Source organism: Lissotriton helveticus, chromosome 2_1, assembly GCF_964261635.1.
Source record: "Lissotriton helveticus chromosome 2_1, aLisHel1.1, whole genome shotgun sequence".
Lineage (NCBI taxonomy): Eukaryota > Metazoa > Chordata > Amphibia > Caudata > Salamandridae > Lissotriton > Lissotriton helveticus.
In genome coordinates, this window is record NC_136059.1 from 1,582,616,615 (window position 1) to 1,582,760,793 (window position 144,179).

The window sequence follows — 144,179 nt, forward strand, 5'->3', positions numbered from 1 at the left end:
ACACATTTGAAAGTGTTGAAATTTAGAACCAATTAAAATGTTACTTTGGTTTTGTATTTGTGTGTGATGAAAGTTAATTGGTTATGTATATATCTAAAATGAGAGGAAACCACAGCCATTTTGTGATACTACTGTCTGAGGTACATTTGTGAGGAATTTTTGGTGCTCAATTTCTGGTGTTTGGTTTACACAGTACTAACACTTCTCCTACTTTTAAAAAGGTGAGTTGTTAATTTGTAAGGGGAACTATGTTGTACACTTTAAGATAATTTGAAAAATGTTTTCTGTTATTTATTTACAGTCCTTCTGTTATACTAAATACTTGATAAAGTTAGTTTTATATTATGTATTACTAAAAACGATAAATGAAAGTGATTATTTTTTTCTGCAATTTACAGCAAGCAATTTCAAAATAAAATGGCTCACAATGAAGAGACCGTGGCAATTTCTTTTGAATTATCCACTACATTTATTGAAATTGACAGCACCAATAATGAAATATTCTCACAAGGAGGAGATGACTTGAATGAATTTTTTGATCAATCTCTTGATGGCGAATTTATCGAATGTTTGGAGACCATAGAGTTACAAGAATCATCATTGCAGACTTTTCATGAGGAGATTCCAGATGAGATGATTGAAGAGGAAATTCCTGATGAGGACATGTTACTAGTTCTTTCAAATTTTGAAAATTCAGAAGAATAAATTTATATTTAGAAATACAAAAATTGTTTGAGACATTATTCATTTTTAATTTATGAGGTTGTAGCGAAGTGATTGTAGTATAAAATGAGACTTATAGTATAGAGTGGAACATTTTTATGTTACATGGTAAGTTTACTCATATTTACTTCCCTTCTTCCACTATATTATCTCCAATGTGTATTTGACATCTCTTCTTCATCTCCGGCCTCCTTTCTCTCACTGTCTGTCTCTGATGCATCTTATCGCTGCCATTTTGTGTAATTACAGAAGAGAGTAAAATAAAATAGTTTGGAACGTGAAAAGGGGGCAAAGTAGAGTACCCCTCACCCCCTAGGCCTTCTCAGGTGGTCCCAAAAGGATCAGTTTCTGCTTTCCTGAGAGATTATGGTATGAGTTCCATATACCACAATAACTTGCATTACAACATGCAAGATATCTATCTCCTATTACCAACTTTTGGAGATATTCGCGCTAAGCGCGAATATCTCCAAAAACTAACACCTGCCCTGAGCAGTTCTTAGCCATGTTATCCAATGGGAGGTGGATAACATGGCTAAGAGCATTAGCTCGGTAATGCATGAATATCGCTGACTTTTTAGCGATATTCATGCATTGCGGCCGTTTTTTATCGCATTTGCGATAAACCTTGATAATAGCAAGGTTTATCTTCGATAATTTCTGACGATGCTTAGCGGTAAAAAAATTTGTTGCTAAGCATCGTTAGCGATAAATATCGCTTAACTTTGGCAATATGCACCAACGTCTGTTAACGTTCGATTCGAAGGAAATGAGGAAGTGTTGAAAAACATTGTCTGCGCCATCTTGCCTTTTTTGAAATGCCACACTTTTGTTGTGCACGGCAGCCATTTTAGATGCCTTGACCAGACCCACTCTCTGCACGCTGTCGATTCGTAGCATGGCTCCCCACCCTCGCAAGCATCTTCCCCAGGCACTGCTCACCCCCGCTCTCTGTCTTATGCATGGGCAATAAACCTCCCCCCATCTGCGCTGCTCTTCCCTGAGAATCACACTCTGTGCCCGCCCGACACCTCCCTTTCGCCCTATTCACTACCGCACCCTCTGACACTCCTCTTCTTCTGTGTCCGATTGTCCAGGCCGGTCCTAGGCTATCAGCTAGCCCTGCAGATGTAGTTTATGGCCCCAGCTGTAAAGAATCACCCCTCTTCAAAGGAGTTATAGTAGATCAAGGCCCACACCCGATGAGATCCGTCACACCACACGTGTTCATATTATCTGAAAACCATCCTGTATTGTGATTGGGGAGGGGACCGAGCCTGAAGCGGAAGATTCCAGGGATGACTCTTTGTACATCAAAGTTTTTACAATTATGTGTCACATTAAAAATATATAGCACTCCAACAAAGTAGTAGGAATATAAAACTTTAATAACTTATAAATATATACAACAAAACAAAAACAGTAAAAACATTTAAACAATGAAGAGACCGTGGCAATTTCTTTTGAATTATCCACTACATTTAATGAAATTGACAGCACCAATAATGAAATATTCTCACAAGGAGGAGATGACTTGAATGATTTTTTTGATCAATCTCTTGATGGCGAATTTATCGAATGTTTGGAGACCATAGAGTTACAAGAATCATCATTGCAGACTTTTCATGAGGAGATTCCTGATGAGATGATTGAAGAGGAAATTCCTGATGAGGACATGTTACTAGTTCTTTCAAATTATGAAAATTCAGAAGATGTTGCCTGGGGGTGGGTCGTCAGTAGCAGTCTGTTGTGCAAATAGTTCCAAGGCAGCAGAACGCGCTGAAATCTAGATGGCACGAAGGTGATGTCTAGTAAGTTGCCGCCCAGCAAATAACGGCGTGGGGCGCCGCGGGGGGGGGGAGGCAGTCCAAAGTTCCGTTAAAAGGGCAAAGGAAAGGATCGGTGGTTTGAACCATCAGTCAAAAAGGGGAGGGGGTGCAACAATTTTTCCTACCGGATCACACTGTGCTTTCACCGGAACTGAGGTCTGCAGGATTCTAGTCATTCAAACTGAGGCTGGCGCCAGCATGAGAGCGCCGACGTCCCGCGGCCACAGTTTCGTCACTCCACGGGCGATCATGGCAGTCATTCCCCATCGGGGGTGTCTGCGGGGGTCGGGGACTCCCGCGGCTCCTCTAGAATCTTCAAGGTCATGGAGGACTACGGTGGTGGAGTCAACCAGTGACCGGGCCATTTCTTTATGCTGGGCCCGCTCTTGCCAGGTCGACCGCCATTTTGAGAGTTCGGTAGCTACTGGCGATCGCGGGGTCAAATAAGCGGACGGGCTCCACCCTGCCGGGCGAGACGTTGCAGCATCGCCACAGTGGAAGAACCCTTTTCCGGGCGCCTGGAGCGCTGAGGGTGCAGGTGGGAAGCCTCCACCTGGGGAGGCGGGAGAGGCCTGTTCGCACCGTCTCTCCCTCCCAGTGCACCCCACGGCATCTCGCTTGGGATTTGTTATGGCCGGACCAGGCGATGAGGACGAGAGGGGGGGGGGGTCGGAGGCATGTGCAAGAAATCCCCCCCCCCAGGGTTGTTGCAGCAATTATTCAAGAAAGAAGAAATGTCCCGTCCGTCTTTGGGCCGGACCTCCGGTGGATGGCGGCCGGACGCCCTTTGCTCTGGCCCCATGAACGGGTTCCTTGGCTCATCGGCTGCAGCCGGATCCCGTCGGCCCCAGCCCCCGGCCGTTGGTGGCCGGACCGGGAGAGAGTGTGGAGGGACAACCTGCAACTCTCAAGGGCCACCGCGGCCGGACTGGGAGAGAGAGGGGAGGGTCGAGGACACGGACATTCCCCCCCCCTAAAACTCTCCAGTGTTGTCAATCCCCCTGGCCGGGTCCCGCTGGCCTCAGCCTCTCCTCCGGCTACACCCTACGTGATGATCTCCTAGCCGAGGCGTGGCAGCAGGACCCGCCTTATATGTGTTGCTTCCGGCTGGGCGTAGCCGAAAACCTGTTGCCCTTTGGAAGTTTCTAGAATGGGGCGGATGTCTGCTGACTTCTATCTTTCCCAGTTTGCCGTTATTTGGCCGTGGCAGGCGGTGGGACAGACACGTTTTGGGGCAGTGAGGGGCGATGTTTTCAGGTTTCTTATTACGGGCTTACTTCTAACGTTTCTTGTTTCTAGGACAATAATAGGTTTTATCATTACGTATTGTTATCGTTTCTTTGTTTGTTATTTAATAAAAAGTTCATCAGTGGCCTACTGATTTTCGTTTTCCTATTCTTTTCTTTCCAGGTTGTTTCATGCTAATGTTTCTGTTAACAGGATACAGTGATCACTTCGTTATTATTGCATATGTCCTTTTCACTAGGGGTGCTCTCTTGTCGGGCCAGATGACCTATCTCTAGTAAATGGTCCGGGTGAAACAGGTGCATCAATCAGTGGGGAGTAGATAGGCATGACAGATTACAACGGGGGAGAAAGGTCCGCATTACGTACCCTTTCACTACTTGCAAAGATTTTCCTACGTTTATTTGCAAACAGGGAATACCTCCAAAAAGAACTAATTCCCAAACAGTCAATGTTCGGACAATCAATCAATCAATGAGGAATGAAATAGGTACGACGTGTTAAAGGCTTGCGTTACCTACCCTTCACTATCTGCAAAGGGAGAGAGAATATTCCTATTCTTCCTCGTTTGCAGGCAGAGAAGATCCTTAAGAGAACCAACTTCGAACAATTCAATGCTCGATTCAAACAATCAACAAGGGGTACTGTGAACACAAATGAACGCCGCTTATGTACATACACATTGCTATTTTCAACAGGTTGTTCCTAATGTTTCTATTTTAGCGAGGTCAAAAAGAGATCCCATTAGTGGCCTACTGATTTTGCTCGATTCCTTTTGTTTTTTTACACTATTTTTCGCTATCTGCAAAGACTAAACAGAGTATTGTGACTCTGTGCTTGTTTGTAAATAGAGAATGAACCAAAGAGAACAATCAATCAAATGGAGAGAGAAGCAGGCACGACGGATTACAACAGGGGCAAAGGCCTGCGTTAACTACCCTTCACTATCTGCAAAGAGAGAGTACTCCTAATACAAATGAGGGGTGGGGGGCAGCATTCAAAGCAGATCAGTGTGCATAAACACGAAAATGTTTTTACTTACCACGTACTTGACATTCGACAGCTTATGATATTTGCTATTAAAAAACCATTGAAATTCACTGAAAAAACCATAGGTTATAGACCATATATAGTTAGGAATTAGCATTTACAAAACCTTGAAAATTCACTGAAAAAACCATAGGTTATAGACCATATATAGTTAGGAATTAGCATTTACAAAACCTTGAAAATTCACTGAAAAAACCATAGGTTATAGACCATATATCGTTAGGAATTAGCATTTAAAAAACCTTATTTTACTCACACAAAACCATTGAAATTCCATATATAGTTAGTTGCACTAACTATATATCGCGCACCCGCAATCCACTGCTGATGATGTCACATATTACATCATTCATGACATGGTCAGTGACATCACTGATGACATCACTGATCACATCTCAAATGACATCACTGATGACATCACTGATGACATCATCCAGTGACTGTGTGTTTCTGTAAAGTTTAAATATGTTTTACATATTGAAGAATGAGTAGATGTATAAGTGTCTGGATGAAGGATTTAGTAGGTGCGTGACTGAATGTATGAGTGAGTGATTAAATGTGTCTCACTGAGTGCATGGGTTAGTGACTAAACTGTCTTAATTTGTGCATCATTATGTCTGTTGTTCTGTAAACTGCTGCATGTGTTGATCAGTAGCTATATGATTAACTATATGGGTTATTGATTGATTGTCCAAGTATTTGTATGGGAGACTGAGTGTGTGTGTGGCTGGCTGGGAGGTGTGTGACTCTGTGCAGATCAATGTGTACTTGTATCAATGATTGTATAAGAAAGTAAGTATGTGTTAGTATATGTTTGAAAATGTAAGGTGCTCTATGTTTAACTGTATAGACAAGAAAATGGAAGTGTGATTGATTCTTTACAGGACTGACTAGGTGTGTGAGTAACTCCATGGATGAGTGGCAGAGTGTGAGTGTCTGTATAGGTGTATGAGTGCATATGATAGTGTTGTAAAGATGAGTGATTGTATGTATGAATGATTGTATGGGTGAATGAGTGAATGTGTGTGTAGACGTAGGAATCAGTGAGTGCGTATGTAGTAACTAGTATTGGTGTGTCAATGGTTTCAAAAATTATACTCTGTATTTAACACTGGGTGAAACAGAGGTTATATTAAAATGTGAGGAGATGCATTGTATTGTCACATGAATGATATCATCAGTGATGTGGTCATTGATGTCAAATGAGATGTCATCAGTGATGTCATCAGTGATGTCATTTGAGATGTCATCAGTGATGTCATCAGTGATGTCACTGACCATGTCATGAATGATGTAATATGTGACATCATCAGCAGTGGATTGCGGGTGCGCGATATATAGTTAGTGCAACTAACTATATATGGAATTTCAATGGTTTTGTGTGAGTAAAATAAGGTTTTTTAAATGCTAATTCCTAACGATATATGGTCTATAACCTATGGTTTTTTCAGTGAATTTTCAAGGTTTTGTAAATGCTAATTCCTAACTATATATGGTCTATAACCTATGGTTTTTTCAGTGAATTTTCAAGGTTTTGTAAATGCTAATTCCTAACTATATATGGTCTATAACCTATGGTTTTTTCAGTGAATTTCAATGGTTTTTTAATAGCAAATATCATAAGCTGTCGAATGTCAAGTACGTGGTAAGTAAAAACATTTTCGTGTTTATGCACACTGATCTGCTTTGAATGCTGCCCCCCACCCCTCATTTGTATTAGGAGTACTCTCTCTTTGCAGATAGTGAAGGGTAGTTAACGCAGGCCTTTGCCCCTGTTGTAATCCGTCGTGCCTGCTTCTCTCTCCATTTGATTGATTGTTCTCTTTGGTTCATTCTCTATTTACAAACAAGCACAGAGTCACAATACTCTGTTTAGTCTTTGCAGATAGCGAAAAATCGTGTAAAAAAACAAAAGGAATCGAGCAAAATCAGTAGGCCACTAATGGGATCTCTTTTTGACCTCGCTAAAATAGAAACATTAGGAACAACCTGTTGAAAATAGCAATGTGTATGTACATAAGCGGCGTTCATTTGTGTTCACAGTACCCCTTGTTGATTGTTTGAATCGAGCATTGAATTGTTCGAAGTTGGTTCTCTTAAGGATCTTCTCTGCCTGCAAACGAGGAAGAATAGGAATATTCTCTCTCCCTTTGCAGATAGTGAAGGGTAGGTAACGCAAGCCTTTAACACGTCGTACCTATTTCATTCCTCATTGATTGATTGATTGTCCGAACATTGACTGTTTGGGAATTAGTTCTTTTTGGAGGTATTCCCTGTTTGCAAATAAACGTAGGAAAATCTTTGCAAGTAGTGAAAGGGTACGTAATGCGGACCTTTCTCCCCCGTTGTAATCTGTCATGCCTATCTACTCCCCACTGATTGATGCACCTGTTTCACCCGGACCATTTACTAGAGATAGGTCATCTGGCCCGACAAGAGAGCACCCCTAGTGAAAAGGACATATGCAATAATAACGAAGTGATCACTGTATCCTGTTAACAGAAACTTTAGCATGAAACAACCTGGAAAGAAAAGAATAGGAAAACGAAAATCAGTAGGCCACTGATGAACTTTTTATTAAATAACAAACAAAGAAACGATAACAATACGTAATGATAAAACCTATTATTGTCCTAGAAACAAGAAACGTTAGAAGTAAGCCCGTAATAAGAAACCTGAAAACATCGCCCCTCACTGCCCCAAAACGTGTCTGTCCCACCGCCTGCCACGGCCAAATAACGGCAAACTGGGAAAGATAGAAGTCAGCAGACATCCGCCCCATTCTAGAAACTTCCAAAGGGCAACAGGTTTTCGGCTACGCCCAGCTGGAAGCAACACATATAAGGCGGGTCCTGCTGCCACGCCTCGGCTAGGAGATCATCACGTAGGGTGTAGCCGGAGGAGAGGCCGAGGCCAGCGGGACCCGGCCAGGGGGATTGACAACACTGGAGAGTTTTAGGGGGGGGGAATGTCCGTGTCCTCGACCCTCCCCTCTCTCTCCCAGTCCGGCCGCGGTGGCCCTTGAGAGTTGCAGGTTGTCCCTCCACACTCTCTCCCGGTCCGGCCACCAACGGCCGGGGGCTGGGGCCGACGGGATCCGGCTGCAGCCGATGAGCCAAGGAACCCGTTCATGGGGCCAGAGCAAAGGGCGTCCGGCCGCCATCCACCGGAGGTCCGGCCCAAAGACGGACGGGACATTTCTTCTTTCTTGAATAATTGCTGCAACAACCCTGGGGGGGGGATTTCTTGCACATGCCTCCGACCCCCCCCCCTCTCGTCCTCATCGCCTGGTCCGGCCATAACAAATCTCAAGCGAGATGCCGTGGGGTGCACTGGGAGGGAGAGACGGTGCGAACAGGCCTCTCCCGCCTCCCCAGGTGGAGGCTTCCCACCTGCACCCTCAGCGCTCCAGGCGCCCGGAAAAGGGTTCTTCCACTGTGGCGATGCTGCAACGTCTCGCCCGGCAGGGTGGAGCCCGTCCGCTCATTTGACCCCGCGATCGCCAGTAGCTACCGAACTCTCAAAATGGCGGTCGACCTGGCAAGAGCGGGCCCAGCATAAAGAAATGGCCCGGTCACTGGTTGACTCCACCACCGTAGTCCTCCACGACCTTGAAGATTCTAGAGGAGCCGCGGGAGTCCCCGACCCCCGCAGACACCCCCGATGGGGAATGACTGCCATGATCGCCCGTGGAGTGACGAAACTGTGGCCGCGGGACGTCGGCGCTCCCATGCTGGCGCCAGCCTCAGTTTGAATGACTAGAATCCTGCAGACCTCAGTTCCGGTGAAAGCACAGTGTGATCCGGTAGGAAAAATTGTTGCACCCCCTCCCCTTTTTGACTGATGGTTCAAACCACCGATCCTTTCCTTTGCCCTTTTAACGGAACTTTGGACTGCCTCCCCCCCCCCCGCGGCACCCCACGCCGTTATTTGCCGGGCGGCAACTTACTAGACATCACCTTCGTGCCATCTAGATTTCAGCGCGTTCTGCTGCCTTGGAACTATTTGCACAACAGACTGCTACTGACGACCCACCCCCAGGCAACATCTTCTGAATTTTCATAATTTGAAAGAACTAGTAACATGTCCTCATCAGGAATTTCCTCTTCAATCATCTCATCAGGAATCTCCTCATGAAAAGTCTGCAATGATGATTCTTGTAACTCTATGGTCTCCAAACATTCGATAAATTCGCCATCAAGAGATTGATCAAAAAAATCATTCAAGTCATCTCCTCCTTGTGAGAATATTTCATTATTGGTGCTGTCAATTTCATTAAATGTAGTGGATAATTCAAAAGAAATTGCCACGGTCTCTTCATTGTTTAAATGTTTTTACTGTTTTTGTTTTGTTGTATATATTTATAAGTTATTAAAGTTTTATATTCCTACTACTTTGTTGGAGTGCTATATATTTTTAATGTGACACATAATTGTAAAAACTTTGATGTACAAAGAGTCATCCCTGGAATCTTCCGCTTCAGGCTCGGTCCCCTCCCCAATCACAATACAGGATGGTTTTCAGATAATATGAACACGTGTGGTGTGACGGATCTCATCGGGTGTGGGCCTTGATCTACTATAACTCCTTTGAAGAGGGGTGATTCTTTACAGCTGGGGCCATAAACTACATCTGCAGGGCTAGCTGATAGCCTAGGACCGGCCTGGACAATCGGACACAGAAGAAGAGGAGTGTCAGAGGGTGCGGTAGTGAATAGGGCGAAAGGGAGGTGTCGGGCGGGCACAGAGTGTGATTCTCAGGGAAGAGCAGCGCTGATGGGGGGAGGTTTATTGCCCATGCATAAGACAGAGAGCGGGGGTGAGCAGTGCCTGGGGAAGATGCTTGCGAGGGTGGGGAGCCATGCTACGAATCGACAGCGTGCAGAGAGTGGGTCTGGTCAAGGCATCTAAAATGGCTGCCGTGCACAACAAAAGTGTGGCATTTCAAAAAAGGCAAGATGGCGCAGACAATGTTTTTCAACACTTCCTCTTTTCCTTCGAATCGAACGTTAACAGACGTTGGTGCATATTGCCAAAGTTAAGCGATATTTATCGCTAACGATGCTTAGCAACAAATTTTTTTACCGCTAAGCATCGTCAGAAATTATCGAAGATAAACCTTGCTATTATCAAGGTTTATCGCAAATGCGATAAAAAACGGCCGCAATGCATGAATATCGCTAAAAAGTCAGCGATATTCATGCATTACCGAGCTAATGCTCTTAGCCATGTTATCCACCTCCCATTGGATAACATGGCTAAGAACTGCTCAGGGCAGGTGTTAGTTTTTGGAGATATTCGCGCTTAGCGCGAATATCTCCAAAAGTTGGTAATAGGAGATAGATATCTTGCATGTTGTAATGCAAGTTATTGTGGTATATGGAACTCATACCATAATCTCTCAGGAAAGCAGAAACTGATCCTTTTGGGACCACCTGAGAAGGCCTAGGGGGTGAGGGGTACTCTACTTTGCCCCCTTTTCTTGTTCCAAACTATTTTATTTTACTCTCTTCTGTAATTACACAAAATGGCAGCGATAAGATGCATCAGAGACAGACAGTGAGAGAAAGGAGGCCGGAGATGAAGAAGAGATGTCAAATACACATTGGAGATAATATAGTGGAAGAAGGGAAGTAAATATGAGTAAACTTACCATGTAACATAAAAATGTTCCACTCTATACTATAAGTCTCATTTTATACTACAATCACTTCGCTACAACCTCATAAATTAAAAATGAATAATGTCTCAAACAATTTTTGTATTTCTAAATATAAATTTATTCTTCTGAATTTTCAAAATTTGAAAGAACTAGTAACATGTCCTCATCAGGAATTTCCTCTTCAATCATCTCATCTGGAATCTCCTCATGAAAAGTCTGCAATGATGATTCTTGTAACTCTATGGTCTCCAAACATTCGATAAATTCGCCATCAAGAGATTGATCAAAAAAATCATTCAAGTCATCTCCTCCTTGTGAGAATATTTCATTATTGGTGCTGTCAATTTCACTAAATGTAGTGGATAATTCAAAAGAAATTGCCACGGTCTCTTCATTGTGAGCCATTTTATTTTGAAATTGCTTGCTGTAAATTGCAGAAAAAAATAATCACTTTCATTTATCGTTTTTAGTAATACATAATATAAAACTAACTTTATCAAGTATTTAGTATAACAGAAGGACTGTAAATAAATAACAGAAAACATTTTTCAAATTATCTTAAAGTGTACAACATAGTTCCCCTTACAAATTAACAACTCACCTTTTTAAAAGTAGGAGAAGTGTTAGTACTGTGTAAACCAAACACCAGAAATTGAGCACCAAAAATTCCTCACAAATGTACCTCAGACAGTAGTATCACAAAATGGCTGTGGTTTCCTCTCATTTTAGATATATACATAACCAATTAACTTTCATCACACACAAATACAAAACCAAAGTAACATTTTAATTGGTTCTAAATTTCAACACTTTCAAATGTGTTTTCCCCATGCAATTTTCCATAGGACATTTAGATACGTCTACAGCCTGAATGGCTGAACGGAATTACACCAAACTTGGCAAAATGGTACATCAAACCTAAGAGGTCAGGGAGGATCTACTATGCCCCCTTATGGTCATTTGCCCCTTCGCTTTGGCCTCCTCTTGTCTCTCGATCCTACCGAGAGACAAGATGGCGGCCGCTACGGACTGTTTGGAATGTTTACAGACGCCGGAGAACCAATCAGCTTCGCTTCACAAAGCTCCGTAACGCGAAAAGTACGCGAACTGGAGCGCTGCCTGGTCCGCTGTTACAGATATATATCTTTTTTTTAACATTAATTTCTCAAAATCTACTGGAGCACATATATTGAGACCTAGCAAAGGCACATCGGGCTACCAGTCCCTACAATTTTGCCAAGTTTCGTGCAAATCCATTCAGCCGTTCGGGCTAAAAGTGAGGCCAACCGCCCTATGGAAAACTCAATGTTAAAAACACGTTTTGGGACCCCCCTTTTTTCTCGGCCCCCCCTTGACGAAACCCCCCCAAAGTTTCAGGGGCTGCTCAGAAACAAAATGTTCCATTTTCCTGAAAATTTCAGCCAATTCCGTCCACAAACGCCAAAGTTATTAGACATAGAATTTTCAAACATCCCATAGAGAAAAAATCCTAACTATATATACCTACTGGCGACCGCCAGTAGGTAATATATATATATATATTCACTGAAAAAACCATAGGTTATAGACCATATATAGTTAGGAATTAGCATTTACAAAACCTTGAAAATTCACTGAAAAAACCATAGGTTATAGACCATATATAGTTAGGAATTAGCATTTAAAAAACCTTATTTTACTCACACAAAACCATTGAAATTCCATATATAGTTAGTTGCACTAACTATATATCGCGCACACGCAATCCACTGCTGATGATGTCACATATTACATCATTCATGACATGGTCAGTGACATCACTGATGACATCACTGATGACATCTCAAATGACATCACTGATGACATCACTGATGACATCATCCAGTGACTGTGTGTTTCTGTAAAGTTTAAATATGTTTTACATATTGAAGAATGAGTAGATGTATAAGTGTCTGGACGAAGGATTTAGTAGGTGCGTGACTGAATGTATGAGTGAGTGATTAAATGTGTCTCACTGAGTGCATGGGTTAGTGACTAAACTGTCTTAATTTGTGCATCATTATGTCTGTTGTTCTGTAAACTGCTGCATGTGTTGATCAGTAGCTATATGATTAACTATATGGGTTATTGATTGATTGTCCAAGTATTTGTATGGGAGACTGAGTGTGTGTGTGGCTGGCTGGGAGGTGTGTGACTCTGTGCAGATCAATGTGTACTTGTATCAATGATTGTATAAGAAAGTAAGTATGTGTTAGTATATGTTTGAAAATGTAAGGTGCTCTATGTTTAACTGTATAGACAAGAAAATGGAAGTGTGATTGATTCTTTACAGGACTGACTAGGTGTGTGAGTAACTCCATGGATGAGTGGCAGAGTGTGAGTGTCTGTATAGGTGTATGAGTGCATATGATAGTGTTGTAAAGATGAGTGATTGTATGTATGAATGATTGTATGGGTGAATGAGTGAATGTGTGTGTAGACGTAGGAATCAGTGAGTGCGTATGTAGTAACTAGTATTGGTGTGTCAATGGTTTCAAAAATTATACTCTGTATTTAACACTGGGTGAAACAGAGGTTATATTAAAATGTGAGGAGATGCATTGTATTGTCACATGAATGATATCATCAGTGATGTGGTCATTGATGTCAAATGAGATGTCATCAGTGATGTCATCAGTGATGTCATTTGAGATGTCATCAGTGATGTCATCAGTGATGTCACTGACCATGTCATGAATGATGTAATATGTGACATCATCAGCAGTGGATTGCGGGTGCGCGATATATAGTTAGTGCAACTAACTATATATGGAATTTCAATGGTTTTGTGTGAGTAAAATAAGGTTTTTTAAATGCTAATTCCTAACTATATATGGTCTATAACCTATGGTTTTTTCAGTAAATTTTCAAGGTTTTGTAAATGCTAATTCCTAACTATATATGGTCTATAACCTATGGTTTTTTCAGTGAATTTCAATGTTTTTTTAATAGCAAATATCATAAGCTGTCGAATGTCAAGTACGTGGTAAGTGAAAACATTTTCGTGTTTATGCACACTGATCTGCTTTGAATGGTGCCCCCCCCCCTCATTTCTATTAGGAGTACTCTCTCTTTGCAGATAGTGAAAGGTAGTTAACGCAGGCCTTTGCCCCCGTTGTAATACGTCGTGCCTGCTTCTCTCTCCATTTGATTGATTGTTATCCAAGCATTTACTGTTTTAGAATTGGTTCTCTTTGGTTCATTCTCTATTTACAAACAGACACAGAGTCGCAATACTCTGTTTAGTCTTTGCAGATAACAAAAAATCGTGTAAAAAAAAAGAAAAGGAATCAAGCAAAATCAGTAGGCCACTAATGGGATCTCCTTTTGACATCGCTAAAATAGAAACATTAGGAACAACCCCTCATGACAAATACAAAACTAGTGAGATGAACTGAACTCCACACAATGATGGCTGCAAAACAGCTCGGCTCCGCCACCCACCCCGCCCAAAATAACGATAAAGAGCGGCTGCCATGATTGGTTGCGGAATGGCCACGACGGAGCTACGAAATGGTGGTGCTCTCATGCTAACCCCAGCTTCAGTCTGAAACATCCAGAAACACTGTAGACTACCAATTCGATCAGTTCCGGTAGCGCCCCAATGTAACCCGGTAGAGAAGAACTAGCCCTCCCCTCTTTGACTGATGGTTCTTGTTGCCTGTCCCTTCTGTTGTCATTTAACAGAACTATTTAGCCTGCTGAAAGGGGTTGTGTTCCGACCGCTGGTTGGTGGAGACATTTTGACTATATTCTGGACCTGCGTTGTCGCGTAATGCGTCATATGACGCGCCGCGTTAGCGCATCCGGAAGTCATCCGGGGCGTGACGCGCAGCACGTACTGTAAGCATAACAAGTCATGTGACTTGTTAATAAAACTTTTCATTGGTTCATTTTACTTTTCTTATTCTAATGATGAAAGGCTTGGTCATATGACCTAAAAATTACGCTTTTTATTACTTCCGAACATTATTTTTTCTTAAATATATGTTATAATGTTCCAGGCTAATGTACTTTCCCGGAAAATTTACAACTGTCCTGCAAGTAAAATATATTCTTTTTTCGAGAAAAAGAGCGTTTCTTCGTCCCATGACGGAGCCGTTGAGCAAAAGAGGGTCGACCTGCTGTCTTAGTCGCCGATACGCCTGAATATGAGATTCTTATCGATCACTTTATGTTGCAGGAGTAGAAAACACAACAGCCCTTGACCATTTAGCTTTACTGCGTTCCTGCGTATTATACCTTTTACCCTTCATGTAATTGGTCTGCTTTATTTCACTTGCCTTTTAATGATTCTAAAACAGTGACTATTATTAAAAACTTTACCAATGTATATACTACTACCATGTTTTCTTTTAAAAACCTTTATTGTGAAAATTTCATTATACAAATACGAGCCTATAACCACGTGGGCCGGCCACGGAGCAAACTGTAATCGTATATGATGAGTAGACATTTACACTGTAGAGGAACGTAACGGGCGGGCCATTAGGTTGCAAGAACTAAGGTGTCTAACAGTTGCGGAATCGGTGGACGTACATTTTATAATTAAAATACGACAGGGCCAGTTACAATAAAATTATCTAGATATACATTTGCGGGCAAGTACCATGGGTGACGTTAATTCGAACTTTCAATAGTACAGTAATCAATAACACATCAGAACTTAATATCAATAGGGATGTCGAAATATTCAATCAATTCTCGTCCCCGCCCGCCATATGCTTCAAAACTGCATATGTATCTCGTGATTTCAAGGTTCTGCAACCAGTACACAACAAGGAGTTACGAGTCCCATTTATTCCGGCGCCATTTTGGGCGAGGACGGGCAGGTCCAGGATATAGTCAAAATGTCTCTACCAACCATCGACTATGATGATGTTCATATGCTGTATTTATTAGAGTAACACTCATCTGTCCACATGAAATTAATTTGCCACAATCTAAACATGTCATTTTAATCTTTCCAAAGTTCTAAATATTTGGGACCATTTCCCTTGCCTCTGATGCTGTCAGTGCCACTTCTTTGATGAATGTACTGGCAGGTCGGGGGTTCTCCTCCAAATCTCTCTTTTATGCAGCACTATAATTAATTGGTGCCACCTCTCCATATGACGATGCATGGTATAGTTACCATAACTATATTTTTTTTCGGTTCCTCTGGAGAGTACATCGTGGCAGATGAAGCGTGTAACGTACCGGGCATTTACCTTTTTTTGCATGTACAGGAAAGGAAAAAAAAAAATTGAGCGTCCGAGTTCTAAAGTGTCCCAGGGCCATTTTAGTAGACCAGGCCCAAATCCAAAGAACAAGCCGCCATTTTGAGAGTCCTGTTGCAGCCGCCTGTCGCTGTAGCATCAAGAGCAGCCGAAACTCAGCTGAATGGCAACTGAAACGGTAAAGGGGCGCCCCACTACAGCAGACGAGCCTCCACCTAGGAAGGCCCGTTCACGCCGCCTCCCCCCCCCCCTTCGGGCACCCCACGCCGTTATTCGGAGCAGTATTGTAGGATGGCCACACCAGTGCGGCAACTTGCTAGACATCACCTCGGTGGTAACCGAATCTCAGCGCCTTGTGGTGTCTTCTATTCAGAAAACATTGTTGTGCTGCCTTCGACCTATTCGCCGCAAGTGCGCACGCAACTCAGCTGCATAGCTTGCTAGACACCACCTCGGTGCCATCCGGATCTTGGAATCTCAGCGCCTTTTGGTGTCTTCTCTTCAGAAAATATTGTTGCGCTGCCTTTGGCCCCATTCGCACATCGGTCCGCTACTGACGCCATCTCACAGGCTAATGGGGCGCCCCACGCCGAGTTTCAGCATTGTAGGATGACCACACCAGTACAGCAACTTGCTAGACATCACCTCGGTGCCATCCGGATCTTCGCATCTCAACGCCTAGTGGTTTCTTCCATACAGAAAATATTGTTGCGCTGCCTTTGGCCCCATTCGCACATCGGTCCGCTACTGACACCATCTCACAGGCCAACAGGGCGCCCCACGCCGACTTTGAGCATTGTAGGATAGCCACACCAGTGCACCTTACTAGACACCACCTCGGTGCCATCCGGATCTTGGCATCTCAGCGCCTTGTGGTGTCTTCTATTCAGAAAATATTGTTGCGCTGCCTTTGGCCCCATTCGCACATCGGTCCGCTACTGACGCCATCTCACAGGCCAACGGGGCGCCCCACGCCGACTTTCAACATTGTAGGATGGCCACACCAGTGCGGCAACTTGCTAGACACCACCTCGGTGCCATCCGGATCTTGGCATCTCAGCGCCTTGTGGTGTCTTCTAGTCAGAAAATATTGTTGCGCTGCCTTTGGCCCCATTCGCACATCGGTCCGCTACTGACGCCATCTCACAGGCTAATGGGGCGCCCCACGCCGACTTTCAGCATTGTAGGATGGCCACACCAGTACAGCAACTTGCTAGACATCACCTCGGTGCCATCCGGATCTCGGCGCCCCACTGCAGATGAAGTGCCTCTCAACTATGAAACCACCACGGTGCCATCCGGATCTTGGCGCCTTGTGCTGGTTCCGGCCTATTCACACATCGGTCCGCTACTGACGCCATCTCACAGGCTAATGGGGCGCCCCACGCCGAGTTTCAGCATTGTAGGATGACCACACCAGTACAGCAACTTGCTAGACATCACCTCGGTGCCATCCGGATCTTCGCATCTCAACGCCTAGTGGTATCTTCCATACAGAAAATATTGTTGCGCTGTCTTTGGCCCCATTCGCACATCGGTCCGCTACTGACACCATCTCACAGGCCAACAGGGCGCCCCACGCCGACTTTTACCATTGTAGGATGGCCACACCAGTGCCACAACTTGCTAGACACCACCTCGGTGCCATCCGGATCTTGGCATCTCAGCGCCTTGTGGTGTCTTCTATTCAGAAAATATTGTTGCGCTGCCTTTGGCCCCATTCGCACATCGGTCCGCTACTGACGCCATCTCACAGGCCAACGGGGCGCCCCACGCCGACTTTCAGCATTGTAGGATGGCCACACCAGTGCGACAACTTGCTGGACACCACCTCGGTGCCATCCGGATCTTGGCGCGTTGTGCTGCCTTCGGCCTATTCGCACATCGGTCCGCTACTGACGCGAACTCACAGGCCAACTGGGCGCCCCACGCCGACTTTCAGCATTGTAGGATGGCCACACCAGTGCTGCAACTTGCTGGAGACCACCTCGGTGCCATCCGGATCTTGGCGCGTTGTGTTGCCTTCGGCCTATTCGCACATCGGTCCGCTACTGACGCCGCCTCACGTGCCAACGTATTTTCTCCGCATTTTATACCCTATGCCGCATAACAGGTCATGTGACTTGTTTATAAAACTTTTCATTGGTTCATTTTACTTTTGGTTTCCTAATGATGGAAGGCTTGATCATATGACCTAAAAACAACACTTTTCATTGGATGAAAACTTTTTTTTTTCCCCAAACGATGAAAGCCCCACCTTGTTTCTGGATGTTTCAGACTGAAGCTGGCGTCACCATGAAAGCACCACCATCTCGTGGCTCCGTCGTAGTCATTCCGCGAGCAATCATGGCAGCCGCTCCCCACCAGAAGCCTGCAGGAGTCGGGGGCCCCCAAAACTTTTGATGAATCCTCAAGGCGGAGGGGACGCTTTCGAGAATGGGGTCCAAGACCTAGCAGACAAGCGTCCGATTTCCAAGGTGTCCCAGGGCCATTTCAGTGGACCAGGCCCAAAAAGGAAACAGCCTGCCGCCATTTTGAGAGTCCTGTGACAGCCGACTATCGCTGCACCGCAAGAGTGGGCGCAACTCAGCTGAATTGCGGCTTTTGACACAGTGGACCAAAAGCGGACGGAATGGCAACTGAAACGGTAAAGGGGCGCCCCACTACAACAGACGAGACTCCACCTGGAGAGGCCCGTTCACGCCGCCTCCCCCGGGGCGCCCCACGCCGTTATTCGGAGCAGCATTGTAGGATACCAAAACCAGTGCGGCAACTTACTGGACATCACCTTGGTGCCATCGTTCTGCTGCCTTGGAACTATTCGCACAACAGTTTGCTACTGATGACCCACCCTCCGCGACGCCCCACGCCGGATGCCGAAATCAGTGAAATCTGGACGTTGTGCTGCGTTGGGACTATTCGCACAGCCGACCGCTACTTCGTTGTTTTTCCCTAAAAATGTTTATATGTTATTACTGTTTTTGTTTTCTTGTATATATTTATAAGTTATTAAAGTTTTATAATCTTACTACTTTGTTGGAGTGCTATATATTTTTAATGTGACACATAATTGTAAAAACTTTGATGTACAAAGAGTCATCCCTGGAGGAATCTTCCGCTTCAGGCTCGGTCCCCTCCCCAATCACAATACAGGATGGTTTTCAGATAATAGGAACGCGTCTGCTGTGACGGATCTCATCGAGTGTGGGCCTTGATCTACTATAACTCCTTTGAAGAGGGGTGATTCTTTACAGCTGGGGCCATAAACTACATCTGCAGGGCTAGCTGATACCCTAGGACCGGCCTGGACAATCGGACACAGAGGAAAAGGAGTGTCAGAGGGTGCGGTAGTGAATAGGGCGAAAGGGAGGTGTCGGGCGGGCACAGGGTGTGATTCTCAGTGAAGAGCAGTGCAGATGGGGGGTGGTTTATTACCCATGCATAAGACAGAGAGCGGGGGTGACCACTGCCTGGGGGAGATGCTTGCGAGGGTGGGGAGCCATGCTAAGGATCGACAGCGTGCGGAGAGTGGGTCTGGTCAAGGCATCTAAAATGACTGCCGTGCACGACAAAAGTGTGGCATTTGAAAAAAGGCAAGATGGCGCAGACAATGTTTTTCAACACTTCCTGATTTCCTTCGAATCGATCGTTAACAGACGTTGGGGCATATTACCAAAGTTAAGCGATATTTATCCCTAACGATGCTTAGCAACGAATTTTTTACCGCTAAGCATCTTCAGAAATTATCGCAGATAAACCTTGCTATTATCAAGGTTTATCGCAAATACGATAAAAAACGACCGCAATGCATTAATATCGCTGAAAACTCAGCGATATTCATGCATTACCGAGCTAATGCTCTTAGCCATGTTATCCACCTCCCATTGGATAACATGGCTAAAAACTGCTCAGGGCAGGTGGTAGCTTTTGGAGATATTCACGCTTATCGCGAATATTTCCAAAAGTTGGTAATAGGAGATAGCGATTTTAGCGACTGTTTCCAGTCGCTAACATCTTGGCATGCCCACTTTGCATGTCATTAGTGATAAATATCACTCACATGCAAAGTGGGGCCCAAGATGGTCGCTATCTCCTACTAGCCATCGCTAACTGGTGTTAGCAACAGCTAGGTAATACAGATATAATTTTATCTCCGTGAAGCGGAGCGCTGTTACAGATATATATCTTGTTTTTGAACGTTAATTTCTCAAAATCCACTGAAGCACATATATTGAGACCTAGCAAAGGCACATCGAGCTACCAGTCCCTACAATTTTGCCAAGTTTCGTGCAAATCCATTCAGCCGTTCGATTATTATTATTATTATTTTTTTTGCCCCGCGGGGCCCTTTTAAAACCTCCACATCAAACCTAAGAGGTCAAGGAGGATCTACTATGCCCCCTTATGGTCATTTGCCCCTTCGCTTTGGCCTCCTCTTGTCTCTCGATCCTACCGAGAGACAAGATGGCGGCCGCTACGGACTGTTTGCAATGTTTACAGACGCCGGAGAACCAATCAGCTTCGCAAACCTCCGTTACGCGAAGCGGAGCGCTGTTACAGATATATATCTTTTTTTGAACGTTAATTTCTCAAAATCCACTGGAGCACATATATTGAGACCTAGCAAAGGCACATCGGGCTACCAGTCCCTAATATTTTACCAAGTTTCGTGCAAATCCATTCAGCCGTTCGATTATTATTATTATTATTTTTTTTTGCCCCGCGGGGCCCTTTTAAAACCTCCACATCAAACCTAGGGGGTCAGCGAGGATCTACTATGCCCCCTTATGGTCATTTGCCCCTTCGCTTTGGCCTCCTCTTGTCTCTCGATCCTACCGAGAGACAAGATGGCGGCCGCTACGCACTGTTTGGAATGTTCACAGACGCCGGAGAACCAATCAGCTTCGCTTCACAAAGCTCCGTACCGCGTAAAGTCCGCGAACCGGAGCGCTGCCCGGTCCGCTGTTACAGATATATATCTTTTTTTGAACGTTAATTTCTCAAAATCCACCGAAGCACATATATTGAGACCTAGCAAAGGCACATCGGGCTACCAGTCCCTACAATTTTGCCAAGTTTCGTGCAAATCTATTCAGCCGTTCGGGCTAAAAGTGAGGCCAACCGCCCTATGGAAAACTCAATGTTAAAACACGTTTTGGGACCCCCCTTTTTTCTCGGCCCCCCCTTGACGAACCCCCCCCAAATTTTCAAGGGCTGCTCAGAAACAAACTGTGATATTTTCCTGAAAATTTCAGCCAATTCCGTCCACAAACGCCAAAGTTATTAGACATAGAATTTTCAAAAATCCCATAGAGAAAAAATCCTAACTATATATACCTACTGGCGACCGCCAGTAGGTAATATATATATATATATATATATATATATATATATATATATATATATATATATATATATATATATATATATATATATATATATATATATATATATATATATATATATATATATATCCAAGAAAGAAGTGACTCAAACAGATATATTCACCAAAGAACAAAAATATATTTCCACTACAACGTTTCAGCTTCCGCCTTCCTCAGGTAGTTTCAAGATGGTAAGCTCAGTGGCTGCACAGATGACACAGCTGAGTTTTCAAAAAGCATCATGAGTGAAGATTCCATTTGGAATGTGGAATCAATGCAGTCCTGAGAGTTCTTGAGATATGCAGTAATCAGGATGTATTGTCAGTAATGTTCAGTCCATCTGGATGCAATGATTTTAAACGGTACATCCAGAAGTTTTCCCTGGAGTCCAGTAGTTCTTCCTTTGAGACATGTTCCACGGGGAAAATCTTCAAATCTGATAGTGAATGATCCACAAGGTTAAAATGATTGGCTACAGGCTGGTCAATTTTCTTATTAATTATTGCTGATTTGTGGTTCCTGAATCGTGTGCGGAGGTCATTCATTGTTTGGCCTACATATTGTTTTTTACAGCTTTGCCGTTGGCACTGAATCATATAAATAATGCATGTTGAGCGACATGTAAGATGCTGCCTTATTGCATAGGTCCTTCTGGTAACATAACTAATAACTGATGATGTTTGTAAAAGGTATTCACACGTGATGCACCTTTTAGAGTCACAGCAATGAACCCCTGCATTTGTTACAGCTTGCTTGAGTTCAGCTCTCACAATAAGAGATCGTAAATTTGGAGCTCTGCGGTAAGCAATGACTGGCGGTTTTGGAAAAACTTTTTGCAATTTTTCACAAGTGGACAGTAAGGGAAATGTTTTTTGCATTATATTTCTGTAGTTGGGAGCTGATGGATGATAGTCAACTACAAATGGAGTTCTGTCACTTTTGTTTCTGGCGTTGGTATTCCAAACAAGTCTTTGCAGTTACCCAGAGAAGCACTTATTTGGAATACCAACGCCAGAAACAAAAGTGACAGAACTCCATTTGTAGTTGACTATCATCCATCAGCTCCCAACTACAGAAATATAATGCAAAAAACATTTCCCTTACTGTCCACTTGTGAAAAATTGCAAAAAGTTTTTCCAAAACCGCCAGTCATTGCTTACCGCAGAGCTCCAAATTTACGATCTCTTATTGTGAGAGCTGAACTCAAGCAAGCTGTAACAAATGCAGGGGTTCATTGCTGTGACTCTAAAAGGTGCATCACGTGTGAATACCTTTTACAAACATCATCAGTTATTAGTTATGTTACCAGAAGGACCTATGCAATAAGGCAGCATCTTACATGTCGCTCAACATGCATTATTTATGTGATTCAGTGCCAACGGCAAAGCTGTAAAAAACAATATGTAGGCCAAACAATGAATGACCTCCGCACACGATTCAGGAACCACAAATCAGCAATAATTAATAAGAAAATTGACCAGCCTGTAGCCAATCATTTTAACCTTGTGGATCATTCACTATCAGATTTGAAGATTTTCCCCGTGGAACATGTCTCAAAGGAAGAACTACTGGACTCCAGGGAAAACTTCTGGATGTACCGTTTAAAATCATTGCATCCAGATGGACTGAACATTACTGACAATACATCCTGATTACTGCATATCTCAAGAACTCTCAGGACTGCATTGATTCCACATTCCAAATGGAATCTTCACTCATGATGCTTTTTGAAAACTCAGCTGTGTCATCTGTGCAGCCACTGAGCTTACCATCTTGAAACTACCTGAGGAAGGCGGAAGCTGAAACGTTGTAGTGGAAATATATTTTTGTTCTTTGGTGAATATATCTGTTTGAGTCACTTCTTTCTTGGATATTTTATTTCTTTGTGACTCATTGTATCCTTTGGGATCCAGATTTTTGCCCTGGCGGGCTGTTGTTTTCTTGTGATCCTTCATCTTCAAGTATATATATATATATATATATATATATATATATATATATATATATATATATATATATATATATATATATATATATATATATATATATAAATATAAATATATATATATATATATTACCTACTGGCGATAGCCAGTAGGTATATATAGTTAGGATTGTTTTCCATAGGGAAATCTCAACATTCTATTGGGAATAACTTTGGCGCCGGTTGAGGAATCTTCCTGAAATTTTCCTTAACGTTGCCTCGTGGCGCTCCGGTCCTTCCCTGAAAGTTTGGGGGGGATCGTCAAGCGGGGGCCGAGATAAAAGGGGGGTCCCAAAATGTGTTTTCCCCATGTTAATTTCCATAGGGCGGTTGGACTCACTTTTAGCCCGAACGGCTGAATGGTTTTCCACCAAACTTGGCAAAATTGTAGGGACTGGTAGCCCGATGTGCCTTTGCTATGTCTCAAGATATGTGCTCCAGTGGTTTTTACGAAAATTAACTTTGAAAAAATATATATTGGGCTACATTGGGCTATATATATATGTTAGAGCCCAAATGTTGCCCAATGTAGCCCAATGTAGTCCAATGTAGCCCAAAGATGCCCACCAGAGACAAAAAAAAATGTAGCCCAAATATCAGCCAGATGTAGCCCAACTATAGCCCAATGACAGAATGTCCCAGAGTGTTCTAAAGAACAACTAGAGCGCTAACAGTCTTACTTATGACAAAAGTATGGCACACCTGAAGTCATCTTGATTGGAATAAAGTGTTAACACTTAAAACATTTAATTTGGAAAGGAACAAAATGAGGGGGTTCATTTTGCCATAGAAATTATGATTAGTGCTGAAGAAAGAAAAATTAGGGCACATTTTGAGTGACTTCTCAAATCCTCTTATATTTCATTAAAAAATTTCTGATATGCAGTCTCCCAAGATGGCCACCAGAGACAAAAGAGCCTGTGCTTAAAAACTCTGTTAGCAAAGCAGGCATTTGAGATTCAAAAAAGGTTTTAATATATAAAAACGTTATCCGCTAATAGAATTAGCATTTAAAAAACCTTGCGAATTCAATGAAAAAACCATAGGTTTCAGGCCTTATATAGTTAGGAATTAGCATTTAAAAAACCTTGCAAATTCAATGAAAAAACCATAGGTTTCAGCCCTTATATAGTTAGGAATTAGCATTTAAAAAACATTTGAAATTCACTGAAAAAACCATAGGTTTCAGGCCTTATATAGTTAGGAAAGAGCATTTAAAAAAACCTTGCAAATTCACTGAAAAAACCATAGGTTTCAGGCCTTATATAGTTAGGATTTAGCATTTAAAAAACCTTTGAAATTCACTGAAAAAACCATAGGTTTCAGGCCTTATATAGTTAGGAATTAGCATTTAAAAAACCTTGCAAATTCACTGAAAAAACCATAGGTTTCAGGCCTTATATAGTTAGGAATTAGCATTTAAAAAACCTTTGAAATTCACTGAAAAAACCATAGGTTTCAGGAGTTATATTGTTAGGAATTATCTTTTAAAAAACCTTTGAAATTCACTCAAAAAACTATAGGTTTTAGTGGTGTTATAGTTAGCTGGACATTTTACTCATACAAAACCATTGAAATTGTTCCTATATAGTTAGTTGTACTAACTATATTTCGCGCACCCGCAATCCACTGCTGATGATGTCACATATTAGATCATTCATGACATGGTCAGTGACATCACTGATGACATCTCAAATGACATCACTGATGACATCACTGAAGACATCATCCACGTGACAATCACATACACCTTTTCATACACTATTACAATTTTTCATCACTCTTTGTAAAATACAGAGTATCATATTTAAATCCATTGTCACAGCAATACAAGTATCTAAAAATCCACTCAGTGATTCATAGATGTATACACACATCTAATCACTTACCTATAGATTCACTCATACATGCTGTCAATGAACAATAGAACACTATCAAAAATACTTATACATCTATATCGACATTAAACAACAGCACGCATCCTATTCACATATGAAGTCATCCTACTCACTTATGCAAACAATCGATCATACTTACATATTTACTTAGCATAAAGATATTCACTCACCCAAACAACTGTTAGAACATGTAATTTTAACTTCATATATCTACTAAATAAACTATTCACACATCTTTGGACAGTCACACCCCCCCCACCGAACCACACACACTTTCACACTTCCATACAAATACTCAGTTAACTAATCAATAACTAATATAGACTTTCATATGTTCGAAGCAAGTGCTTCGAAACGCGTCGGCACTTTGATGGAAACAGACGCATTGTGCAGTTCCTAAATAATGTAGGTTGGTTACCTGTTCATTCACGGAGTGGCGTCTTCGTGATCAGAGGCACATTTGTGGTGATGTTGACGCGGTTAGCCTCAACTGCGGAAGATGAACCGCCCACTGGAAATGTGATAGCGGGGCTGCGGGGATTCCCATTTAGACAACCGATATGCAGCGTGAGTGAACCGTGGATTGGAACTAGACAATGGGCCTGTAGCCCACCGGAGGGCTGTAAAAATGTATAATGGCATGCAAACTTGAGATTTGAGGTACGGACTCCACCGAAGGAGAGAAAGTAAACTGCATCTACCAGCATGCACTCACTTGGGAGCGCATGCGCATTGGATAAATATGGGTGCAGCGCACTGTTCCTCAATGTTATACCGTCCCCATGAAGAAGAAGCAAGTGCTTTGAAACGCGTCGGGACTTTGATCGAAACAGACGTATTGTGCAGTTCCTCAATAAAGTAGGTTGATTAACTGTTCATTCACGGAGTGGCGTCTTCGTGATCAGAGGCACATTTGTGGTGATGTTGACGCGGTTAGCCTCAACTGCGGAAGATTAACCGCCCGCTGGAAATGTGATAGCGGGGCTGCGGGGATTGCCATTTAGACAACCGATATGCAGCGTGAGTGAACCGTGGATTGGAACTGGACAATGGGCCTGTAGCTCACTGGAGGGCTGTGAAAATGTATAATGGCATGCAAACTTGAGATTTGAGGCATGGACTCCACCGAAGGAGAGAAAGTAAACTGCATCTACCAGCAAGCACTCACTTGGGAGCGCATGTGCATTGGATAAATATGGATGCAGCGCGCTGTTCCTCAATATTGTGCCATCCCCATCAAGAAGAAGCAAGTGCTTCGAAACGCGTCGGGACTTTGATGGAAACTGACGCATTGTGTTGTGCAGTTCCTCAATAAAGTAGGTTGGTTACCTGTTCATTCACGGAGTGGTGTCTTCGTGATCAGAGGCACTTTTGTGGTGAAGTTGACGAGGTTAGCCTCAACTGCATAAGATTAACCACCCGCTGGAAATGTGATAGCGGGGCTGCGGGGATTGCCATTTAGACAACCGATATGCAGCGTGAGTGAACCGTGGATTGGAACTGGACAATGGGCCTGTAGCTCACTGGAGGGCTGTGAAAATGTATAATGGCATGCAAACTTGAGATTTGAGGCATGGACTCCACCGAAGGAGAGAAAGTAAACTGCATCTACCAGCAAGCACTCACTTGGGAGCGCATGTTTATTGGATAAATATGGATGCAGCGCGCTGTTCTTCAATGTTGTGCCGTCCCCATGAAGAAGAAGCACGTGCTTCGAAATGCGTCGGGACTTTGATGGAAACAGACGCATTGTACAGTTCCTCAATAAAGTAGGTTGGTTACCTGTTCATTCACGGAGTGGCGTCTTTGTGATCAGAGGCACTTTTGTGGAGATATATATATATATTTATTTATTTTTTTCACTGAAAAAAACATAGTTTTGAGGCATTTTATGGTTAGTTGGACATTTCACTCGTAGAAAAGTATAGAAATTTCCCTGTTATAATTAGTTCAGCTAACTATAACTTGTGCCCCCGCAATGCACTGCTGATGATGTCACATATTACAACATTCATGACATGGTCAGTGACATTTTGCATGTTGCATTATCACCAGCGTACCTGCGGGGGCTCCTGAACTTGTCCGTGCCTCCCCTTCTGGATTCGACAGACCCGCGACTTTGTTGCTGCTTCCCTTCCGCCGCCGCACCTCCAGAGATCTGTGTGGCCGCCATGTGGAGGAGAGCCAGGGCTGAGGTGACTACGGGTCCCAGTGACCAGCGCGGCCGGAAGCCGCCTACTACGAAGGAGCGCCAGGAGGTGCATAAATTACACCCCCATCGTCGGTGGAGCGGGGGACCATTTTGCATGTTGCATTATCACCAGCGTACCTGCGGGGGCTCCTGAACTTGTCCTTGCCTCCTCTTCTGGATTCGAAAGACCCGTAACTCTGTTGCCGCTTCCCTCCTGCCGCCGCACCTCCAGAGATCTCTGTGGCCACCGTGTGGAGGAGAGCCAGGGCTGAGGGGACTACGGGTCCCAGTGACCAGCGCAGCCGGAAGCCGCCTACTACGAAGGAGCGCCAGGAGGCACATAAATTACACCACCATCGCCCGCGTCGCGGGAGCGCGCCAGGCTAAGCCCGGGCAAAGGGAGGGCCGTCTGTGGCCGTCCGGGGTAGTATGAGGCAGAGCTGGGCCGTATCCATAACATCTGCTACTTTAGACCTACGACTGGCCTTGCACCATACCTGAGGACTGAGTGCAATCCAGACTTTACTACACTGGGTTGACTGTAGTTATTATCAACTGTTGTACTGTATTAAGCAAAGTAGTTTTTATATTGGTGCTATGGTGATCCGCAAAAAAAGGGGGGGATGGCAAACCCCCTATACAACGGAAGGGAAAGAAACTCAGAAAAGTGGCTAGCTTCACAGCTGTAAATTGTGTAATGGAATGAATCAATGATCTTGTTGAAGACTGTAGGGAAATCCTTGTGGCTGATCAAGGCTATAGTAGCGGGGAGACTATGAGCGATAAGGGTGGTGACACACTAAGATTGCCAGATGATACTACTGATTCCCATACAATTCCAGCAATGTTTCGGGAAAAAAGAAAATCTAGGACTGGTAACAATAAAGACATTATATCGAGTGAGGCTCACTGTTACGTGGGTCAGGATGCACCCACTAATGCCATATGTGATTACTTGCCACCTGATACTGTTTCACCGATACCATGTCACAACAGGTATACAGTACTGGCTGATATTCACAATGAGCCCCCTGCCCCTCAAATGTTGCTAGGGGCAGGTGCTGAAGGGTATGTACAGCCCCTGTGATACAACAGGTAGTAAGTTTGGATGCTGTGCCCAATACCAACACCAGTAGGGGTAATGTAGTCTCTGAAGAAGTTTATACCTTAACAAACCTTGTTATTCTTCTTCGTGATGAAATAGATTCACTAAAGTCATTAATAATAAATTTAACTACTCTGGTCAGGGGCGAGCCCGAGGGAGGAAGAAAAACTCCATCAAATGTGACAACAAATTCACAAAATTCCTTCCCCTTAAAATGCAAGGTACATCAAATCCCGGTAAGGGGCAAGCGTATCGATTTAATCATGCCGCATGCTGCTGACCTTAGTAAGATTGGTCGTTGTACTCTGAAAGGCACCAAAGAAGGGCCAATATTACATAGCTCTAGAGTAATAGGGAATGTCTCTGAAACTCGTCAGAAGTCTGGTACCATGCCAGGAGGATCAAAAACAATTTCCAGAGCATTAGAGAAGGTGAAAGTACCAGGTGTTAGTACCCTGGGGAAAAAAAGGTCTAGTTTTGTTAATAACGATTACTCCCATAACAAAATATACATGACTAATGTTCCTAAACTGGCATATGTTAATATAGAGTATCCAGACTCCCTAACAAATAAAGCCATTCACTGGCTGCGGCACGTTAGAGGCTGCCGCTCAGTGATTAGGGAAGACATTCTGGAGGTAAAAAGGATTAGCCCCCCAAACTATAAATACAACTCTATAGAGTTAACCCTGAAATCAGCATCTCTTGCTGAAAATCTCTTTGCCTTAGAATACAGAACCAGCGCCCCTGCGCAATCTCTGATCCAGCTAAGAAAATCGTGCCCCCAGTTTCAGGAGCAAACCCTTCATGCTAAGGGCAGAGCATGTGAGAGAAATTGTTCCGGATTGGACAGTAATGATTGACATTCAATAGATTCATCTACAGCAAATGAGGGCAACTGGGTGATCATGAATGGAGAGGAAACCACGGGGGTATTAGAGACAGCTGGCGGGATAGTGTTGGGTGTTGACTATCCTCCCAATTTTAACCGAAAGTTAGGTCTGAACTGTGGGGAGATTTTCATAACTGACCCGAATTCAGGCTCTTCGTGTGAAGCTGAACAGGGGCCGCTCACTACCCCCTCTGTAGCTATTTCTAACAGAATAATCGAGGATACTGGGGCTGGCGTGGGCAAGGTAGTCTCATGGAATATAGCCGGGTTACGTTCCAGACAGGAATCCCAGGATTGGATAAGTTTTGTAAACATCTTTGATGTGTGCATTTTTCTGGAGACGTGGCTGTGCGAACCTTCTTTTGCCGAGGGTTACTTGAACTACTATGTTCCAGCATCAAAGGGTCTTAAGGGGCGACCCATGGGTGGCCTTACCATTTGGGTTCGGCAGAGCTTATCACTCACTGTCAAAGTGGTCAACACCAGAAGCAAAGATATTCAACTTATTAGAGTCGACCTGGGTTCTACTGGTTGGCTCGATATCTATAATGTTTATGCCAGGGGTAACAGGAGTGGGAGGTCAGAAGTTTGTGCGGCTTTGGGCTCCCTCCTCGAAACCCACTCACTAGATAACGACATCGTGATAGCGGGTGATCTAAACCGAACCTTCGAACCTTTGGCCATTTATGATGATTTTGCTGGAGACGAGGAGGACAGGCAATGGGGTGTCCCCAAATTACCTTTGAAACCTATTACACGTTGGACCGAAGATGTCATCTCTTTAAACGCAATATGCTATGGAAGTAGTCTAAGGGCATTAAAAGGGAGGACCAAGAGTGATAAGGCAGGGGAAAATACCTTTGACAATGGGCGTCATAGGAGCAGAATCGATTATGTCCTATGCAGTTTGAAGCCCTGGAGACAAGTGGTTGATATGGAGGTAAAATCTAGAATTGAAAGTGACCACAATCCGCTGTGTATTGAACACAAATGGTGGACTTCAACCAGCGTGGTCCTGACACGTGAGGTGGATAACGCCCCTTTGACTGTCCCTACTAATGATAAGCGCCGGTTAAAGTGGGTAAATGTTAAGACTAACCAGCAGGTCATGGACAGTATTAACGGTGAGGTTGATGAAGCAGTAATAGCTCTTGAGCAAGCGAATCCACCTGACCCAGGTACTGATAAAGTAACTAAAATCCACGAAAACCTCTTCTCAGGCATTAGGGATCATTTCCTGAAACCTGCAAAGAGAGGCAGTGTGACAACCCTTAAGCCGGCTAAGTGGTACAACACTGAGTGCAGGCACGCCAGACTAGCCTTAGGTGCAGCGATTAAGGGGAGGCAATTGGGGACTATTCGCCTCGCCAGAATAGAGTACAAGAAAACTGTAGCAAATGCTGAGAAATTGTGGGACGAGCTCCACTGGCAAGAGTTAAAGGAGGCTAGTGATAAAAAAGACTCTAGGCTGATCTGGAACATTGTAAAATGGGGTAGGGGGGGTGTATCTGAGCCTCACAATAACAACGTATCCCAGGAGGACTGGGTCAATTATTTTAAGCCCCAGTACGCCGACACACAGTCTGATAACCTGATGGTCGGCTATAGGCCTGCCTATTACAAAGATAACACATTTAGTAGCAGTGAAGTTATGATGGCTCTGAGTTCAGTGTCTAGTGGTAGAGCTCCGGGATTAGACGGGGTGCCGGCAGATCTCTTTATCAATGATAAAGAGCACTGGAGCAAGTACATGCTTCTTCTTGTCAATGCAGTTGCCCAGGGCGCAAATATACCAGCGTCTTGGCAAGGCGCAGTTATAATCCCCGTTTTTAAGAAAGAGGACCGATCCCAACCGGGAAACTATAGGCCCAAAAGCCTAATAGACACCATCCAAAAGGTGGTTGGTAGGGTGGTTGTCGAAAGGCTCCTGGATTGGGCCGATGAGAATAATGCTCGGTCACCATTCCAGGCAGGATTCCGAATATCTACCAGCGCAATGGACCAGGTCTTCTGTTTCATCTTATTGCAGTGGAAGACTGTGTTACTGGGCAAGGGCAGCCTTTATACGGCTTTCGTCCATTTGCGGGCTGCCTTTGACCTAGTCCCAAGGTCTAAGCTGTGGCAGGTACTGAAGAACTTGGGCCTACCAGAAGAACTTCTGACAATGCTAATGAGGCTCCATGAAGCAAATTTTGCGAAGCTCCAGTGGGGAGGGCAGGGTATGGTTACCACAGACTTCCCGGTCGAGCGGGGAGTTCGTCAAGGTTGCTCGATGGCTCCCACGCTGTTTACGTTGTACATCAATGGTGTTGTTGCCCGCATGTTGTCTGCAAATGTGGACGCCCCTTCATTGGCTGGCACCAAGATACCGATTTTAATGTTTGCAGACGACACTCTGATTTTATCTAAGACTCCGAGTGGTCTACAGCACGCTTTATCTATCTTCGACCAGTTTTGTGGGGAGCATGGCTTAGAAGTTAATGTGGCTAAAACTAAGCTCATGGTTTTTAATCCTCACCGTGGCTGTAGATCTCACATTGTCATGAATGGTCGTCATTTAGAGGTAGTTAATGCCTTCACGTACCTGGGAATACATGTATCAAACGATTTAAGATGGTCCCAACACATAGATATTGCAGCAATGAGGCACAAACAATTAGCTGGTGCCCTTGGCTCTGAGCATAGAAAATCGCTGACAAAACCAATAAAACCAGGACTTCAGGTGTATGAGGCCAAAGCCCTCGGATCAGCACTTTATGGTGCTGAGTTGTGGAGCTATGAGAAGCTTCAGCCATTACAAATTTCGGAAAATACGTTTTTCCGACTCATTACTGGCCTCCCTAAAAGTACTCCCTTGCTGCCGCTTAGGTATGATCTGGGCAGGAAGGCTGTTGTTGATTTGGCCAGGTTGCGTCCAATCTTCTACTGGCGTAGACTCTGGACTACACCTGAACCTTTACACTATGCTGAGGGTTTTTTGGACATTATTAAAGCAGATGTGTTCCACAAAATGGGATGGCTGAATGAACTTAGAAAAATGCTGGGTGATCTTGGTCTTCGCATGTTATGGGAAAACCCAGAGGTAGCCTCATTCCCACCAAAGAAAGTCCTTAAAGAAATCTATTGGGAAAAGGTGCCCGCTCGAAATTGGAGCGATACTAGTACAGAGACCATGGCTGGAAGATTCCTAGAAGCAAAGCCCAATCCCAGCCTAGAACTCTACTGGGACGCTATAACTAGCCACAGGGATAGGAAGTTGTTCTTCCAAACCAGAGCGGGTGCCCTTCCCCTTAGATCTCTGACAGGCAGGTGGGGTGGTCCATCAATTAGTAATTGCCCCTCTTGTGGAGCACATAATGAAACAATTGGCCATTTTTTATTTGCTTGTACGATCTATGCAGAGCCAAGTGCATCTGGCTTACCCCAATGTGCAGGAACTTAGGTATGACTAGTAGTGTGGTAGCTCTAAGAATTATACGCACTAGCACTTTACTGCCTATAGTAATAGCCACCGCCAAATATCTTGGTTGGTCATGGACTATTAGACAGAAGTTTTTAGGCAGTTGACTGTTTCTTTTAAGTTAGCTATCTCTTTAACTTTGTAAATGATGTATTGCAAGAGTGTCTGCATTTTATCTGTAAATTCTTATCTCGCAATGAAATTGATGTATTTTATCTGTTTTAGGTCCTACTTTTAACATAAATGTTTTTTAATGGTTTTATTGAAGATTGTATATGCTTTTATGAGTTTACCTCGAATAAAGCAAATTGACTTGACTAATTTCTAATTATAAAGTTAAAAAAAACTATGTTTTTCTCAGTAATTTTGAAAAAATATATATATATATTTTGTAACTTTAATATCCCCAAAAAACTTTTTGTAATTTTTTTATTTAATATTTAAACTAAATAATGTCTTCTTGTTTTTAAAATATTAAGCAACTACATACAGTATGAAAGGGAGCCCAGCTCAAAGACACATCTGAAGACCAACACATGTCATAGACCTACTGATCAAGAAGCTCCAACACCCAAGAACCCCACAACACCCACCACCACCCCCAGGACCCCCTTCTACCACCAAGGCAGTGCAGAACAAGACAGCGAACTTTCAGAAAACAGCATGGCCCCTCAGCCACACAATAGCTGAATATAGGGACAGGTGTGTACAAACTTTATGTGAAGGAAGCAATTCACCCATAAATAACAATGCACACAATGCAAAGTGTAGCGGTGATGTGCTGGACACATCTCAGTATGCAAAACACAAACCTCTCCATGTGCACAAATACTACTGGTACTTGTAGTGGTGTGGACACTGGAACCAACCATGTTACATCAAACACTAGGGAATATCTCAGTCATGTAGCTGTGTCGTCCCCCCTGTAAGCAGAAGCGTAACAGCGGTGGGCTGGTCTGATGTTTGCCACTTCAGTGTAGGAGTGTGAATAAATAGGCCGGAGCTATGAGAGTGGTTCACTTGTGGGAAGGCCAAAGCGTCTGCCAGGGTGGCACTCTTCACCCTGCCACAAGGCCGCTGACGTGACCACCAGCCTCCTCAGCCGATCACTGGCATCCGCCACACAGTCCCCCAGCGGCACATCACCGCAGACTTATGTCTGTACAAACTACTGCCTTCGATATACACTGCGGACAGCAAGGCTCAAAATTGAGATAGAGTTGCGACTGCAGATGATGCAGTCCAGTAGGCAACAGACGTTGCTCAAGTCAACAACACGTGGCTGTGGCCCTTCCTCACCACTGCCTCCAGCCCACACTGCGGAGAGTAGGGCTCACAATGCAGATTGAGTCGCGATTGCAAATGACGCAGTCCACTAGGCAACAGACAATGTCACCAGTACGGCCTTCCCGGACGATGCATCTAAGTTGCACAGGGTTAGTGCCACCCGAAGCTGATGTGGCCATCAGGGGCCTACCACCATGTGGCGCGGACTTGAGTTGCACAGGGTTAGTCGCACCCTAAGTTGTATGGCTGTCAGCAGCCTACCACCATGTGGTGCTGACTTGCGTTGCAAAGGGTTACCGGCACCAGAAGCTGATGTGGTCCCCACCATTGATGACTCATGTCCTGTCCACTCAGGTGTAGTGCAAGATTGCTCAGCTGAGCAGCTTTATAAGGCAGTCCTGTGGTTCTGTTGCTAACAGCCTTATTGTGACGGGGGACTTTAACATTCACCCTTGTGATGATCCATAAACAATTTGTATGAGAGAGCTGGGGTGTGAAGGATGCGGGGCTTTCACTTTGAGCATTCTGCTCAGGGGGATGCCCTTAATAATTTGCTTAATGTATTTGATCTGCTTCCGTCAATGGCCTTTTCTGCTCCGCAAGGCAAACAGCCTGTATCCTTGTTTAAAGGTCGGTACATGGGCTCTTTCATTGATCATATTTTAATCTCAGCTGGTTTGCAGAGAAACCTACGAGGGTTTACAATTATGGACAGTGTATTTAGCGATCATAACCCCATCTGTGCACATTTGGGAGGGGCCTGTTGACAAGTCAAGCTAGGGTGTTAGTGCCAGGCAAGATGAGAACCATGGATGAAAGGCGCCGCCTAAAGTGGTCTTACCTTTCCCCGGACCCATTCTATGGCGAGGAGGAAGTTGTATGCGCATCTGAGATAACATCCTGCGGGTCTCCCGGCACTCGGACCCGGGGGTGTTCTTAAGGCCTTTGATGGTATCAACTCTAAAGTAGAGTCACTGTTAAGTGCCCCTTCTCATAGAACACTGCCTTCTGAACCCAGGTGGTTTGACGCCTGATGTTCTAAGGGTGCGAGACTCTTAAAGAAAGCCTTAAAAACTACCACGAGGGATCAGTGGCCACCATCTCATATATAAGCGGGCATTGGCCCTCAGGAAGGGTGAATTGAAGGAGGAAACCTGGAGAGAACTATTGGAGCCCAGTACCCTAGCAAGTAGCTCTAGGTTTTGGGGCATTATAAATCGTCCCCTATTTGAGAATGTTAGGAACGGTGAAACAGGCACAAATATAACCGAGGATGAATGAGTGGCACATTTTAAATCTATTTTTAAAAGCAAGACGATATCCCAACAACCCCAAGCTAGGGCTAATACTCTTGTTCCTGTAATGTTCGAACAAAAAGAAGTGGAGGTGGGTATCTTAGGGCTACCGTGCAATAAGCCTCCAAGTCCGGATGATATTCCCCCTGACCTTTTTAAATCAAACCACTTTTTTGGGCCCCAGTCCTGGTGGCCATGCTCAATTTGGTGGTCAGGGCCGGTTGCCCAGAGTCCTGTGGCACCTCAACCATTGTACCGGTTTTCAAGAAGGGCGATCGTAATAGCACTTTGTGCTATAGACCGATCTCCCTTCTTGATTCCGTGGTCAAGGTTGTAGGTGGGGTAATTCTGAAATTATTAGCCTCCTGGGCGGAAGAGAATGCAATTGTTGCTGACATCCAATATGGGTTTCGCCCAGGGCATTCTACGTTAGCCCATCTATTAATTAATACTTAATCCTGGGAAGTACACAATTACCCGCAAGGTACGATCTACATGGCCTTCATGGATCTTTCCTCCGCCTTTGACTGTTTTAATCGGGGGAAATTGTGGTAATCCATGAGGGCCATGGGGGTGGAGGACAATTTAGTTGGCTTCCTTGAGCATCTGCATAGGGACACCAAGGCTAACATCAGATATGCCGAGGATCTCCGTGTTTCAAGGGATTTAATATTGAGAGGGGCGTTCGGCAGGGATGCATTTTGGCCCCATTTTTATTTATTTTATATATCAACGACCTACACAAGACCCTGGTTAAAACAGTGGTCAATTTTCCTTATGTGGGTCATCGAGGTCTGCCTGTCCTGCTATATGCGAACGAAGCGTTCCTCATCACCAGGATAGCAAGGGGCCTGCAGACCCTGCTTGACACCTTTCGGACCTTCATGGAAGACCGTGACCTAGCAATTAATATTTTAAAATTTTACATCATGCAGGTCGGGATCCGTCCGAAGAAGCAGTATCCCTTTAAAGTGGGCCATGAGATGGTGCCCCTGACGGACGGACCTTTTTTTAAAACCGACCTTATCACTGCTGAGGACGTAGGTTTTGTTAAGATAACTTTTATGACATTAAAAAAGCTTGATAGAGTTTATGTTTAACTGAGAAAAAATAGCGTCCGTAAATTTGTGATGCTCAAAACCACTCCCTCTACGGAACCGTACCTGCTGTGGCCTTTGTCGTCCCACAAGCGGTTTTTATTGGTCAGGTTTCGTCTCGATAATTTTCACTTACTTTTAGCTGCACCAAAGGGGAGCTGTAGAGGACAGGTGTTACCATCCTGTGGCTGCGACGGAGTGTCACCTCAAGATCTGCTGCACTTTATGTTTTTTTGTAATTTTTACAAAGTTCCTCGCAAATATTTTTTAATACCACTTTTAAAGAAGCTGAATTAAACCCAGGTCCGACCTGCCCTATTTTATCTACAACTGTTGAAACCGGATGCATACCATTTGTAGTAGGTTTTTTGAAGTCTGCATTGAGATCTAGAACATGTATGGAGATCTGATAGACCCCATTTGGCACAACATATCCCTCCATGTCAATGTACCTTTGGATAATGCTTGCCTGTTTCCCCTTTTTAGCTTGTTTTAGACGTATATACATATATCCTACTGTATTTTATTGGAGTAACTATTCTTTTGTATTGACATGAATTGTATTTTTAAACTGCTTTATTGTGCTGTGTAACTTTTATGGTTTTATGTGTAAGGCCGAATAAAGTATTTTGAATTGAATTGAATTGACTCAGGACTCAGAGACATGTGTGAGATCTACTGTACATCAAGCTATGGTGGCAGGACTGGGCCCTTGAGCTTTCACAGGCACGTGGAGTGCCCACTGGTAGATACTCCGGTGGCAGCAGTTCATTATTTGGTCATGGATGCTCAGGGGTGGCAGTGTCTCTCCCTCTCTCTCTCTCTCTCACTTCCCTCTCTTCACTCTCTCTCTCACACTCTTCCTTCCTTTCCTTCTATCTCTCTTACTCTCTCTCTTCTCCCTTTCTCACTCCGTTCTTTTCCTCCCTCTCTTTTTCTCTCTTTGGATTGTTTTCCTTCTTTATTTCTCTGTGTCTCACTCCTTTTATATGCTCATTACACACATCCTTATTTTGTGCTTTATTTTCCAGGCTGTGTTGTCGTCATTCATGGTCCCGACAGGAGTCTTCGACCTTGTTATTTTGTGTTGATTTTATTAAATTTCGTTTCTCCTCTATATGTACGTTAACGGAAAAATAAACTTTGAAAAAATAAATACAATAACGTTTTTGGTTGTTACTTGAGTGCTGTGTGACTCTTTCTCGTTCTCACTACTGTTATTTGGTGGTGTCCTTTAATAACATAAGAAATACCATTGGTCTATTAAAACTGAGCTTCAGCAACAACAAACTAGTCTGATTTGATCAAAGGAGTCCTCTTAAAGAGGATAGAATCCCATCACCCTCCGAGGTGGCATGCTTCATTATCCGGGATGTCCTCTTAGTTGCAATCCCTAGTGCAACTAAGGGCAACAACCTTCTCAACGATAGAAGGGAGCTCACAGATGTTTTAGGAGTAGTGTAAGGTGGAATCTACTATGATCCCAAGATGTGGAGCTTAAAAATATTTCTAATGGTGATGGTTGCAGTGTATGTGACAAGTGTGTGTGAGACAAGTAATTTATTAAAATTGGCTACCAGGACAAAGAACCATTTTAATAGGCGGTATCCTGGTGTCAAGAGTAAAACAGTGCGTGTGCAGTTTCCAACAAATAACTGCAAAAAGTCAAAAATATGACAGGTCTACATGTTTCAGCCTATAGATCCACTCCGATCAAGGCTTTCATCAGGACCTAGAAATAGAATCGCTACTGCAAGTAATGTGCTTCGAGTAAAAAACAGATAGAGTCTCAATAAGAGTGGTTGGTTCGATACAACCTACATTCACCTGTGAGTCCAAAATTGTTTGACTGTCACAGGAGTATTGGACACAATCCCATCTTTATGCGGGTGCACTCCTCCCCTCACCTGGCATTTACTCAGGAAGTGAGGCACTGCTCTATTCATCGGTACCCCCGGCCGGTCGTGATCTGGAAGGGGGAGCTCGGGTCTAACTCGCAAAGGGACACCAACGAGCCAACGGCCCTGCTAGCAGAGACACACTTATCACCTAACGGACTCACTCGCACATGTACAGCTAGGGACACAAAGGCTTGCAGACACACAGCTGCAAGCCCACGGACTGGTACTGTTTTATGCTTTAGGGTAGTAAAGTAGTGTTTGTGTACTGTAGGGGGTTCATGCTGGATGTTGTGTTTTAGAATTCAAGGTAGTGCAGTGGTGTTTGGGTCGCGTAAGAATCTGCTGGAGGTAGTGTTTTAGAATTTACAACAATGCACTAATGTTTGAGTAGTGTAAGGGGTCATGCTGGGAGTACTGTTTTTGGGTTTGGGATAGTGCAGTGGTGTTTTTGTGGTGTAGGGGGTCAGGCTGGGAGTAGGGTTTAAGGGTTTACGGCAGTGCAGTGGTGTTTGGGAAGTATAGGGGTCATGCTGGGAGCGATGTATTAGGGTGTACAGCAGTGCAGTGGTGTTTGGGTAGTGTAAGGGGTAATGCTGGGAGTAGTGTTTTAGGCTTTAGTGTAGTGCAGTGGTGTATGTGTAGTGTACAGGGTTATCCTCGGAGTAGTGTTTTAGTGTTTACGGTACTGGAGTGGTGTTTGTGTACTGTAGGGGGTCGTGCTGAGGTAGTCTTTTAGGGTTTAGGGTAGAACAGTGGTGTTTGGGTAGTGTAGGGAGTCGCGCTGAAACTAGGGTTTCAGGGTTTAGGTTAGTGCAGTAGTGTTTGTGTAGTGTACAGGGTGGTGCTGGGGATAGTGTTTTAAAGTTTAGGGTAGTGCAGTGGTGTTTCGGTACTGTAAGGGTCATGCTGGGGAAAGTGTTTTAGGATTTAGGGTACTGCAGTGGTGTTTGTGTAGTGTAGGGGGTCCTGCTAGCGGTAGTGTTTTAGGGTTTACGACAATGCAGTGGTGTTTGGGTAGTGTGGGGGTTGTGCTGGCGGTACTATTTTAGGGTTTAGGGTAGTGCTGTGGTGTTTATGTTGTGTAGGGGGTACTGCTGAGGGTAGTGTTTTAGAGTTTAGACAATGTAGTGGTATTTACGTAGTCTTTGGATAGTGTAGGGGATCGTACCAACAGACTGAATCACAGAGCTCCAAGCCGACGGACGGGCTTCTAAACTGCGACCAGGTGATGTGAGGAGAGGCAGCATGAAAGGCATATCTCACACAGATGCCAGTGTTGCCTCGCACAGGTAAAACTGAGGAAACAATGGCTTCTACACAGAGATGCGAGCTGACAGAGTGAATCACAAAATGGCTGCCAACACTTCCTGGTTTCAGCCATTCACAGCCAATAAGCTGCAAGCTGGTGCCTGTATCCCGTCAGCTAATCAAATCTCAGAACCCTCAAATATCAATATCTGTACAATTTGATATTTCTAAAAAACTACTGAACATACTTACACAATTTATACAAAAGCGTGCATTCTGGACCATCACCTTTCTCCCTGCCAAATGTGGAGTAATTCTGTTCAGCTGTTTCACCTGTAGTCTTCTCTAAAGTTTTCTATGGAACTTGCATGGCGAAAACACTTTTGAGGACCCTTTTTTTCTCAGCCCCTCCTACACCATTCACCCCCAAACTTTCAATATAGTAGATAATCAAAAATGAGAATTTTTTGCCGAGCCCAGCAGACCCCGCAAAAACTGCGAGCCCCTGCTATTATTTTTTAAGAAATGCCCCCGGAACCTAGCCCTCCCAAGGGCCTCATTACAATAAAACGCGAGAACCTGCGACCCCAGCGCACATTTTTGCTGATTTTTTATGTATTTGTTTAATGATTTTTGGGCCCTAGGGGTGCTTCTGGGACCACCTGAGCAGACCTACTGGGGCAGAGTTTTTCTACCCTGCCCCATTTTCTTGTTTTATACCTTTGCTTCTCCATTTTCGGGTGACTCGCTTCCTGGTTTGGAGTGTTAGCAGCCAATCACAATGAAGCTCGCGCACACGACTTAGGCTTCGCCCAGATATCAAAACTTTTATTTGTCTAGTTTCTCAGCGACTACTGAACGGATCTACACCATTTTTATAAAGTTTGTTTTCTGACCCAAGCACTTTCTGACAAATTTGGGGTAATTATGTCGAGTTGTTTCGGCTGTAGCCTTACACAAAGTTTCCTATGGGAAATTGATTTTTTTACTCTTATTTTTTTAATTTCTCAAAAACTACTGACCGGCTGTACACCATTTAAAAAAAAGGTCACTTTCTGAACCAAGCTCTACCTTTCTGCCAAATTTGGGGTAATTCTGTTTGGGCTGTAGCTCATCGTAAAATTTCCTATAGAAATTAACCCTGGGAAAATGGATTTTGGGACCCCCCTTTTTTCTCAGCACCCGTTTGACGAATCACCCACAAACTTTCACGATAGGAGCTGACCTAGATAGACTTTTTTTGGAGAATTTCAGAAAGATTCGTCAAAGTTATTAGCAAATCAAAAAATGCATTTCCTATGGAAACTAGGTTCTAACTATAACTACCTACTGGTGACCGCCAGTAGGTAATATACTTATTTATATATATATATATGTATATATATATATATATATATATATATATATATATATATATATATATATATATATATATATATATATATATATATATATATTTCCACGACTAATCCCCAACTTGCGAAGCAGATTAAGAGGCGGCACACGAGGTAAGAAGGGGTTCCACCTTTCCATTTATTTTACATCAAGCATGACACGTTTCGGAGTTATCCTTTCTCAAATGCTCCTTCAGTAAAAAAGTTGCCACTGGTGTAAGCAGTTCCTTAATAGTCTTAATTAGTGCCTCCATTTACCTGAAGTAGGCCTGGATGCCCGGAATACAAGGCACGGAGTCACTGGTTGTCCATGAATTAGGACTACGTCCCCCAGCATGCAATGTTTTTCCTCATGCTGGCTGTGGCTCCGTTTGGTCGGCTCGCTGTACTTCTCATTGTAGCTCCGACCAGCGATGTTCCCAGGCAGGGACTGCTCCACATTTCTGGGCTGAGGTGTATTGTCTATCTCCCCTCTCTCCCAGCCCCGTACATTCAGTCGCTTCAGGGACGGAGAGGCCGGTGAAGTAGCGGCTCCTCATCATCAAGTATGACCCGCCATTTGGCAGCGTTTCATCTGATGCCACTGACGTGTGAGGCGGTCCGGGAGTCTGCGCAAATCCATAACGACTCCTGGAACACTTGTGGGAGGTGCCTTCCTTTACGTGTTGCCACACACGCACATAGATTTCCACGACTAATCCCCAACTTGCGAAGCAGATTAAGAGGCGGCACACGAGGTAAGAAGGGGTTCCACCTTTCCATTTATTTTACATCAAGCATGACGCGTTTCGGAGTTATCCTTTCTCAAATGCTCCTTCAGTAAAAAAGTTGCCACTGGTGTAAGCAGTTCCTTAATAGTCTTAATTAGTGCCTCCATTTACCTGAAGTAGGCCTGGATGCCCGGAATACAAGGCACGGAGTCACTGGTTGTCCATGAATTAGGACTACGTCCCCCAGCATGCAATGTTTTTCCTCATGCTGGCTGTGGCTCCGTTTGGTCGGCTCGCTGTACCTCTCATTGTAGCTCCGACCAGCGATGTTCCCAGGCAGGGACTGCTCCACATTTCTGGGCTGAGGTGTATTGTCTATGTCCCCTCTCTCCCAGCCCCGTACATTCAGTCGCTTCAGGGACGGAGATGCCGGTGAAGTAGCGGCTCCTCATCATCAAGCATGACCCGCCATTTGGCAGCGTTTCATCTGATGCCACTGACGTGTGAGGCGGTCCGGGAGTCTGCGCAAATCCATAACGACTCCTGGAACACTTGTGGGAGGTGCCTTCCTTTACGTGTTGCCACACACGCACATAGATTTCCACGACTAATCCCCAACTTGCGAAGCAGATTAAGAGGCGGCACACGAGGTAAGAAGGGGTTCCACCTTTCCATTTATTTTACATCAAGCATGACGCGTTTCGGAGTTATCCTTTCTCAAATGCTCCTTCAGTAAAAAAGTTGCCACTGGTGTAAGCAGTTCCTTAATAGTCTTAATTAGTGCCTCCATTTACCTGAAGTAGGCCTGGATGCCCGGAATACAAGGCACGGAGTCACTGGTTGTCCATGAATTATGACTACGTCCCCCAGCATGCAATGTTTTTCCTCATGCTGGCTGTGGCTCCGTTTGGTCGGCTCGCTGTACTTCTCATTGTAGCTCCGACCAGCGATGTTCCCAGGCAGGGACTGCTCCACATTTCTGGGCTGAGGTGTATTGTCTATCTCCCCTCTCTCCCAGCCCCGTACATTCAGTCGCTTCAGGGACGGAGAGGCCGGTGAAGTAGCGGCTCCTCATCATCAAGTATGACCCGCCATTTGGCAGCGTTTCATCTGATGCCACTGACGTGTGAGGCGGTCCGGGAGTCTGCGCAAATCCATAACGACTCCTGGAACACTTGTGGGAGGTGCCTTCCTTTACGTGTTGCCACACACGCACATAGATTTCCACGACTAATCCCCAACTTGCGAAGCAGATTAAGAGGTGGCACACGAGGAAAGAAGGGGTTCCACCTTTCCATTTATTTTACATCAAGCATGACGCGTTTCGGAGTTATCCTTTCTCAAATGCTCCTTCAGTAAAAAAGTTGCCACTGGTGTAAGCAGTTCCTTAATAGTCTTAATTAGTGCCTCCATTTACCTGAAGTAGGCCTGGATGCCCGGAATACAAGGCACGGAGTCACTGGTTGTCCATGAATTAGGACTACGTCCCCCAGCATGCAATGTTTTTCCTCATGCTGGCTGTGGCTCCGTTTGGTCGGCTCGCTGTACCTCTCATTGTAGCTCCGACCAGCGATGTTCCCAGGCAGGGACTGCTCCACATTTCTGGGCTGAGGTGTATTGTCTATCTCCCCTCTCTCCCAGCCCCGTACATTCAGTCGCTTCAGGGACGGAGAGGCCGGTGAAGTAGCGGCTCCTCATCATCAAGTATGACCCGCCATTTGGCAGCGTTTCATCTGATGCCACTGACGTGTGAGGCGGTCCGGGAGTCTGCGCAAATCCATAACGACTCCTGGAACACTTGTGGGAGGTGCCTTCCTTTACGTGTTGCCACACACGCACATAGATTTCCACGACTAATCCCCAACTTGCGAAGCAGATTAAGAGGCGGCACACGAGGTAAGAAGGGGTTCCACCTTTCCATTTATTTTACATCAAGCATGACGCGTTTCGGAGTTATCCTTTCTCAAATGCTCCTTCAGTAAAAAAGTTGCCACTGGTGTAAGCAGTTCCTTAATAGTCTTAATTAGTGCCTCCATTTACCTGAAGTAGGCCTGGATGCCCGGAATACAAGGCACAGAGTCACTGGTTGTCCATGAATTAGGACTACGTCCCCCAGCATGCAATGTTTTTCCTCATGCTGGCTGTGGCTCCGTTTGGTCGGCTCGCTGTACCTATCATTGTAGCTCCGACCAGCGATGTTCCCAGGCAGGGACTGCTCCACATTTCTGGGCTGAGGTGTATTGTCTATCTCCCCTCTCTCCCAGCCCCGTACATTCAGTCGCTTCAGGGACGGAGAGGCCGGTGAAGTAGCGGCTCCTCATCATCAAGTATGACCCGCCATTTGGCAGCGTTTCATCTGATGCCACTGACGTGTGAGGCGGTCCGGGAGTCTGCGCAAATCCATAACGACTCCTGGAACACTTGTGGGAGGTGCCTTCCTTTACGTGTTGCCACACACGCACATAGATTTCCATGACTAATCCCCAACTTGCGAAGCAGATTAAGAGGTGGCACACGAGGTAAGAAGGGGTTCCACCTTTCCATTTATTTTACATCAAGCATGACGCGTTTCGGAGTTATCCTTTCTCAAATGCTCCTTCAGTAAAAAAGTTGCCACTGGTGTAAGCAGTTCCTTAATAGTCTTAATTAGTGCCTCCATTTACCTGAAGTAGGCCTGGATGCCTGGAATACAAGGCACGGAGTCACTGGTTGTCCATGAATTAGGACTACGTCCCCCAGCATGCAATGTTTTTCCTCATGCTGGCTGTGGCTCCGTTTGGTCGGCTCGCTGTACCTCTCATTGTAGCTCCGACCAGCGATGTTCCCAGGCAGGGACTGCTCCACATTTCTGGGCTGAGGTGTATTGTCTATCTCCCCTCTCTCCCAGCCCCGTACATTCAGTCGCTTCAGGGACGGAGAGGCCGGTGAAGTAGCGGCTCCTCATCATCAAGTATGACCCGCCATTTGGCAGCGTTTCATCTGTATATATATATGTATATATATATATCCTACTGGCGATAGCCAGTAGGTATATATAGTTAGGATTGTTTTCCATAGGGAAATCGCAACATTCTATTGAGAATAACTTTGGAGCCGGTTGAGGAATCTTCCTGAAATTTTCATTTTCATGTGATCAAGCTCCGTTCGCGGAGAGAAACGCGTCAGGGAGGGCACTTGCTCTTGCACTTTTGCTAAATAAACATGCACTGCTGGCACTTGGATTAGTGTGATGGCTTGTTTGTTGTTTTAAACTCGAAAACATCGTTTATTGGAGAGGAGGTCTGCGCCTGCTGAAACCGCTACCAGTGGCGGTTGGGATTCTTCGTTTCATATATACATATATATATATATATATATCCTACTGGCGATAGCCAGTAGGTATATATAGTTAGGATTGTTTTCCATAGGGAAATTCTATTGAGAATAACTTTGGCGCCGGTTGAGGAATCTTCCTGAAATTTTCCTTACCTTTGCCTCGCGGCGCTCCGGTCCTTCCCTGAAAGTTTGGGGGGGATTCGTCAAGCGGGGGCCGAGATAAAAAGGGGGTCCCAAAACATGTTTTCCCGATGTTAATTTCCATAGGGCGGTTGGACTCACTTTTAGCCCAAACGGCTGAATGGTTTTCCACCAAACTTGGCAAAATTGTAGGGACTGGTAGCCCGATGTGCTTTTGCTATGTCTCAAGATATGTGCTCCAGTGGTTTTTACGAAAATTAACTTTGAAAAATATATATTGGGCTACATTGGGCTATATATATGTTAGAGCCCAAATGTAGCCCAATGTAGCCCAATGAAGCCCAAAGATGGCCACCAGAGACAAAAAAAACAAATGTAGCCCAATTATCAGCCAGATGTAGCCCAACTATAGCCCAATGACAGAATGCCCCAGAGTGTTCTAAAGAACAACTAGAGCGCTCACAGTCTTACTTATGACAAAGGTATGGCACACCTGAAGTCATCTTGATTGGAATAAAGTGTTAACACTTAAAACATTTAATTTGCAAAGGAACAAAATGAGGGGGTTCATTTTGTCATAGAAATTATGATTAGTGCTGAAGAAAGAAACATTAGGGCACATTTTGAGTGACTTCTCAAATCCTCTTATATTTCATTAAAAAAATTCTGATATGCAGTCTCCCAAGATGGCCACCAGACACAAAAGAGCCCAAATGTAGCCCAAATATCAGCCAGATGTAGCCCAACTATAGCCCAATGACAGAATGTCCCAGAGTGTTCTAAAGAACAACTAGAACACTAACAGTCGTACTTATGACAAAAGTATGACACACCTGAAGTCATCTTGATTGGAATAAAGTGGTAACATTTAATACATTTAATTTGAAAAGGAACAAAATGAGGGGTTTCATTTTGCCATAGAAATTTTATATATACATATATATATATATATATATATATATATATATATATATATATATATATACATATATATATATATATTACCTACTGGCGATAGCCAGTAGGTATATATAGTTAGCATTGTTTTCCATAGGGAAATCGCAACATTCTATTGGGAATAACTTTGGCGCCGGTTGAGGAATCTTCCTGAAATTTTCCTTAACTGTGCCTCGTTGCGCTCCGGTCCTTCCCTGAAAGTTTGGGGGGGATTCGTCAAGCGGGGGCCGAGATAAAAGGGGGGTCCCAAAACGTGTTTTCCCGATGTTAATTTCCATAGGGCGGTTGGACTCACTTTTAGCCCGAACGGCTGAATGGTTTTCCACCAAACTTGGCAAAATTGTAGGGACTGGTAGCCCGATGTGCTTTTGCTATGTCTCAAGATATGTGCTCCAGTGGTTTTTACGAAAATTAACTTTGAAAAATATATATTGGGCTACATTGGGCTATATATATGTTAGAGCCCAAATGTAGCCCAATGTAGCCCAATGTAGCCCAATGTAGCCCAAAGATGGCCACCAGAGACAAAAAAAACAAATGTAGCCCAATTATCAGCCAGATGTAGCCCAACTATAGCCCAATGACAGAATGCCCCAGAGTGTTCTAAAGAACAACTAGAGCGCTAACAGTCTTACTTATGACAAAAGTATGGCACACCTGAAGTCATCTTGATTGGAATAAAGTGTTAACACTTAAAACATTTAATTTGCAAAGGAACAAAATGAGGGGGTTCATTTTGTCATAGAAATTATGATTAGTGCTGAAGAAAGAAAAATTAGGGCACATTTTGAGTGACTTCTCAAATCCTCTTATATTTCATTAAAAAAATTCTGATATGCAGTCTCCCAAGATGGCCACCAGACACAAAAGAGCACAAATGTAGCCCAAATATGAGCCAGATATAGCCCAACTATAGCCCAATGACAGAATGTCCCAGAGTGTTCTAAAGAACAACTAGAACGCTAACAGTCTTACTTATGACAAAAGTATGACACACCTGAAGTCATCTTGATTGGAATAAAGTGGTAACACTTAATACATTTAATTTGAAAAGGAACAAAATGAGGGGTTTCATTTTGCCCTAGAAATTATATATATATATAACTTCCATATGTGTTGTAAGCGGGTGTGTGTCTCAAAAATAGGAAGTGAACGCACTCTTCACTTACCGGCTACACGAGGAGGGACTGTTAACACAGTAACATGTTCTGACTCTACCACTAGGCCAGCAAACCGATTACCGGTGAAACCGAGCCTTTTTGTAGAAACTCACTTTGTAAACCAATCCCGGCCTTGAGAGTGACACACCCTTTTCACAGATACGCCCGAACAGCAATGACGTAAACGTAATAAGATTACGTAGGGTGTAATGGCTAACACTTTAACATGTGGATAATGCAATTTATACAACACAGGGCTCACCAATGCAAACGATACAAAATAACTAAGTGTGGTATTTAAAGTATTATGATGCGTTCGAAACCCGAGCAATTCTAAAACATGATGGTAATGTTTAGAAAACGTATAAATTAATGTGACATTTGGTAATTGATGCTTTCGCTATAAATGTTGAATTCATGTGATTGGTTACGTGTACATGTGGGTGTAACCCAAGTCACCATGGTAACAAACCAATGCCAATTAGTGATGTTAATTATGACTCATGTGAGTATGTAACATGTGTATATATAGCGCAACTTGCAAGGGTCAGATGTTAGTGAGCAAGGCGGGAGTAGCCGCCGAAACGCGTCTGAGCAGAAGCTGATGTAAGAAATAAAAACCCTTGAACTAAGATACACGGAGTCAGCGCCTTCTTTGATGGTGAAGTTTGGTTGGTGTCAATACAAAGGGCTGGAGTCCTGGAAGCCCAAATGCTGACCCTCCTCGTTCTGGCAGCACTGAGTCGCAAAGGACAATTCTGTGGTGAAACTTTTGGAGAAAAAGACACACAGTGCCCCCCTAAGGATCGAAATGCGAAGAGTCCCGAGGAACCTGTGAAAACATCTGAGACCGGCAACCTGGAGATCGACGATCGCTGGAGAGCAGTCGGGGATTTCTGGTAAGCCGTGACTCGATGCGATTAACGGGGACGGGCGCAAGGGAATGATCTAATGGGAGAGTGAGCCCAAGTGTGGAAGAAACTCAAAACCACACGGGCTGTGTATCTGTACAAGCGTCAAATTTATTGCAAATCAATCAGCATGGCTGCTGAATGGGAAAAGGGAAGAGAGGAGGCTGCAAAAGACATATTTACTGATACAGACACGGGGAAAGGCAATAAGACCAAACAAAGTGCTCAAACCCAACCCAAAGAAAAAGATGAAACTAAAGTACTTTTAAATGAGTTGGAGAAACTACGCAAAAAAGAAGTCGCAAAGTGGTGGGAAGTAAAATCATTATCCAGGTACCTGGATGTAAATAGAATTCCCAGAGGTCTAAGAGTACTAGTAGCACCCACTTATGAAGACCCCGACCCTGAAATGCTGCAAATGTGGGCAGAAAACAGTGCAAAATCGTCAGAAAATATGTTGAAAATACTGATCCAATTTGCAGCAAGCGACAGAGCGAAAATGATCACACGGATTGAGGAGATACTAAAAGAACTAGACTTGAAAGAAAATAAGGAAGAAATTGCAGAGAAAATGAAAGAAATCCAAACAAGATTAGATAAACATGAGGCGGAAATCAAAGAAAGAAAAGCCATTAAATTTCAGAGGGACAGAAATGATTATTTAAACGGAAGGATATATACTTTCGCGAGAAAATTTGACCAGATAAGACAACAACCCCTACAAAAAACACAGAGTAATCAACCCGGGGCTACTGAACAGAGTGAAAATGAGATAAGCTCCGAATATGACACAGACAATGAAAGTAACCAAGTTGCAGAAATGCTTGGACCAGCACCAACTCCGGCACAGGAATTTGCTTTTTTACGCCTACAGCGCCTCAGAACATTGCGTCCAAGAAGTACGTTAAATCAAGGAGAAGGGTCAGGCAAGAGCAATCAGACCCAAAAACAAAAACAAAAAGCAGGAGAAGAAAAGACAGGAGATGGGGGACAACAAGCACAAAAGGAAGAAAAACAAAAGAAAAAACAACATCACAGATACAACAGACACCGATGATGGATACACACAAAGATAACACAGTCATAAATCTAACAAACATGGAGTTATCGAAAGAGGAATTGGAAATCTTATCTTTAGGTTTGACTTTCTGCAGTAACACGAACTTTGATTATACTCAAACGAGGATTGATTTGTTTTTATATGTGAGAAAACTAAAACTGCTAAAATATTTCTACAACACCAAAACAAGCACCACTGACCTAATGGCCAACAATGACACAACCGAAATGCTGAATGTAGAACACATGGAAGCACTACAAGACTTCATAGACCTGGAAATGGAAAATGAAAATGCAAACGAAGAGATCACACCGAGTGGGGCTGCCCTAAGTTCAGACATTAATATTTGGCAAACAGTGAAAACAGGTTTCAAACCTAAATCAATATTTGTGCCAATAATGCCGAAAGATGGGCTGGACTTGTTCACAGAGTATGTGATAAAAGACCTAAAAGAACTTTCCATTGTGAGCACAAAACAACGATACAAACAAAATGAAGATCACACTAGAAGATATAATGCACTAATGGAGAAAATAAAAGCCAGGTCGGACATCGTTGTGAGATGGTCCGACAAAGGGGGAAACATAGTTCTCTGGCCGCTTGAAATGTATAACACCGAGGCACTGAGTCAACTACAAGACAGGGAATGTTATACGAGAATTAGTCCCACTTACCTGGTAGGCATTCAAGAAAGATACCACAACGAGCTGTATAAATGGAGAGGAAAAGGCCTACTTAGCAAAAATGAATTTGAATTTCTAAAAACTGATTATCCTGTTACAGCGCAAATGTATCTAATCCCCAAGATACACAAAAATGACAAAGTGCCACCTGAAAGACCAATAATTTCGGCAATAGGGAGCCTTTTCGAAAATACAAGTGTGTTCATCGATCATTTTCTTCAACCCGAGGTCAAAAAACTACCAGCATATATAAAGGACACAGGAGACTTCCTGAGAAAGATCTATGATATCAAGTGGAAAGAGAACTATATATTCTTGACACTAGATGTCCAGGCCCTATACACGAGCATTAGGCATAAGGACGGTCTGAATGCCATAAAACATTTCTTGGGAAAAAGACCTATCAACCAATATGAACATACCAAAATGCTGCTGGAGATGGCTGAGTGGTGCCTTACAAACAACACCTTTATATTTGATAGACTGTTTTATAAACAAATCCAAGGTTCAGCGATGGGCACTTGCTTCTCCCCCAGCTATGCGAATCTGCATATGGGCTGGTGGGAGGAGCAGGTGCTTATGACGCTGTATGGAGAAACAATGAACCAAAATGTTGTTATTTACAAGCGCTTTATTGACGACATTTTTATTTTGTGGGAGGGCAGTGAGGAGAGTGCAAAAAGTTTTACAGAACAGCTAAATGAAAACTCGTTGAATCTCAAGTTTACTTGCAATGCAAACAGGGAGAGCATACAATTTTTGGATGTAGAACTATTTGTAGAGAATGACAAAATACAAACACGCACCTATAGGAAGCCAACTGCGGGCAACGCAATCCTCCACGCCAATAGTTTCCACCCGACACCACTCAAACAGTCTATCCCATACGCAGAATGCCTCAGGATGACACGCAACTGCAGCACTAATAAAGGGTTATCAGAAGCAAAAACTAATCTCTTTACGAGATTAAAACACAGGGGATACACTGACAAAACATGCAAAACAGCGGAAGTAAAATGCAGCGCTAAAAACAGACAGGAGTTACTATTCCCAGATGTGACAGAGTCTGGAGCCCGAGCACAGGAAAGGCAACCCCCCAGGTTAATTACGGGTTTCAATCGCCACCACGCTAACCTTCGAAAAATACTTAGAAGGCACTGGCCATTGATCCGTAATGACGCAACCATAGGCAAGATAATGGGTGATAAACCACTAGTATCATTCAGGAAAGCCAAATCTATGCGTCAACAATTGGTTCACAATGCTCCAGCGATACAAAAACAGAAAAACTGGTTTCAGTCACAAAAAGGTTTTAAAAAATGTACAAAATGCAAAGCCTGCACTCACGGGAAAAACACAACGAGCATTACTGTACCCTTCCGTAAGCAGCCCTATTCCATCAGAGAACACTAAACATGCAAAACGGAATATGCCGTTTACGTCCTTGCATGTGTATGTGGTAAACAATATGTAGGGTCGACTATCCACCCAGTGCATGTAAGAATTTTGCAACACCTGAGGGCTATCACAAATAAGGACCCAGCCTACCCAGTAGCAAGACATATCCATGAGACACATGGAGGAGACGCCAAAGGTTTGACATATTTTGTCATAGACAGCATCCCAAGGAATGTAAGGGGCGGTAACCGCAAGCTTGCGTTACGCCTCCTGGAATCCAGATACATTATCTTACTGAATTCCAAGATCCCCTCAGGGCTGAACGCAGACGAAGCCCTAAGTGTGCACATTTAGAGCAGCCTACCTCTACTTTACCCAAGTACCTTATAACAACGACCCAGATTGCGCCATCACTGTAAATAAATATTCACGATCAGTCACATGGAGTCTATACCAAAAAACCACACCAATCACTATATGATTATACACAGTCCCCGTATACTGTAACAATGATTTACCCACATCATATGAGGGTTTGCATTCAACACAAAGAGACTTGTTGCGCACTTGCGCGGTATTTAACTTCCATATGTGTTGTAAGCGGGTGTGTGTCTCAAAAATAGGAAGTGAACGCTGACAAACACACTCTTCACTTACCGGCTACACGAGGAGGGACTGTTAACACAGTAACATGTTCTGACTCTACCACTAGGCCAGCAAACCGATTACCGGTGAAACCGAGCCTTTTTGTAGAAACTCACTTTGTAAACCAATCCCGGCCTTGAGAGTGACACACCCTTTTCACATATACGCCCGAACAGCAATGACGTAAACGTAATAAGATTACGTAGGGTGTAATGGCTAACACTTTAACATGTGGATAATGCAATTTATACAACACAGGGCTCACCAATACAAACGATACAAAATAACTAAGTGTGGTATTTAAAGTATTATGATGCGTTCGAAACCCGAGCAATTCTAAAACATGATGGTAATGTTTAGAAAACGTATAAAATAATGTGACATTTGGTAATTGATGCTTTCGCTATAAATGTTGAATTCATGTGATTGGTCACGTATACATGTGGGTGTAACCCAAGTCACCATGGTAACAAACCAATGCCAATTAGTGATGTTAATTATGACTCATGTGAGTATGTAACATGTGTATATATAGCGCAACTTGCAAGGGTCAGATGTTAGTGAGCAAGGCGGGAGTAGCCGCCGAAACGCGTCTGAGCAGAAGCTGATGTAAGAAATAAAAACCCTTGAACTAAGATACACGGAGTCAGTGCCTTCTTTGATGGTGAAGTTTGGTTGGTGTCAATATATATATATATATATATATATATATATTACCTAATGGCGATAGCCAGTAGGTATATATAGTTAGCATTGTTTTCCATAGGGAAATCGCAACATTCTATTGGGAATAACTTTGGCGCCGGTTGAGGAATCTTCCTGAAATTTTTCTTAACTTTGCCTCGCGCGCTCCGGTCCTTCCCTGAAAGTTTGGTGGGGATTCGTCAAGCGGGGGCCGAGATAAAAAGGGGGGGTCCCAAAACGTGTTTTCCCCATGTTAATTTCCATAGGGCGGTTGGACTCACTTTTAGCCCGAACGGCTGAATGGTTTTCCACCAAACATGGCAAAATTGTAGGGACTGGTAGCCCGATGTGCCTTTGCTATGTCTCAAGATATGTGCTCCAGTGGTTTTTACGAAAATTAACTTTGAAAAATATATATTGGGCTACATTGGGCTATATATATGTTAGAGCCCAAATGTAGCCCAATGTAGCCCAATGTAGCCCAAAGATGGCCACCAGAGACAAAAAAAAACAAATGTAGCCCAAATATCAGCCAGATGTAGCCCCACTATAGCCCAATGACAGAATGTCCCAGAGTTTTCTAAAGAACAACTAGAGCGCTAACAGTCTTACTTATGACAAAAGTATGGCACACCTGAAGTCATCTTGATTGGAATAAAGTGTTAACACTTAAAACATTTAATTTGCAAAGGAACAAAATGAGGGGGTTCATTTTGCCATAGAAATTATGATTAGTGCTGAAGAAAGAAAAATTAGGGCACATTTTGAGTGACTTCTCAAATCCTCTTATATTTCATTAAAAAAATTCTGACATGCAGTCTCCCAAGATGGCCACCAGAGACAAAAGAGCCTGTGCTTAAAAACTCTGTTAGCAAAGCAGTCATTTCAGATTTAAAAAACGTTTTAATATATAAAAACGTTATCCGCTAATAGAATTAGCATTTAAAAAACCTTGTGAATTCAATGAAAAAACCATAGGTTTCAGGCCATATATAGTTAGGAATTAGCATTTAAAAAACCTTGCGAATTCAGTGAAAAAACCATAGGTTTCAGGCCTTATATAGTTAGGAATTAGCATTTAAAAAGCCTTTGAAATTCACTGAAAAAAACCATAGGTTTCAGGCCTTATATAGTTAGGAATTAGAATTTAAAAAAACCTTGCAAATTCACTGAAAAAACCATAGGTTTCAGGCTTTATATAGTTAGGAATTAGCATTTAAAAAACCTTTGAAATTCACTGAAAAAACCATAGGTGTCAGGCCTTATATAGTTAGGAATTAGCATTTAAAAAACCTTGCAAATTCACTGAAAAAACCATAGGTTTCAGGCCTTATATGGTTAGGAATTAGCATTTAAAAAACCTTTGAAATTCACTGAAAAAACCATAGGTTTCAGGAGTTATATAGTTAGGAATTAGCTTTTAAAAAACCTTTGAAATTCACTCAAAAAACTATAAGTTTTAGTAGTGTTATAGTTAGCTGGACATTTTACTCATACAAAACCATTGAAATTGCTCCTATATAGTTAGTTGTACTAACTATATTTCGTGCACCCGCAATCCACTGCTGATGATGTCACATATTAGATCATTCATGACATGGTCAGTGACATCACTGATGACATCTCAAATGACATCACTGATGACATCACTGATGACATCATCCACGTGACAATCACATGCACCTTTTCATACACTATTACAATTTTTCATCACTCTTTGTAAAATACAGAGTATCATATTTAAATCCATTGTCACAGCAATACAAGTATCTAAAAATCCACTCAGTGATTCATAGATGTATACACACATCTAATCACTTACCTATGGATTCACTCATACATGCTGTCAATGAACAATAGAACACTATCAAAAATACTTATACATCTATATCGACATTAAACAACAGCACGCATCCTATTCACATATGAAGTCATCCTACTCACTTATGCAAACAATGGATCATACTTACATATTTACTTAGCAAAACACACCACTTCTTCTATTCATTTAGATAGTAAGTCATACTTAGTGAATTATAAAATCATTATTACAAGTATACAGTTATCCATACAGTCACTCACACAATCATTGTGTCTTATGTATACTTATTTATATACAACAACTGACACATACACTGCCTTTTATTTTTCTAGTTTGTTGGACCTGTACCATTGAGAAATATATTTGCTCATCACCACACCCATAAAGATATTCACTCACCCAAACAACTGTTAGAACATGTAGTTTTAACTACTGAATCCACTATTCACACATCTTTGGACAGTCACACCCCCCCCACCGAACCACACACACTTTCACACTCCCATACAAATACTCAGTTAGCTAATCAATAACTAATATAGACTTTCACATAGCTAGTAACCAACTGTAGAATCAGTTTACACAACAACTGACAAAGTGATACAGATATTCACACAGTTTAGTCACTATCCACTATATTTAGTGAGACATTATAAATTGGTCAAGTAAACAGTCAATTACACTGCTAATAAATCCTCCATCCAAATATTTATTTATATATATCCACTTATTCTTCAATGCAAATTGCTATATATATAATGCATATTTAAATAACGAAGCAAACCACATTCACTGGATGATGTCATCAGTGATGTCATCAGTGATGTCATTTGAGATGTCATCAGTGATGTCAATGACCATGTCATGAATGATCTAATATGTGACATCATCAGCAGTGGATTGCGGGTGCGTGAAATATAGTTAGTACAACTAACTATATAGGAGCAATTTCAATGGTTTTGTATGAGTAAAATGTCCAGCTAACTATAACACCACTACAACTTATAGTTTTTTGAGTGAATTTCAAAGGTTTTTTAAAAGCTAATTCCTAACTATATAACTCCTGAAACCTATGGTTTTTTCAGTGAATATATATATATATATATATATATTCTCTGAAAAAACCATAGGTTTCAGGAGTTATATAGTTAGGAATTAGCTTTTAAAAAACCTTTGAAACGTATGTTTTTTTCAGTGAATATATATATATATATATATTCACTGAAAAAACCATAGTTTTCAGGAGTTATATAGTTAGGAATTAGCTTTTAAAAAACCTTTGAAATTCACTCAAAAAACTATAAGTTGTAGTGGTGTTATAGTTAGCTGGACATTTTACTCATACAAAACCATTGAAATTGCTCCTATATAGTTAGTTGTACTAACTATATTTCACGCACCCGCAATCCACTGCTGATGATGTCACATATTAGATCATTCATGACATGGTCATTGACATCACTGATGACATCTCAAATGACATCACTGATGACATCACTGATGACATCATCCAGTGAATGTGGTTTGCTTCGTTATTTAAATATGCATTATATATATAGCAATTTGCATTGAAGAATAAGTGGATATATATAAATAAATATTTGGATGGAGGATTTAGTAGCAGTGTAATTGACTGTTTACTTGACCAATTTATAATGTCTCACTAAATATAGTGGATAGTGACTAAACTGTGTGAATATCTGTATCACTTTGTCAGTTGTTGTGTAAACTGATTCTACAGTTGGTTACTAGCTATGTGAAAGTCTATATTAGTTATTGATTAGCTAACTGAGTATTTGTATGGGAGCGTGAAAGTGTGTGTGGTTCGGTGGGGGGGGTGTGACTGTCCAAAGATGTGTGAATAGTTGATTCAGTAGATATATGAAGTTAAAACTACATGTTCTAACAGTTGTTTGGGTGAGTGAATATCTTTATGGGTGTGGTGATGAGCAAATATATTTCTCAATGGTACAGGTCCAACAAACTAGAAAAATAAAAGGCAGTGTATGTGTCAGTTGGTGTATATAAATAAGTATACATAAGACACAATGATTGTTTGAGTGACTGTATGGATAACTGTATACTTGTAATAATGATTTTATAATTCACTAAGTATGACTTACTATCTAAATGAATAGAAGAAGTGGTGTTTGTATAAGTGTTTTGCTAAGTAAATATGTAAGTATGATCCATTGTTTGCATAAGTGAGTAGGATGACTTCATATGTGAATAGGATGCGTGCTGTTGTTTAATGTCGATATAGATGTATAAGTATTTTTGATAGTGTTCTATTTTTCATTGACAGCATGTATGAGTGAATCCATAGGTAAGTGATTAGATGTGTGTATACATCTATGAATCACTGAGTGGATTTTTAGATACTTGTATTGCTGTGACAATGGATTTAAATATGATACTCTGTATTTTACAAAGAGTGATGAAAAATTGTAATAGTGTATGAAAAGGTGTATGTGATTGTCACGTGGATGATGTCATCAGTGATGTCATCAGTGATGTCATTTGAGATGTCATCAGTGATGTCACTGACCATGTCATGAATGATCTAATATGTGACATCATCAGCAGTGGATTGCGGGTGCGCGAAATATAGTTAGTACAACTAACTATATAGGAGCAATTTCAATGGTTTTGTATGAGTAAAATGTCAAGCTAACTATAACACCACTAAAACTTATAGTATTTTGAGTGAATTTCAAAGGTTTTTTAAAAGCTAATTCCTAACTATATAACTCCTGAAACCTATGGTTTTTTCAGTGAATTTCAAAGGTTTTTTAAATGCTAATTCCTAACTATATAAGGCCTGAAACCTATGGTTTTTTCAGTGAATTTGCAAGGTTTTTTAAATGCTAATTCCTAACTATATAAGGCCTGAAACCTATGGTTTTTTCAGTGAATTTCAAAGATTTTTTAAATGCTAATTCCTAACTATATAAGGCCTGAAACCTATGTTTTTTTCAGTGAATTTGCAAGGGTTTTTTAAATGCTAATTCCTAACTATATAAGGCCTGAAACCTATGTTTTTTTCAGTGAATTTCAAAGGTTTTTTAAATGCTAATTCCTAACTATATAAGGCCTGAAACCTATGGTTTTTTCAGTGAATTCGCAAGGTTTTTTAAATGCTAATTCTTTACTATATAAGGCCTGAAACCAATGGTTTTTTCATTGAATTCGCAAGGTTTTTTAAATGCTAATTCTATTAGCGGATAACGTTTTTATATATTAAAACGTTTTTTTAAATCTCAAATGCCTGCTTTGCTAACAGAGTTTTTAAGCACAGGCTCTTTTGTCTCTGGTGGCCATCTTGGGAGACTGCATATCAGAATTTTTTTAATGAAATATAAGAGGATTTGAGAAGTCACTCAAAATGTGCCCTAATTTTTCTTTCTTCAGCACTAATCATAATTTCTATGGCAAAATGAACCCCCTCATTTTGTTCCTTTGCAAATTAAATGTTTTAAGTGGTAACACTTTATTCCAATCAAGATGACTTCAGGTGTGCCATACTTTTGTCATAAGTAAGACTGTTAGCGCTGTAGTTGTTCTTTAGAACACTCTGGGACATTCTGTCATTGGGCTATAGTTGGGCTACATCTGGCTGATATTTGGGCTACATTTGTTTTTTTTTGTCTCTGGTGGCCATCTTTGGGCTACATTGGGCTACATTGGGCTACATTGGGCTACATTTGGGCTCTAACATATATATAGCCCAATGTAGCCCAATATATATTTTTTCAAAGTTAATTTTCGTAAAAACCACTGGAGCACATATCTTGAGACATAGCAAAGGCACATTGGGCTACCAGTCCCTACAATTTTGCCAAGTTTGGTGGAAAACCATTCAACCGTTCGGGCTAAAAGTGAGTCCAACCGCCCTATAGAAATTAGCATGGGGAAAACATGTTTTGGGACCCCCCTTTTATCTCGGCCCCCGCTTGAGGAATCCCCCCCAAACTTTCAAGAAAGGACCGGAGCGCCGCGAGGCAAAGTTAAAGAAAATTTCAGGAAGATTTCTCAACCGGCGCCAAAGTTATTCACAATAGAATGTTGCGATTTCCCTATGGAAAACAATCCTAACTATATATACATACTGGCAATCACCGGTAGGTAATATATATATATATATATATATATTTATATATATATATATATATTTATCAGCAACACTCCATTTAACCCTCAGTCGATCATGAAGAATGGAGCACGGACCGCAGTTGAATGCTGGAAAAAATTATTTATTGACACAAGGGTCTTGATCACATGACGCGCTAGCCGGGAAGAGGTTTCCTATTTGAACTATTTTTTAAATATTTTGTTTACATTGTCTTAAAGTGCAAGGTGCCATAAGGTAAGGACATGAAAATAGAAAACAGACTTTATGGTACTGATTCAGAAATGGTGAACAGTTAGCTAAACATGAAATAATAAAAGTATAAATAATCTCATGTTAAAACATATATACCAATATCATTAAACACAACCATAAAATCAATACAGTGCTGATAAAAAAGTACTTATGTATAAGACCCTCCAGTTTTTGTGTGTGTTTGCACATATGTCATAACCAATATTGTTAAATATGGGCGTCCAGGTACAAGTAACAATATGTGCTTAAGCAACAGTAGGGAAATTGTTGGACTTTGAAGGAGTTAGATTTATTATTTCTACTCCAGTCCGTGCAATAATAGGGAATGTGTTGAAATTCGGACAAGTTAGTTTTCTATTCCTACTCGAGTCAGTGCAGCAGTATGGAAAGTGTTGGACTTTGGTAGGGTAACATTTACTATTTGCAGTCCAAACAGGATAAAAATAGTCCCACTCCAAACAGTGTAACAATGTGGACAGTGTTAGACTTTGGAGGGGTAAAATGTACTTTTACCTCTCCAGTCTCTGCAACAGTAGGGAAATATTGGATTTCGGAGGTGTGAAATATATCTCTTCTCAATAGAATGGAAAGTGTTGAACTGTGAATAGGTTAATTTTACTATTCCTACTGCAGTCTAAGCAAGTTTAGGGAAAGTTGGGCAAATATTTCACATCAAACACATTGCATATATGAGTAACCCCGTGAATGTAGAAAAATATTAAACTCTCAATTAAGAAATATTAATTAACATAAAATGATATATATTTAAAAAACTAAAAACAATGAATACATTTACATAATTACTATTCAATAAAAAATTATCAATTAATAAATGATTGTTTTTTAATTATTAATTAACTTCCCACCCTGTACACCCTACTTAGCAGCTCACACCTTAAATATAACTAAAAACATAACTATTCCATATCTTACATATTTGAAATAAATTACATAATTAATTAACAAATAAAATTTATTTTTAATGACTTATTACTTAATTAGCTGCCATCCCACAGGATGTGCATCATTGACACAAGGGAAATCACTGTCCCTACATTCATCCACACATACATACATGATTGAGGAAAGACGACACAGCAGTGTGTCACTGGATGTTTATTGCACATACAGTGCTTTTCCGCAGCTGGAGCGGTAGAGGGCAATGCTGAATACACCACACTGTCTTTGCCAGTGAAGGGCCATCCAGAGTCCATCCGTGGTAGACAAGTACTGCAGAAGAGGAGGGGTGCAGTCTGCAAACTGGTCGTTGTGTCATTTGTCATCAAACAGAATGTGGCGGTCCATGTCTGATAACGATGAGTTTACATTAGTTGGAGACTTTAATGTCCACTGTGAGAAAATGGATTGTGGTGATGCCCAGTCACTAATAACAGACTTATCTAGTCTAGGTTTATTGATGAAAAACAGTGGCCCTACTCACCAGGCTGGCCACACTTTAGACCTAGTCTTCTCCAATGTTCAGGCGACATTATGCCCACCTGCTACTCAGGTCAGTTGGACTGATCATTTTATCGTTGAATTTACCACACCTCGTCGAGAACCTAGTTTAGCATATTCCAGAAACCTGCCGTGCACTCGTAGACAGTGGCACAAAGTTAATATGTCCACTTTTTCAGAAAATTTTACCTCTCCCGTCTTTCGGCCTTCGGATGATATTGAGGCTGCTCTCAAGAAATTCGGAGACGAAATAAAGACAACTATTGATAAAATTGCCCCTTTAAAGTGTTTTAAACTTAGGCCAGTACAAAAGCATGCAGTCTGGTTCTCTGCCCATTTACGAACTCTTAAACAAGGAGCCAGAAAACTGGAGAAAAAGTGGCGAACTTCCCATCTCCTTGAAGATAGAGAAAGATATTGGGCTAGCCTATCTTCGTATCATAAAGCAATAAGGGGTGCACGGAAAGCACACATTGCTACCCAAATACAGGAGGCTGGGAACTCACCTAGAGTCCTCTTTCAGATAGTGCAGACGTTGGCTAAACCGTCAGCATGTGAAGCCCCGGATATAGCATCTCAAAAACTGTGTAACGAAGTTTCCTGTTTTTTTACCAACAAAATTGACAAAATCTACGATAAGATCTTATGCACCAATCAATCCCGACCCCTCAAGGAGACACTTCACTCAGATTCCATGAATCCTATCGGGGACACGCAATCCCTGGACAGCTTTCCCCCTATTTTATGTCTAGAAACCTCTGCCCTTTTAAAACGAGTTAAGAGTGGAAGCCCAGAGGATGTTATTCCTGCTAAACTCATGCCTATTTTGGAAGAACATTTAAGCCCCCTGGTTACAGAACTAGTTAATCTATCACTCACTTTAGGCACAGTCCCCAAGGAATGGAAGCGAGCACTCGTCAGACCAACCAGGAAAAATACCACCATACCTTGGTCGGACTTGAGTAATCTAAGGCCCATCTCCCTGCTACCTTTCCTGGGGAAAGTTATAGAAAAGCATGTTAACAAACACTTGTCCAGCCATATTGAACAAGTGCAAGCCCTTGATGAATCCCAATCAGGATTCCGCCCCAGATATAGCACCGAATCCACCTTGCTGTCTGTCACCGATGACCTCCACGCCTACCAGGACAAGGGTTTCTCTGTCATACTTGTACTGTTAGATCTATCGGCAGCGTTCGACACCGTGTCACATTCCATCCTGACTCAACGGTTGTCGAACGCTGGCCTAAAGAACAAAGCCCTAGATTGGCTAAGGAGTTTCCTAACAGATCGCACCCAGACAGTCACCATGGGGGCATTTCGCTCAGCGGAAACCGGGATCTCTAAGGGGGTGCCACAGGGCTCATGCCTGAGCCCGACGCTCTTCAATATCTATGTGGCACCCCTGGCAGGAGTGCTGCGTAGACACGGGTTTGTTCCCGTGTCTTACGCAGATGACACACAGCTCCTGTTTCCCTTTAGAACTCTTTCCGCTGAGGTTAGGAACTCCTTTTCGTCTGGCATGGAGGAAGTGGCCAATTGGATGTCGAACAACTACCTCCAATGTAACGTCAGCAAGACGGAGATCATGCTATTTGGGGAAGCTAAGATGCTTTGGACTCCTGATTGGTGGCCAACAGAGCTGGGAGCAGTCCCTGAACCCAAACAGGTCGTGAAGAATCTTGGAATTCGACTTGATCACGACCTGTCCTTAAAACAACATGTCACATACATTTCAGGGATATGCTTCCACACCATTGGCTTACTCAGGAAAATTTTTCCACTCTTACCCAACTCTACAAGAAAGATCCTGGTTCAGGCACTTATCCTGAGCCGGATTGATTACTGTAATGGGTTGCTACTTTCAGTCAATGAAGGGCTATTGGATAAATTGCAGGTTGTGCAGAACACGGCGGCTCGCCTGGTTCTGAATGCCCCCCCAAGAACTGCATCCAAACCCCTCCTGGAGCAACTGCATTGGCTTAATGTTAGACAAAGGGCTAAATTCAAGATATGCTGCCTAATCCACAAATGCTTGAACGGACTAGGACCCGCCTACCTGGAAAGGAAATTTAGACCATATGTCCCTTTACGGTCCCTTAGATCAAGCAACAACTTTCTTCTTGTGGTGCCGCATATCAAAAAAGTTAGACATGGAGGAAGAGCCCTGTCAACTATGGGCCCCAAGATGTGGAACAAGCTTCCGCTGGCCTTAAGGCTATGCAAAGAGCATTTAACCTTCCGAAAACAACTAAAAACTATTCTGTTTAAAAACGAAATCTAATTCCATTCCACTGTGTAGTTACTAATTTTATTGGGCATGAAGCGCAGAGATACTCCTTACGGAGTGATTCTAGCGCTATATAAACTAATAAATAAATAAATAAATAAATGTCGCTGTCCAAGATGAGTGCATCAGAGTGAATCGGGGGTCAGTGGAAGGTCATGAGGTCACGTGCGGGATCAACTAGGAACAGGCCAGGTGGCGGAAATTAATGCTACTGAGCCCTTCTGATCACAAGCCCATCCATGTCTTCGTCTCCGGATATGTGCCCTGCCCCACCTGGGGGTGTTGCTGTACCGGCTGCAGTACTGTGTGGCAATGACACCTCATTTGGTGCCAGAGGTGGTCTTTCTGCCACACTGTGGCACTGTCACATCAGGTGCTGGAGGTGGTCTTTCTGCCACACTGTGTGGCACTGACGCCTCAAGTGCCGGAGGTGGATTGTCTGCCACACTGTGTCACACAGACACCTCAGGTGCCAGAGGTGGTCTTTCTGCCACACTGTGTCGCACTTACACCTCAGGTGGCAGAGGTGAATTGTCTGCCACACTGTGTGGCACAGACACCTCAGGTGCTGGAGTGGTTAGGCCTGACACACAGGAAGGCATAGCCACACCAGGGGGCGGGGATGAGGATGGTGTGGGGGCAGCAGCATTTAATATCACCACGCCTTGTGGCAGCAATGCTATGATGAGGATCTGCAGGGCATGGTAGTTCCTGCTGCATTCCACTGATGTGCAGCGGTGGCTGCCATCCTTTCCACCTCCATCCACACCCTGTCCTACATGAGCCTCCGCATGTGTGTCAGCTCACGGCTGGTATCAATGGAGCCACTCTGAGCAGACAGGTGTTCTTCTCTCCGCGTCATGACTCCAGCGATGTCAGTCAGGGCTTGTTGGAGACCATGGAGCGGGGATACACTCCCAGGGATAGCGTCATGTTTAGCTGCCATGTTGCCAAAGCCCAACTGCACCTGCTCTGTGGTGTCCCTCTGGCCCTTCAGCACACGGTGTTGGAAGGCCATGTGTTTTTCCTGGGATCTTGGGGGGTGCCGGGGCTGTGGGCACCTCCAGCTGGGTGGTTTGGGTAGTGGGTGGGATCTCCTTGATGCTGCTGGCCTGCCCTGATCCTGGAGGTGAGTTGCTGATGAGGTCCATGATGTCTTGGATGGCTTGGGTGCAGTTGGTGGTGTTGGCCTCCTGTCATCAATGAAGAGTCACTGAGACTGCTCTGTAGGAGGTGTTGATGGTGCCCCTGCAATGTGAAGGGGAGATGGTGTATTACGAAGTGTCCACATGTATGTAGTCTCATGGTACATGTTGACATTCAGACAGCATGGCATTGAACATTGTGACAGTCTGTGGATATATATTCTCTGAAAAAACCATAGGTTTCAGGAGTTATATAGTTAGGAATTCGCTTTTAAAAAACCTTTGAAACGTATGTTTTTTTCAGTGAATATATATATATATATATTCACTGAAAAAACCATAGGTTTCAGGAGTTATATAGTTAGGAATTAGCTTTTAAAAAACCTTTGAAATTCACTCAAAAAACTATAAGTTGTAGTGGTGTTATAGTTAGCTGGACATTTTACTCATACAAAACCATTGAAATTGCTCCTATATAGTTAGTTGTACTAACTATATTTCACGCACCCGCAATCCACTGCTGATGATGTCACATATTAGATCATTCATGACATGGTCATTGACATCACTGATGACATCTCAAATGACATCACTGATGACATCACTGATGACATCATCCAGTGAATGTGGTTTGCTTCGTTATTTAAATATGCATTATATATATAGCAATTTACATTGAAGAATAAGTGGATATATATAAATAAATATTTGGATGGAGGATTTAGTAGCAGTGTAATTGACTGTTTACTTGACCAATTTATAATGTCTCACTAAATATAGTGGATAGTGACTTAACTGTGTGAATATCTGTATCACTTTGTCAGTTGTTGTGTAAACTGATTCTACAGTTGGTTACTAGCTTTGTGAAAGTCTATATTAGTTATTGATTAGCTAACTGAGTATTTGTATGGGAGTGTGAAAGTGTGTGTGGTTCGGTGGGGGGGGGGTGTGACTGTCCAAAGATGTGTGAATAGTGGATTCAGTAGTTAAAACTACATGTTCTAACAGTTGTTTGGGTGAGTGAATATCTTTATGGGTGTGGTGATGAGCAAATATATTTCTCAATGGTACAGGTCCAACAAACTAGAAAAATAAAAGGCAGTGTATGTGTCAGTTGTTGTATATAAATAAGTATACATAAGACACAATGATTGTGTGAGTGACTGTATGGATAACTGTATACTTGTAATAATGATTTTATAATTCACTAAGTATGACTTACTATCTAAATGAATAGAAGAAGTGGTGTGTTTTGCTAAGTAAATATGTAAGTATGATCCATTGTTTGCATAAGTGAGTAGGATGACTTCATATGTGAATAGGATGCGTGCTGTTGTTTAATGTCGATATAGATGTATAAGTATTTTTGATAGTGTTCTATTGTTCATTGACAGCATGTATGAGTGAATCCATAGGTAAGTGATTAGATGTGTGTATACATCTATGAATCACTGAGTGGATTTTTAGATACTTGTATTGCTGTGACAATGGATTTAAATATGATACTCTGTATTTTACAAAGAGTGATGAAAAATTGTAATAGTGTATGAAAAGGTGTATGTGATTGTCACGTGGATGATGTCATCAGTGATGTCATCAGTGATGTCATTTGAGATGTCATCAGTGATGTCACTGACCATGTCATGAATGATCTAATATGTGACATCATCAGCAGTGGATTGCGGGTGCACGAAATATAGTTAGTACAACTAACTATATAGGAGCAATTTCAATGGTTTTGTATGAGTAAAATGTCCAGCTAACTATAACACTACTAAAACTTATAGTTTTTTGAGTGAATTTCAAAGGTTTTTTAAAAGCTAATTCCTAACTATATAACTCCTGAAACCTATGGTTTTTTCAGTGAATTTCAAAGGTTTTTTAAATGCTAATTCCTAACTATATAAGGCCTGAAACCTATGGTTTTTTCAGTGAATTTGCAAGGTTTTTTAAATGCTAATTCCTAACTATATAAGGCCTGACACCTATGGTTTTTTCAGTGAATTTCAAAGGTTTTTTAAATGCTAATTCCTAACTATATAAAGCCTGAAACCTATGGTTTTTTCAGTGAATTTGCAAGGTTTTTTTAAATTCTAATTCCTAACTATATAAGGCCTGAAACCTATGGTTTTTTCAGTGAATTTCAAAGGCTTTTTAAATGCTAATTCCTAACTATATAAGGCCTGAAACCTATGGTTTTTTCACTGAATTCGCAAGGTTTTTTAAATGCTAATTCCTAACTATATATGGCCTGAAACCTATGGTTTTTTCATTGAATTCGCAAGGTTTTTTAAATGCTAATTCTATTAGCGGATAACGTTTTTATATATTAAAACGTTTTTTAAATCTGAAATGACTGCTTTGCTAACAGAGTTTTTAAGCACAGGCTCTTTTGTCTCTGGTGGCCATCTTGGGAGACTGAATATCAGAATTTTTTTAATGAAATATAAGAGGATTTGAGAAGTCACTCAAAATGTGCCCTAATTTTTCTTTCTTCAGCACTAATCATAATTTCTATGGCAAAATGAACCCCCTTATTTTGTTCCTTTGCAAATTAAATGTTTTAAGTGTTAACACTTTATTCCAATCAAGATGACTTCAGGTGTGCCATACTTTTGTCATAAGTAAGACTGTTAGCGCTCTAGTTGTTCTTTAGAAAACTCTGGGACATTCTGTCATTGGGCTATAGTGGGGCTACATCTGGCTGATATTTGGGCTACATTTGTTTTTTTTTGTCTCTGGTGGCCATCTTTGGGCTACATTGGGCTACATTGGGCTACATTTGGGCTCTAACATATATATAGCCCAATGTAGCCCAATATATATTTTTTCAAAGTTAATTTTCGTAAAAACCACTGGAGCACATATCTTGAGACATAGCAAAGGCACATTGGGCTACCAGTCCCTACAATTTTGCCAAGTTTGGTGGAAAACCATTCAACCGTTCGGGCTAAAAGTGAGTCCAACCGCCCTATAGAAATTAGCATGGGGAAAACATGTTTTGGGACACCCCTTTTATCTCGGCCCCCGCTTGAGGAATCCCCCCCAAACTTTCAAGAAAGGACCGGAGCGCCGCGAGGCAAAGTTAAAGAAAATTTCAGGAAGATTCCTCAACTGGCGCCAAAGTTATTCACAATAGAATGTTGCGATTTCCCTATGGAAAACAATCCTAACTATATATACATACTGGCAATCGCCGGTAGGTAATATATATATATATATATATATATATATATTTATATATATATATATATATTTATCAGCAACACTCCATTTAACCCTCAGTCGATCATGAAGAATGGAGCACGGACCGCAGTTGAATGCTGGAAAAAATTATTTATTGACACAAGGGTCTTGATCACATGACGCGCTAGCCGGGAAGAGGTTTCCTATTTGAACTATTTTTTAAATATTTTTTTTACATTGTCTTAAAGTGCAAGGTGCCACAAGGTAAGGACATGAAAATAGAAAACAGACTTTATGGTACTGATTCAGAAATGGTGAACAGTTAGCTAAACATGAAATAATAAAAGTATAAATAATCTCATGTTAAAACATATATACCAATATCATTAAACACAACCATAAAATCAATACAGTGCTGATAAAAAAGTACTTATTTATAAGACCCTCCAGTTTTTGTGTGTGTTTGCACATATGTCATAACCAATATTGTTAAATATGGGCGTCCAGGTACAAGTAACAATATGTGCTTAAGCAACAGTAGGGAAATTGTTGGACTTTGAAGGAGTTAGATTTATTATTTCAACTCCAGTCCGTGCAATAATAGGGAATGTGTTGAAATTCGGACAAGTTAGTTTTCTATTCCTACTCGAGTCAGTGCAGCAGTATGGAAAGTGTTGGACTTTGGTAGGGTAACATTTACTATTTGCAGTCCAAACAGGATAAAAATAGTCCCACTCCAAACAGTGTAACAATGTGGACAGTGTTAGACTTTGGAGGGGTAAAATGTACTTTTACCTCTCCAGTCTCTGCAACAGTAGGGAAATATTGGATTTCGGAGGTGTGAAATATATCTCTTCTCAATAGAATGGAATGTGTTGAACTGTGAATAGGTTAATTTTACTATTCCTACTGCAGTCTAAGCAAGTTTAGGGAAAGTTGGGCAAATATTTCACATCAAACACATTGCATATATGAGTAACCCCGTGAATGTAGAAAAATATTAAACTCTCAATTAAGAAATATTAATTAACATAAAATGATATATATTTAAAAAACTAAAAACAATGAATACATTTACATAATTACTATTCAATAAAAAATTATCAATTAATAAATGATTGTTTTTTAATTATTAATTAACTTTCCACCCTGTACACCCTACTTAGCAGCTCACACCTTAAATATAACTAAAAACATAACTATTCCATATCTTACATATTTGAAATAAAGTACATAATTAATTAACAAATAAAATTTATTTTTAATGACTTATTACTTAATTAGCTGCCATCCCACAGGATGTGCATCATTGACACAAGGGAAATCACTGTCCCTACATTCATCCACACATACATACATGATTGAGGAAAAACGACACAGCAGTGTGTCACTGGATGTTTATTGCACATACAGTGCTTTTCCGCAGCTGGAGCGGTAGAGGGCAATGCTGAATACACCACACTGTCTTTGCCAGTGAAGGGCCATCCAGAGTCCATCCGTGGTAGACAAGTACTGCAGAAGAGGAGGGGTGCAGTCTGCAAACTGGTCGTTGTGTCATTTGTCATCAAACAGAATGTGGCGGTCCATGTCGCTGTCCAAGATGAGTGCATCAGAGTGAATCGGGGGTCAGTGGAAGGTCATGAGGCCACGTGCGGGATCAACTAGGAACAGGCCAGGTGGCGGAAATTAATGCTACTGAGCCCTTCTGATCACAAGCCCATCCATGTCTTCGTCTCCGGATATGTGCCCTGCCCCACCTGGGGGTGTTGCTGTACCGGCTGCAGTACTGTGTGGCAATGACACCTCAGGTGGTGCCAGAGGTGGTCTTTCTGCCACACTGTGGCACTGTCACATCAGGTGCTGGAGGTGGTCTTTCTGCCACACTGTGTGGCACTGACGCCTCAAGTGCCGGAGGTGGATTGTCTGCCACACTGTGTCACACAGACACCTCAGGTGCCAGAGGTGGTCTTTCTGCCACACTGTGTCGCACTTACACCTCAGGTGGCAGAGGTGAATTGTCTGCCACACTGTGTGGCACAGACACCTCAGGTGCTGGAGTGGTTAGGCCTGACACACAGGAAGGCATAGCCACACCAGGGGGCGGGGATGAGGATGGTGTGGGGGCAGCAGCATTTAATATCACCACGCCTTGTGGCAGCAATGCTATGATGAGGATCTGCAGGGCATGGTAGTTCCTGCTGCATTCCACTGATGTGCAGCGGTGGCTGCCATCCTTTCCACCTCCATCCACACCCTGTCCTACATGAGCCTCCGCATGTGTGTCAGCTCACGGCTGGTATCAATGGAGCCACTCTGAGCAGACAGGTGTTCTTCTCTCCGCGTCATGACTCCAGCGATGTCAGTCAGGGCTTGTTGGAGACCATGGAGCGGGGATACACTCCCAAGGATAGCGTCATGTTTAGCTGCCATGCTGCCAAAGCCCAACTGCACCTGCTCTGTGGTGTCCCTCTGGCCCTTCAGCACACGGTGTTGGAAGGCCATGTGTTTTTCCTGGGATCTTGGGGGGTGCCGGGGCTGTGGGCACCTCCAGCTGGGTGGTTTGGGTAGTGGGTGGGATCTCCTTGATGCTGCTGGCCTGCCCTGATCCTGGAGGTGAGTTGCTGATGAGGTCCATGATGTCTTGGATGGCTTGGGTGCAGTTGGTGGTGTTGGCCTCCTGTCATCAATGAAGAGTCGCTGGGACTGCTCTGTAGGAGGTGTTGATGGTGCCCCTGCAATGTGAAGGGGAGATGGTGTATTACGAAGTGTCCACATGTATGTAGTCTCATGGTACATGTTGACATTCAGACAGCATGGCATTGAACATTGTGACAGTCTGTGGATCTGGGCGGGGATCCTGAGTCATTGTGGTTATGCACTGTGCTGTACTTGATTGTGCATGCGTGCCATTGTGCCCATCTCCTCTCATCCCCACAGTAGCTGGTGGTCACTCACTCTGTTGCAGTTGTGTTGTGTCCTGTCAAGTAGTGTCCAATCCCCCGACTCCGACCACAGTTTCCACACTGGTGACTGTCGACACCAGCTCCTCCATGTCATCCAGCTCAATCAGTGGCGCTGGGCCCCACCTCCAGTCTGCGTTGCTGCCTTCCGGTTGGCAGAGAGTTTCTCCTTGGTCCGCCGCTTGATGTCATTCCATCGCCTCTTAACCTCGTCCATTGTCCTCTTGTGCTCCTTGATGTCATTCACCTTGACCACCCACCATATACCATTTTTGTGCCTAATGACACGTTGGAGGTGACGAACAGTTGTTGATGGTGTCCCATCACCTCCGTGACTATGATCCTGTTTGCCTGCGGACTGAACTACATCTTCCTCGTCTTCTTGTCCTTGCCCTTCCCTGTCCCTGAGGTCCCGGGCTGGTTGTCCGGGATGCTTGTGGGGTTGCACTCGTCCTCTGTGCCTGCTCCGGCAGCCCCCATGGTGCTAGGGTGTTGGTCAGTTTGTGGTTGGGTGTTTTTTCTACTTTTATGGTGATTTTTCCCGCCTGTCAGGTGTGTGTTGCAGGCCTGGCGCCTTATCTCAGGTTTCCTCATCGCGCTTGGGCCCATTGCAGGTTTTTTGGTGTTGTAGTTTGTGTTTCGGTCTCCATAGTGGTGGTTGTATCGCGGACATTGTCTGCGGTTTCGGCAAATTATGGCATGCTATCGCCGTGTTGTGAATTCCACGTTGACACAAGTTTATTTTCCCGCGATGGACTGCGATGTTGAAAGTTGCGTTACGCTACTCTTGCGGTAGTTATCACCAGTTCTTGTAAATATACCCCTTAATTTTCAATATTTTTGTCTCCCGATAAATTGAAATCAATATTATGTCCAAACACCGAAAATTCGCTGCCTGTAAGGAGCTGAAGTTTCCAGTTTCACTGGACTGCACCTGCGAAGGTTTTCTCTGTGCCCTACTTTTCAGTCTATATGTAACAAAATTGTCAATTTCTTATTTTACACGAATGTGACCAGTCTTTTCCTGCAGTAATTGGATGAGGCAAGCATTTGAGGACCTCGATTGGCTGAAGTATTTCGTATTCATCTTTTATAGGCTTTAGCAGCCCTGCACTTTGAACCACTAGTAGCATTATAGTGCAATGAAAGCAAGAAAATAATAATAATAACATAGAGGAAACGAACAGTTCCATGTTTGAGTGGCATCTGGTTAATTCCCATACTGAAACAAATCTGTTGGAACCACTTGACTTATTTCGTTTGTCGTTCTGTGAATCGTGCCCTTTGATGATTTTCTATCATACAAAAAGCAATTTGCCCCACGACTTCTTGTTGCTTAAGTTTAAAAGGACAACCTTAGCAGATGCCTACTTACTAGTGCAGAATTCCCATCTCAATGATTGGAGTCTATAATCGATACATCCGGCATGCCACACCTTTCATAATCGTGACTGTGAAATTATGTGAATCAAATAACTGAGACAGCAGAAAAGAGAAACAAGAAACAATTCAACAAAGAAATTAGAAGGAAAAACATCACGGGCAACGGAGCTTGTGAAAGTGCAATACTAAATCTATTTGTTACGTGCGTTTAATTGTTGCTACCGTCCTGGAATTCCATATACCATTCTCTGCTCCCCCCTATTCCTCCTCACAAGACGGAGCTGCTTCTTACTCATCCTGATCTTGAATGCGCGCAACAATTTACTCGCTCTCGGTGAGTCATTTCCATCTTCTTTTGGTGCAAATTATTGCTGTACGTTTCATAATAAACACCTGCTGTCCCTGCACGTCCGGCAGCCTGAGTGACTCTGCGGAGCATCGGGTTATCTGCCTCACACAGACAGGCCTGCAGGATAAGAGGTGGATAAAAAAGGGGTGGCAGGCTGCGTTCAGCAGTGTCGAGCTCATCAGTAAAATATGGTAAATAGCGCGAAGCGCGACCCCCCATTGCCTGCTGATTGGAGGTAGAAACGTCGAGAACGGAAATAACGTCATTTTGAAGGAAAAGAGCAGCATGAAGCCAAGCCCATTCCCACCACAAGAAAATATACCAAAAACTGATTGCAGTGTGCTAGTATTAGGTATTAGGTATTAAAATCATCCTCTACAGGGGCCTGGAGAACTGTAATGTCAGCCTCGCAGCCACAATGATGTTTTGGCGCTAGGAAGGATAAGTCATTTGTCAGAACCCGTAGTGCGGTTCTCCAGAATTTTGGAAATTATCCTCAAAGCAAGGATACAGCTATATCAAAGTTAGAATATGAAAGTACATTTTGGGCAGCGTGAGTGACATCCATGATACATTTCTCACAAACATGGACCAAAGAAAACATCAGAGTGACTCAGGCTTGTATAGGTTTCTATTGGGCACATGCATCAAAAGAAAAAACGGTCGCAAACGGGCAGGTTCTCAGAATCTGCCCCTTTGTTACCGGTATTTTGCATTTAAGATGCATCATCCCAAATGCAAAAATCGCAATTTAAGTAATCTCTAAATTGCGATTACTTAAATTGCTTCAGCATTTAAGGAATCGCAAATTGAGATTCCTTAAATGCAATGCATTAAAGTAAAAAAATTAGCGATTTCGCTAATAGGGGGCGCAATTACCATGAAGTTGAATTTCATGGTAATTTGCAAAAACTTTGAATAATGCACTTTTGTAAATTTTTCAAGGTTTCATGTTGCGCACACGTGTGTGTGTGTGTTTGCGCAACATATGTGCACAATTCAATTTCAGGCGTGCAACAGGGTGTCCTTTTGACACCCCTGCACCCTGAAATTGCATGCGAAATCCCTAAAATTGCATGCAAAATTTGCGATGACCTATTGAGACTTGCAAATTGAGCATGCAATTTCCCATTCATTCATGAACGGGAAGCCATTCCTTATTTGCGATTCGCAATTTGCAAGTTGCAAATAAGAAATGTGTAGGAATCGCTTTTTTTACAGCGATTATAGGCTTTTGCGAGTCCTTATTTGCGATTCCTTAATTATCGCAATTAAGGACTCGCAAAATCCTACCTTGATGCATGTGCCTGTATATCTCTTGTTTAAAATGTGTGCATCTGCCAATTGGAGGAGTATGCTGGGAGTACATATGACTAGATCTGGCATATTTTTTAAGTTCATAACTGAGTCAGGGGTGGTGCAAGAGATATCACAGCAAAGTCTTAGTGAATCAGCCCCCCCACTCCTTGCTTTTAAAGGTTTTCACAAGTATAGAGGCTTTTCATTTTCCAATTTTGTGTAGTTCAGATTATGCAAGAGCAAATCCTTAAAATAAAGACACATTATCAGATGTACGGAAGAACCAATTTGGACATTTTTAATTGTGAATTTCTAGCGATTCTCAAATAGGAAATCGTAAAATGGCTTGCATGTTTGCAGGATTTTGCAACTCGGTAACAAGTTGCTTCGCTAAATAGGTAATTGCAATTTGCAATGACCTATTTTGTCGCAAATTGCAACTGCTCTTTAAAAATGCTTGTTCTTCTTGGGTCAGGTCCATAACCCCAACAACAGGAAGTGCTGCTCAGGACAAGCCAGGAGAGCAGGCAGAGTGAGGAGGGGAGAACTGCTGCACAATCCAAGACATCTTACGAGCCAAAAAACCAAAAGAAATGCCAGAGAAATGGCCAGCCAATAGGTAGAGAAGGAGCCAGGGGTCAGGAAGCAAAAACTGAAGTTCTCCAAAAAATCACTGGAACTACAAACTGAGAAGTGCTGCAACAGCCATAAACTAGGGGCGTAACACAGGTGCGTGGGGGCCCCAGAACTGCAGGGGGTTAAGTATTGAGTGGGCCCCTCCGTGTGTGTGGCAGGGGGGCCCCTCAACCATCGTTACACCACTGCCATGAGCAGCTGTTTGGTCATGCATCCATGACTGTGCCTGAGACCCAGAAACATAAAATCAGGAAGGACATGCAGCAGAAGATAAATACTGTAGGCGTGGCACCAAGCTCGGCGGAAGAAAGAAGGAAGAGGTGGTAGGACCTCCGATCTCGCACCAAAAATGGGTGGCAACATGCTTGAGTGAGTCCCGGGCCACAGGAGGTGGTCCCTCACTGTAACCCTACCCTTGACCCTGGAGGCACTGGTGGAAACTACCCTAGAGCTAGAGCAGTAGTTGCTTTTGGCAGCAGTGAGACTACAGCATCAGCACCATTGCAATGTAAGTGTACTTCCATATAAATGTATACTACATGCATGCAAATATAGAACTGATACAGGCAGAACAGCATCAGTCCATTACCTAGATAAAGTACCTCTCATGGTGTATCATGAGACTTGTAGTCAAATAATTACACAGTGTAGTCAGTGTCAGATATGTATTGCATCATATTGTCCAACTAAAGACACATGGGTTCCCCATGAAGGAAATTAATAGCATGTCCATTTTTCAAATAAATACACCTGAGGAAGAAATGGAATCCCCAACTGGTGAGGGAGAAGAACAGGTCCAATTGGAGGAGGATTGGGGAGAACCTGCCCACACCACCTCATAGCCACTCAGAGTTGCATTGTTTTCCCCACAACCACCATCATTTGAGGATGAGGATGCCATCCAGCCACCACTACAATCCAGTAGCAAGTTGTCAGGCCCTAACCCCAGTGTACTGCAGGGCATGCTCATAGGGGCCATGATATACCTCATTTACAGTCCCCTGCTGGGTCTTAGACAAATGCCAAAGAGCAAGCGATGTTTTGTGGTCTTGAGGGCAGCCATGCTGCATATTCAGTGCCTGGAGCAGAAACAAATGAAATGATTAAATAGTAAATTGCATAATATTCAGCATGCAAAATCAGTGGGCTTCAATACAGTGACCGCTAAAGTGGACAGACTAACTGATGTCATAGCTAAACTAAGCACACATGTGGCTGAGGACACCAACAACCAGAGATGTTGAGAGAGGAGCAGTGCTGTGTGAATGGGTGCCTTAACAAGTACCATTGGCAGGCTTGCACATGCCACCTCAGTCTCATCAAAGCGCACTGTGACACTGCAGGTGGAACTAGGGCACTTCAGTGAGAATGTAGCAATGGGCCAGGGCCAGATTACTCCGGCAGTGGAAGCCATACAGAAAGCACAAGTTGCAAGTGGTGTGGTTGAAGGGCAACCTGACAGTGAGGAATTGTCGAGTGTCAGCAGCATCACTGCTACAGATGCATGAGTGCTGTGCTGCAGTAGGAGCCGCACTTTGGCACCTTAACATGGTGACATGTCCCAATCCGGAAGTAGTCACAGTGACATTTGAGGGGTACCGATCAGGGTGTGCCTGTATATTTTGTTATATTTAGGTTGGTGATGTAACCAACTGATAGATTATTTTGAAGCAGTAGTGAAAACCTGACATAACTTTGATTATTCAAGCTATTGTGCAATCATTTTCTTTCAATTTGTTGAAGTAATCGTGAATGACCTTAGAAAGTAATGAGTATGTTCTCCCTGCGTCTCCTGTCCACCACTGCTCTGTTTTCCTCTGTTGGATAATGAACTGGTGGGCCGAGTTGCTCATGCTCAGAATCGGATTCTAACAACTCCATGTGTAGACCTCTCCTGCAGGCAATGTTGTGTAGTATAGCACACTTTGCTACCATCTTGCAAGCAATGTCTGGTGCATATTGTAGGGCACCCCCACTCTTAGGCAGGCATTTAATCTGTGATTTCAGGAGGCCAAATATCTGCTCAATTAAACTCCTGGTGCGACAATGTGCAGTGTTATATATCCTCTCATTCTGGGGGATGGGGGAGAGGTAGGGTGTTAGAATCCAGGGACGTAGGGCGGTTGTATGTCAATACAACGCGGTTGTTACACCGCACTACCATTACAACTCGGGTTTTACAACGCAAGTCGTTACCACGACTTGCGCTGTAGGGTGCTGGACTTAGGAATAGTAAAATTTAATATTCCAATACCAGCCTACGTACAGTGGGGAAGGTGTTGGAATAGTAAATCAACTATTCCTTAGCCTAGAGCGCCCTCCAGCGCAAGTCGTGGTAACGACTTGCGTTGTATTGCCCGCGTTGTAATAGTAGCACGGTGTAACAACCGTGTCGTAATGGATGTTCCCCCGTAGGGGTTACATACTGTCACATGAAAAACATACATTTATGTCACGTGACATACATTTTGTGTGGTTTGGGTAATAACAAATATGTATGGCGTATATTCCCAGTATCTAATTGATATCAGCCATCAAACTCCCCTCTTTTCAGTTGTCTGTATGTTCCGCTGTGCTTAAACATGTAGGAGTCATGGGTGCTTCCTAGCTATTGTGACACCATATCAGTGATAATGTTTTGGGCGTTGCATGCCACTTGGATGTTAAGGGAATGGGTATGTTTCCGGTTCCAAATAGATATTCAATATGGGATGGTGGACATATGGGCACATGTATCCCATAAATAAACCCTGTGACATGGGGGAGATTGGCAATCTAGTTAAATTGCAGTTGTTTACTTTGCATTTCCTGTGCATTCCTGGGTAGGTATATGTGGTGGGATGTAGATAAGCATGGCACCTAGGAATCTCCTGAAGAAACTTAAAAGGTCACTTTGAGACATCCCTCCTGCAACAGCTATCACATCCTGGTAATTTCCACTGGCTAACAGGTGTAACAGGCATAGCACCGGCACATGGGTGGGGATGGAAGGGCTGTGCTGAGTACAGCTTTTCCAATGTGGCATTTAAAGGGATATGGTATCTAGAATGACAGTGCTACTTAGCCTATATTGGTCATAGATTTCCTCTTCTGTTTGTTGGACTAGGGTCAGCAAGGCTACGAAAATCCTTTCTTGTATCCATCTCATCCTCTGATGAGCAGCCAGTATGTGCTTCCTCCTTGCTATCGGGTACAGGGCAGCTATTGTGCTCAGTCCTAATACATTCTGGATCTGTATTTATAGTTTGCAGGAATTTACCACCTGGTTTAAATCGGTGGTAAATTGCATGTGCAAACGACCCAAATGGCGAGTATTTACGACTCTTTTCTACCTCCAGTTTGCAAGTCGATATTAGTGATTTCCCAATACCGACTCAAAATATGTGGTTGCAAAATTTGGTGACTCGTAAATTGGTCACAACACTATTTTCAGTTTGCAAATTAGTTTGGTACATAGCGTACAGTCCTTTTCCAAATTTGCAAATTGGTTTGCGACCGATTTGTGAGTCACAAATCGGTTGTAAGTCTGGCCCACAGTTGCCACCTTTCCATTTGGAGGAGGAAAACAGACCAGAGGTTCAAAAACATCCAATCATTACTACTGCCTCACTCGGAAGGTGTAAAGAGTCTGCTCTTGACCAAAGCTCTCTCTTTGTTGGTACCTCAGAGAGCATATGTTTGCTGTTGGAAATTAATGTATTTCTCACTTTATTCAGACTGGGTAGTTTAAGTGGAACTCCTGACATAGTTGTCTGATTTTAATTTATGTAAGGTGAAAATGTTGTTTTCTTACCACTGCTGCTGCTGGTATCGTAAAAATTAATAGACTTACTATTTACACCACTAACTATTTGCATTTCAACTTCAGACTTTTGCCTCATCTTAGTAAATTAAGCCTCTCCGAACCCTTTTATTGAGTGGCGGGGATGATTATGATTGGATTCTTTTGGAAAACATGGGGATAAATTGAGATTCAAATTTGTTTGGTTTTGCCATTGATCTGGATAGTGTAATGTTGGATTTACAGATGTAAACCCTTACACTGCAATACTTTGCAATACACACACAAGCCTACACCTATACCATCTGCTAGAATCCATTCCGAATTAAGCCGCCTGCATAAGAATGGGTACTCCTCATTTTATTCCAGCCACAGAAATACAGCAGTCCCTACATCGGCCTCCCACCCAACATCAAATTATCTTTAAAACACTTTGGGGGTCATTAGGATGACGGGCGGACTTAGTCCGCCCGCCATCCTATCTGAATTCGGGACCGCCCGCGATACGGGCGGGGGTCCCAGTGGCGGGCGCATCCTGCATTTATAACATTGTGGCGGACGGTACTCTCAGCATCGCCCGCCACAATGCTATAAATGCATGTATGCATTTGTATACACAAAGTGGCAGGCACCGCACGGTGCCTACTGCATTGTATATGCAAGTGCTGGGGGGTACCACAGGTAGCTCCCATGTGCACCCCCCACCTCGCCTTCACCTGCGGGCCCCCAAAGTGAAGGCGAGGTGAAGACCGCATGGCTTTCCGCCGAAGTGAAGACCGCATGGCTTTCCGCCGAAGTGAAGACTGCATGGCTTTCCGTGGCGGCGAGGCATCTGTTCTGGCCCATTGTAATATGGCTGGCAGTGTCTGATAGACACTGCCACCATATTAAACCTTTTCCGCACCGGTCGCAATGCGACCGGGGCGGAAAAGCGGCGGACGGTCTTTCCATCCGCCGCGGTCCCCCCCGCCATACTAATATGGCGGGGGGGCATTTAGCTGAGGATGGTGGGCGGATTGCACCCGCCAGGCAGGCGGTGGCTACCGCCAGCTTGGCGGGGGCAATCCGCCCACCATCCTAATGACCCCCTTTGCATAGTCTACGGAGTAATCAATAGAATTGTGCTGAATTTTATCTCCAATCGAATTCATAGATATTCTCCAAACAGGACACTTAATTCCTCTGACTTACATCTCTCCATATTCCAAGGTTTTGTAAGGCTCACCTCAGTGGTCGATCTTTTTCAATCTCCCTCCTCCCGTCATTTTAACAATCTTCCTACGTAGTAGAATAAATGTATCCATCATCTTACCTTCATGAGAGATGTAAAACCTTGTTCTTCTGCTAGTGTCTACTGTTGTCCACTGACCTCTCCATACTGCAAGGTGTCATTTATTTTGTGCACTTTTGAACACAAATTGCCCTGACACTGTTTCGTGCTACATTGTGTCATTTTAGAAGGCACAGATTAACATTGATGGCTACGTTTGCATGTGATGCTAACTGGCAGGAATATTAATTCAGCATGCAGTGTCATGCAGTTTCAGTTATTTCATACAACACTGCAAAAAGAATTGTGGCGCTGAGCGTGCATCAACTTTTGATGCAAATGTCCTTTTCTGTGTAAAAGTTGATCAATGCTGTCATATCTATGCAGTGCTCTGCATCATGCTGCAGCACTTAGCATCACTCAAGAAGCCATGCAGCTGCTTTTTAAAATCTGGGCAGATTTCCGATGCATTTACATGTTCTCATTACCCTACATTGCTTTCTGTAAGTCTGGTCTCATCTAGAGTTTAAGTATTAGTCCAACACCTCCCAAACTGTAGTTCCCAACCCACTGATAGGTGGTGTGCTGATTTTTGGTAGGTCCTGGAGGTAAAGCAATAAATAAAAATGTCTTATCTTGTCACATTTCCCTTGCTTCAAAGACAGAGGTAAAATGTCAGGCTATGTCTTCTGGGAAATTACTGTCTTTTATAACTAGGGGATTTGTGTTTCCAAACTCCTCTCACTTTGCAGTCAGAGAAAGAAAACTTAAAATTAATTATTGCTGGTGTACAGGGAGTGTGAAAGCAAAGGTTGTAGGATGTAATTTTTTGTAACACAACAAAACGTAAACACATGTACATAAACTGTACACATTCAGCTGTTAGGAAAGCAAAAACGAAGCACATTATTTTGAAATTTAGAAATGTTATGATTAAATACTTGTTGATGTACACATTATAAATATTCACAGAAACCCGATTTTCACACATAATCTGTGTACAATATAGTTTTACCAGTATAAACCTTATGTCTGTGCAAATATAGCGGCCATTTCAATGGAAAATGTGCTGTCTGTTAATGATAGTGTGCTACGACATGATGCTATACTTACATTTAAAAATCGCCCCCCTCATACCCATTAAAGCTAGGTGGGTTGTGAACGTTTGTCGTATTAAGAATTGGGTCCTGGTTCTAAAAGGTTTGGTAAACACTGCTCTAGACTGTCACTGGTACATCATCCCATGTTTCAAATGCAATTGCTTCAATCCAAATATACTCTGAAAGTGTTGGTAGAAGATAGGTATCTGCTTCACCAAATATCCTGCATTTAGTTCTGTAGCAAGTGTTTGACCATAAAAGGGGAAAAGAAGGGACTTCCGACTTTTTGACCGGTTGCTCACTTTGTTCCAGTTTTAAGAATAAAATTACAGAGGCGTTCTGAGAAGAGAGATCCACTTTTGCAGTCAAATGCATGAGACCTTACATCTATTTTTGCTATCTTTTCAATGCCATTTTTAATTTAGACTAGGGATGGCTCAGGTTATTCAATAGAGGTTATTTGAAAAAGTGCTATTAATGTACCACATTAGCATACTGCACAGCTAGTTTGCCTGGAAGTTATCTTTTACTCTATTCTCTTGATACCAGATATTATCATGAACATCAAGAAATTCCCCCAACATAACCACCCAGAAGGCAGGAATCTCAATCTTTTCTGTTCTTTGCAATCTTTGATCATCACTGAGGCGTACAGAAATGTCAAACCTTCAGAATATAGATTATTTAATACAAGGAATGCGCTGAACTGGCATTCTTTTGATGCGATTTTTAATGGTTATTATGCAGACAAGCTGTGAACGCGTGTGCGCATAATTTACAGAGTGTTGAAATATGTATTATTTTCATATTTAAGAATAATATGGTTGGCCACCCAGTGGAAATATTAACCCAGTTGTTTTTGAGAGCAGAGCATATCCCTGTTAAATCAACACAGGAATTGGAAACGAGGGAGCGATTTACGTGAACATCAAATAACAGGCTGTTCGTATTAACAAGAGATAGGAACAGCAGGATCTGAAAAAGGAAATGTCTGCTGTCATTTGTGTGCGTTTTTCGCCAATGTGTTTTGTGTGTGTGCTTTGTTGGTGCCCTGAGTGGTGCTGGTTGATCGATATGATTTGGCAGTCACTGTGGCAGGATCACAAAGATTTTTTGTTGGTGCTGTTTCATGGCAGTTTGGGTTTGTTCTGCCAATATTTTCACCCTTAGGCTTTGTAGTTTACCTTGCACCAATGGTCACAAGTATATTAAAAACGTGGGAACTGTGATCTTGAGTACAGTGGACCTGTCTGCAATCCATATCGGGCTGAGGAGGGGAGTAGGCGAACACACTTTCCCTTACCTGCTGCTAGGGCTGCTGGGGCTCTGACGCTGCTTGTTCCCCCTGCCGCCGTTGTTCCACCATCTCGGCCGCAGTTGGGGGAACTACAGCTCCCAGCAAGCCCTGGGTCAACTTCCTGCTCCGCCCACGCATCCCGAGGACTAGCGCGCCCGGAGGCGCTTAAATTGAGGAAGCTCCCACCAAGGAGCGGGGACCTGTCTGCAATCCATATCGGGCTGAGGAGGGGAGTAGGCGGACACACTTTCCCTTACCTGCTGCTAGGGCTGCTGGGGCTCTGACGCTGCTTGTTCCACCTGCCGCCGTTGTTCCACCATCTCGGCCGCAGTTGGGGGAACTACAGCTCCCAGCAAGCCCTGGGTCAACTTCCTGCTCCGCCCACGCATCCCGAGGATTTGCGCGCCCGGAGGCGCTTAAATTGAGGACGCTCCCTCCGCGTCGCGGACACGCGCGGATGCCGGGCGAAGCCCGGGCAAAGGGCGGACCCTCTACGGCCCTCAGAGGCCAGAGGAGGACGGGACGGGCCACCCCCCTTGACCTTGTCACATCACATCACTGAGGTAACGACATATTGATCCCTTCTCACATTGGTCGGAAAACACCGAATACCACCAGATTGTTTTGATGTCTTATACAATCCCTATACCAGCAAACTCTGTCATGATTCGCAAGGGGGGTACCAAGACCCCTATTAGCCAAAGAGGCTTATGTTTTGGGTCACAAGACCAAATAAGGTTACCTCCGTCCATTGCCAGCACGAATGGATCTCGTGAGATCTCAGATAGCATACTCACTAGGCATTCTCCTGAACAAACTATTAGCACAGCGCCAAACTTTTCACTACTGGACGAGCTAAATTCTCTTTGTAACACAAGATATGCTACTGTAGAAGATAGAAATGATCGAAAAATCCCTCTACCTAGCCCCGCTAAAAGAACCAGCACATCAATTACAATCGACAGCCCACAGGAACACCTCCCATCACCTAAAAATGCACTTAGGCAAAATATAGTACCTCCCCAGCTCCTACTTAGTAAAAGGAAGCGGGTTGGGGTTAATCCAATAGGGAACGAACCCAAAATACAAAAGTTGTGCTCTACTCCTCTGTTGACCACAGATAATTCCCCCCCAACTTCGGAGGAAATACTAGACCAACCAGTACCTCCTGCTAACCTGATTTTTCTGTCTCAGATCGAACAACTGGTTAGATCAATTATTTCCCCGTTGCTTGAAAAATTGATCACTCTAGAAGACAGGCTCCTGGGAATTGTGAAAAGTATCAGGGCTAACTTATCTCCCATTGAGAAAATTGCAATACCTAATTGTTCCCACTCACTTAGTACAACCGAAGTCCCAACGCCACTTGTAGAAAACAGTAATGAACAAGCTAATTCTCTAGTCACTAACTCACTACCCCCTGTTGCCCCCAAAGTGTACCCTAAATCTGGATTATCAAAAGAAATTCCCACTAGAGTAAAACCTTTTAAAACAACCCACATTCAGTTACCTCCGGAGGCCGCTCCTTTTGTGTGTGTCCTTGTGGGATTTCCCCCAATCAAACATGGAAAACCTGAAAGGGAACAAGACCTATTGAACAAAGTCACGTTTTGGCTTACTAAAAACAGGCCCTTGCCTCCAGACCTTGATGGGACAATCACTGCCGTTAGGAGGGTGGGTTGGTTAGGCCCCCTACAAAAAGACATTGCTGGCGATCTGGTTCTAATAAGATTTAGAAGCAGACTAATCGTACCCTACCTCCAAACTTTGCATCCCCGAGAAGGTGACTGCCCTATATCCATCTGGGACCTACACGATTTCTATCCAAGCATGGCAGTCACCCCTCGACCAAGACTAGAGGCAGAGACAATCTACACAAGGGGTAGAAGCATTGGGCCATCAAGTGGCAGGGGCCTTTCCGCTTTTTAATATCCCGTAACAATGGTCATTGCCCACAAATATGGAAAACAATGAACTCTAACAGGAATCTAGGGAATTTATTCCCATAGCTTGGACAAATGTTTTTTTTTTTAATGTATGTAAGTTTTTAATGTTTGTTTTTTACTGTATGCTTTTATGATTTTTAACTCAAAATCGAATAAAGCTAAAAAAAAAAAAATAAAGAGTACAGTGGGGGTGGGGCGGGGTGAGTGAGGGTCGAGATGAAACCAAAAGCATGGCTAAAAACAACAGAATATTCTGTAACTATTTTATTGGTCTTTCACCTTCAAGTAACTGCATACAAAATGACACACATCTTAAATGAATAGACAATGTAGGTTAAACTAATCAATTAGAAATGCGCTTTTTAGGTTTTGCCTGCACAGCGCTATTGTTTTTAATATAAACTTAAAAAGACTTACATCACGCCTCCTCTTCTATCCTGGCTTCTCATTTTATTACTTTTTTATGGAGAAAGGCAATATATCGTGGGCTCCTGTAAATCAACAAGACAAGGCCAGTTGACATTGTGACTCCTAGAAAAGTGTGTAAAGCAGGAACACAGCTCTCAACCTATTGACTGTGCTAAAGAAAATAAAAATGCAATAGCCTGGGAAACATTAAGGTTTCCGTAAATTATATTGCACAACTGATCACTAAGCTAAAACTTACAACACAAAACAGCTTACTTGTAATCACATAGGCGAAACCAATGCAATACCAATGTTTGTCAGGCTGTGAAATCTCTATTGGTTAATGTGATCACTGCAGGTATATGTATGTGTCACCAGAGAGCCAGAGAATTGAATTCTGGTTGATTCAGTGGAGAATAGGGACTTATGAGGGTAAAGGGTTACGAGGTGCCAGCTTGTGCCAGAAACCACTGTGAATATCTACGGCATTACACGCAGTATGAGATGGAATGCCACTTTTAAAAAATGCTTCTAAAATATAGATCAGAGTAATATGCAGAGAGTATCTAGTGCAAACATTTTTCTAACTGTCCATTAACAGCAGGCGCACTGCAGCTCATTAGGTCACCCTACAATACCGCTAATAAAATACTCTTCAAGTGAGATCATCAATTAAAACCAATACCACTTCAATCTCTGTCTTGCACTCTCATGAGCACTGGCACGAAAGGTCAGAGTGCATCTGTCGTGAGGAAAAAACAATATTTTGGTGTAATAAGACCCACCATCCTGATCTGCACCAGACTTACTGAATGCAGCATGTCAAACCACCACCAGTACTCCTGATGTACAGTTCAGGCCCAGATATGTTGCAGTTTCAAATTATTGTAGATGAGGTGATCATCACCTACTATTAACCAAGTGGCACACATGACAAAAGGATCACCAAATCCGGCATACTAGATTTCAGAAGATAAATCATAACATGCTAATGCCAAGCATCTAAACAACAAATGTCATGCCGCCTCGAAAGTTCTAGGTAGGCTAAGTGGAGTTTAAGTGCCATTTGAATATACATAAAAGAAGGGAAGAATTTACAGAAAGCACCCCTTCTCATGCTTTTGAACTCTTCTCAACACCCTGCTCTATCACACGAACATTTGTAATAATGAAGACCTTTAAAGTTATATGGGTTTATTGTAATTTTTAAGACAGTCAATGAAGCTTTAAGTGTAAGCAACTATGAAGTAATAGCTTTGTGAATACAACTACATATTTCCCCTTCCATGATTAAAAAGCACAGACCTTCTCTAAATCTAAAAACATGAGGTGTGACGTACAAAGTGATTGACTGAATTGGCAGGTTTATGACTACTGAATCACTTTTTGTGATGTACAAATCACATTTGTGATTTTGAAAACTTTTTCCGAATCCAAAAATATACCGAATTGCAGTTTGGAAGAGACGTGTTAAGGGACTTCTTTTCAACAATAATTTCAGTCACAAACCACTGATCTGTTATCAACTCCCAGGTTAGGGGGAAACTGATTCGCAAAGGAGAATAGACCACCTTGGGACCTCTTACCCTTTGTGAATGTTCAACAAAGTTTCCGTAGGAATAGGCATTGGGGATGACATTGGCCAGTAATTTAGGGGCTATGAGGTAGCTTTAAGGGTGCACAGAGTCCCTGAGAGAGATTGGGGGGCTGGTCAATGGAACTCCTACACTATGGAGAGGAGGAACACATTGCTGGCCTCACACAGGGAGGATGAGATCACGTTTCCTGAAATGAAGGAAGCCCTGGTTAGGAGGTATGGTGTCACCCCAGAGAGTTACAAAGTAAAGTTTAGGGAGAATACTAAAATTGGTTGACAGACTTGGGTTAAGTATGTTGCGTTCTACTGCATAGCGCTGGGTGGTTAGGTAAAGGGTGGTGAGGTAACAGATTATCAGCGCTCTGCAATTTGATTGCATGGGAGCACTTCTCTATTTATTGTTTTCCAGAGCTGTGCCAACACCTGATTAACAACCAACTTACTGACACCAGACAGCTTGCTATAGAGGCAGACGACTGACTCAGCACCAGTGTCAAAAAGAAGTTGTAAATGGGAAACTCTGCCAAGGGTGGGCAGGGTACCCATCAGAAGAGTGTGGAGGATAAGGCTAAACAGCAGGAGTTCTTTAAAAGGCCCAAAACTATTTACCAGGATAGAGATTGCTAGTACCCAGGTGATATGAAACCATGGAAATCGTCATGGAAGCCTGGCGCGAGAGGGCCATGAAATGTTACGCTTGTTATTAGGAGGGTCATATGAGAAGGGACCCCGCCAAGGGTCCTAAGTGGGCACAGCCCCGCACAGGTGGGCAGTCCAGGTGATGGCTAGTGTAGCACTTAGGGAGGAGTTGGTCCCAGGAGGGTGTGGGGATCCAGTTTAGATGACCCATGTCTCACTAGGGGACAATGAGATGGTCCAGAGAAACCTAATTCCTGATAACACTAAAAGGTACAGTCAATGGGTGACCATCAATGGACAGTGGGTCGAGAGACTCTGAGAGACACGGGAGCCACTGTGACTACTTTTAGGTGTCACCTGGTGTTTGAAGAGCAAGTAGTCCCTGAGGCACCTCACCAAGTTGTAGCAGTTGACAACAGTGAGTGCTTCTATAAACTGGCTCAGGTCCCCTCCGACGGGGGACGTCAGATTCCTTGTGAGTAGCTGTGAGCCCCACCATACCTGAAGATTGTCTGCTGGGGCTCAACCAGGAGCATTCTGCTTGGAAGGAAGTAGAGCTCAGGTCGCACGTGAAGATTTTGGCATTGCCTGAGTGGGCCTCTATGGCCACAAGGTCCATGGCAGTCAAGGCTAATCAAGAGGGACCAGGAGCCTGATACAGTGGCCAAGGTTTCTGCTAGGAAGAGGAAGGGCAGAGACATGGGAAACCCACTCCTGAAATTCCCACTGACCAGGAGAATGCTTAAGCTAAGGGGGACGCCCCAGTACCTACAGGGAAAGAGGTAACTGAACTGGGAGACATGCCTGAGCAAATCCATTGGCAGCAAGAAGGGGGCCCCACCAGACAAGAGTTCTGTGTGGAACAGAAGGCATCTCCTACTCTTGGGGGTCTTAGGCAGCAGGCTGAGGACTAGGAAGCAAAAACACAGTTGATGGACAGAATGCAGAACAATGTCATACATACACCCCAGTACAGAGATCTGGGCCTAAATCCATAGTTTTTTTGCACGCCACACCAACCCAGTTCAGACATGGCCATATGCAAATCAGCCTTGACCCTGTGCCTCGTGGGAACAGTCCAGCCCGAACTGCCAAGCCAAGTCTTCCCTGGACCGGGATCAAGCAACCTAGGACAAAGGGGCCACGTCACATCAGATTTATTGGGAGAAGGGTCCTCTCTATAGGGATTCTAAGGTTGCTGAGCCTGGGGCAGGTCATGGGCTGTTGGAACCCCTGTGCTTCAGAACCTTCCTACTGAGTTTGGCTCATGACATGGCTTTGGCAGGACATTTAGGGCAGGGCATCACCTTTGACAGGCTTTTCACCCACTTTTACTGGCCCCAAATGCGAAGGCAGTCTGATACATTTTGCCGTTCTTGTCAAACTTGCCTGGCAAGAGTGGGGGAAAGTGTATGGCTCCCCTTCAACCGTTCCCTGTCATAAACTATAAATCCACCACGCCTTACAACCCACAGTGTTGGGTTGGTTGAGAGATTCAACCATACCCTCAAATAAATGATTGGGGGTCTGTCAGAACCCATGAGCCATAAGTGGGACATCCTCATGCAATGGCTTATTTTCCCCTACAGGGAGGTACAGCAGAAGGGGTTTGGTTTTAGGAAGCTCCCAAGAAACCCCACCCCCCCGGATGGATATAGCTACATGCTGGCCTCATGAAAGCAGATAGTCCGCTTCAGGAAACTCGCTCTGGTGAACATGGAAGCAAGTCATGAGGATTGAAACGCTGGTATGACCAGAATACCACTCTGGGTGAATTTCAGGTCAGGAAGCGTGATTGATGGAGCCAATAGAACACTATACTCTACAAATCAAGTGGTCTAGTGGAGAAGAAGGAGCACAATAGTGATGTCACCCACCTAGTGGACTTGAGGACTCCTTGGAACCCCTTGAGGGCCCTGCACATGAACTGACTCAAACCCCATTTTGAGAAGTCTGAGTTAACCATGTTCTTGGCTACTGATGATGCGATGGAAGATGAGAGTGAACCTTCCCCCGACCTCCTGTCTGTCAAGGAGCAGGATGGGTCAGTAGAATGTGTGGTCCTGTCCCATACACTGACCCAGGGGCATCAGGGTGGCCGCTGCCAGATGTTGGGGTAGTTTGCCACCCTGTTCTCGCTCACCCAAGGAGTCACTCATGGGTGCGCGCATTATATTGACATTGGGAAAAGCCCACCTGTGAACGGCAAACTTTACTGGTTGACAGACAGAGTGAAGGCTAGCACCAAGGAGCAGGTGTCCACGATGTTAGCTCTGGGGGTGATTGAGCCCTCCAGTAGTCCTTGGCCCTGCCCAGTGTTCTTGGTGCCCAAAGTTGCTGCACCCAGTGTCACTGCAGAACTGTGGTTCTGTGTGGACTATCCTGGGCTCAATGTTGACACTAAGACTGATGCGCATCCCATCCCCAGAGCTGATATGCCCATAGATCGTCTAGTAGCTGCCAAGTTTCTCAGTACATTTTACTTAACATCTGGGTACTAGCAGATTGTCTTGACTGATGGGGCCAAGGAGAGGTATGTGTTCTTAATGCCAAAGGGGTACTACCAGATTCCATGTTATGCCCTTTGGGTTGAAGAACACCCCAGCCACCATTCAGAGGTTGGTCAAACAGGGCCTGGCTGGATTGGAGGATTTTAGTGCCCCCTACATGGAGGACATTGCAGTGTTCAGATCCAGTTGAGAGTACCACTTGTAGCACCTCTGGGAAGTGTTGAAGGTCCTGCAGAAGGATGGCCTCACTATCATGGGGAGAGGAGTTCGCCTAACGGCTAGGGTGGTCGACCTCGAATCAAGGGGAACTGGGTTCGAGTCTCGGCAATGACGCTGAACATCCTGTGATTCTGGGCAAATCAGTTAATCTTACCGTGCCTAATAAAAATTCATGTGTCCTCATGTAATCGAACTGGTACTATGCAAAGCGCTCTGATACCTGATTCGGGTCACTTTTGTGCTATATAAAACTCTGTAAGATAAAAAAATATACATATATCAAGGTTAATAAGTGCCAGATAGGGCAGGGGTCTATGGTGTACTTAGGGCACCAGGTAGGAAGTGGCCATGTGGCGGCCCTACCATCCAAGCTTGACACCATTCTGGCATGGGCACACCCCCAAAACCCAGACAGAGGGGAGAGCCTTCATGAGTCTTACTGGGTACTGTCCGCATATGCCCACAGGCAGTGTTGCCTTGGTCCCACATCATCCCCAGATCCCAATGGCGGAGGATGAGTCGGTATGGGCATTTAACTACTCAGTGAAGAGAATCATTAAGCAGAGTAATAAAATGTTTAGATCCCCAAAACTGCAGACTATTTTGCAAGGGTGTATCAGGGGTGACATTTTTTTTCTACAGGACGGTGTTCATCCCGCAAAAATTGGTAACAAACTTTTGCTATAAAATTTGCTAGCCTGGTTGGAGGGGGCAAGGAGCAGGGCATGACCTTATGGTGTGAAGTGGGGGCCAGATAGTCGGTCAACTATGCTGGCCTGTGGCGGGAATGTCATGCTTGGTGGGTAATTTTTACGGTCCTTAGTAGGCATCACCATTGTCTGGGGGGGACAATGGTCTCTCATACTCCAGGGGGCAGTTACAGCCGGTAGGCTAGAATGGTGCAGTGGGAGGGGAAATTCGGCTTCTGGTTGGCTTTTTGGGCCAACCCCTGCAGAAGTGCATGGGCTCAAAAACTTGGCATAACAGCATAGGCCCTTGCAGATAATATTTGAGGGCGTAGGGGGTGCCCGGGGTTTCTGGGAAACTGGGCCTCCTGCACAAAGTTACTCCGGTAGGAGGGTGGGACCTAGCACATTCTTGGACAGTCATGACCGTGCCCGTAGGCTCATTTCGGGATACGCAGGAAAGGAATAATGTAGATCATTTAGTTTATGACAGGAATGGCTATGTATTAGATAACATGTTAAGGTTAGCCATCCGAAAATACTGTACATATTAATGTAACTGAAATTTGGTGTACTGATGTAGTGGATTGATGGATGGGTCTTTTCTGCGTATTGTAAATATGAAATTTGGATCTGTTTGTTATGTTTTGAATAAAACATGGCTAGGGTTTTTATCACACTTGACCCAAGACAGTGTGTTGATGTGCATTGATGCCTCGGGGGAGAATGGAAGGATTCGGGACCCAAAAGGGGGAGCAAGTGTTTTAGAAGAATGGGATGTTTTGGGGGAGGGGACTAGGCAATTACCTGACCATATCCATTTTGATATGATAATTTTGTACATAGTGTTTCTTTGACCTTATTTGTCTTTGTTCATTTGACAGAAGGAAGACATATGGCATTTTTGTTCAACTTGTGGTGAAATCCTATTAGAAAATGGAAAGCTGAAAGCTAAGCCTGAGCGTCTTTGGAGTTGCACTTGCTCTGTGGAACAGCTGTGGCTTGGATGCTGTAATACAGTTTAATAAATAATTTCATCTCATATCATCCACCTCCACAGTAATTCTATGTTCCTGTGGAATTAAAGACAATTTAACTAAGAGGCCACAGAAAGTATCACATGAAATTGCCAGAAGTACACTTTATCTGGTGACCCTTTCCGGAAAAACGTCTTTAAATGTTGGCAAATTAAAATAAAACGTGAAAGCAAGTTCAGGTGGAAGTGTGAATATTCTCTTGTACTTTTACTTTTCTTTAACTGGGCCCTGCTTTTCTCTATGGGGAAAATAAAGATGGTTTCGAGTAAAATCTCTTAGGGACACACCCTTAGAAATAGAAACACCAGGAAAGAATTGTACAAAGCATCTTCATTGGTAAGCTGAATAAAATGGAACTCATCGTGTGGCATACAGGCTACACTATTCTCAACCCATTATTCATAAGATATGGCCCAATCAATATCCAAATGTGACACAAAATCTTCCACATAAGCAAAACCTCAATTTCCAATCACATTTCCTCTCCTGAATGAAATGAAATGAAAAGAACATTTGTATAGCGCAATAGCTACCCTGAGGCGTCCTAGCGCTCCTGTTTCCAACACTGGTGAGTCCACTGACTTCCTAATGTGAGCATGTTAAAACCATACATACATTATTTGAGCTATAAAGAACAACACATTGCCGTAATTCCTCACCTTCCTATTAATGGCGGATAGAGGTGCTGGACATTCAATTCGTGGGCGTGATTCAGACTGCCCCCGGCCGTTGTGCGTACACGCCCACCGAACGGAAGGGGTTAATGTCTTGATTTGCATTGTTGCTTTCACAACCATTGGTTTCAATGTATTGTTGATGTGCAGCCTGATGATTACCTGTGACTAAAGCCTGTCTGTGAAACGTCCAGCAGGTTATTCGTTTCCAGGTAATTTGACAACTGTTTGTTTACCAGTTTTTCCAGGACTTTTGGTAACTGTGAAATAGGTCGGTAGTTCGCAGGGTTGTTTATGTCTGCCCCGGCTTTCTTTAATAGTGGGGTGACCACTGCATTTTTCCAGTATGTTGGAAATTCTGCTGGCTCAATACCAACCGCCCTTTACCACCAAACGTAATGAGTAAAATTCTAATGGTACGTAGGGTACCTTGGGTGGGGTATAGTAGGAAAACTTCCTATGGGGATTGTGTGATTGTGAATTTTGAGGATCCACGAACGGTGAATTACATCTGCTCGTGGGGTCCCCAAAACAATGGGAGTGCTATAGCAACAAGACCACTTTCATATTTTTATATGCCGGAGGAGCAATTTGACTGTGGAGGGAACTGGACCAGGGCTACCCACCGTACAAGAGGTGGGATGGAATATGAGGGCCATGGGTATTCTAACACCCTGTTCAATATTTACCAGGGTGTTTAAGGCAGCCACCGAAAATGGGCTGCTGGACTCCTGGAAAAAATCCATCATGGTTCCCATATATAAAAAGGGGGATCGTCAGGAGGTATCCTGCTATCGCCCTATATCACTGCTAGACTCGTTGGGCAAAGTTGCGGGTAGAGTGGTGCTCGAGCGACTCCAGCAGTGGGCGGACGATGGCGGGATCCTCTCCGACCTTCAATTTGGGTTCAGGGAGGGCTTTGGTACTACAGAGCAAGACCTGAACCTATCAATGTTGCTGGGTAAATACTTGCATGCAAAGCAGGGCAGGTTAAACCTGGTTTACGTGGATTTGTCTGCCGCTTTTGATTGCGTCTCCCACGCAAAGCTCTGGTCTGTCCTGTTACATATGGGTGTTGATGCTCCTCTTGTAGATTTTTTAAGGGAATTATATTCCAAAGCCTCAGCGAGAGTACGATTTGGCGTAAAAGGTGAATTGTCCGCATCTTTTGGTGTAGAACGAGGTGTTTGCCAAGGTTGTGTCCTGGCCCCCTTCCTGTTTTCACTATATACAAACGACTTGGAGGTGGCAATGTTGAGGGGGGACCAGGACCTACCACAAGTAAACAAGCGTCCAATTCCAGCTCTGCTTTACGCGGACGACACCGTGATACTGGCGCGTACTCCTCGCGAACTGCAGAAGGCCTTGGATAGGTATGCAGACTTCATGGGGAGTTTAGAATTACACATAAACATATATGTAATGATAGCGGGCGCGGGAAAAAAAGGGGTCAAAGATATATTTCTTGGCAAAGAAAAATTAGAAACTACGGCCCAGTATCCCTATTTAGGTATTTTAATTGATGATAAACTGAACTGGAAAGCCGCAGTTGAGGCAAGAAAACACCTCCTCATGAGAGCTATTGTAGCACTCATAAATTTTTCCCAGAAACTAGGTAAAAGGCCCCCAGTAGAACTGTTAAAAATATATCATGCAAAATGTCTGGCAATAGCCTTGTACGGGGCGGGTGTGTGGGGGCATGCAAACATCGGCACCTTGCAAGTGGTAGAGAACATATTCTTAAGATTCCTATTAGCGGAGCCTAAAAGTGTCTCTACGTTTGCATGTCACACGGAGCTGGGGATTCCTTATTTGGTGGACCTGGCAAAAATCCAACCGCTTTTATTATGGAGACAAATTGGCTATCTGAAAAAAATCAGTTAACGAAGCAAATCATGACAGACTGCATGTTACTAGATCACTCACTCAAAAATAAATGGCTTTTGTACGTGAGAAACTTTTTGTTCGATCTAGGGCTAGGATCCTATTATGAAAGACCTGAGTCAATTGGCGCAATCTCGAAGAAAGACTTGAAATTCAGGGCATTGGGCCACTTAGAAGAACTACAGATTAGAAGCGAGGCAACGAAGGCCTCTGTTCAACATGCAATAGCGGTCCAGACTACCCTGTTAATCCAGCCATACTTAACAAATGATTTTAAAGTATTAGAGCGGCTTCTTTTAACGAGATTTAGGCTAAATATTTTTCATCGACTAGTTGCTTTCCCAGTGGAAAATACTTGGGATCCTATTCTTTCATATTGCCCTTGCGATGGAATTTCAGAGCAGTCAACTATACATACTGTCCTGTTTTGTAAGTTTTATCATGGCCATCGTAAGATTTGGTTGATACCGTTGCTAAAATCGTGGGGCATAAGTAGTTGTCGCCCAGCAATGCTGAGATTACAGTTTTTGGATTCTGAATGTGTTTCTAATCATATTGTAAACTTTTTGAAATGTATTTTTAAACACAGAAAAAATTTGTGATGAGCTCTTTCGGTATAGAAGAAATTTTTTAGAAGCCCTCTCAACGGACATTGATGATTCTCTTTCCCCCCCCCAATGAATTTATGGATAATGGTGTGCATAATGCTTTGAAAATGTATCTGTATTTTAATGTTACTTTTATGGTTTTCTATTGTGTAAAACCGAATAAAGAATTCATTCATTCATTCAACTGGCAGTCATAGGGGCCCATGCTTGCAAAATTCTAAGATCAAATATGAAACTAAAGTTGAAGGGGCCATAGTGGGAAACTATGATCAAGGCAATATTATTCCCCGTGGTCCTTTGGGAGAGCACGGACATTCATATGTCGATTCCGGTGGGGTTAGGTCGTGGGCAGATTGCGTACAGAGAGATATTGTGTCCACTGACGCTAACTACCGGTAGAGGCGAACAAATATGGAGGATTTAGATTTAAGCATAGTAATGGTGCCATGTGATAATAGTGTAGGCGTGTGTTTAAACCTTCCAGTTGAGATGGGCCTACCTGGTAATATATGTACAGATCCCATGGCTGGGAGGGATTATTTATAAAACCATGGCCGACCCAACAATTGCAATAGCCCAGCACAAAACATGAAAATAATATCTTGGAATATTGCTGGGCTTGGGAAAAACGTGAGTGATCCAGAGTGGTCTAACTACATAGAGACAAGCGCACTCTGCTTTTTTCAAGAAACTTGGTCACTTAATAGTCCCCACAGAGTAGGTTACAAGACTTTTGGAATTAATGCAATACCATCCGCAAGAGGCGGACCCTCAGGGGGCCTTATTATTTGGGTAAGTGTTACTCTGAAAATAAACATTGAAGTAATTGATGCCAACTCTATGGATATTCTGGCCCTCAAGGTCAGCACACATGATGGGAAGGTGTTATATTTAATGTCTATAACCAACCCTCTGCATTATCAAAAGAGTCATTGACTCTGGGGGAGTTGGATTCTTTTCTTAATAGAATGGTGTATAAACAATCAGTATTAATAGCCGGGGACTTGAATTGTAGTTACGAGCCAATCCTAGGCCTAGAGGATGTATTTGAAGAGGAGGACAGAGCGAATAATATCCCTTCGCTAGACACTGTAGATCCTGTATACTGTTCAGTCTTGGCTGTCCAAATAACGAAGCTGTGTGCGGAACACGGCTTAAGGGCATGTAATGGCCGTCTTCCTGCAGACGTAGCAAAAAGACCTACTTTCGTGAGAAATAATTAGAAAAGTAACCTTCTCTTCATAATTGTTTCTTTGGACATCTGGCAATATATGGTTGATATGGAGGTCAAGGATAGGTCCTAGAGTAATCACTATCCATTGGACCTATTATTTGACTCCAGTTTGTTCAATGGGGTTGACATTGGCAGCTCCATAGATAGTCAAACTGTAAAGGTGTGAGGAAAATTTAGTAAGTAACAATAGGCGTGCTCTAAGGTGGTCTCATATATTGGAGCATGGTGAAACCCTAGCGGAAATCTACCTACTTTTTGCTAATATGTTTTCCCCTTATGTAACTGTTCCTTTGGAGGCTATAAACCCTGTTAGGTTTATGGATACACATAATGAATTTTTTGTATTATTAAAAACGCTAGTCACTAAAATGCCTAAAAAAGCTCACCAAAAGCTAACCAATGTATCCCATAGTAAGCCATGGTATGGCAAAATGTGTAGACAAGCAAAAACCGCCCTTCTAATGGCAGTAAAAACAAAAACTTTGGTCGAGATCAGGCAGGTGAGAAAAGATTACAAGCAAATCCAGAAGGCTGAAAGAAGAGCCTGGGAAGAAGCTAGTTGGGCTGATCTGTTGGTAGCTGCTAAGACAAAGGACAATGTTGCCTTTTGGAGATTGATGGCAAATGGGAACCTTGTAGGAAAAGTAGCAAAAGATGTATATTTAGATGAACTTACCTGGTTTACCCATTTTACTGAGTTATTTAAAAAACCCGACCTTGTTGCTGCCAGGGAGGACGCCCCGTGGCTTATTCCTTCCGAAGCTAAACTTGAATTTAGCTTAGAGAAAACAGAATCAGCTATCAATACTGTTAAAAATGGCAAAGCACCAGGCCTTGACAAAATTCCTGGCGATTTGTACAAACACAAGCTAAGCATTTGGGCACCTTATATCAATTATTTATGTAATATATTGGCATCTGGAGTCGATTTTCCAGATAGTTGGAGGGGTGTGGAGATTGTTTTAATTTTTAAAAAGGGAGAATGGTCTGATCCATCCAATTATCGTCCAATTAGCTTAATGGACATATTACAGAAAATTTACTCTAGACATATTTTAGCCAGAGTGAACATATGGATGGAGGCCAATTTGATACTTACCAAGTTCCAGGCAGGGTTTAGAAATAGTGTCAGTACGGTGGATCAGGTCTTTAGACTTTGCTGTCTCGATTGGAAATACATGCACATAACGAAGGGTCACCTTTATGTTGCTTTCGTAGATCTTAGAGCAGCGTTCCACCTGGTCCCACGAGATCTCCTTTGGGATTCTCTGCATGCGCAAGGGTTACCGTCCTCCTTGCTTGATCAGATAATAAAGCTGCATGCTAAGAACTATGCAAAGGTACGATGGGGGTTAAACGGGGAACTTACACAGAATATACCAATTGAACGTGGGGTTCGACAGGGTTGTGTGTTGGCCCCAACGTTATTCTCCCTGTACGTGAATGATATCCCCGCACACCTGTTAGGCTGTACTAATGATTCCTCCAGACTGAATGGTGAGAAGGTTCCAGCGTTGCTATTTGCGCACGACACAATATTGATTTCGCAAACTCCCAGAGGTCTCCAGGCACTTCTAGACTCATTCAAACAGTATTGCGATAAAAAAAGGGTTGGAGATAAATGTTAAAAAAAACGAAATATATGGCCCTAAATCCCCATAAATCCCAAATGGCGAACTTGGTACTCAATGGCCAAAAACTAGAATCAGTCTAGATTTTTATTTACTTGGGGGTCTCCATTGATTCTAAATTTACATGGAAAACACAAGTAGAGAAGAGAAAATTGATGTTTACACAGAATACAGTTCCAATTATAAAAAAGCATGGCAAAAGCATTAGTAAAGCTGTAACACCAGCGTTGGAAATATTCAAATTCAAGGCCCAATCTGCAGCATTGTATGGGGCAGAAATTTGGGGGCCAATGTCCAAGAATGCATTTGCAATTAATGAAAATAAATTCTTGAGAAACCTTGTGAAGATGCCGAATGGCTCCCCTTTAGTTCCATTGATGATGGATTTGAATGTGAAACGTACAGATCATTTTACCATCCTACGGCCCCAAACATTTTGGGTGAGGCTCTGGTCTATACCAGAACTTATAGACTATAGGAACAGGCTAACTGAATTAATGAATCTGGACGTGCTAAACGCTAATCCCTGGCTTAAGCATGTTCGTCTCTGGTTTAAGAAAATTGGTCTGCCTGAATATTGGGATACACTGGAAAATTTACCCCAAAACGCTAAAAAAGTACTTAAGGCTCATTTTTGGGGCTAAATTGCACATACCCTTGCAAATGAGCATAAGGGTGGAACATTAACTAATAATTTTTTGACCTTCAAGGATAGTCCTTGCTTCGAGACCTTTCTTGACGAGATCCAACCACCCTTAGCCAAAAGCTTATTTATCAAATTTAGGTATAGGCAACCTTATGCACAACTTAACTTTGACCGGATGGGTCAGGGAGGGTAATGTAGAGCAAAACGCTACAATGCCAAGCGATGTTTGTACTATGTGCCAGGACAATTCTAAGGAAGACGATCAACATATTTTCTTCTTCTGTTCCCCTTATGCGTCAGCAATGAGAAAATGGAATAAGCCTCTATGTAACCTTCTTGGTGTAAGAACTTGCAAGGAGGCTCTAGAATTGTTAAATCTGATACTAGGAGAACGATTGTTTTTTGGATTAGTAGATTTTTACTTTCTATAAACTTTACTCGTAAAAGGAATGGTTGTAAACTGTAAAACTGGTCTATTGTAGTATACATGACATCTTGACCTTAACATCTCTTTTGTATATGTTACAAATCATGTAATCAATAGTTTATCTTATTATATAATTCCCCTATCCCATCTTCTTTTGCATTTTACATTGTGTATAGTCTTTTATTGCAAGTGATTATGAAAATGATTTTATCATGTATTGTTACTTCATGTATCTTTTATGGCTCAATGTGTGCCGAAATAAAGATGAATTGAATTGAATTGAATTGAAAAAATAGATTCTACTGATTGTCCCACAGTAGAATGTTGTGTTGTTCTCTTTTTTTGATGCCTTTAAGAAACATCTAGCCTTTCCATTTGACATTTACTCCAACTAAGCATTGACCACATTTTATAAGAAGAGGAGGTCTAATGTCTTCCTTGTTTGTATGCATTATTTAGTAGCAGTCATTAGAGGTTGCATGTTTAATTGTGTGTTCTTTGATCAGGAATGACTGGAAACTTTCCTTCTTATGAGTTTCCAAAATGCTTTCTTCTACTTGGATGATCAACATCACTACTTCTTTTGAGACTCTGTTGTAGATCACAAATATATTCACCATGCACACCAGGCAGAGTTGATATCTTAAAAAATGTATCTTTCCTCTATGTCCTTCTGCTCTTTAAACATATACCTTTCATTGTACCATAACCGTCTAATAATTTAGTTGTTCTCACATAGAGACAGGGACCATTATTGATGTCTCTTTGAGATTCCCCCTGATGTATTGGATGGAAATTCTTTTCACTCTACACTTAACCTATTCTTTTTTCCTGAACTAGGACCATGCAAAATAAATAGTATATGTGGGTATATCCCTCAAATTGCCAAACACTCATATTTGTAGCTTTATCCACCAGTTTAAGTCTTTTTCAGTTCTTTGCTTTTTGAAGCCAACGTTCCATCACAATTTTTATGTACAGTCTTTTGCTGGAATTATATTTTTAGAAAATGATAAAAGGAACAAGAATATGTGTTCCACTTATTTGCAGTCCAAACAATTTGGGTCTCACTTTACAAAATAATTAATCAATAAATGAGGTGATATGTCCCTTGTAGTTGGAAGGACCTTCCCAATTGTGTTCGAAAAATACCTATCCGCTACTATTAAACATTCTTCAAATATTTTAGTGAATATTCATATATCTGAAATATTGGATTAATACAGAGAAAAGACGGTTGACTAAAGATTTCTGCACCTCATGCCAGTTCCAATATCCAAGATCTTCCAACGCAACCAGCCCTGGCATCAACCGTCCATTGATTCCACTGTGCTCCAGAACCTCCAAATTGCAATATAGTGGGCGTGCGCGGAGTCCAAGAGATAGAAAATTATTTTTACTTAAGCTCCTTTATTTTTATATTCAGTATCAAAAAAGAGCTTTAAATTCCAGCCAACACGTTTCGTTCTCCATCGGAGAACTTCATCAGGCCTTAAGGGTATAAAGGCACCAATTGGTGCGAAGCCTGAAGCTATCTGGATCCTCTCAGCTGAGAAAAGTATCTAGATGTCAACAACTGGGATTCCGCTATGAAAAAATGGAAAGGCGCGAGCAGGATGTCACGGCACCAAGTAGATCCTGTAAAGGCCTGTGTCGAATCGTAATCCAGACGGAAATTAAAATGATAGTCATTTCACGCCACTCGCGATACGATGGCAGAGAATCAGTTGCTTGCTTAGTGGCACAAAAAAACACCAATATCCATAAGGTCTGCAATATCAAAATGTAGAACCGGAAAGGAATAATAAACGGTCCTTAAGATGAACTACAATATTATAAGGGGAGAAGTTCCCAAGGCTGTGATAGGCCTGCTCATTCCATCCACGAGGTCGGAGGGCCGACCTCGTGGATGGAATGATTCTCTGGCATTGTATCGTGAGTGGCGTGAACTGACAATCATTTCAATTTCCTTATGGATTACGATTCGACACAAACCTTTACAGGATCTACGTTTATGTCCTTGGTGCCGTGACATCCTGCTCGCGCCTTTCCATTTTTTCATAGCGGAATCCCAGTGGTCGACATTTAGGATGCAAAACACCTTCGAACTGAGCAAGACGTCACATCCGGTATCCTAGATACTTTTCTCAACTGAGAGGATCCAGATAGCTTCAGGCTTTGCACCGATTGGTGCCTTTATACCCTTAAGCCCTGATGAAGTTCTCCAGTAGAGATTGAAATGCGTTGGCTGAAATTTAAAGCTCTTTTTTGATACTGAATATAAAAATAAAGAACTTAAGTAAAAATAATTTTCTATCCCTTGGACTCTATTATTCCGCGCACGCCCACTATATTCCATATCTGAAATATTGATCCATTCAAGCCCTTTCTTATGTGAATATATCAATGTTCAAATTTGAATTAGAACATGTGCTGAGTGTTCATATATAGAAGAAAAGTATTTAAAAGTGTGCACAATGTATTGCTGTTGTACATTGTGTGTGGAAGGGTACAAGTAGGACACATTCATTGTGAGATTAATTGGCGTATACAAGAAAATCAAATGTAAAAATGTGTTAGGTAAAGAAAGAAAATACCATGACCTCAGGGATTTGGATGAGGTTCAGAGCTAGTTTACCAGATAACTGTCAGCAGCACACTACACAAATATAATTTTACAGTAACCAAAATGACACCCTTGGCATATGTTGGAGTCGAAATCCAACCACTTTCAGGTGCCACTGGCATCTGCTATGACTTCCTTGCATTTCAATATGTATCTCAAATAGCTGAGACTGTTGACGCTTTTGCACAGCTCTGTAATGCACCATTGCATTAACTACCTCACAGAGGGCCTGATTCACAAGGTAAATCTGCATGTGTAATTTACTCATATGGAAATCTACTCCTACACCTCAGTGTAATTGTTAATTTTTTTGCTCATGATTTCTGGGAGGAGAATTACACATATGTGTAGACTTAAATGTCTTCATCTCCCCCGGTGAGGGAATGGAGTGTTCTATGTCTAAATTAACAAGTTTACTATTAGTAACTTTCCACCTGGTGGTCGAGATAATCATCATAATCTCACAATAGAAAAGAAAAAAGAAATTCAATAAAGCTTATTTAAAACAAAATAAAAATATGTACATTTTAAAGTAAAATATGAATGTAAAATGAATTTAAATAATTTTTATATTTTAAAAAATAAGTTACATCATTGTAATTCATGTTTGTAAATAGGTATTGTTAAATAAAAAAATTAAGTTATACTTCGTTGTTATACATTATTTAAATATATTTTAGAAATTTAAAATACATTTAATTAATTTATCATGAATTCCTATGGGCTGTTAGTTTAATTCCCTGGCTCTATTGTTTTCTATGGAAGTGTCTTGCAGTACTCGTGGTTGGACTTGTGTGGTGCTTAACTTACTCCAATGCTGGGCTGGAGAACCTTTATGCCTCATTTGACACTACTAAGGCTGTAGTAAATTTAGAAGTATAGTTTTAGAATTGCAATGGTTTTACACTTTTACGGGTGGGTAGGTTTGTATTAGCATGCTTTTCAATAGATCTCTCTTTAATTTTCCCTTAACCCCATCCATTTTGTAGTTATTAGTCACCATGTTCTCACCACTTTTCTTGGTCCCTCCAATATTGATTCCAGAAATGTACACCTATTTGTGCGAAGATGTCACCTCTGTGGCAGAGATCTCTGTTTAGAAATAATGGGCAGGGTGGAGATCTCCAATCATGTGTTTGTAAGTTACATTTTGTAGAAAGTAACAAGAACGACTGGAGTACTAGTTTATGTACTATAAAATTAACCTGTCCCAGAGACTGCAATGTGTTGAAGTCAGGGGCGGCTGGTGACATTTGAAAGTGGTGAGCCTTAAACTAATTTGCATATTGCACCGTAGTGAGCGAGCGCAGCGAGCGAGCCCGAACCACCTTGCATCCATCCATACATCATTCATGCATCCACCCATCCATCCACCCACCCATCCTGCATCCATACATCATTCATTCATGCATCCACCCATCCATCATGCATCCACCCATCATGCATGTATCCATGCATCCATCCATGCATCATTCATGCGTCCACCCATCCATCCTGCATCCATACATCATTCATTCATGCATCCACCAATCCATCCTGCATCCATACATCATTCATTCATGCATCCACCCATCCATCCATCCACCCACCCATCCATCCTGCATCCATCATTCATGCATCCATCCACCCATCATGCATCCACCCATCATGCATGCATCCATGCATACATCATTCATGCATCCACCCATCCATCCTGCATCCATACATCATTCATTCATGCATCCACCCATCCATCCACCCACCCATCCATCCTGCATCCATATATCATTCATTCATGCATCCACCCATCCATCCACCCACCCATCCATCCTGCATCCATACATCATTCATGCATCCACCCATCCATCCACCCACCCACCCATCCATCCTGCATCCATCCTGCATCCATCATTCATGCATCCACCCATCCATCCACCCACCCATCCATCCTGCATCCATACATCATTCATTCATGCATCCACCCATCCATCCACCCACCCGTCCATCCTGCATCCATACATCATTCATTCATGCACCCACCCATCCATCCACCCACCCATCCATCCTGCATCCATACATCATTCATTCATGCATCCACCCATCCATCCTGCATCCATACATCATTCATCCATCCACCCACCCATCCATCCTGCATCCATTATTCATGCATCCATCCACCCATCATGCATGCATCCATGCATCCATCCATACATCATTCATGCATCCACCCATCCATCCTGCATCCATACATCATTCATTCATGCATCCACCCATCCATCCACCCACCCATCCATCCTGCATCCATACATCATTCATTCATGCATCCACCCATCCATCCGGCATCCATACATCATTCATTCATGCACCCACCCATCCATCCACCCACCCATCCATCCTGCATCCATACATCATTCATTCATGCATCCACCCATCCATCCTGCATCCATACATCATTCATCCATCCACCCACCCATCCATCCTGCATCCATTATTCATGCATCCATCCACCCATCATGCATGCATCCATGCATCCATCCATACATCATTCATGCATCCACCCATCCATCCTGCATCCATACATCATTCATTCATGCATCCACCCATCCATCCACCCACCCATCCATCCTGCATCCATACATCATTCATTCATGCATCCACCCATCCATCCGGCATCCATACATCATTCATTCATGCATCCACCCATCCATCCACAAACCCATCCATCCTGCATCCATACATTATTCATTCATGCATCCACCCATCCATCCTGCATCCATACCTGATTTATTCATGCATCCACCCATCCATCCACCCACCCACCCATCCATCCTGCATCCATCATTCATGCATCCATCCATCCATCATGCATGCATCCATGCATCCATCCATACATCATTCATGCGTCCACCCATCCATCCTGCATCCATACATCATTCATGCATCCACCCATCCATCCATGCACCCACCCATCCATCCTGCATCCATCATTCATGCATCCATCCACCCATCATGCATCCACCCATCATGCATGCATCCATGCATCCATCCATACATCATTGATGCATCCACCCAACAATCATTAATGCACCCACCCTGCATCCATCCATCATTCATGTATTTTTATGACCATATAACTTGCACACAGCTTGTCAGTGTTCAATACCAGTCTCGAACCTTGTACTCCCACACAAAGGATACATGATTAATATTAATTGTTTTTAAAACATGTATTTATTCGACACCAATTTCACACCTTAGTCGGAACATCATTGTTATTTGTTTTTTAAAACATCTATTTATTTAACACCAAAGTCATGTATACATTTTTATGGCATGATAAGAATCGCGAACCTGGTTTCACAGCACCAAAGTCGTCCGCTAACCGTCAGACCACATCCTCTCCCCTTTGGTGTGGCCCTGCAGTTTTGATGGTACATATTCACACCAAAGACATGTATACGTTTTTACAACTTCACACCAAAATGGGAATCCCCGCTTTCTCCCATGCGAGCTCATTTTGTAATGCGCTGATAGTCACTGAAGAGGGCAGCGTCTGATGCTGCTTGGGAGGCAGAAGCGAACACCCCTTCCCCTCCCCACAAACACACAGTGTGACATATGTACCTAATGTATGTTACGGGAGCGGATGGCGCGTAGTCGCACAGTGATTGGCCTGCACGTGGACCACTGGACCAGCCAATCCTGGCGCTGCATGCACCGCCAGGATTGGCTAGGGGGCACCATGACTCCTCGCCCAGTCGCCCATCATGCATGCATCCATGCATACATCATTCATGCATCCACCCATCCATTCTGAATCCATACATCATTCATTCATGCATCCACCCACCCATCCATCCTGCATCCATACAGCATTCATTCATGCATCCACCCATCCATCCACCCACCCATCCATCCTGCATCCATACATCATTCATTCATGCATCCACCCATCCATCCACCCACCCATCCATCCTGCATCCATACATCATTCATGCATCCACCCATCCATCCACCCACCCACCAATCCATCCTGCATCCATCCTGCATCCATCATTCATGCATCCACCCATCCATCCACCCACCCATCCATCCTGCATCCATACATCATTCATTCATGCATCCACCCATCCATCCACCCACCCGTCCATCCTGCATCCATACATCATTCATTCATCCATCCACCCACCCATCCATCCTGCATCCATACATCATTCATTCATGCATCCACCCATCCATCCTGCATCCATACATCATTCATTCATGCATCCACCCATCCATCCTGCATCCATACATCATTCATTCATGCATCCACCCATCCATCCATCCACCCACCCATCCATCCTGCATCCATCATTCATGCATCCATCCACCCATCATGCATGCATCCATGCATCCATCCATACATCATTCATGCATCCACCCATCCATCCTGCATCCATACATCATTCATTCATGCATCCACCCTTCCATCCACCCACCCATCCATCCTGCATCCATACATCATTCATTCATGCATCCACCCATCCATCCGGCATCCATACATAATTCCTTAATGCATCCACCCATCCATCCACCCACCCATCCATCCTGCATCCATACATCATTCATTCATGCATCCACCCATCCATCCTGCATCCATACATCATTTATTCATGCATCCACCCATCCATCCACCCACCCACCCATCCATCCTGCATCCATCATTCATGCATCCATCCATCCATCCATCATGCATGCATCCATGCATCCATCCATACATCATTCATGCGTCCACCCATCCATCCTGCATCCATACATCATTCATGCATCCACCCATCCATCCATCCACCCACCCATCCATCCTGCATCCATCCTGCATCCATCATTCATGCATCCATCCACCCATCATGCATCCACCCATCATGCATGCATCCATGCATCCATCCATACATCATTGATGCATTCACCCAACAATCATTAATGCACCCACCCTGCATCCATCCATCATTCGTGTATTTTTATGACCATATAACTTGCACACAGCTTGTCAGTGTTCAATACCAGTCTCGAACCTTGTACTCCCACACAAATGATACATGATTAATATTAATTGTTTTTAAAACATGTATTTATTCGACACCAATTTCACACCTTAGTCGGAACATCATTGTTATTTGTTTTTTAAAACATCTATTTATTTAACACCAAAGTCATGTATACATTTTTATGGCATGATAAGAATCGCTAACCTGGTTTCACAGCACCAAAGTCGGCCGCTAACCGTCAGACCACATCCTCTCCCCTTTGGTGTGGCCCTGCAGTTTTGATGGTACATATTCACACCAAAGTCATGTATACATTTTTACAACTTCACACCAAAATGGGGAATCCCCGCTTTCTCCCATGCGAGCTCATTTTGTAATGCGCTGATAGTCACTGAAGAGGGCAGCGTCTGATGCTGCTTGGGAGGCAGAAGCGAACACCCCTTCCCCTCCCCACAAACACACAGTGTGACATATGTACCTAATGTATGTTACGGGAGCGGATGGCGCGAAGTCGCACAGTGATTGGCCTGCACGTGGACCACTGGACCAGCCAATCTTGGCGCTGCATGCAGCGCCAGGATTGGCTAGGGGGGCACCATGACTCCTCGCCCAGTCGCCCTTTAGAACCCCGGGGCTGCCGCCCGCCCCCTGGTCCTCTCTCTAAGGGGGACTTCAGCAAGAAACCTATCTGCGCATGCTCGGGCTAGTTTCTGCCCAAACATTCACTTGCGCACTACTGCTGCAGCTGAGTGGACTGTCACTCAAGCTGCAGCAGGCCCAGTCACCCCCCCCCCACCTGCGCACTCCGGGAAAGTCGGGTGTCTCCCGGATTCCCGGCCGGCGGGTAGCGCGATCATTTTATATTTTTATTTCAGTGACGACGCGACGGCGCGGTGGGTCCATGGCGCTTAGTGGGGCTACGCCCCTACGCCCCAATGGACGCACCGCGCCTGGTTGAAGTGACTGCACCACCTCGGTTGTAATGTGAGGAAACCTTTATTCACGGACATCAAAACTGAAGCACTGCTCTTCCCTCAACCACGGATCAACTGACTCGGGTAGAATCCCGCATCACAACATGACATAATATTGACAGTAACCCCGAGTACTACACAATGCCATTTACCAAAAAGTTTATGTGAGTGTCATCATTCTTTCTTTAAACATTTATAAACTGTTGAGCTATAAGTGTTTGGTCCTGTGTCTGTACCTTGAACAAAGATAGCACATAATTCTTTTTGAAAAAATCCACCCTAATATTTTGCATGTAACAAAATGTCATGAATGCATTAGAGTTTATTTATGTTTGAGGTTAGTTAATCACTTGTCACAGTTGCAGTGTTGTCTCTAGAAAATTGTGTTAAAGGACTTGCGTAATTTCCTTTTGCATAAATATTCAAGATTCCCTCAAAATTACCCGAAATAAGGGGCATGTTCTCAAGAACAGCGTTAAAAATGATCGCCGGTTTAGCGGCAGAACACTGCCACTACAGCGACGATAATGGGCTTGATAATATGCCCTTGAGAATTCCAAAAGAAGTCCATATTCTGGTGTGATGTTCTGGGCTTCTATTGGAATTCTCAAAGGCATATTATCAAGCCTATTATCTCCGCTTTAGCGGCAGTTTTCTGCCGCTAAACCTATGATAATTGTATCGCCGTCCTTGATAATATGCCCCTACATTTTTAGTGCCAGATTTTAGCATGGAATCTGCCCTCACTTACATTTTGACATGAGTATACAGTCCAGGCTAAAAGTAGATTAAAAAAACACAAGTGCCAAGAACAACAGTCGCTTATGTTCTGTTCGTTTTTATCATTCCTGTGCCCCTGCAATAAGGTTTTTACTCGACCATACTTGAAATTACACAACGTTGCATTATTGCTCAATTTTGGGGATTTTTGCGTTACAACCGTAATGCAAAATGCTGTAATTTCCGTGAGATTACGTCGGCGTAACAAGAATTTCGCCTGGTCTAGCTTCCTTTAACCCAGCGATGTCCAACATATGTCTCAATACTAGTTTTTCAGCACATCCACATTAAACAACTGCAAAATATATTTATTATTCTACATGGTCTTCATTTTTATAAAGAGCCCCTTTCGCAAAGATCGGGCATTTGGCATGAATACGTCCCTCTTGCAATTTGACCGAATGTCTCTGCTTTGCCATTGTATGGCTTTTATCACAGGTTGCTTTAGGGCCGTTGAAATGTACCAAAGTGCGATCACAGGCCATATCGACATCTTCCTATCTCTGCTATTTGTCCAGAGGCTTCTACATAGATAGAACGAGAAATGAAAAGTAAAAGCTCTTAGAGAAGAATTTATGAAACTGATGTTGAGGCACATAAATGTTTCTGGGAGAAATAATAAATCTTACCACCGATGTACTAATGTTGTGCTGTATTGGGAGGTTTATCTGCCGAGTTGCAGCCTATATTATTGCTTTTCAGTCGTTTGTCTGCGCCAGGAATTGCTCGTAATCCTGTGTACTGATGCTGTATTGCAGTGTTCCCAAGCTATCTCACCCCACAGATGTTTGTCAGGAGCTCTGTGCCCATCGTGGATGGCACAAAAGTTTACATTCAGGGAGGCCAAACCTCCTTGGTTGCAAGGACTGGCTTTCTGTGTATTTTTTAAAGAAAATACATATCAGTTGATTTGAAGGGGTGTGATAAATAAGTACAGATCTTGTGGTAAAGAACATTTTACATATAGGAATTGCTACTGCCATTTTGTATTTTCCAAGTGCTGTTCTCTGGAGAATTTAGGGCCTCATTTACAAAAAAATGGCGTAGGGCAGAGCCGTAAGACTTTTTTTTCCTGTGCCCTACGAAAAATTGGAATGGCAGGAATGCACCCTATTTACAAGATAAGGTGCATTCTATCATTTCAGGCGGCGCACACAATTTGGTGCCTAGCGCCAACGCAGGCACCCTTGAACCATTGTGAAAGGGTGTCTGCGTTATTGGCAGGAATGTTTGTGTGCAGGAAGGGACACCTTCCTGCTCAAAAAATAACCCATGGAGTTGTTTTCCCTGTTCTAGGGGTGCTGTAGAATACATATAGCACATTTGGAAAAAGGAAAGCAGGGCCGGACAGGGAACCAAAACCGGCCCTGGCAAAGTGCTCGGCGGCCCCCCCACCCCGGGGGTTGGGGGTGCCGCCGAGCTCTTTGCCAGGGCCGGTTTTTGGCCGATTTTGTAACAGGGCAGATTTTGCAGCTAAGCTGCAAAAACAGCGAAGTAACAAAATCGGCCTCCAGGGGCCCCAAACCGGCCCCCACCCATGCGGCACACCGGGGGATTGCCCGGTGCCCGCTACGGTCAGTCCGGCCCTGGAGGAAAGCATTTTTCCTCGTTACGCCAGCTCTGGAGAGGCATACGTTTTGGGCGCTATCTCAAGTTTACTTGATTTTGACTTTCTGGGCCAGCATGAAAATCCATGGGTGTTGCGTGGGAACGAACACCCACCGCAATGCCCATGGAATGGCTAATTGACAAAGTGTAAGACAACGCAAGGTGGACTTGTGTTGCCTGTGCCACTGGGGAGTCAAAAAAAGTGACGCTCTTGTGGTGCAGGCCTCTTGTAAATAAGCCCTACAGAGAGCTGAAAGATCAGAAGGATCACATTTTATTGTGGCCCTACTGGAACTCAAACTATTAACTTGATGATCACACCAGATGCTAGCAATATTGCTGACCCTTTAGCTTCTTACATCAGAGTGTAAGATAATTTTCTCTAATACCAAAGCACAGATTCAACACCAGTCAACCTTCCTCGTGTTGTGCAAATATCAAGATTTTAAGAGCTATTTTATGTTTGGATCTAGATCGCTGTAACTTTATGCTAGAGCTCATGTCAATTGAATAAACAAGAACTGCACAAAAATGCATCGAAAAATGGGTCTGTCAAACCCATTCTGATCTTAGCTTGTTTGGATGAGCCTCCTTCAGTCAGTGCTTTTAGAATAAATTCACAATATTTTCCTGAGGCTTGCATTTTTACCTTTGCATTTCCATTATTGATTGTCACCTGAGCCACTACAGTGGCTCCTGTCTACAGAATCCAAGTACCCAAACAAGCATTGGCAAAGCCAATAGGTCTCGCTTATGCAAGAGTTTTTAGGCTTTGCCAAAATGTTTGAGCCATGTTGTACACCAGCATGGCTGCTCTTCAGCATGTCTAAATGTTATTGCCGAAAAGGAGAGTGGCATGGAGTGTCATAGAGTGGAGTAGAGTGTTGTAGAGTGGAGTGGCAGTGAGTGTCGTGTATTGGAGTGGCATAGTATGGAATTGCGTAGAGTGGTGCACAGTGGAATGGCGTAGAGTACCGTGAACTGGTGTAGAGTACATTGGCATAGAGCGTTGCAGAGTATAGTTCCTTAGAGTGTAGTGGAATTGAGTACAGTGACATTGAGAGCAGTGGCATTGAAATCAGAGGCGTACAATGTAGTGTTGTAGAATTCAGATTTGAAGATTGCGTGGTAGAGTGGAGTGGTGCAGAGTGGAGTGGCGCAGAGTGAAGTGGCGCAGAGTGGAGTGGTGCAGGGTAGAGTTAATCAGAGTAGACTGACACAGAGTGCAGTGGCACAGAATGCACTGTCACAGAGCACAGTGGTGGAGAGTGCAGTGGTGGAGAGGGGCATATATTGGTGCAGAGTGGAATGACATAGAGTTGAGTGATGGAGAGGACAGTGATGCAGAGTAGATGCAGAGTAGAGTCAAGTGGCATAGTGTGCAGTGGTGTAGAGTGGTGTAGAGTGGTGTAGAGTAGAGTATCACAGAGTGGTGCAAAGTAGAGTATTGTGCCATAGACTGCAGCACCGTAGAGTTCAGTGACAAGAAATGAAGCATCATAAAGTCAAGTGGTGCAGAGTAGAGTGGTGTAGAGTTCAGTGGTGGGGAGCGCAGTGCTGCAGAGTAGAGTGCCAGAGTGCAATGGTGTAGAGTGGAGTGGTATAGACAGCAGTAGTGAAGACTACAGTGAGGCAGAGTATAGGGCAGTGGCATAGATTGCAGTGACAAAGTGCAGTTGTGTAGAGTGCGGTGGTACAGAATGCAGTGGTTAAGAGCAGTTTGGCATAGAGTGCAGTGACATAGAGTGAAATGGTGCAGAGTGGAGTAGAGTGGTGTAGAGTGGAGTGGTGTGGAGCATATTGTTTCAGAGAGAGGTGCAGGGAAGAGTGCAGTTGCATAGAGTGTCACAGAGCGTAATGGAATAGAGTAAAGTGGTGCAGAGTAGTTTAGAGTGGGTACAATGGATTGGTGTAGAGTGCAAAGGCTTAGAGTTGAGTGTTGTAGAGTAAAGTGCACTGGCTTAGAGTGTATTGGCATGGGATTCAGTGGTGTAGAGTGCAGTGTTGCAGAGTGACGTAGAGTGCAGTGGTGTTGAGTGGAGCTGTGCAGCATAGATTCATGTGGCCTGGACTGGATTGGTGTAGAGTGCAGTGGCAAAGAGTGCAGTGGTGTAGAGTAGAGTGATGGAGAGCTCAGTGACGCAGAGTAGAGTCAAGTGGCATAGAGTGCATTGGCTTAGAGTGATGCAGAGTAGAGTAGCACCGAGTGGTGCAGAGTAGAGTATAGTGCCGTTGAGTGCAGCACTATACAGCGCAGTGACGTAGAGTGGAGCAGCAGAGAGTGGAGTAGTGCAGAGTAGAGAGGCATAGAGTTCAGTGGTGGAGATTTCAGTGGTGCAGAGTATAGTGCAGCGGAGTAGATTGCAGTGACATAAAGTACAGTTGTGTAGAGTGCAGTGGTGCACAGTGCAGTGCTTAAGACTAGATTAGCGTAGATTGCAGTGACATGGAGCGGAGTGGTTCAAATAGGAGTAGAGTGGCATAGAGAGCAGTAGCGTAGACTACAGTAATGCAGAGTATAGTGCAGTGGCATAGATTGCAGTGACATAAAGTACAATTGTGTAGAGTGCAGTGGCGCAGAGTTCAGTGGTTAAGAGTAGATTGGCATAGAGTGCAGTGCCAGAGAGCAAAGTGGTGCAGAATGGATTAGATTGTTATAGAGTGCAGTGGTGTAGAGCAGATTGTTTCAGAGTAGAGTGAAGTGGCATAGAGTTCAGTGGTGGAGGGTAGATCACAGTTGCATAGAGTGGCAAAGAGTGTAATGACATAGAGTAAAGTGGTGTAGAGGGCAGTGGCATAGTGTGCAAAGGTGCAGAGTAGATTAGAGTGTCAGACAGTGGATTGGTGTAGAGAGCAGGGGCTTAATGTTAAGTGTACAGATTAAACCGTGTTGGCTTAGAGTGTATTGATATGGAGTTCAGTGCTGTAGAGTGCAGGGGTGAAGAGTGATGTAGATTACAGTGGTGTAGAGTGGAATTGTGCAGTGTCGATTGGCATGGCATAGACTGGAGTGGTGTAGAGTGCAGTGGTGAAGAGTGGAGTGGTGTAGAGTAGAGTGGCGAAGAGTTTATTGGTATAGAGTAGAGTGGTACAGTGTAGAGAGTTATAGGGTGAAGATGCCTAGAATACAGTGGCATGGTGAGGAGTGGTGCAGGGTGCAGTGGCGTGGCATGGTTTAAAGTGGGGTGGTGCAGAGCAGAATGCAGTGGTGTGGAGTAGAGTGCAGTGGTGCAGAGTGTACAGGTGTGGTGTAAAGTAGAGTGGTGCATAGTAGAGTGGAGAGGGGTAGAGTGAAGTATGCATGGTTTGGTAGCACACTACAATTACACACAACACATTTTAAATTGAAATGAGCATTGCATTTGCACAGACATATGGGCAGATTTACAAGGTGTTTGTGACACTTTTATGCCGCAGTTGCGTACCTTTTGTGATGCAGCAGCGGTGTAAACAATGCGCCACGTTGCAACATATTTACAGTATGACGCATCGAGGGAGATGCATCACATTGTAAATCCCTGCGCCACATCATACCTGCGTCAGGTATAATGTATGCAGGGCGGATGTTCCGATGCAGGAAAGCCTCGTAAAAGTTATGCAGTGAAATCTACAAGATTTACCTGCGCCACTTCTACGACGCCACTGCGTCAAACCCTTACGCCTGCTTGAAGCACGAGTAAGTAGTGACACAGCACAATAGGTATAGGCCTTCCTGGGCATTGCTGGAGTTGCGTTGTGCTTGCAACACGACTCCAGCTATGCGTGACCTTTGCGCCAACAGATGCGTGATGCATCTGTCAATCCTTTTGCCCTGGTGCGTCGCATTGTAAATGTGACAAATCCATGGTGGCGCAAGGGTTTATCTGCATGGCCCATGGAAACTGACGCATCTCTGCTATAACGCAGAGATGCGTCAGTTTCTTGTAAATCTGCCCCAGACACTTTTACAAATACAACTATACTGTGCTCGGAAGAAAATGTGTAGAAATGTCATCACCTAATGATTTGTTTTGGTCTTATTAAAGTATTTTTTCCATCACACTTCAGAAATAGCAGACAATGTGTTATTCTGATTATTCTGAAATGCTTACACAGTTCATTAAATGTTGTCCTGTGCTAGAAAAACTCTTTCCTAGCTACTCCCAGTATCCAGCAAAATTGTCGTATAAATCCTTTCACTTTGAAGTCAGAGGAAGAAAGGTAAACAAGCACTTTCGGATGACAGCTCTCTGAAGGAAAAGACAGCGCCTGACATTTGTCTCTGGTCTTTGAATTCCCAGCAAACTTAACAAGATTAGAACAAGATTTAAAGGCCTGTTTACAGAAAACGAGTTTGGGGAAGAATACTGTAAATATAGTTTAGTCAAGGGGAGGCATGAATTGAATCTGTGTGACCACAAAACCTAGATAGAATCTGGGATGAGGGAACCAGAGGCACGGGGTACTAGGAGCCGGCAGCCTCCAACAGAAACTGTTCATCACAATAGGGCAGCTCTCAGTAAGGTGTCGCTAGTGCTAGTGTAAATCAATTTGTGAGTGCTGGCATCTCACAAAAAGTGAAGGACTGGTCTCACACACCACTTGGTGTCATGCTTCATCATTGAACAGTCCTCGCCCTGTACAACTTGGTTTGATAGCGGGCGGGCATACACCTGACGACAGGGATGTACTTCTAAACTAAGTGGGGGCCCGTACAAAAAAATTTGTGAGGTTAAAAAGCCATTATAGATGTCAAATACATTTTTAATATTACTGGCATCTATATACACTCCACTGTGAAATGGCCTGTATCTGAAGCCTGACTAGGACACACAAAGTATAACGATATACAGTAAGCCACATACACCAAGGATCTCCATCGAGGAGCGGAGGAGCACAGATATAGGCGCAGAGACGGAGATCTCGTCACGTATCACGTTTGACCTATTGGGTCTCCTGCCCTCACCCTCCTATGGGGCACGGTATCCCAACTATAGGGTAAGCAATTAGGAGACAACTTCTCCATTACTCTACGGTGCACAGATGATTGTCACAACTGCTGCACTCATAGCCACTCACTGGCTGACTGTATATCGTTATACTTTGTGTGTCCTAGTCCTATGTTACACTGTACATTTCTCAATGACTGTGTTTTTCTTTCAGACTTTAGATACATGCCATATCATGGTAGAGTGTGATCCATATCACCCCACTCAGTGGAAACCCTCTCACCACAGTCTGGTAAGAGTGGAACCCGCAGTTGTTTCACTAAGGTCCGGATGAATGCCACGGACCCTACTGTGCCATTTGGCAGAAACATGTCGACCCCATTGACATCGGTGGGTGGACAATAATATCCCCAACACACCGATCACCCTTTCTTAATTATCATATAGATGTCAGCAATATGAAAAATTTATTTGACATCTATACTGGCTTTTTAACCTCACTACTTTTTTTGTACGGGCCCCCATTTAGTTTAGAAGTGCATCCCTGTCGTCAGGTGTAGGCCCGCCCTCTATCAAACCAAGTTTTTAGAGGGCGAGGACTGGTCAATGATGAAGCATGAGACCAGGTGGTGTGTGAGACCAGTCCTTCACTTTTTGTGAGAGCCTGCACTCACAAATTGATTAACAATAGCACTAGTGACACCTTATTGGGAGCGGCCCTATTGTGATGAACATGAATTGGACCTGGACATTGTAATTTAAATAAAGCCAGCAAATGGAAAGCAAGAAAACATGAGCTACAAACCACAAAGCCAATAGCAAGCACTGGGCGGAATGCATTCCTAGGTCAGTTCAGTTTATTTCACGTTTATTCGGACCATTGGTCCACAAACAATACATATCATTAATAAAAATTCATCTAAAAAACCATTTCATTGACACGCATAAATACATCCTAAAAACAAGTTCAATCTAAAAACCCACTATTACCTACATTCCGGGAAAACTAGCTAAAATTAATTAAAAAGGTATAAAACTGCCTTCACTTTTTGAATAAATGTCCCCATGGCGACGGCAATATCTAAATAGGCCATTTTGGTCATTAGTGTCACAGCCTGGGTCCTTGTTTTAATCTCATATTTCATGAATATTGGTTTTAAAAGCATAATACATAAGACCAGGAACTTTAGGCAATCAAATAAAATATGCGGCAGATCACATTGGGTACCCAAGGAGCAAGTGCAGCCACCTGTATTGTTTATCATTGCACGCTTTACCAGATTGTTCATATAACAAAGGTTTACCCCAATTCTTACCCTCAAAACTTCCTTTCGTAATTGACAATTCGGTAACTTATCAATATTAGGGAAGCATTGATCATTTTTCCATGCAGCAGCCTTAAAACGAATCGAGATTTTATTTGCAAGGTAGTTTTGATCCTGTGCATTGGATATTTCCTTCCCCAACACCCTGAGTGTCTTCTTATCGATATTAACCACCTGGACAGTGGGGCGTATATTAACTCCCATCTTATTACATAGCTTTGTTATAATCCCCCTGATCTCCCTTGCCCATTTTAGTTCACTATTCTGTATTTCATTCTTACACCATTGAGATATTTTGGTGTTTACGCCTACTTCTAGGCGTTGCCAGAAGCGTAATAGGGCCATACCGACTTGAATACCCCATGAAGTCAAACCGAGTTCCAGTCTTACGGCCTGAACCATTGCTGACAAGGGGAGAGTAAATAACTTTTTAAAGTTTTTATCTTCCTCGACATCCCAGTTTTCCTTGCCACTTAGAAATAACAGTGCAGCGCCATACAAAAATTGCGGGGGTACAATAGCCGCATATGTTTTTAGCACTGGTCTGTCGGTCATTGCACCATAGGCCTTATTAAACAATGTCAGGCCACTGATCGAAGCAGAGGTTCTTACTTTTGACGCCTCGAGGTGGGTATTCCATTTCAAACTTTTGTCGAACCATAGCCCCAAGTATCTATACTCAGTAACCGATTCCACTTTCTTTGACCCCTTCCTCCAAGAGAACCCAGTTTTCTTACGGCCAAAGCTCAGGGTTTTGGTCTTATCCATATTTATCCCAAGTTTTTTCCTGGAACAATAGTCATTAAATAAATTCAATTTCCTTTGCAGGCCAACCTCAGTCTGGGCCATAATAACCAGATCGTCTGCATAAAGTAAGCATATGATCTGCTTGCCATTTAATTTCGGGCTTGCCCCAATGGCATTACCCAAGATCAATGGCAGGTCTGCTAAGGACAAGGAAAACAGCAGGGGGGCCAAAACACATCCCTGCCGTAGCCCATTTCCAATTTTTATTTTCCCAGATAAACCGCCATCTATGTCTAAGATTATCTGGGCCCAATTTTTAGTGTGGAGCATTTGTATCAGCCGTAGTAGATCATTTGGAATTCCATAACTAATTAAGACCTCCCACAACAGCTCTCTATCCACCAGGTCAAAGGCTGCACGGAAGTCTTCAAAACAACAAAATAACCTTCCCCGCGTTTCCATCGACTTCCATGCTATGGCCCAAAGGGCAAAGCAATGATCAATTGTGGAGTGGCCAGCTTTAAACCCTCCCTGTTCCGGGGGGATGATCTGGTTTTCTTCTGCCCAGTCTTTAAAGACATTCAAAATGATTTTTGCAAAGACTTTTTCCCCTATATCTAAGAGGTTTATCAGCCTATAATTTTTTAGAATTTTGTGATCACCCTTTTTATGTATTGGCCTTATAATTGCGCCCTTCCAGCTTTCTGGTACAATTCCTGTTTCCAAGATTACTAGGAACATCTTAGCAAAGAGCTCCGCCCACCATTCTGGTCTCGTTTTAATTATCACTGCCGGGAGGTTATCTGGGCCTGCAGAACGGGTAAGCTTCAGACTAGCTATAATTTCAATTATATATCTTAGGGTAAAGTATTCCTTTATATCATCTCTTACTTGTGGCCAATCTTGGGTTCTTGGCTGTTCTTGTGTCTGCCATTTTCCATAAATTTCTCCCAAGTAGCCTACCTAGTCATCTGCGGGGACCATACAAACCAAGGGTCCTGTTTTCCTACCCAAACATTCTTGGACTATTTTCCAGAACCCTCTCATATCTTTGGTTTCAATTACCTCCAGCATAGTTGCCCAACACTTATCTTTATACATCCTTTTTTTGTTCCGAATTAATGTTTTATACTTTAACCTTAGTTGCGGAAGTGCCTGGTATAAGTCTACCTTAAACATGGCCCTTAGTCTTCTCTCTTTCTGTCTTATCTGTGCCTTGACTGCCCTGCACTCTTCGTCAAACCAGGGCTTCCTGTTTTTATTAACAGCATGGCTACCCAATCCTGTCTTTTTTGTCTTGAATACCTTCTTTAGGGAGTCCACCAGCTTACCTATGGTTAGTTCGAACCAAGGAATTCCTACTTTAAGTTGAATTTCTTCAGTTGGGATCGACTGCTGGATTAACATTAACTTTTCTATATGTTCAGCCGATATACAGGTTGTTAGCCATTTTGGATAGTCCACGTGGACCTGTAGAGCCCTCTCTCTATTTTCACTTTTCAGTATTTGTAATTCTACCCTCAAGGGGAAGTGGTCACTGCCTGTCGTTTTCATCACCTCAAAATGTTTTATTAAATCAAAACACTAAGCCTGGCAAAACACGTAGTCTATTGGACAAAGTTGCTGGCCTCTCACAAAGGTCCGTCCCGCTGGCCGGTCTGGCTGAAGTCTCCCATTTGCACATACCATGCCCAGAGACCCCATTAACTGAGTGAACGTCTCGTCCTGATGTGATCTCCCCCCTAGGAAAGATTGCTACTTCGATATTGTGGGATTCTAAGAATTCTTTATGCCAACTATCCATCCTTTGGGGATCTAGTCTATGGTTAAAATCACCTACTACCAATACTATGTCCTTCTCATGCTTAACGCTAATGGACTCTAAACCGTCTTTTAGTTTTCCCAAGTTCCCCTATATTCATGATCCTTTCCCTTCTGCATATATACATTTATGATGCATATTCCCTCATAGCGGGGGTCTACCTTCTGCGGTAGGATTCTGCAGCCCAACGCCCACTCACAAAGTAAATTTAACTTTTCAATTTTCCTAACTATCTGTGAGGAGACCAGCGTAAGTTGACCCCCTGATGGCCTCCCCAGATTATTTTTCTTTGCTGCTTTGGAGTTTTGAGCGAATCCTTCTGTAACTAAGGATTCTAGGGTATCGTCACACAGCCATGTCTCCTGTAGGCACAAGATATCGTTACTCTTTATAATTTTATCGAACTCGTTCTGTGCCGATATTTTCTTGTAACCATTTATATTCCATGATAGGATTGATAGACTGTGTGACGACCCATGCTCCTAGTCGATTTCACTAAAAAATGCCTCTTCATCATACTCCCTAAAATCTGGGGATGCTAGCGCTTTATACCTATTTACGGCAAATACATCTTCTTCATACCCTGCAAATTCATAATCAGTTACAGTAATTGCAATATCCTCCTTGTTATAAAAATTCGAGTTGATTAGCCTTATCTGTCGTAACCCTATACCAGCATGGTTCGTAAGGAAGTACTGTCCCTGTATTTCCTCCTTTCTTACCAATCTAATCCCCTCCTTTTGTAGCTCATTTGTAGCTTTTTCCACTGCATCTTTCACCCAGGCAGAATAAAAGAGGACCTTAGTCACTTCACCCCCTGTACTGCTTGTAACAAACCCTGCTTCTTTAAGGTCCTTTGTGCCAATGCTCCTTAAACTTGCACATTTTGCCATAGTGAATAAGAGTTGAGATTGATTTAATGGGTTTAGTTTTCTAACATTTTTCCACCTTTACCATCATTATCAGGTTTTAGGAAAACCCATAGATCTTGAGTACCTGCTTGAATAGAATCATAGGTATCCCCCTTTAAGTTGGCTTCCCATCTCATTAACAAATGATCTCCCTTCTCATTTTCAACCGTGGTCTTGTTGCACCTAGGCATTCCTAAGTCTCCTGAGCTTACTTGTTTCATTGTTCCCCTTTTTGAACTTTTCCCCTCTTTGCCTCCATCTCCCTTATTATAGGTACCAGTACACTTTTATGATCTTTAATCTTTCTAAACTTTTCCAATGTTCTTCCTGTACCCCCGTGGACTTTACCTTGTTCTCCTTTAGTCTTTGTATTTTCCCCTCTCTTTACCTACTAATTCCATCTTTTCTCCTTCCACTCTTCTCAACTTCCTGACTGGATATTTTGATAGACATCTTTTTGGCCGAGCAACCTCCCTTCTCTGGAATCTACTCGTATAATATCTAATTTTACCGCATTTATTCACAAACATTGGTTGCCTTTATATATATACTGATGGTTCCTCTTTCTTTGACATTGTGACTCTTACCGCATCCTCCTTCTCCTCTTTACTACCTACCACCCTCCTGATCTCCACCAATCGGTCTAACTAGAGCCGGCATTAACCCTCTAATTTGGGACAACTCACCCCAAATTGCTGTGGACTGCTCCCCTTGGGTTTTTAAAAGATCGTTGTTTATTACAGAAACCTCTAGCAGACCCTGCAGGGTTTTTTGAAGGATCCACATAACCTCAAGCATGGAAGTACTCGAGGTTCCTGTAACCTCAAGCCCAAGCAGTGGTGAGTGCAATTGGTCATTCCCTAAACCAAAAGAGCAATCCACATTCTCCTTAGATTGTGACATAGTTCCATTTAAGTTTGTTGAGCCTATTTCTTTACTACTTGTGGGTATATCTTCACCTTCGTCCTCGATTTCACAATCAAGTGACCGCTGAAACATTCTTGGTGAAGAAGACAATCGTGGATTCAGCGGGACCCCAGATAAATTAAGTATAGACTGATTCAAGGAGGTTAAGATCTCATCTCTCCTAGCCTCAGAGTTTGTATCTGCCACGACACTTGCCTCCATACTAGTTACATCCTTCCCCTTAAAGTGTCTTCCCAAAAACTCTTTGATCGAATTCGATACTGATGAGCCGCCCCTTGTTACTTTTGGCTTCGCAGATTTGGGTGTCAGTAATAAGGATTGGACTTTCTTGCAGTTTGCTTCTTCCTTCTAGCTGGCTCACTTAACGCCGATTTTGGGTTGCCTGTTCCACTGCCTTGTCCGATATCTGATAGGTTCTTCTCAGACTTTTTTCCAGTTTTTAAGTTTTTGCGGGCTCTTACTTTGGCCGGTGCCATTTTTATTAGCTTCTCTTTTTCTTTGGACCCTCTCGGGGCACAGAGCCACAATGGTGAGGCATGGTAGGGTGGTACTTCCCCGGCTCCCGTAATTACTGGGGAGGACAGCTCCACTCTTGACTTTAAATTATGATAACTTAATTTTACCGCTGATGTTTAAAAATAAACAAACATAGCCTCAGTTGGTGAAACAATTACACCTTTTCTATCTTTGAGTTCCTTACTTACCTCTGTTCCTCGATCAGCCTTGGCACACAATCAGCCTTCTGCCACTATCGACAAATAATAGTTCATGTGCTGACTTGAATTCTCCCAGCATTTTTAGAGGGCAGCATGAAAAAGGGCTAATGCCAGGTGCCTCCACTCAACCTTCGCCACGCAACCCCGGCAAGCCTAGAGCCGCAGACATGCCAAAGCCCTCCTTCCACCGGGTTGCTTCCACCGGGCATTCCTAGGTCAACTTTCTGAAAGTCCCAAACATATCTTTAGCAAAAGCAGACATCTGCGCTGTCAGGTAGGCTGCGACCTAAAAAGAGGAGTCACGATGGAGGCCAAAGGCAGTGTGGCGCCCCACCTCCTCATTTGTGTTGCTTCTTCCACCACCACATTCACCAAGGTAGTTTGTTGTTCCATCTTGACTGCAACATGTGAGGCAGTATGTAAAAAGATTACACCACTAATTAATAAAATAAAATACAATGTTCAAGCATGCAACCCCCAATGCATTGGAAGGAGAATCCTTTCTTCTAATATGAATGCCTCTTGAATGTGATCACTTGGCATCCATGTTATATGACGGGATTATCCTCTTCGAACACATGGGTTTGCTGGCTGACCCCCTTCTGTGTTCACCATTACACGAAACAACATGCATGAAAACTGTGGTCTTGGATGTGCTTGGCTTTGGGCGGGTCTGAGCGTGGTATCAACCTGGAGACATACAGAGGAAAATGGGAGTAAAATGTCATATCAGGTGTTTGAGAGGTTCATGCTGGCGGAGGTGCAGAAGGCCAAAGGTCAACTATTGTTCTGTGATAATAATTATCACTCATACCATGAGGTACAATAATGTGCGATATCCACCAAGCCTAGGCATTCTGATCTGGAAAGAGGAAAACACAGAGGACTGGCAGGCAATGCTTTCTGCTCTCTCATGGTGTAGTATCTACAGTGGCCTACAAAAACTCCTACAGCCTCTTCAAGATCAGATCATAGACGGTCATGTTAAGTTCTATTGTTATCAAGTTATAAAGTGAAAGCTTTATACCTCCACCCCTGAGTTTGGTAGGTTGATGTTTGCTCACTCAGCATGGACATCGGTCACCGGCTCAGTGATGGGGAATAGTGCTCAACATACAACAGGTGATGAAGTGAGGTCTAAAGGGTTGCATGCTTTCAGTGCTTCCCATTCTCGAGAGTTAAAGTACAGTTGTGTATACAAAACAGTACCTGAAAAACACAAAAATGTGTCGGCTACTGTTAAGTGAGCTAAGCTATAGCTTGCACCCCTGTCACACACTTCTTATGACCTCACATTTTACACCATCATGACATGTCAAATGACATCATTGCTGACACTAATGGTCACAACAAAAATTAAATTATTGATGGCATCAACAATGACCAAATTAAAAGCTCCCATGGCCAATTGGTTCTGTTGATTTTTTTTATGATAAGAATCAAGGATATCTGTAGTTCCACAACTCTTAAGATTACTCACATTTTTCTTCTCTTTAAAACCTTCATGGCCAAATCAGCCTCCCTTTAAACTCTAATCCCTTCAAAGCTTCTGCATGGATTTAAACTAAACCGAAAAACATAAAATCCTTGAATAAATTCTAACTCTCTGCACAGTTTTGTTCAGTTCATATTGTTTGATATCAGAGAATTAACCCTCCTATGGGAATCAAAATGAAAAATCAAACTTTTGGGACCCACACTATTTTTCTTTGTCCCTGCTTGTCCAATTTCAACAACAATAAAGTGATGATGAAATGACTGAATTAATTGTCAGGTACCGGCAATTGAATGGGGGACAATTCCAACCCATTGTTTTTCACCCACTAGACCACTCTGGACTAAGGCCTGCCTTATGCAAATCAGTAACAACATTGATCCTCATGGAAATAGCCCATCCCAAACTGCAGGGCAAGGCTCCCTCCAGAAGGGACCAAAAGGAACCCCAGACAAGTTTAGACCTACTTAGGTTTCAACAGTAAAGTATAGCTTGAGTCCTATGGCACACTGAGCATGGGACCCACGTCTGGGCCTTACCTTCGAAGTTCGGGTGTAAACTGCAAAAACAAAAAAAGTGATGGATAGAATGCTTGAATTATTCTCAGCCACTGCCAATTGCTTGGGTAGCATTCCAATCCATTGTTTTTCACCCACAATGCCAATCTGGACCTTTTGCAAATCACTACCAACCATGGCGATCATGGCAACAGCGTCCAGAAATGCCAGGCAAGACCCACTCGGGAAGGGACAACAAGAAACCCCAGACTGATTTTAACCTATTTAGGTCTCATCAATGAGGCATAGCTTGAGTCCTATGGTACAACGAGCACAAGATCCACAGTTGGACATACCCGTCAGATTTGGGGCTGTAAACCATTGCCACACACGACCAATAGCTGTGCTTCGAGGGGGACATTATAGGTAGGTATGGTAAAAGGATCGTAATTTGCATTAAAAAAACTAGAAATTCACTAGAAACAACAAAGATTACGGTGACTTTACAGTTAAGTGTGGTAATAGGATCTTACATTATGTAAAAATATGCTCGTATTACCCTCACCAAAAAAAGGATAAAGTAGCATTATAGTTAAGTTTTGAAATAACACAACAGCTATTGTTTAAAAACAAAAAAACACACTGATATTTGCCAGTTATACCTTAGATTTCTACGACAAAGAGTGCCCGCGCCATGCGTTAATTATTAGCTCACGTACTATGTCACTCTTTAGTTTATGTGCTTTGGTCGAGAAATAAAAAGCTTAATGCACTTGAGTGTATCTGTGTTGCCTTTGTTATGAGGCAACTGCTGAGAAAGTTTGGCTAATGCAAAAACAACAATTGATCGACAGAATGCAGAACAATGTCATACATTCATCCCAGTACAGAGATCTGGGCCTAAATCCATCGTTTTTTTGCCCGCCATGCCATTCCAGTTCGAACCCTGCCATATGCAAATCAGTCTTGACCCTGTGCCCAATGGGAACAGTCCCACCCGCACTCCCAGGCTAGGTCCTCCCTGGACTGGAAACAAGCATCCTAAGACTGGTTTCGGGGTTTCGCCAGTAGGTAGTTATAAATAGGACCTTGCTTCTATTCAAAAGGCGTTTTTTCTTTTGCCAACATCTTTAGCGCCGTTTGACAAATCTTCGCGAAATTTTCAAAACTAATGGCCCTCTCACTACAGCTATTGTGTTGATAGTTTTGGGGTGAAACGTCAAGTGGGGGCCGAGAAAAAGGGGGGTCCCAAACGCTTTTTCTCCATGTTAATATCCATTGTAAACTTTAGACACAGCTACAGCTCGAACTGTTGAACAGAATTACAAAAATTTGGCAAAAAGGTAGCTCTTGGTTCAGAAAGCACTCTATTTGTTAAATGGTGTAAATCCGTTCAGTAGTTTCTGAGAAATTTACACAATTTTCAGATATACAAATGTGTCCGTGGAGGATCCACAAACCCTCCCGATCTCGAGCCTTCAATATGATTGGCCGCCAACAGATCCAACCAGGAAGTGTTGTCAGCTATCTTGTGACTTGGCTGAACCTAGTCACAAGGAAAAAGGTTAAAAAAGATACAAAAATTAAGAAAAGGGGGCAGGGTAGAAACACCCTGACCCCTTAGGCCTTCTCAGGGGATCCATGCCCAAAAAATCATTTTTTTTAAATAATTCGGCAGGATTCATGTTGGATCTGCGAATCCGGGCAAAACTTTTTTTTTAAAATGAAGTGCGGCCTCTTGTACCTCATTTAATCAGTACCCGGGTGGGCCAGGTCCTGAGGGCAATAATTTGAATACATATGGCATCCCGCATGGACCTCCACAGCCCAGGGCTGAGTTAATTAATTGCAGGGGCCACGTGGGCCCCCCACAGCCCTGCAGACTGTCACCTCCCTGGGGCTTGATTTTTTAAATAAAGGTGTGGGAGGCTCCTGACCCTCCCATGCAGACCCAGAACTGTCACCTCCCCATCGCTAATCTTGTTTAATGTGGGGGCCTCACGGCCCTCTCAGCCCTAGGGACTGCTACCTCTCTGGGGCTACAATGTAAAGATGCGTGGGGGGCTCCAGCCTCCCACACAGTGCCTTGCGGCCCACCACCTCCCCGAGGCTACATGATAAAATAGAGTATGGGAGGACTCCAGCCTCCCACACAGCCCCAGGAACCTTCACCTCCCTTGGACTTCAATACTGTTGGAGGGAGGCCGCTTGACCCCCTTGTAAAGCCATAAATGGCACTGGGTCTGCCACCCCCCCCAGGGCCAGATCCAGCAATGTCCCGGGGTGCCCACCCATGACATTGCAGTTTGCTATGGGCTGGAAGGAGCACTGCTCCCGCCATCCCATAGCAAACAAGTGCTCCACTTTGAAAAAGTGAGAGCATTTTGCTCTCATTTGTTCAAAGTGGAGCACTGTGCGTTTTACCCCAGGGAGCTGCATGTCAGCAGCTACCTGGGGGTCAAAAGCCATGCCGGCTCCCACAGGAAGCAGGAGACTGCCGGACCATGGGGTCTTTATGCGCCCCACTTTCTGCAAACAGATGGCCATAAAACAGGGGAGGGGGTCCCCGGGTTTGAAATCGACCTGTGAATGGGGCCACACGCCCATAAAAAAAAGGAATGGTCGGGCCCCTGTGGAAGGGTACCCCAAGACCGAAAGAAGCCTGGGTAGGGGGGGCAGCACTCCATTCAAAGAATTAAAAAAAGAAATGGCCTTTCCATGGGGGATGGGGACCCCGGGTCCACATATATCCCAGGAGGGGGGCCGCTGGGACCCCATCCCATAAAAATGCATGTAGAAAATGGCCAAACCTAGGGGAAAGGGGTCCCTGTGGCTGAAAGTGGCCTGGGGAGGCTATGCCACTCATAGATCCACTTACTCACTAATACAGCCATTGACATATCCACTCATACAACCATACAGGCCTTCACAGACTGAGTGAGTCACCCAAAGAACTACTCACACACCCAGACACTCATCAATAAAGTCAGTCATACAGTCACTTACTCACCCAAACAGTTACATCCCCACCCACTTACTTACTCATACAAATAGTAACAAATTCTCACTCACCTGTACAGTCACTGATAGAAGCATGCACTCATCCATATAGCCACTCTCACATTCAGTCACTCACACACACAGTCACTCATATACCCCGAACTCACGTATGCTGCCTTTCACATACTCAGTTACTCGACCATACTGACACATCCACTAAATCACCAACATGTATATATGAAATCTGAAATCCCGGTTTCTTCGAGACTTACACACAGCAGTCTGAGAAAGGTTCCATTTCCTAAACATACCATCCCTGTAACCTTTGTTTTTTTCAGTGAATTTATATATATAAATGAAATCTGAAATCCTGGCTTCTTCAAGACTTAATTCAAAAGGTTAGGACTCGCACAGCTAGTGTGTTCTTAAATTCGTGTCGATTTAAACAGTTTGTTGCGTGCTACGTTGGTATCGCTGTCTGTTCCATACAGCGTAAAGTATAAACATAAATGGATAGCCACCTCTAGAATAGAGGTAGCTGCCTACGTGCACAGCTTGAAGAAACCTTGATAGGTTTATACAATCTCAATAAAGTTTATGAAGAGTCTATGACATGGTTAGTGACATCACTCATGACATCACTGATGACATCTCAAATGACATCACTGATGACATCATCCAGTGAATGTGTATCTTTCAATCTAAAGGTTGATGGAAGAATAAATGGGTAAATAAATGTCTAAATGGATGTTTTTTTTGTGTAAAATTGATTGGTTAACTGACTTATTAAATGTATCTTAGTGAATACATATATTAGCGAGTAATGTTTAAATATTTAAATATATGTATCTGTGTCTCACTTTGTGTATAAGTGGCTGCATGGGTTGGTGAGTAGCTACAGGAGTGTGTATATGGGTTATTAGTTGTTTTTTGAGTATCAGTATCAGTGTCTGTATGGTTCGGTGGGGGATATTACTTAGAGCACAGATGCATGAATGAGTGACTCACTATTTGTATGTATTTTGAAGACAGCATGTGTGCAAGACTGTATGGGTGGATGATTGTGTGTATGGGTGGGTTAGTGAGTATGTGTTTTAATAATTGATTGTTTAAGAGAGTAAATATGTTTCCGTTTCTGTAGAAGTATGTGTAGTGGTGTGTATATAGCAGTATAATCAAGTAAATGGTTTTTTGATAGTTTATTTGCATGTGTGAATTTGTGTGTGAGTAACTATATGGATGAGTATTAGTGTGTAACAGGATGTATAGGTGTATGAGTACATATGATGAGTAAGTACATGCATGAGTGACTATATAGTACTGTTGGTGAATGAGTGGATGTGTATGTAGATGTTGGAATGACCTAATAAGTTGTTGTAATTGGTATTGGTTTCTCCTTTTTTAAGAACATGTTAGTTTCTATTTTTGAATGTGTGTGTGAAAGGTTATTTTATGCTGATAGGAGGTCTGCCACTTTGTCACAAGGATGTTGTCATCAGTGATGTCATTTGAGATGTCATCAGTGATGTCATGAGTGATGTCACTGACCATGTCATGAGTGATGTAATATGTGACGTCATCAGCAGTGCATTGCACGCGCAAGTTATAGTGAGTCCAACTAACTATAACGTGGGAATTTCAATGGTTTTATGCGAGTAAAATTTCCACCTAACTATAACTGGTGTGAAACCTAAGGTTTTTTCAGTGAATATATATATATATTCACTGAAAAAACCATAGGTTATACACCATATATAGTTAGGAATTAGCATTTAAAAAACCTTATTTTACTCACACAAAACCAATGAAATTCCATATATAGTTAGTTGTACTAACTATATATCACGCACCCGCAATCCACTGCTGATGATGTCACATATTACATCATTCATGACATGGTCAGTGACATCACTGATGACATCACTGATGACATCTCAAATGACATCACTGATGACATCACTGATGAAATCATTCATGTGATAATACGATGAACCTCTTCAGACTGTAATATAACCTTAGATACACTCAGTGTAAACACAGACTCACAGATTGTCACTCATCCATGAAGTTACACACACACCTAGACAGTCATGCAAACAATCAATCACACCTCCGTTTCCTTAACTATACAGTTAAACACACCTTACTTATTCAAACATATACTAAAACATATTTACTCACTTATACAATCCTGGATACAAGTTCACAATGATCCATACAGCCACTCACACATTCACTGGCTCTTATGCACAGTTATTTATATATGTCAACTCTCACATGTACTGTATTTTACATATGTACTTAATTTGACATGTAGCACTGAGATATCTATTCACTCACCAATACAGTCATGCACACAGTCAACCGCCCATACAGCTATTTCCAACATGCACTTTTGAATCCATACATCTATGCACAGAGTCATACACTTCCCAGCCACCCACACACACACTCAGTCTCCCATACAAATGCTTGTGCAACCAATCAATAACCTATATAGTTACTCATATAGCTACTGATCAACACATGCAGCAGTTTACAGAACAACAGACATAATGATGCACAAATTAAGACAGTTTAGTCACTAACCCATGCACTCAGTGAGACACATTTAATCACTCACTCATACATTCAGTCATGCACCTACTAAATCCTTCGTCCAGACACTTATACATCGACTCATTCATAAATATGTAAGACATATTTTAACTTTACAGAAAAATACAGTCACTGGATGTTGTCATCAGTGATGTCATCAGTGATGTCATTTGAGATGTCATCAGTGATGTCATCAGTGATGTCATTTGAGATGTCATCAGTGATGTCATCAGTGATGTCACTGACCATGTCATGAATGATGTAATATGTGACATCATCAGCAGTGGATTGCGGGTGCGTGATATATAGTTAGTACAACTAACTATATATGGAATTTCATTGGTTTTGTGTGAGTAAAATAAGGTTTTTTAAATGCTAATTCCTAACTATATATGGTGTATAACCTATGGTTTTTTCAGTGAATTTCATTGGTTTTTTAATAGCTAATATCAAAACCTTTACAATGTATTATTCTTTAAAAAGAAAAATATTTTTTACATGTTTTTTATACAATTTTTTTTTTATTTTTTTTTGTTTCGCTCCCAGTACGCGTACCGGTTAGCTTCCCGTTAGCTCAATCCGGAGGCGCGACCCGGTACGCGAACTGGTAAACGTTCCTTTTGCGCACCTCTCGCGTTACAAAACAACATCGCGACGCTTCGCGTCAGCATGACGTTTCGCGTTCTCGCGTAATACGTCATATTACGTGCTACGTTCGCGTACCCGGAAGCGTAGCGGTACGCGAACTGGAAGCGATCCGCGGCGCGGCGCCGACCGCGTAACGTAAACATAGCAGGTCATGTGACTCGGTAATAACACTTTTCATTGGTTCATTTCACTTTTGGTTTCCTAATGATGTAATACAAGGTCATGTGATCTAAAATGGACACTTTTCATTGGTTTAGAACTTTTGTTTTTCCCAAATGATGAAAACCCCTCCTTCTTTCATCACTCTGACTTTCATCTTGGTGAGAGAAAGACCCTTTATTGATACTTTGTGATGGCTTCATTAGTAGCTTCAGCTGGTGCTAGCCCACCACCTCCACCAAATCCAAGAAAGAGAGGACCACCTGCAGAAGTAATTTTGCAAGAAGAGGAAGAACAGGAAGAGGAGGAAGAGGAGGAACAGCATGAGTTTCTGCCAGAGGAGCCCAGGAGGTACAACAGAAAGGAGAATTATATCTGGCAATTCTACAGAATTCCTGAGGGGCAAAAGAAAGTCAATGCACGTTACGTGTTTTGCCGCATATGCGGTGATAGATTGTCTAGGGGCACTGATAAAAAATACAGTTATGGCAATCATACTATGCATCGGCATATGAGTAGGTGGCACCCAAATAATTATAGTGCTGCCCAGCTACGTGACGAACAACAAAATCCCCTCCCAATGGCAAGAAGATCGGTGGTTCCAGAGGTGTCGGGACCAGAGGCGAGGGAGACGATTGCAAACATCCAAATGTTGTTTGGGCACGTAAAGCAAGTGTGCGTGGAATGTGGCACTTTCATCTGCTACAGAGAAAGTAGCATCACTTTGATTTTGCGAGCAATTCAAAATCATATTAATGTTTGTACGAGACGCACCAAAAAATAAATTCTTTTTTTTTTTTTTTGCTCCTGTTGAGCCCTTTATAATGGATCGTTTTTGTTTCCCCCCCCCCAAAAAAACCAAAAAAATTTTAAAAACGTTCAGAAAATACAAAAAAAGTAAAAAAATGTTCAAAAAATACAAAAAAAAATATAAAACAACAAAAACATAAAAAAAAAAGTTCTTTTCAGAACTAACTCCCCATTATAAAAAAATTGGTAGAATATTTGGAACTCTGCCAACCTCTATTTCTCTTAGTTCGCTCCCGGAGCGCTACCCGGTACGCGTACCGGAAGCTAACCAAAAAAAATATTTTTTAAAAAAAAGAACAGTAAGTATAAGGTAAGCAAACAGACAGTTATGTTAAAAGAAAGACAGCTCTAGGGAGTAAACTAAGGATACTGTTACCTACAATCCACTGCTGATGATGTCACATATTACATCATTCATGACATGGTCAGTAACATCAACAGCAGTGGATTGTGGGTAACAGTATCCTTAGTTTACTCCCTATAGCTGTCTTTCTTTTAACATAACTGTCTATTTCCTTCCCTTATAGTTACTGTTCTTTTTTAAAAAACATTTTTTTGATCAGTCATAAACAGTGACATTAATAGAAACAGAGAGAGTGAACAAGAGTGAAGAACTATGGTCCTCCTCAGCCACCCTCAGAAAACCAAGGGGGTCAAGATACATCTACCGTGCCCCCTTCTACCCATTCTGAACATTATTTGCCCTCCATCTTGTATCTTGATTCGACCGAAACACAAAATGGTGGACTGCCATAACGCTGCTGGTTTGCGAACCGGGCAACTTCCCGGGAAGCGGTCCAAAAAAAAAAAAGTTGGGAAAGTAATTCACAGACACTAAGAGTAATAGAGATGGAGTGAGTGAACAAGACTGAGGAACTATGAGAACAGAGGGACTGAGAAAAAGAGTGGAAGGAGTTGAGTAAATAGGTAATAGAGAAAGGAATGAGGAAAGTAGCAAAGGCAGGAAACTGAGGATTAAAGAAGTGAAGCAGTGGATCTAATAGTAGGTGAATGTGATAGAAATGTAACGAAAAGAGTACAACTATTTACCTTGTAATTGCCGTTAAATTAATCACATTTTATTTCTATACTTTCAATCTGTGAAAGAGAGAACCAACATTTGAAAAAAATTAAAATATGTATTTAAAAATTACAAAAGACAAGGGAAAATATTGAAGGACAAATAGTTTTTCAACAACTTTGACACTGACAGAAGCTTCTGCTTCTCCAGGTCCTCTACACAATCCTAAAGATATACATTTTAAACTAACAGTATCTTGATGCAGATGAAGTGAGGCCTATCTTAAAACATGGTGCATCTTTTGCATTGCTCTTGTTTCAGAAAAGTGTCGCTTCAGTATGCCAATAACATGTCTCCTATCCAGAGATTTGTTTGAGGTGAGGCCTACTCAGAGTTCAAGATGAGATTTACACTTGTTGAAGTGTACAGAGGAGATAATATCTGTGAAAGTCTACTAATGAAGTGAGTCATGTCCACTGCACTCTTCAACAAAGTAGAAACCTCCTATGTTTCCCTGGACAGACCTAAACTTGATCTGCACAATGTGATTCGTAATGATAGGAAACACAGGTGATGTAATTGAAATATGTGCAATTTATTTTGCTCATTTCACAATCACATCACTTGTGTTTCCTTTGCTTAGGTATCTCATTGTGCAGATGTAGTCCAGCATATGAAAAAATACGTAGAAGTGCAGCACTGCATACAATAAATTTAACACTTACAGAAAACTCACCTTCTCCATGCCTCCTACACAGTTCTACATATACATCATAAATGCAAACAGTACAGAATTAATTATACATGTTAAATGGTTTATTTTTGCTGTTCTCAGAATGTATCAAAATTCACTAAAAACAGTGACTTGAAGGTATTCATCATGTAACAGCGGGGAAAAAAAAACACAATCAAAATGATTGTGTTTAAAAAACCCATACAACATCAGAAATTAAAATTCAGAACTCCTTAAAGTTAACTTACTTTCCATGACGTCCAAGGATGTCCTATGAACAGCTTACACTCTTTTGTGCTGTTATTACTTTCAGCCCGCCACTTTCTGAAAGAAAACCTCCATCGTTTTTAAAAACACGTTACATGCAATAAATGACTTCTTGCTCTCTACCACTATTTTCCACAAGGCCAAATCTAGTCAGAGATATTTATAACTCTTGGATTTCTTGTAAGCCAATCCCATCATTTGGCATTTCCGCAACTTTCAGAATTAAAATGTTGAAGATCATTTTCACAATCCTGGAATAGTAATATCTTCCCCTTCTTGCTCAGTCATGTTCTACATTTCCTATGACACTGATACTGCTTAATATGAAGCAGACTTACACTACCTCTATGAGTACTACAATTATTTAATTCTCTACATCACTTTTAATCACAAAGCAATGTAAAACAGTAGACAGCATTGCAGACTTACATTCCCTCTACTCCATGTTTTGATTGGCTGCTTCAATTAGCTTATGAAAAGAAACAGTTTTTCTGAACTCATTTAAAGTGCACATACATCTCCATGATGTCCAATCCTATGATTAGAAGTTATGTCTCTGAACTACACTTATCCTCAAGGCCAAATTGTGTAGGAGCCATTAGAACTTCTTGAAATTCCACAGATCATATCCCGAGATTATTTTCCTAAAATTTTGGTTTTAAAAACACCAGGTAAGAGTTTTTAAGGTCATACGGCAATTTTTTTTTGAAAATTAAAACAGAATCATTGCAGAATGACCAGCCATTTCTAGACTTTAAATAAGCTGTGTAATGTCCTGATGATATTGAAGGGCCGTCATGATATATAATTGCTGTAGTTACAAAAGTCCTTCCTGATATTGACAACTGCGAAGCTACAAATTTTTTTATTAAAGTTGTCAATTTTGTTCCATCAGGCCTACATCGTTGGAACATTAAAATGACGTACTGGCCATATGTTCGTATAAATAATGTGGACATCATTTCAGATTTACATTGGCTACACTCCATGTTGTGATTAGCAGCTTTTACTAGCTTATTAAAGGAGACTGATTTACTGTCTGGCAAAGTTAAATATATAAATCTTTCTGAGTCTACACTAGTAGTACTTGATACCATACAGTTCTCGCAGTCATGCTGCCATTGATAAGAAAGCCCAAACAGCTGATCTACATCTACACCTTCAGCATGTAATACATCAAGCATATACATTAAAAACTCCTGACAATCTTGCTGAATATTTTGAGAGAATTGTGTTTGGCCTGAACATCTATCTAACAGATTTCTAATTTCAGACACACTTTCTATGTTTCTTCTATCAGTGGTACATTTCTCTAACACAGAATTTAACAAACTGCAAAATCTTTGATCAGAATTGACCACAATCTCTTCTTTTACATTTTTTAGAGAAAACAAAACATTAATTACTACATTAGCATAGCAGTTGACACCAGAACTGTTTTCAAACTGAAAACCAACAACATCTTCAACAGAATCCTCTTTGTTTCTGCTTGTAATTTTAGGTTCATTCACTTTTTGTCTTTTTGCTACAACCTCCCCAGTATTGTTCTCATTTCTTCGTTTCCGGCCTACCAGACGTTTCTCAAACAAAGGAAACTGAGGCAAATGTGGCGCATACTCTCTTCTTAACCTATTGTATTCCTTAACACAATCTAGATCTGCACAAATGTTTCTGACATCACACTCAATCAAGTACAATCCCGATAAAGTTCTAACTCGTGACAATGCCACATATGCCATACCCTCCTTGAACACAGAACTGCCAATATTCACCAATGCAGTGTCTACACTTAAACCTTGCGATTTATGAATTGTCACCGCATATGCCAAGCAAACAGGGAACTGCTTACGGCGAACATATAAGTCTTTTACAAGCAAAAATCTAGCAGAACAACGAGCAATTAGCTGTACTTCCTCAATGCCATCAAATTTAATTTTTAAAAATTCAATTCCATCTCTATTTCTGTATTTCACAAAATCAACAACATTACCCATTGATCCATTTACCAGACCTCTTTCAACATGTAAATTCCTTCTTAAAATTATACGGCAGTTCAAGCACACATTCAGAGTCTTTTCAAAACCTGCAGTTTTAGATATACTCTTCTCTAATGAATCCAATTTTGTTTTCAGATTCTCAGACAAAATAATTGTTGATCCCATATGCTCTACTCTATCAATAGCTTCCACTTTCACAATCTCTTGCTTTTCTAAATGCAACATTTTGTTGTTAAATTTGGCACATTCTGCAAGAGTTGGCATCAAACATATTCCAGATTTCTTATCAGTAATTTTCTGAAAAATATTCTCAGGCACAACATCTTGTTCTGGATATAAATTTGACAGTAATCGTGCATGTAAAGCTTCTTTCCCATGCTCGGTCACTTTTCCAATTCTAACATCTTGTAGAATAGTCTTGTAAACTTCATCCTTTGCCTGACGCATATTTTCATGCAGTTCAGCATAATTGAAGTTTAACCATATATTGACGTTGCCAATGCTGCCTAGGCACTTCCTGGTATCTTCATGCGTGAGCATTTTGAACACAGGTTGCCCTTTCACTGGTGTCAGCTGCAGAAGATCTCCGAAAACAATGATGTGTTTGCCACCAAATAACACATCATACTCTGTTTTGAGAACTTCTTGCATCCTCAAATGCACAAAGGCAAGCATGACATTGGAAACCATGCTTACTTCGTCAATGATAAGAAGTTTCATTTTCCTCAAGATTCTTGAAACTTCAAAACAAGCATCTCCAGATAGCTTGTGATATTCTAATTTGTTGTCATGCTCCACTGGCAGCATCAGTAAACAATGTAAAGTAATCCCTTTAATATTATGTGCTGCCAGTCCAGTTGGAGCAGTGACAACACAAGACAGCGATGACTCTGTCCTTTCCTGCAAATAGCATGAAATTGCTTTAATGAGGAAACTTTTTCCAGTTCCCGCTTCTCCACTCACGTACAGTCGGACAGGCTTCAACGACGTACATGAGCACTCTTTCTTATCATGACTTAATCCATGATCAATTTGCATGGTAACTTCGTCATATATTTTCCTCTGCTCAACGTTGAGTTGCCTTTCCAACTCTTCTAAGTTAACCGCATCCTCTTGAGCATGTGCCATGGCTCTTTCCACCTCATTCATAGCAGTGGCAGCTTCATTTTCAATAAGAGGTCCTCCTAGTGGATCCTGACTCAATGAAGCAGAACTCTGACTGTCCTGAGAACTGTCTCTGGCAATCTCGGCTGCAATCGTTGCTTCCTGCTCAATTTCCGCATTCAACATTTCTACATATTTGGGAAAAGCAGGACATTCTATGGTCTCCTTGGCGGCATTGAAAGAGTCTTCATAACAGAGGAAATCTCCAAGCAGTTCCTCTTCTGCACGCCAAGGCTTGAAAAGTTGCAAAAGTGCTAAATAGAAAAACTCCTTTTTTTCAGGAGATTCGCCACTCAATTTTCGATGGTTTATCAAGTGGCATTTTCTTTGCTTGACCAGACATCCCTCACTTCCTATTACAGCATACACTCCTTTCTCAGTATCTTCTTTGATGTTCCTCTTGAACATGTAATTTTGCAGAACCTCATACAGACAAACATTCTCTAGGTGACTGCTTCGATTTGGATAATATGTATCCAACATGTTTGTCTTCAAAATGTCGGTACTGTTTGGCTCCTTTTCCGCCAAATACTCAATTTCCCGCACAGGTTTGAGAACTCGATTACGCGTTGCAGCAAGACCAAGACTCGCCCAAACGATACTCCTGGACTTGGCATAGAGACTTGCTGAAGACAACCGGTCAGAACATTCGTACGCTCCGATTTCTCGATGCGACAACATCTTCAGACTGAAACTGTACAACTTCTTGCTGAGGCTCTTTTCATGGGAAATGTCCTCCCACATATCCTTCAATTCTGTCTTCTCTTTTTTGGTGATGTAAGACGTCACATACCGAGCCACAGCCATACAGTTATCAGCCACAAACTGTATATCCATGTTAGCATTCCACATGGACAAAATCACCGGGTTGTAGTCGTTGATGTACTTGGACTCTTCGTTCCTCTTCAAATTGTAAGTGTTTTTAGGTGATTTCTTCATCACATTATGTCGCAGCGAAGACATCAAACTGTTTACTCTTCCTTTAGAAATCACCGGTCGTGGAAAGCCGAAACGACATTTGGTGTAGAACTTGTCTTTCTTTCGGAATTTACGACGGCAGTACTTTCCACATCGATGGCTTTGGAAACGCAGAACTTTTTCTCTTAGGCTTTTCTTCTCCTTTGCGTTTGGAACAGCACACGTAGAATACTGTTGGATGAAACTCATCACTGAGTCTTCTGGATCCGTTCCAAATTTAGGTGCATCCTTGATCCACAGCAACATATGTATATGAGGAGCACCTCTTGCTTGGTACTCCTTTCTCCAGAAGAAATCCAACACCTCTCCAAGAGGTGGATTCTTCTTATTCATGATGAAAGACATCATAGCTTCAAATCTATGATTGAAGTACCTACATACATTGACTGGATCCAAAGAGCACAGTTCTCCGGGTGTCTTGAATTCGATGTTTTCTACGTTAGCATTTGCCTCTCGTAGAAATTCAAGTAAGTCTTCCCAGCCATACTCGGCACAGCTCAGAGTGAGGAACCATGTGGGAGTACCTAAGTTCCTCAGCATACATTTTAAATCACCATGACGACGGTACCAGTACTCATTAGTACCACGCTGACACGCCATGAGATTAATCAGGTGAGAATCCAAAATACTATCTTGGACATTCACTTTATCCATAAAATCACTTGCCGAGATGTTTTGCATGTGTATACCACTTTTCAAGATGTGGTTCACTGCATATGACAGTCCAGACAGATCGCTTTCAAACAGGAGATGAAACAAATAAGGAATGCATTGTCGAAACCTAGCATCTCCTGCATACAATCGCAAAGTCCGGTATTCAGAAGCAGGAATTTGATGAGGTCGCTCATCATATCTTCCTCCCTGACCTGTTGGAAAAAGCTGTGGGAAACACCGAGCTTCCAAACTTTCCTCCCAAACACTAATGGGACTCCCTTTGGCTTGTTTCATTTGAAACAACTCAATAGCATTCCCCATGACTTCCTTTGAATGCAAAGGATGAACACTATAATGTTCATATATTTCCTCACTAGTAGAGGGTTCTACTTTCTCAATTTGACCAGCACACAAATCGCTATCCTCTTCCTCACTTACTTCCTCTTCTGCAACATATACATTCTTATAGTATTTATTATTTTTTTTCAAATACAATGTTGCCTTTTTAACTTTCCTAACATCTACTAAATCTTGCCATATTTTCTTATTCTTTGTCGGAACCCCATTAACTAAGATAACCAGAGGTTCCTCTTCCACTTTTTCTACTCCAATTGTGTTAATGTTTTTCTTGAAATCTAGAGGCAAATAAACAACTCTTCCCTTTAATCCTCTCTGTAAATCTGATGGAGGCAATTTCCCTGTCTTTGGCTCCATTCTTACAATAGCCTGAAAGGGATGGATACTTTGAATCAAAATAGATTCATAAGTATTTAAGTCCTTCAATTCAGAAGGAATCTCAACCAATTCCAGATTATTATGAACTGCTCTAGCAGGCATCTGGTTTTGTTTTAATTTGTTACAACAATAAGTACACACACGTTGATCCAATCCCAAATCAAAACAATTTTCTACCATCAAGTATGTTGCAAAATCCTTCCATTCACTATTATTTTCCCTTTCACTTTTTGCATATAAATCCACTAACTTAGTCTGATTCTTATAATAAGTGCGTCTACAACACACACAAGTGAAATTAGGCCTCTCACTTGATTTCATGTCAAACGTCGCAATTTCCCTCTGGAAATTATCTGTACTGGAAACCTGTACACTATCTTCCAAATGACCCTCTACTTCTTGCTCAATTTCAACATTCTCCTCTTTACTTCCAAAGTAACAAAACTCAATTTCTTCACATATATTCTTCACATCTATTTCAGAACCATGCAAAAGAGCAGCCCATAATTGTTTCAGCATAATTGCTGGACTCTTAGCATAATACAACAGTCTAACTAACTTCCTCACTTTGTTATGATGCACTGCTAGCATCCTGAAATGATGAAAAACACTCTGGCATACTCTCCTGGAAAGACAAGCCAGTGAATGACCATGCAAACCTGTCACTTCTCTCACTCTGCAAGGATCTAATTCTTGCAACAACCTTATTTTCTGCTTCAAACTTTTCTTGTTAAATGTCCGTACAAAATCACAAAGCAAATTGATGGAATCCTGTCGCACACTGCAAATACTACTACACTTCCAGGTGTACACAGGACCCTTAGCACGTCTTCCTAAAACCTCATTACCTAACAACTCTTCTGCCTCTGTTGTCACAAGTTTTTCTTTTTCAACTGGACAACCATCTTTCACTTCATAAGCACGACCACTGATGTCAACTGCATGCACCAAATCATTATCCTGGAAATAACTCTCTTCATTAAAAAATGCCTCACAGCTTGAACTATGTATCCATTCTCCAGAAAAAACTTCACAAAAATTACTACGATTAACTATTCTCTTCCATCTACTATTTCTTTTGAAATCAAAAATTGCCTTGTTTAGCTTCCTAATTCTATTGATTATCAAAATAAATAACTTACGTTTAATTTCAAAAGCCTGATCAATAACTTTCTCAACTTTTTTTTTTCTCCTATAAAAAACTAATTTCTGTTGACCTTTCTTAATATTTTTTAACAAATTGCCAATTATCCTGTTACGGAACATTCGTTTACGAATCTCCGTAAACTGTTGTTTCCTTCTACTATCATGCACAGATTTATCTCTTGCTCTAGCAGTAACATTTTCATTTGTCCTTTTCTTTCCATTTGATTTACTTGTCATGTTATGGATTGAAACATTTTCTGTACTAATATTTTTTTTATTAGAAATATTTCTTATGAAATATTTAGAGCTCTTACCCGGTGCTTTCTTCATGGCTTGAGAAATCTTTTTGTTAGAGGACTGCTGCATTTTTTTTTTCTCCTGCTGTCTTTGACGTTTTGCAGCCTTCATCTCTCTTATTTTTGTAGGCATAGTTGAATCTGAGGAAAAATATAATAAAAATGTTATTAAACATTATTATCAAACAGTAAATCAGTAATAGTGATCAAAAACATAACACACTACTTGACATTTTAAATAGAAGATTTTTTAGTCCTTGCAAATTTACAATACAGAAATAGCAGAAAAGAAATGAGATTTATATTTATGTTACCTATGCTATTTTATATGTGAATCTGATCTAATTTTATGAGCATATTTTAATATTTTATTGAAGACACTACACATAACCTGTTTTTGAAGGTGTCTTTATTTTTAAATTAAACGGTTTACCTTTTTACTTTTTATTGATTATAAATTTTAAAAATAAATGTTTATAATTCCAAAGGCTCAAGCAGGTCAGCTTCCCATCCTATATCATATAATTCGGACAAATCTGCATCCTCATCACGCTCTTCTTCATCCTCAGGATTTAAATCATCCAATGGATCAACATCCACTGATGTTTCAATTACAAGTTCAATGATGAGGTCAAAATCAACTGATTGCAGATTGTCGCTCATGTTGAGGTTGTCTTTATCTTTAAAGAAAGACAACAACAATGAGATGTTGCAGAGTAAGAGACAAATCTCACAGATTATAATAGTAAAATTATTTAACAAGAGTAACATTTTGCAGCTATTATTTAGCCATGTCCAGCGATGCTGAGCAGGTGAAGCCTATGTCTAATTTTTCACTGAACAGGACTCATCTGTTCTTAACCTTGGATAAGCCTCAACGACTCTGTGTCCCCTGCACATACTCAAATGTTAAAGTGCAGATTTATATTAAATGGCACATCCCCAGGCATGCACCAGTTAATGTGCACCACTGCTTTACCACCCATGGTGTGCCGCATTTACAATCAGATAGGAGAAAGCTGCTTCAAAACCCTGCGCCTGCTTGAAGCTGGCATAGGTCTTGACGCAGCATTGTATAGATGGGGCACCCCTGATCCTTGCTGGAGCTGCACCGCACTTACGATACAACTCCAGCAATGCGCCACCTTTACGGCACAGATGCGTCACGCATCTGTGCCTTTTTTGCCCCATGCTGCGCCGCATTGTAAATGCAGCACACCATGGGTGGCGGAACAGTGGCGCAGGATGACTGTCACATCCCTGGGGATGCGCCACTCATCATAAATCTATCCCTAAGCTTCTTATCTTGTTACAGATGAACTGCCATATGTATCATCAAAATATTTTACATATTATAAATAGCAAATTTTAAGGAATAAATAGCGATTCTTTACTATTCCTAATTTGCAATGAGCAAATTGCTAATTGCAAATTACCCATTCATTTCCATAGGCTAGGAGGCTCATAGGAATTAATGTTGCAAGTTGTGATTAGCAATTAGCTCATCACAAAATAGGATTTTTTTCAAGCGTGCAGGGGTATCTCAAGAACACCCTGCTGCACCCCTGAAAAAGAAATTTGGGAGCACATGGCACACCTACATGCCCTAATGGCATGTATGGGCGTCATATGGGACCTTTTTTTTTTTTTAAAAAAAAATGCTTTTTGAAAAGAATTCGCAAATTACCACAAACTAGAAGTTGGTGGTAGTTTCCAAATCCTTAATATCATTTTTTACATATTTTTTTTTGATACATTGCATTTAAGGAATCACAAATTTTGAATTATTGACATTTTAAGTAATTTCCACATGTGCACTGTTTTCTAAATATAATTTGAAAATCGTTTTTGGGGAAAAGTAATGGTTTGCAAATTTATGACAAGGACATAATGGTGTATGCTTCTCTATAAGGCATTTCAGTATCTCTAATGTCATTTTTCCCATATTACATTATAAGACCTTTCCCCATGAAGCACATTCCTTGTAAATATGCTCCCACCAGTGCATTGCAAATTTAGATTTTGACTGTTTCAGACACATAGCCATGTTGAAAGTGACCCAAAAAAATTGCAAACGTTTTAAAAAAAAACATTCATGTGTCTTAATGACATTTTAAGTCATTTCCCCATGGACAATGTTTTCTAAGTGGCACAAAAGAGGTATACACCTATCATAAATCTGTCCCTAGCATTATAAATGATTAAATCAGGATGACAATAAGATGTGGCCTATCCAGAGGTTTGTTTAAGGTGAGGCCTACTCAGGATTGCAGATTAAAGTTATGCTTGATGAAGAATACAGAGGAGATAATTTATTGTAAAGGCCTACCAATGAAGTAAGTGATTTCTACTTCATTGCACCAGTCATCATAAATGTATCCATAAGCTTCTTATCTTGTTAGACATCAACCGCCATATGTATCATATAACTATTTTGCATTTCCAAAAAAGCGAATTTTAAGGAATAAATAGCGATTCTTTACCATTCCAAATTTGTTTGAGAAAATTGCTAATTGCAAATTACCCATTCATTTCCATGGGCTAGGAGGCTCATATAAATGAAGGTGCAATTTGCGATTAACAATTTGCTCATCACAAATTAGGAATTTATTCCAAAAGTGCAGGGGTGTCTCAAGAACACCCTGCTGCAACCCTGAAAAAGAAATTTGGGGGCATATGGCGAACATAAATTTTAACAACATTCCTTTACCTCAAAAACGATTTTCAAATCATAACTTCAAAACACTACACATGGGAAAATTACTTAAATTGTCCTTAAGACACATAAAAGCGTTTTTTGATTGGCTTTCCTGCATGGTAGGGTCACTTTTAACATGGCTATGTAACATAAACATTCAAAATCAAAATTTTCAATGTACAGGTGGGAGCATATTTACAAGCAATTTGCGCCACAAAGAAAGGTCTGACATTAAAATGGGAAAAATAACATCAGGGACAGTCAATTGCCTTATAAAGAACCATACACCATTATGTCCTTTCATGAATTTAAAAACAATTCCTTTTTCCCAAAAACGATTTTCAAATCATAATTTCAAAAAACTGCACATGAGAAAATGACTTAAAATGTCATTGAAACACATGAAAGCGTTTTTTTATTGGCTTTCCTGCATGGTTGGTTCACTTTTATCATGGCTATGTAACACAAACATTGATAATTAAAATTTTCATGCACATGTAAGAGCATATTTACAAGCAATTTGCGCCACAGAGAAAGGTCTTACACTAAAATGAGAAAAATAACATCAAGGACAGTCAATTGCCTTATAAAGAACCATACACCATTATATCCTTGTCATGAATTTAAAAACAATTCCTTTTCCACAAAAACGATTTTCAAATCATAATTTCTAAACACTGCACATCAGAAAATGACTTAAAATGTCATTAAAACACATGAAATCATTTTTTGATTGGCTTTCCAGCATGGTTGCGTCACTTTTAACATGGCTATATAACAAAAACATTCAAAATCAAAATTTTCCATGCACATGTGAGAGCATATTTACAAGCAAATTGCGCCACATAAATCATAATTTTCTCCTTAAAGCACACTATTCTCTATCTAAAGTAAAGAAATATTTTCTCACCTTAGCAAATACTTTGAGTTTGAAAACAGTCTAAGAAACACACCAATTTGTCTTCAGCAGAGCAAAAGGTATGCACTCCAGAGTCTGCAGCTATCAAAAGCACAGAAATGGTGTAATTCTTCACACATATTTCTCATGTCACCCAATCAAAACTCTTCCCTCACTTTTTTTCAAATGAAAACCCTTCCCCCTCTGCCCTTTCTGCCTATTTTCCATAGCAACCACCTCTTGGAGAAACTCTGGTGTTTGCAAATTCACACAACAATGTTGCAATTGAACTCTGAACTCTCAGTGCACCTGCATATCCAGTGCTTTCTTTCATTTAATGATTTTTTATTGACCACTCAAAATACATCTTTCAAACAACACATCTGTACACCCTAACTTTCTGTTTTCATCAATTAAAATCCACCAATCACTGTTACTACTTCATGAACACAGAAACTCCACAGTTTTTTTCATTTCAAACTCACATTTTTTCAACTGCCATTTCATTGCCACACTTCATCTGACTGCAGGAGAACCTTCTCTCACCATGTTTTCTGTCTGGATTGTTGGTCATAGTTATATTCACTGGGCTCAAAGGTACGTTGAAAGCAGGAATTTACCTAACCTCAATTTACAAGATGTGGAAATTAAGTGGTTTGGCCACAGAGGATTAAAATGTCACCAATTGATACCATTGGTGAAAACCTTTATGCATTTGCCAAAACCTGACCTGTTAATTGTGCACTGTGGAGGTAATGACTTGGGCACTTTGACTGGTGTAGGTCTGGAAATGCTTTTAAAGGACACCTTTGAGCAATTAATGGCACTTTTTCCTCAGACTGCCTTGGTATATTCAAATATATGCCAAAGACAGAAATGGAGGTGGTCAAACCAATTTTGTCCACAAATTGAGAAGTCGAGGAAGCATGTAAACAAATCTGTTTCAGCTTACATGAGAGACCATGGAATGGGCTCCCTGTACAACAATAACTTGCGTTATTACATGCAAGATATCTACAGAGGAGATGGAGTTCACTTCTCAGATGAGGGCAACAGAGTTTTCACTCTGAATTTAAAAATGTGCATTGGTACCTACTTATAAGTACCAAAATGTACTATAAACCCAAAAGCTCTTCTCAGAGCTACCCTACATCTAATTACTCACAATTATTATTTTACTCTAACTTTTTTCACTAATTTTCAACAAAGTACACTCCCTGGTGCGCTACCCGGTACGCGTACCGGGAGCTAACCTCGCGAAATTTTTTTAAAAAATGTTTTTTTTTCGCACATATGGGCCTCCTCAGCCACCCTCACAAAACCTAGGGGGTCAAGATAAGTCTACCGTGCCCCCTTCTACCTATTCTGAACATTATTTGCCCTCCATCTTGTATCATAATTCGACCGAAACACAAAATGGTGGACTCCCGTTACGCTTAAGGTTCGCGTACCAGGGCGCTCACCGGTTCGCGTACCGGGTCGCTTCCTGGGAAGCGCACCATCAAAAAAGGTGGGAAAGTAGTTCACACAAAAGCCACTTGAGACAATTTCACCAAATATAGATTAGCTCATACTACATACCAATCCCTACCATTTTCACAAATTTGATTGGAATTCCATTTAGCCATTTAGCCTGTAGACCTCTCTAAATACCGTGAGGTAAATTACTTCACAAAACACATCTGAAGTGTTGGAATTGACAACCAATTAAAATGTTACTTTCATTTTCTACTTGTTTTACCTGACATTTGATTGGTTATGTACCCGAATATATATAAAGGAAGAGAAGGAAACACAGCCATTTTGACTACTACTTCCTGGTGTACATTTCATTTGGATTTTCATTAATAACTTCAACTTCTTTTTAAAGGTAAGTTGTTATTTTTAAAACTGAAGTATATTGTGCACTTTAAGTTAATATGGCAAACTTTTTCTGTTAGTTATATACTATCCCTCTGTAGTACTTATAAATTTAGATACACTTTTTTATATTCCTACTTCCACTCTGATACTATACACTGCCCAAAGATAAATTCTCTGATAAAAACTGCCTATCTAAAATTAATCCCAACAGTGCCCTACCTCTACTAATATATATTTTTTTTATGCAAATTTCAGGAAAAATGGAAAGTGAACAAAACATTTCATTTGAAATTGTCCTTCCAGAGTCCAACACAGAAATCATTGATCCAAATGAGATTGAATTTATGGATGAAACATGGGACCAAGAACTACTGCAATGTGTACAAGCAGTAGATAACCTCCTTGCAAATGAGGACATTTTACAACCTCAGAGACTACAATCTATATTCCATGATTATGAAATTTCTGACAATGAAATGTTAGAAAGTTTAATAAATTATGAAACACAATAAAAAAAGTTTAAAAAAAAAAAAAAATAATCAACAAAACCAACAATCAATTAACATACAGCATTTGAAAAGTCTATCATTCATTTTTTATTGTGATACGCTCCCCAGTACGCTTCCCGGTTCGCGTACCGGGCGCTAACCACGAAAAAAAACAAAAAAAATTTTTTTTTTTTTTGCTTAGCGGGGCCCCTTTAAAGCCTCCACATCAAACCTAGGGGGTCAGGGAGTATCTACTATGCCCCCTTAAGGTCATTTGCCCCTTCGCTTTTGCCTCCTCTTGTCTCTCGATCCTACCGAGAGACAAGATGGCGGCCGCTCCGGACTGTTTAGAATGTTGACAGACACCGGAGAGCCAATCAACTTCGCTACGAAGTTCCGTTACGCGTCAAGTACGCGTACCGGGGCGCTGCCTGGTCCGCGCTTACAGATATATATCTTTTTTTGAACGTTATTTTCTCAAAATCCACTGCAGCACATATATTGAGACCTACAAAAGGCACATCGGGCTACCAGTCCCTACAATTTTGCCAAGTTTCGTGCAAATCCATTCAGCCGTTCGGGCTAAAAGTGAGGCTAACCGCCCTATGGAAAA